The following is a 143,276-nucleotide window of genomic DNA, read 5'->3' on the forward strand; positions in this document are numbered from 1 at the left end:
TCTCCCCACTGTATATATATTTTTTTAATTAAACAATTAATTAGTCAATATATGTACAATGTTTTTTTATTTTATTTTTTATTTTAATCTATTTATTTTACCAATGTATTAATTAGTGGCAATCTTACCACATCCGATCAGGAAAAGTAAAGGAAAGTAGTCAACTTCAGAGCAATCCAAAAAAGAAAGACCTATAATCCAGCACCCAATGACCTTAATTAATAAGCACCCAATGACCTTAATTTTACAGAACAATGTCAGTGCTCGATTTTCAACACAACTCTAATCAAACCAACTCATGCACAAAAAACTCAAATATGCAATTACATCAATTGATCAGTCTGTTGCCAAGTCCCTGCCAAATTGTCACAACATGAAATGTGCTAGGCACCCAAAATATCCTCTATGGGAAGGTAAGTTTTGTGAATAGAACAGTACTAGCCTTGATTTGACTTGATCCGTTGCAGCACACTCTGTCGCGTTATGCACTCGTCAGCACCTCCTCTCTCTCTCTGTCTCCTCCTCATCGTCTCTCATATGACAGAAGAACAAAGAACAGACAAGAATTTAGTATTTTATGCACTCACTGGGTTATTGCAATATTCCTCTGTTCACATTCGCGCTAAGAAATAAGCAAACAATTTAACTCAGGAATATTTATAGATAGCTCAATAACATTTTATTTTATTTATTTTTAATCCGTCAACATATCTCTAGTTTATCAATTCAATAGGTCTCAATCAAATAGTTTCATCGTTAAACAACAGCCGATTAAACAAACAGACTACTCTATTAGTGTGTAAATCTCCCCCTTCTTCTCTGTCTGCTCTGAGTCTGCGTCTCACAGCAGCTCAGTTCAGGCAGGGGAGTGGCAATATTTGCTCTACGTAACTCTAAACTCATAAAATCCCACGCATGCGTAGTTCATTCACCAGTGCGATTTCAGAGTGAAAGGAGCTCCCAAGCAGCTCTCTCCCAGCTAAACAACAGAAAGTAGACAGACCAACTTTACCTCCGTTCTTTCCCCCAACAGACAAACAGTAACACTTAACAGAGCTCACAAACCAACACAAAACATAGAACACAAATCCTACTTTGAAGTTTCTTAACTTCACTTATCCTAATCTGCAGATTTATAGTTATTTTTTTATCAATTACAAAACATCTCTATACACTCTTAAAAACTCCTCCCTGTAGGCTCATGATATTCGAATAGTTAGTAAACATTCTCTTTTTATAGAGAGTCATAAGATTTTTAACCTTAACGTCCTTCCAGGGGGCTCATATATAGTTAACAATTATTAACGTTCTCACCAACGGAGACTCATAAGATTTTTAACCTTAACTTACATATTTCCTTATAAAAACAAAAACCCCTGTTCTCAACCAAAACATATATATGTATATATCTCTAACATAAATCTTATACTAACATGAGTCGACACACAGTTTAAACACAACAGAGACGTCTTTATTTTATTATTTTTCTCTCTCCCACACACACACACACATACACAGAGTTCCTAAATTGTTCCTAAATTTCTGCTACCTCGAGTTCGCAGATATCCAATGAGCGGTTACAACAAACATATACTTCGTCAACTATAAGTTGAGCGGTAACTTGCAATCGAATGTATATACCACAAACTCCAGTCCCCGGGACTGACCTAAAACCAACCTAATGTGCTTTTAGGATTTTCGGCCCATCCTAGTGATCGCCTCGTTGGAGGGCTTGTCATAGATTCGCGATATCCTAATTTGTATACATTTTCCTTGGCCTTATTCCTTCATTCTATTCTTTTTCAATTTTCCTCAAGCAAAAATATCCCTGTGTCCAGTATTTATCAATAGTTATAGACACTCCCCCCTGTTTGCGTTGCTTTCAACGCAAACAAATTTAGAAATTTTGAACGGACTCTTATCCCACAGCAAATAACAGCAAAATGCACACATAAGTCTTTCAAACGGTACATCCCCCCAGCGAACCACGAGCCTCCACGGTTTTGTATTGAAGTCAATGTACCCAGAGGAGTAATGATCAATTATTTGGTGATATGAATATATTTAGAATAGTTTTATCTAAAAATAATGACTTTTTTAATGTTTCACTATTTTTATTTGTATGAAATTCACTGAGGATGGTCCTCCCCTTCCTCCTCTGAGAAGCCTCCACTGGTACATACAGTCAGTATAGAGGTAAGTATTTTGTTAAACAGGGATGTCTGTGAATAATAATGTACTTTATTATAATAAATTGTCACCATCCACCTATAACTACATGGTTTTAACTGGACTATCTTGAATTCTTTAGGGCCAGAAGTTTTTTACTGACCATGTGACCTAACCATGAATAAAAAATAAAAAAAACTCCTGTCACTGTTTTGATGTAGCACAACTCTATGAAGTTAAATCGTTGCAATACCAAGCTCTACCAGCAGAGGGATCGTGGTGCCGGTGCTTTGAGCAGGGGTGACCTCAGCCTTCTCAGCTATCATAGCGATTTGGGAGGAGTCTGCAAAGCACAAAACATAACACACCGTTACAATTGTACACACTGAAAACTGCAACTATTTAAACTATATAAAGAAACTATATATTCTTCTTCTATACAATGACGTGTTAGAAATTGTTACACACTTAAAGTAATGGGATCCCCAAAAGCATTTGTATAACATGATTTGTGTTCTATAACACTGAGTTTTCTGTCACTAATCATGTTAACATCTTGGGTACTAGAGTATAACTGTGACATTATGCACTAATGTCTCAAACAAAGAATAACAACAACACACACACACGTCCCCTCTCATCTCCTATAGTACAGACTGTCATTGATAGGCAGCCCAGACAGGTCGATCCAGTTACTGTGTCTCTCCAGTGAGACAGCATGCCTTAATTATGGATTAATTGTGTCATTAGCACATTTCTGCTGTTGGCGGCACATTGATCCTGTCAAGGTTAATTACTGGAACATGCTTATTTTCTGACAGCCTCAGCAGCAGGCTGTCGCGCAAACACTGGGGTTCACACACACACACGCTGGCATTCACACACACAGCATTTGCTCAAACACACACACACAAACCATTCGCTTACACACACGCTCTCTCACCACATGTCTGTCTGTCAGGCTCTCTCACCACCTGCCTGTCTGTCTCTCTCACCACCTGTCTGTCTGTCTGTCTGTCTCTCTCACCACCTGTCTGTCTGTCAGTCTCTCTCACCACCTGTCTGTCTGTCTCTCTCACCACCTGTCTGTCTGTCTGTCTCTCTCACCACCTGTCTGTCTGTCAGTCTATTTCACCACCTGTCTGTCTGTCTCTCTCACCACCTGTCTGTCTGTCTGTCTCTCTCACCACCTGTCTGTCTGTCAGTCTCTCTCACCACCTGTCTGTCTGTCTGTCTGTCTGTCAGTCTCTCTCACTACCTGTCTGTCTGTCTGTCTGTCTGTCTGTCTGTCTGTCTGTCTGTCAGTCTCTCTCACCACCTGTCTGTCTGTCTCTCTCACCACCTGTCTGTCTGTCTGTCTCTCTCACCACCTGTCTGTCTGTCAGTCTCTCTCACCACCTGTCTGTCTGTCTGTCTGTCTGTCTGTCTGTCTGTCTGTCTGTCTGTCTGTCTGTCTGTCTGTCAGTCTCTCTCACTACCTGTCTGTCTGTCTGTCTGTCTGTCTGTCTGTCTGTCTGTCTGTCTGTCTATCTCACCACCTGTCTGTCTGTCTGTCTGTCTGTCTGTCTGTCTGTCTGTCAGTCAGTCTCTCTCACCACCTGTCTGTCTGTCTGTCAGTCAGTCTCTCTCACCACCTGTCTGTCTGTCCGACTCTCTCACCACCTGTCTGTCTGTCCGACTCTCTCACCACCTGTCTGTCTGTCTGTCTCTCTCACCACCTGTCTGTCTGTCTGTCTCTCTCACCACCTGTCTGTCTGTCTGTCTGTCTGTCTTCTCTCTCACCACCTGTCTGTCTGTCTCTCTCACCACACAGTACATAGCACTCATGCCATGGACATGACACATAGGGCTGGCACAATAACTGTATAACTGTGTAACCGACGGTTATGGATGAAGACCATCATGAAAATAAAATAACCATCATAACAGTTGTTGTTTGTTGTGTGTGGAACAAACAGCTGACTGAAGACGGGACGGCCGGGCATTCATGCGGTTGAGTCCGATTCTGCGGTAACATGGACTCTTAACAACGTGATGAAACTTTGTTGCTCCTTGCTGAAACAAGCAAGGTGTTGTAGCAAATGAGTCTTCAGTTGCCAAGGCAACACCCCTCCCTCCCTGCAGCAGCATCAGCACACATAGAAATAGAATGAATAGAACGGGCATCCCCATTCAAGTCAATGATGACATAATGGCTGGACTGGCGGCCATTGCGAGTGTACCCATAGCTGCAAAGAAGGAAGAAAAGCAGGAAGTAAAAGCAAGAAGTGTACCCATCAATATGTGCTGTGATTTGTTGATTCAACTCAACTGACATTACAAAAAATACAATGCACAACATCATTTACAATTACATTTACATTTTTGTCATTTAGCAGACGCTCTTATCCAGAGCGACTTACAGTTAGTGAATACATATTTTTTTATACTGGCCCCCCGTGGGAATTGAACCCACAACCCTGGCGTTGCAAACGCCATGCTCTATCAACTGAGCTACATCCCTGCCGGCCATTCCCTCCCCTACCCTGGTCGACGCTGGGCCAATTGTGCGCCGCCCATGAGTCTCCCGGTCGCGGCCGGCTGCGACAGAGCCTGGATTCGAACCAGGATCTCTAGTGGCACAGTTAGCACTGCGATGCAGTGCCTTAGACCACTGCGCCACTCAGGAGTGTGGAATGAACATTCCACATTACCATGGAAATTATTGCATCACAATACCAGGCAGCCATTACAAGTGTACGCATGGGTTTAACAGTCAAATTGCCAGGGTTAGAGGTTCCAAGCCCGTTCTATTCATTCTATTTATATGGCAGCACATGCAGTCAGGAGACGAGAGTATGTGCGTCTTAAAAAAAGAAAATCTGTCATCAAGGCAAAGGGTGGCTAGTTGAAGAATCTCAAATATAAAATATATTTAGATTTGTTAAACACTTTTTTGGTTACTACATGATTCCATATGTGTTATTTCATAGTTTAGATGTCATCACTATTATTCTACAATGTAGAAAATAGTACAAATAAAGAAAAACCCTTGAATGAGTAGGTGTTCTAAAACTTTTTACTGGTACTGTATGTATACTTATTTTTTTGCTATTCAAATGGTTATTGCGGTGACCGTGGTCATTTGGCTGGCCAATAAACGTCCTCCAAAATTCCATGACCATCACAGCCCTAATGACACATACACACACCCTTCACAGACAAAAACACACACACTTCACAGACAATCACACACACACTCTTCACACACAGACAAACACACACACACACACACACACACACACACACACACACACACACAACCTTCACAGACAATAACACACACACGCACACACAAGCACATACACATTCTCTCACCTGCAACGCAATCCTCTCACACTGACAGTCCAGCATCCAGCCAAGCCAACTAATCTAATATCAAAGCAGCCAACAAACATGAACAGTAATATTCTCCAAGCCCCCCAGGCCTGCCTACTCTCTCTGAACCTCTCTGGTCCCTCTCATTGACCGTGGCTTAGACTGTGGTTATGACCAAACCCATGACCGAGCCCCAGACCCAACCCCTGTCCATGGCTGTGACTCTGAGTGAACCTTTGTGTGCAACTTGGGCCTGGCTCTGGGATGAAGCAGATGTGGTAGAGGTTGACACAGAAGTGGATGGTCTCCTTGTCCTGCATTGAGGGCTCAATGTCGCTGGAGTTGGACAGAGAGCTGAGGACCACCACCATGGCACAGCGCTCCACCCTCAACGCACGCAGGTCTGCCCCACATAAAGGAGAGCCCTGGGGACGAAATGGGTGAGGGGACAGCGGGAGACAGGCAAGGCTATAGGACTGTAATGTTGGTCAATACCTCCTAGGCACCTCTTCCAACTCTACGTAGTTAGCCTCATTAGTAGGTATTATAGCAATAGAGTATCCTAGCCTATGCCGGTCATTTGTGTCAGCAAAAATACACGTTTCGGTTGAATAATGGATAGATTTAAGATCTATTCTAGAGTATTCCAACATGTCCAGAGACTCACCGGCATGAAGTAGATGTTGGGGAAGTATTGTATGTTGGGCCACTCCCTTCTGAAGTAATGTGGGTCTCCCAGGAAGACCACGGTCCTCAGCTCTGGAGCCGTCAGGCTGCTGGCCCTCAGAGGCATCATGAAGTCCCCCAGACCCAGCAGGCTGGAGCCCTCATCCCCAAACACACACACCACCACCATGTGGTCCTGCAGCGCCAGGGTACTCGCACTCTGTCTGGTCTGAGGAGAGGACACACACACACAGACACACACAGACACGACTGATTATGTTTATTATGTTATTATTACATGCATTTATTCTATCTGGCTAAGGAAGTTCTAGCTGGCTAGGTTCTAGTAAGGTAGTGCTCGTGTTTGAGAAGGTGAGTGTATGTCTAATTGCCTCGATGTCCCAGTCTTACCAGACAGAGGTCCTGCAGGGGAACAGGCCTGTAAAGTCCAGCCTCACCTCTTCCAGCTGCTCCTGTTGCTCCCTCACACGCTCCCTCTCTCGAAGAGTCTCTCCCTCTGGACTACAGCAGAGAGAAAACACCCACACACAAGCCTCAGAGAGTGTGGGGAAGAAAGAGTTGAGGGAGAGAGGACAGGGGAGGCACACACACACACTGTCCAACCACTCTGGATGTCAAGAGTACAAGAGGAAAGGTATTCACTAGGGTAGTGGAATCACAGATCACAGAGAGACAGAAAGGGTGGGGAGACAGGATAGAGAGGGAGATAGAGGGGGGAGCGAGCGAGCGAGCGAGAGAGAGCAGGGTACTTTGATTTATTTTGGCTGTAATCTGCTCACTAACTCATCTCCTGACAGCGCTATCTCCTCTCTCTGGGGAGCTGGCCCATTTATCAGCCTGTCAATCACAGCCTGCTATTCTACTGTGCTCAGCTGTCCAGGACCTTACTGCTTGCCTGCACTAGGCAGCCACTACTAATGCCAGGACACACTGATGTTACACACACTAGGGGTGTGTGTGTGTGTGTGTGTGTGTGTGTGTGTGTGTGTGTGTGTGTGTGTGTGTGTGTGTGTGTGGTAGATATATCATAGTGAGTGGTAAATAAAGTACTTGTCTCAGCATGTTCAAAACGAACCTATTCCTGTTTAGAAGGGTGTGATTTCTCACCTGAAGGGCAGAACTCCCAGTGATGGCCATCTGAAGCCTAGACTCAAGGTGGAGGTGTGAGATGAGACTGATGGCAGGCACATACACACACACAGAGAGAGATGAGAAACACACAGATGAGAGAGTCTTGCAGGTCAGAAACACTCATGGGTGGCAGACAGACTCATTTGAGACAGAGGGATGATGGTGACAGACAGCCATTCTGAGTCTCTGCCCTGTGTGAGTGGTGTAATGAGGCGAACAGGACAGAGAGGCACTTGGTGCTTTGTAATAATATAAGCCCAGCTCAACTGCCTCGAGGACAAGCCTGGCTTTTCAGCACAGCGGAGAAACATGTGGGATGAGGACTCCACCTAGAGGAGGAGTTGGAGGCTGCACCCTCTCTGCACCTCTCAAGAGTCGTCTCCGTAGCTTTGCTTCTTGTGAAACTGAGGTTAGTACTAAAAAGGTGACCATAGTAGGCTTGTTTGGGTCACTGTATGGATATCTTACCATCTTTCTGCTCAGTGCACCAGCAGGGTCGCATCCTGGACAAATCCTTGATGTCGCTGTGACACACAGAGCAGTACATACTCGCCCTGACAAACACACACACACATATACATGAAAGTGACTACCATGAATACTTCCACTCCCTACATACAGATACCTTTGAATAAAGACTCTAGCTAATTAGCTAATATTAGAGTGGAAGAGTTACAGCACTCTTCCAAACAACAAAACAACTTTAACAGGCATGCAGCAGCCCTCCACAAAACCACAGTCAATGTGTCAAATAATGAAATAAGCATTATAAAACTGTACTATGCTGCAGCCGCCGCCGCCGCGACCGCTACCACCACCACCACCACCACCGCCACGACCGCCACCACCGCCGCCACCACCACCACCGCGACCGCCACCACCGCCGCCACCGCCGCCGCCACCGCCGCAACCGCCGCGACCGCCACCACCGCCGCCACCGCCACCACCGCCACCACCGCCACCACCGCCGCCGCAACCGCCGCCACCGCCACCGCCGCAACCGCCGCGACCGCCACCACCGCCACCACCACCGCCGCCACCGCCACCGCCACCACCGCCATCGCCGCAACCGCCGCGACCGCCACCACCGCCGCTACCACCACCACCGCCGCTACCACCACCACCACCACCACCATTGCTAATACTACACTCTGATACTCAATCCCAATCAACAACAACCTCAGAGACAGACAGACAGAGACAGATAGACAGAGAGGAGAGAGAGACAGAGAGTAGGTCAGTTAGGCTATTTGATTAGATCATATGTCTCTCTATAGCTATGTCTCCATACTAGCGGACAGACAGACTGACTTGCTGGCCTGAGTGAAGGACATCCCTATGAAGGAGGTGGACAGGTGCTCTGTATATATCTCATTGTAGAGGCCCTCTCTGTACAGATTCTGCCAGCTGTCTCCATCCCGCTGTAAAGCACAATGGCAACAGAGATTCAGTGGGCAGGAATTGCCTATGCCCTTATTTGGGATCTGACCAAAAGTAGTGTCAGAGTCTGGTATAGCAGTTAAAGCTCCTGACTTCGGACCACATACCCCCTGGCGACAGGGGTTGGAGCCCTGTCTGGGCCACTATATTTTCTATATCCCCCTCTGCTGTCCCTTTCTGCTTAAAAAATAAATACAAAATACTTGGGGCATCAAAATTCCAATATCCTTTAAACAATTGAGCACTTTATTGTTGACATACCTCGATGTCGCTCTGCATGGTGAACAGGTTGGCCAGAAGGGTGGAGAGGCCTGGCACCAGGCAGCTCTGAGACATGAAGCCCAGTTTGAGCTCTGCCAGGCAGATCACCGCATCACCTCAACTCCAGTCCCAGTTATGAACATTCTGCAGGAAGGCCTGTGGGGCACACACACACACACACACACACACACCATCCAGCAACAGCAGCCATAGACTTGTCTGTAAGACTTGTAGAAATCACGGACTACCTGTGTCGAGCACCTGCCGCTTTGCCCTCCCACATACCAAGTGCCCTTTTGGGTGGTGGTCAAATAATTTCAGACATGAATGCAACGCAACGCACTTCACAGGAAAAAATATAAATAAAAAACAATAAAAATACAAACTTAAATATTTACTACACAACAAACATAAGAGGATAAAAAGCAAAATAATAACAATACAAACTGAACAACTAAAAAGCACCCTGAGGAAAAGCACAGCTAAAAATATATATTTTAAATATGTCCACAGTTCCGGCCCCCCTCAGATTCTCTGGCAGGCTATTCCAGAGGCTGGGGGCATAGTAACTAAAGGCTGCCTCTCCATGCCTCTTGGTCCTAGGCTTTGGGATAGTTAAAAGGCCAGTGCCAGAGGACCTGAGAGACCTACTGGGTACATAACTCAAAAGCATGTCTGACATGTATTGGGGTGCACAATCGTGGATTTATTTAAAAACCAATAGAAGAATCTTAAAATGAATTCTAAAACTCAGAGGAAGCCAGTGCAGAGACCTTAAAACCGGTGTCATATGTGCTCTCCGTCTGGTCTTGGTCAGTACCCATGCTGCAGCCAATGGCATTCTTGGGTAGACCAGACAAGAGAGCATATAAAAGCATGAATGAGTCTCTCTGTATCAGTCTGAGAAAGAAACGTCCACACCTTGGCAATGTTCCTCAGGTGGTAAAAAGCTATTTTGTTCACGTTCCTAATGTGTGATTCAAAATTGAGTTCAGAATCTAAAATGACACCTACGTTTTTTTACCAAGTGTTTAATCTTTATTGCTGTGATTTTAAATGTACGGCCAGATTCTCTCCCTGTGCTTTGGCTCCAATAATAAGTACCTCAGTCTTGTCTTGATTTCGCTGGAGTAAGTTGTGAGCCATCCAAGTATTTAAATCACTGATATAGTCTAATAATTTGTCTATGGAGTTAAAATCCTCTGGTGACACAGAAATGTAAAATTGTGTATCGTCTGCGTAGCAGTGAAAATCAATGCCGTGCTTTCTAATAACGCTGCCAAGGGGTAACATACAGTGCCCTCCGTAATTATTGGGACACTAAAGCATTTTCTTCTTCTTTTGGCTCTAATGTTTGGATTTGAAAACAAACAATGACTATGAGGTTAAAGTGCAGACTGTCTGCTTTAATTTGAGGGTATTTTCCCATATTTGTGAACCGTTTAGAAATTACACCACTTTTTGTTTTAGGGGAGCTAAAGTATTGAGACAAATTTACTTATATGTGTATTAAAGTAGTAAACTTTAAATATTTGGTCTCATATTCATTGCGCGCAATGACTACATCAAGCTTGTGACTCTACAAATTTGTTGGATGCATTTGCTGTTTGTTTTGGTTGTGTTTACGATTATTTTGTTCCCAATTGAAATGAATGGAAAATAATGTATTGTCATTTTGAAGTCACTTTTATTGTAAATAAGAATATAATGTTTCTAAGCACTTCTACATGAATGTGGATGCTACCATGATTACGGATAATCCTGAATGAATGGTGAATAATGATGAGTGAGAAAGTTAGACGCACAAATATCATACTCACCCAAAAATGCTAACCTCCCCTGTTATTGTAATGGTGAGAAGTTAGCATGTTTTGGGAATATGATACACTACATGACCAAAAGTATGTGGACTGGACACCTGCACATCGAACATCTCATTCCAAAATCATGGGCATTAACATGGAGTTGGTCCCCCCTTTGCTGCTATAACAGCCTCCACTCTTCTGTGAAGGCTTTCCACTAGATGTTGGAACATTGCTGAGGGGATTTGCTTCCATTCAGCCACAAGAGCATTAATGACATTGGGCACTGATGTTGGGCGATTAGGACTGGCTTGCAGTTGGCGTTCCAATGCATCCCAAAGATGTTCGATGGGGTTGAGGTCAGGCCTCTGTGCAGGCCAATCAAGTTCATCCACACCGATCTCGATGAAGCAACATCAACAATAGAGGATATGTCAGTAGAAAGCCCCTTCGTAACAACTAGGTCCAGAGTATGGCTGCGGTTATGGGTGGGCCCAGTAACATGTTGGATAAAGTCCAAAGAGCTCAAACGATTCAATAGCCTTGGAGTCAGTCTCTTTGTCAACATGAATATTAAAATCTCCCAACACAATGATTTTTATCATAGTTCTCAAGAAAAAAAGACAATAGTTCAGATAAATCAGTAAAGAAAGTGGGGCAGTGCTTTGGTGGCATATATTGGTATAATGTTGTTTAATTTATACAGTATTTGTCGTTGTTGTTCTGAACCCACTGCCCCCAAGTCGTCGTGAGGTTGTCAAGTTCCCCCCCGTCCGTCCGTCCATCCATCCGTCCGTCGGCTGGTTGCGCCTATTGGTCTGCCTTGTATGGAACTTGCGCGCACACGGTTGTGCCCGTTTCCCAGTCTGCCCTGTACTAACATGCATGGCTCACCGGTCGAGTGTAAATATCAACAGTACTGGCACAGCAGCTGCAGCATAACATTTGATTAACATTGGATAACAAATTATTTACATCATCATCAATATTGGGTCTGGTTGGCTGATACGCGCAGCAGAAAGACATAAGAAGCGGATGCATCTACGACCCTCCGACCGAACTCCATGGATTTTTCAGTCGGGAGTTACACATGTACAGTTGAAGTTGGAAGTTTGCATACACATTAGCCAAATACATTTAAACTCAGTTTTTCACAATTCCTGACATTTAATCCTAGTAACAATTCCCTGTTTTAGGTCAGTTAGGATCACCACTTTATTTTAAGAATGTGAAATGTCAGAATAATAGTAGAGAGAATGATTTATTTCAGCTTTTATTTCTTTCATCACATTCCCAGTGGGTCAGAAGTTTACATACACTCAATTAGTATTTGGTAGCATTGCCTTTCAATTGTTTAACTTGGATCAAATGTGTCGGGTAGCCTTCCACAAGCTTCCCACAATAAGTTTGGTGAATTTTGGCCCATTCCTCCTGACAGAGCTGGTGTAACTGAGTCAGGTTTGTAGGCCTCTTTGCTCGCACACGCTTTTTCAGTTCTGGCCACAAATGTTCTATAGGATTGAGGTCAGGGCTTTGTGATGGCCACTCCAATACCTTTACTTTGTTGTCCTTAAGCCATTTTGCCACAACTTTGGAAGTATGCTTGGGGTCATTGTCCATCTGGAAGACCCATTTGTGACCAAGCTTTAACTTCCTGACTGATGTCTTGAGATGTTGCTTCAATAAATCAACATAATTTTCCTTCCTCATGATTCCATCTATTTTGTGAAGTGCACCAGTCCCTCCTGCAGCAAAGCACCCCCACAGCATGATGCTGCCACCCCCGTGCTTCACGGTTGGGATGGTGTTCTTCGGCTTGCAAGCCACCCCCTTTTTCTTCCAAACATAACGATGGTCATTATGGCCAAACAGTTCTATTTTTGTTTCATCAGACCAGAGGACATTTCTCCAAAAAGTAAGATCTTTCTCCCCATGTGCATTTGCAAACCATAGTCTGTCTTTTTTATGGCGGTTTTGGAGCAGTGGCTTCTTCCTTGCTGAGCAGCCTTTCAGGTTATGTCAATATAGGACTCGTTTTACTGTGGATATACAGTGGGGAGAACAAGCATTTGATACACTGCCAATTTTGCAGGTTTTCCTACTTACACAGCATGTAGAGGTCTGTAATTTTTATCATAGGTACACTTCAACTGTGAGAGACGGAATCTAAAACAAAAATCCAGAAAATCACATTGTATGATTTTTAAGTTTTTAATTTGCATTTTATTGCATGACATAAGTATTTGATCACCTACCAACCAGTAAGAATTCCGGCTCTCACAGACCTGTTAATTTTTCTTTAAGAAGCCCTCCTGTTCTCCACTCATTACCTGTATTAACTGCACCTGTTTGAACTCGTTACCTGTATAAAAGACACCTGTCCACACACTCAATCAAACAGACTCCAACCTCTCCACAATGGCCAAGACCAGAGAGCTGTGTAAGGACTTTAGGGAAAAAATGGTAGACCTGCACAAGGCTGGGATGGGCTACAGGACAATAGGCAAGCAGCTTGGTGAGTAGGCAACAACTGTTGGCACAATTATTAGAAAATGGAAGAAGTTCAAGATGACGGTCAATCAACCTCGGTCTGGGCCTCCATGCAAGATCTCACCTCGTGGGGCATCAATGATCATGAGGAAGGTGAGGGATCAGCCCAGTACTACACGGCAGGACCTGGTCAATGACCTGAAGAGAGCTGGGACCACAGTCTCAAAGAAAACCATAAGTAACACACTACGCCATCATGGATTAAAATCCTGCAGCGCACGCAAGGTCCCCCTACTCAAGCCAGCACATGTCCAGGCCCATCTGAAGTTTGCCAATGACCATCTGGATGATCCAGAGGAGGAATGGGAGAAGGTCATGTGGTCTGATGAGCAAAAATATAGCTTTTTGGTCTAAACTCCGCTCGCCGTGTTTGGAGGAAGAAGAAGGATGAGTACAACCCCAAGAACACCATCCCAACCGTGAAGCAAAGAAACATCATTCTTTGGGGATGTTTTTCTGCAAAGGGGACAGGACGACTGCACTGTATTTGGGGGAGGATGGATGGGGCCATGTATCGTGAGATCTTGTCCAACAACCTCCTTACCTCAGTAAGAGCATTGAAGATGGGTCGTGGCTGGGTCTTCCAGCATGACAATGACCTGAAACACACAGCCAGGGCAACTAAGGAGTGGCTCCGTTAGAAGCATCTCAAGGTCCTGGAGTGGCCTAGCCAGTCTCCAGACCTGAACCCAATAGAAAATCTTTGGAGGGAGCTGAAAGTCCGTATTGCCCAGCGACAGCCCCGAAACCTGAAGGATCTGGAGAAGGTCTGTATGGAGGAGTGGGCCAAAATCCCTGCTGCAGTGTGTGCAAACCTGGTCAAGACCTACAGGAAACATATGATCTCAGTAATTGTAAACAAAGGTTTCTGTACCAAATATTAAGTTCTGCTTTTCTGATGTATCAAATACTTATGTCATGCAATAAAATGCAAATGAATTACTTAAAAATCATACAATGTGATTTTCTGGATTTTTGTTTTAGATTCCGCCTCTCACAGTTGAAGTGTACCTATGATAAAAATTACAGACCTCTACATGCTTTGTAAGTAGGAAAACCTGCAAAATCGGCAGTGTATCAAATACTTGTTCTCCCCACTGTAGATACTTTTGTACCTGTTTCCTCCAGCATCTTCACAAGATCCTTTGATGTTGTTCTGGGATTGATTTGCACTTTTCGCACCAAAGTACGTTCATCTCTAGGAGACAGAAAGCGTCTCCTTCCTGAGCGGTATGACGGCTGCGTGGTCCCATGGTGTTTATACTTGCGTACTATTGTCTGTACAGATGTACGTGGTACCTTCAGGCGTTTGGAAATTGCTCCCAAGGATGAACCAGACTTGTGGAGGTCTACAATGTTTTTTTTCTGAGGTCTTGGCTGATTTCTTTTGATTTACCCATGATGTCAAGCAAAGAGGCACTGAGTTTGAAGGTAGGCCTTGAAATACATCCACAGGTACACCTCCAATTGACTCAAATTATGTAAATCAGCCTATCAGAACCTTCTAAAGCCATGACATCATTTTCTGGAATTTTCCAAGCTGTTTAAAGGCACAGTCAACTTAGTGTATGTAAACTTCTAACCCACTGGAATTGTGATACAGTGAATTATAAGTGAAGTAATCCGTCTGTAAACAATTGTGTCATGCACAAAGTAGATGTCCTAACCAACTTGCCAAAACTATAGTTTGTTAACAAGAAATGTGTGGAGTGGTTGAAAAACAAGTTTTAATGATTCCAACCTAAGTGTATGTAAACTTCCGACTTCAACTGTAGGTCCTGGGATGGCAGGAAGCTTGGCCCCAGTGTTGTACTGGGCCGTACGCACTACCCTCTGTAGCGCCTTACTGTCAGATGCAGAGCAGTTGCCATACCAGGCGTTGATGTAACCGGTCAGGATGCTCTCGATGGTGCAGCTGTGTAACTTTTTGAGGATCTGGGGACCCATGCCAAATCTTTTCAGTCTCCTGAGGGGGAAAAGGTGTTTTGTTGTGCCCTCTTCAGAACTGTCTTGGTGTGTTTGGACCATGATAGTTTGTTGGTGATGTGGACACCAAGGAACTTGAAACTCTCGACCTGCTCCACTTCAGTTCCGTCAATGTTAATGGGTGCCTGTTTGGCCCTCCTTTTCCTATAGTCCACGATCAGCTCCTTTGTCTTGCTTACATTGAGGGAGAGGTTGTTGTCCTGGCACAACACTGCCAGGTCTCTGACCTCACCCTATAGGCTGTCTCATCATTGTTGGTGATCAGGCCTACCACTGTTGTGTTAAACTTGATGATGGTGCTTGGCCACGCAGTTGTGGGTGAACAGGGAGCACAGGAGGGGACTAAGCACACACCCCTGAGAGGCCCCAGTGTTGAGGATCAGCGTGGAAGATGTGTTGTTGCCTACCCTTACCGCCTGTGGGCGGCCCGTCAGGAAGTCCAGGATCCAGTTGCAGAGGGAGGTGTTTAGTCCCAGGGTCCTTAGCTTAGTGATGAGCTTTGTGGGGACTATGGTGTTGAACGCTGAGCTGTAGTCAATGAACAGCATTCTCACATAGGTGTTCCTTTTGTCCAGGTGGGAAAGGGCAGTGTGGAGTGCAATTGAGATTGCATCATCTGTGGATCTGTTAGGGCGGTATGCGAATTGGAGTGGGTCTAGGGTTTCCGGCATGATGGTGTTGATGTGAGCCATGACCAGCCTTTCAAAGCACTTCATGGCTACCGACGTGATGGCTATGGGATCCAGTTGCAGAGGGAGGTGTTTAGTCCCAGGATCCTTAGCTTAGTGATGAGCTTTGAGGGCACTATGGTGTTGAATGCTGAGCTGTAGTCAATGAATAGCATTCCCACGTCAGTGCTACGGGTCGGTAGTCATTTAGGCAGGTTATCTTAGTGTCCTTGGGTACGGGGTCTATGGTGGTCTGCTTGAAATATGTTGGTATTAAAAACTCAGTCAGGGACATGTTGAAAATGTCAGTGAAGACACTTGCCAGTTGGTCAGCACATGCTCGGAGTACACGTCCTGGTAATCCGTCTGGCCCTGCGGCCTTGTGAATGTTGACCTGCTTAAAAGTCTTACTCACATTGGCTACGGAGAGCGTGATCACATAGTCATCCGGAACAGCTGGTGCTCTCATGCATGCTTCAGTGTTGCTTGCCTCGAAATGAGCATAGAAGTGGTTTAGCTCATCTGGAAGTCTTGTGTCACTGGGCGCGGCTGTGCTTCCCTTTGTAGTCTGTAATAGTTTTCAAGCCCTGCCACATCCGACGAGCATCAGAGCCGGTGTAGTACGATTAAGTCTTAGTCCTGTATTGACTCTTTGCCTGTTTGATGGTTCGTCGGAGGGCATAGCTGGATTTCTTATAAGCGTCCGTGTTAGAGTCCCGCTCTAGTGAACATACACTTTGTTTTGATCCCATCACCATGATATCATGCAACTCAACTCACTCAGTAGAGAGGATGATATAGGTGAGGATGGAGCCGACGTTGAAACAGAATATCAGCACCATCTGTTGAGACAGAGACTGGAAAGGGCAAGATATAAAATAGTAGGACTGAAGAAGAAAAACATAAGAGTACTCTTACTGCTCGTCTTGTGACTTACCAGGACTGTGCCAGGCAGATCTTGAACAGATATCATAGAGAAGGCCCATTCCTTCAAGGCATTCCTCAGATTGAACACTGGCTCCACACTAATGCTCTGCAACATCACAATAACAAGACATGGTAAAACTCTGCATTGAATACTCTACCTGTTCATAGGCCAGCACAGTGCACACCAGATTGACCTGTGATAACACTGAAGGTGTAGGCGTCAGTAACCTTATAGGTGTAGTATAGGCTTACATAACTCTCCCTTTGTCATCCACTACTCTTCCTTTCCATCTTATCTTTCTACATTCTCCCCTCACCTGTTTGTGTGCCCAGCAGGCCCGGCAGTGGGTGTGGGACATAGGAGGGTAAGTGTGGGAAATCTCCATGGGTCTGTGCAAATGCCTTTGTGCCACTGACCACCTTCCGGAGACACTTGAAACCCTACATCTTTAAGGAATACCTGGAATAGTATAAAGTAATCCTTCTTCCCCCACCCCCCATAATTTTTTTTTTTTTTAAAGGTGGTTGTCCCACTGGCTATCATAAGTTGAATGCACCAATTTGTAAGTCGCTCTGGATAAGATAATCTGCTAAATGATGTAAATGTAATTGTAAATGCCAGGCAATGCTGGGCGGGGGTGGTGTAGGTGTACATGGACGTCATGGAGCCAGTCGCCATTAGCTGTACCTTTCATTTTGAGGCCAAGAGAAATGTGTTAGTCTAATTTGGCATGTGTTTTAGTGTAATGGTTGTTTCAATCTAACGTGAACTAACTATAGATGTGGTATCCCTATGATGGCATCACATCTTTGGTAAATAAAGTATTTGCTAGTGCTCTGTTTTTGTGAAGCACGACTTAGTGGCTAACTGCCTTAGCTACTAGGTTAAAAACATTAGCTAGCTATCGTTTCAGAGGTTAACTAGCTAGCATAGAACTAGGATTGTGTGTGTACAAAAAGTTGAACTTTACAGGTCACTACAATATATTAAGTATTTATCTTAAAAACTCTTATAACAACCATAAACTTGATATGAATTCGACTGAAATGTATGATCATCATCAGATAGCTACCTGAAAGGGTCAATGTGACTAGCTAGTGCTTTTGTCATCCTCAAATCAGCTCGTGAAGATAGGTGGGCGGGGCTCATAAAAAGGGTTCCCCGATGACTGTACCTGGGGACTCCCTGGACAAGGTGTACAGTAATCCTAAAAACCTGTGGTTTCAAATCTAGAATAGAAACAATAAGAAACCAGTCCGTGTCTCCACAATAGGCGATATGCACAGGCGAGCATGACGTATTTCAGGTTAAATCTCAGGATGGATGTAAACTTCCGGTTATCGTAGAATGCTGTGCTACCGAATGCTAGCATTGAATGCTTGTCGTCAAAAACATCCGAAACGGTTAATTTTCGGCGTTGTTGTTGTTTATCTTAATGTTTATGTTAATGTTTTTACTTGTAATACTTTGTCTTGACTTATAACACGATGACGTGTAAACGTACGAAAGTGTCCTTTCAAAAACGTGATGACAGCTCTTCCAGCCATCACTGCTGTGTGCCGCAATGTACAGTGTCTGCCAGATGCAATTCTTCTGTTAGTTTTTTTACTTTTCCCAAAGACAATGAATTACATAAACAGTGGGTGATTAACATTCGACGAGTCAACTTTCTTACAACAAACACACGAGTCTGCAGCCGACACTTTCTAAGTGAAGATGTGATAGAGCCTCCGACTCCAGCTGGGCGCAGACGTCTGAAGAAGGGAGCTGTTCCAGTGCTGTTTCAATGGAACAATTTTAGTCTTCCAGCCCCACGGCCCGGAGTTTGGGAAAGGACCGAGCGTCCCAACACAGAAACCATGAATGATCCGTCTGTGGAATTGGACTGTCCTCCTGACCATGACTACTGCAACAGTACTGAAACTGCTGTGCTGGATATGTCCCTTGACCACAATGAAGAACTTAGTGTAGAGATAGCAAGGCTCCGAAATCAAATTGAGGAGATAACTATCAGCAGCAAGTTCTGCTTGGAGCGGTTTGCTGGATCTGATGATGACATAAGGTTTTTCACATGGTAAATTAAAATGTCCAATGTGTTTAATATAATAATATATAGGCCTATGTATTTGAGCTGTCAACAATGACTAGTATTATTATCTGTTTAAATGTTGCATGTGTGATGTGTGTTGTTGTAAGCTACTGGAAACCTTGAATATGTTACTGTCATTGCAGTCATCAAGTCAGGAAAAAGTAGTAATCTCATTATTGTTTACATTTCAAACCAAACTCCAATTTGTTTACAACAGACCCAACAACAAAGCATGGCAATTCCCACTCAGTTACCCTGGTCTGTATTAGGCTACCACTGTTCAGCTATCGTGAAAACCACTAAAGTTCTAAAGTGTTCTCTTAGCAATGGCATTCAAAGCTGTGGTAACATTAAATGAGTAAAACGTGTTGATCGGAACCTTGAACAAATTCAACAGAACTTTGAACGTGTCACTTAATCTAGTCCTACTCTCAGCTGGTGTGGTGGCTTTAGTTTCTTCATTGAGCGGTAGCAGTGGGCTCTCACAGAGATCTCATTTGTAGCCCTGTTTTTACCTTATACTTTCATAAAAGTACAAACACATGAAGTGAGAGGTATATACACATGATTAAACTTTATTTAAAGCATGATTAACCTGAAGCAGGACGGAGTCATGACTTAAAACACCAAAGCAAGGCTTCTAGCTCAGGCTAGCTAGCGTTAGCATATTACCTTCAAAGTTGCAAAGAAAATAAGAAAAGTAAAATGTGAAGCCTTTATACAGTTTGTTACATGGTGTCATACTGGATGTCCGGACGACCCTCCGTATATCATTAACAGATACTTTAGGCAACTCCAGCAAACACCTTGTAAACTATATCTCTGCCATCATAACGGTCTACTGTCACTGTCTAATGTTTTTTTCCGGAATCCGGAAATGTCCAAGCTTCCTTACGCCAATGCGGAAGTGATGCGTGCATAGAGCCTATACCCCCAATCCAGCAGGTGGTGGTAATACACCATCCGGTTTACACTCCGACATAAAACCCAACTATGGAACGCTGTTTGGGTCTTTGCGTGTCAAAAAATGACAATTAATTTGTCACGTCAAATAACACAATTCTATTAAAGAATGTTGTGTGTGCAGAATTTTCACATGCAAGCCAAGCGCCACCACTACGACCAGTAGCACTGTCAAAGCGATACAAAAAAAAGTCTGCAAACAAGCACACACTCACCGGCCACGATGTGTTAACAATAACGCGTTGGTAATATGGTATTATTTGTTCGACCGAATGGGAAAACGTCTGTGTGAGCATTTTAAGTAAGAGCAGGATCAAAAATGTTTGCAAATATATTGGATACAGATGTTATTAGAAACTTCCGGGGTAACTAGCTAGTTTTAGCGTGGTACCCACCAATGCAAGCAACCTGGAAACAATGACCAGTAGAAACTGCAGTCATTTTCAATATTCTTAGCAATGATTTAGGAATCCATGTGAGTAAGTATTAGCTAGGTAGCCACTTGTTGTTCTCCTATGGAAATCGAACTTCAGTTCATGACAATACCTAGTTAGCCAGCTACTTAACCCTGTTGCCCAAAGCTAACGTTATAAGCAGCCAGCTAGCTTCAGTGAGGCTTAACCGGACCGGGTTATGTGTTGTGAAGGTAGCCACAATAAGGATTAGCCACAATAGTGGAATTTGCGGTTCGCCTTCAAAAAGTCCCCCTTTGAGGTGACGCGAATGGTTACTATTGGTGGAATCATGCCATAATGTTAAACAAGGTTGGAATGTGGAGCAATGAAATGTGGTATCAGTCTACTCGGTGACACCCACAGAACACAACTGTGAAGAGTTTACGCAAATATTAGTATCGTAGCTCTTATTGCAGGACTTTGGCTGTGGGAAATCACCTCCCCAGTCAGCCTATTGTGCGTATTGACATTCAAATTGCACCGTACAGCCTTACTTAAGGATTTGGGATGAATGAAATTGGGTATCAATCTACTCAGTACCCAAGTGCTTTTTTCCCAATGTCCTCGTCAGATTTATCAGACTCCAAAACATCCTCTGGAATACTGTTCAATACACATAGTAGGTTGACTGGTACAATAAATGTGGCTCAATGGTGTTCATAATTTGTGTCTTAGCGTGTCAAAAAAAGATAAACGTCAAATAAACTTGTTGACCAAACAGCACCTGAAGGTACAACCAAATATTTATAACTAACCCAAGATAGTTAATCTGTCGTTTTCAATGGGAGCAAATTAAGCATAGTGGGCAGAACAAGCAAGGAGGTGGGCAGCCAAGCACGAGCTAGCAAGATCCTATTGGCGCGTTCTAGCATGTACTTGCATATTTCCGTTAGGGAACGCCTTCTCTGTTTGCGCCTGTTGAATAACTCAATTCGCCCTTGCACTCCTTGTAAACAACGACATTTTCAGAAACTTTGGCAAAGCATCATGTCTACAAAACGTTGTGCATTCTGTTACTAACACATTCTAGTTTTGGGAGCAGAAACCTGTATTGAAATCGGGCTTTTCTTCGATTAGAAAATAAGCAGAAAGTCGGCCCAGTTCCATATTGCCACTGGGCTTCCTCCAATGTTACATATAAACCCAAATCATTGGCTCTCTCTCCTAACCATGTTTGGTGGGGAGTGGAAATTCCAACCGGATGCTTCAGATTTATACATCTGGTGAAACATCTGGCTCCTTGTTCTGTGGTACAACTACATTTACATTTACATTTTAGTCATTTAGCAGACGCTCTTATCAAGAGCGACTTACAGTTAGTGAATACATCTCTTTTTTTTTATACTGGCCCCCCGTGGGAAACGAACCCACAACCCTGGCGTTGCAAACGCCATGCTCTATCAACTGAGCTACATCCCTGCCGGCCATTCCCCCCCCTACCCTGGACGACGCTGGGCCAATTGTGCGCCGCCCATGAGCCTCCCGGTCGCGGCCGGCTGCGACAGAGCCTGGATTCGAACCAGGATCTCTAGTGGCACAGTTAGCACTGCGATGCAGTGCCTTAGACCACTGCGCCACTCAGGAGATCCCTGCGCCACTCAACTACAATAACCACAACAACAAAACGTGGCAAATATTCAACTTGTTTGTTCCCCATGCCCCTTACACCCCTCAATGTGTGATTTGGTTGTAATGATCATATCTCACTTCAATCTCTACTATAATACCAACTTTTATAGGCACTTGGAATACTTGTTTGAATATTTTCCAATCTTCAATAATCACACAGGACACAGAAAATTGTTTATGCACATCAGCATTTTAATTGGACAAAGCAAGAACACATTGGTTATTACAGTAGCAGAAACATTATCAAACCCCAGAGTATAACACTTTTCAAAACTAAAGGTCTGAAAATATCTGTAGGCACTGTCTAATCTTTAATGATATTGTGCCCGTTAAAATCAACACAATGGGTCTGGTCCCTCTGGTATTAATACATGTCCAAGGGGCGACAGTGCACATTTCTGATTCATTCAGGTTTTTCCATAAATAATACTGATCTTACTTCATAGAAAATGGCAGAAAACTCAAATTTATGCACAGAATTACTATTCAAAGTCAAAATTGTGTTCATTTTTACACTGCATAGCAATGCTTTCTTTTCCCTTCCTGGAAGTACATGTATCTCTGTGCCAGTTACTATGGATATGCATTTGATAATGCTACTACTAAAAATGTTTAATTTCTTCAGTTATCAAAACAAAAACAAAGAAAGCAAAGCAAGCTCCCTTCGTGAACATTTGCATTTTCCTTTATACAGCTTGAAATCAAGGTAAGGTTATTTACAAATTAAGCAAATGTTTTGAGGCCATCCAAAAGAAACAAAGAGGAAAGGTGGAATGCAAAAAGAAACCTCTTGGAAATCAAATTTGTAAAAATACAAGAGAATACTGTGCAATATTTGTCTGCCCTTACAGAAAGAAAGAAGTGGCATCTATCCCTGCAATTGGTTGAATTGAAAACAAAATGCGAGAAAAAAAGTTATCCATTTTATTACCTCAAACAAAAAAAGGTGAAGGTCCATTACTTTTTACATGATTCATTGCATCAAACTCTAAATGGCTTATTAATCTTAAAAATTCACAAGCAATTTACTTTGACTGTTCAAGAGTCCTTATGAAAATGGGTTTGAGACACTCAAGTCCCTCCTTAAGTTATATTAATTTACAGTAAATTTAAAATGGTACCGCACTGGCCATGTACAGTCCGTCTAACACAAGGGCAGCATAATACCTGTGTGGTTTATTCCAGTCCTCCATGGCTCCCCTTAACCTCCCATGAAATCAGTTTCATGGGCTTTAGTAGAGGTCAACTTCCCTTTCAAATTCCATGTACCAACAAGTCTTAGTCTGCCACAAGTGGAGGGGATATAACACAGATCCCTGTGGTGCTCCAGTAGCCAGTAAAGAGTTGATCCCCCACCCAATCAGTGTGTGGGGTATCCTGTGGCTCCCATACTGGCCTGGTTTGCTAGCATACTCCCATTCAATCCCTGTGTAGCTTCCATAACCCCACCATTACTGAGGGCACTCACGCCTGTCCACCCAGCACTGGCCGGTAAGTGACTGCAAACAGGGGAAAGAGAGAAAAAAACGCCAGCAGGTTAGAGAAGAGGCGACAGGGGCAAGACCGGCTTCATCACAAATGGAACCCTATTCCCTTTATAGTGCACTACTTTTGTCCAGGGCCCATAGGGCTCTGGTAGAAAGTAGTGCACTATATAGGGAGCCATTTGGGACTCACCCAGAAAGCACACACACATACACCAAATAAACTGAGCAAGCACCAGCTGAGGAGAGGATGTGAGAGAACATGAGGGTCAGGGTGTCAGAGGATCAGCGCAAAACTAAGACAGCAGAGAATATGGTAGGGAAAGCGAGAAAGGGATTTGAGATTGAAAAAGGGCAACAGGGCGAAGGATGGTATTTGTGGGAGTGTGGGCATGCAGACAGAGCATAGGCTCAGTGTATTAAATTAGTCATGATCAACTGTTGTGTATCTTCCCATAAAATAATATGTATGCATGTCTTGACTCCTCGTATCCCACCCAAAGCTGCTGAAATGTGTCAATGTTGCAGATAGCAGCTGAAGCGGGACTAGCTGCATTTAAATTTGGCCTTGGTGTTGAATTTCACAATTTTTCCCTGAATCCTGTAACACTGCAAATGAATAACAGAAATGTGACTGTTTCATGCCAAAACTCCATTCATGACTTTTTCCTGATAAAATCTTTAGCAACATCCATTATGCAACCTGCATGGAAAAGTTAACATTTGAACGGTCAGCACATCAGGTATTGGCGACAGTGACTGATGAGCTCAATGTAGTAAGAGTTAGAAGAACCTGTAGCTCAGGTTGAGATATATTTTAGGATTTAAACAGTCTCGGGACTCAGAACAGCCCTTGTCGGGAGTTGTCATACGATAATTCCCAGGTTCTCAGGCATTATTGCTTAACTATTTTTCTAGGTAGCCTACTATGTCCTCATAAGAATATTTTCAGACTCCGTGTGTCCAATAGACACATTGGACGTTTACATACAAGTTACTATGCAACTTCTATTTCCAAAACAGTAAGACTTAGGATTTCAGCTTTTCAGCAAATTATTCCAAGTTACTCCATTCTTTGGTTCGCTAAATTAGAGAGAAAAACAAGAACAAAAAAATAATATTTCATAACTGCTGTGGTAAACTCATTACCAATGTTTCTCCTGTTATAAGAGCAGTTAAAACATGATTGTTGTCTTATGCAGCTGTCAAACCCATTCTATCAATTTAAAACAAGCAAATGACTAGCTTTATTTCAAATGTAACTTTAATCTACCAATACAAATTCATACAACATCCCATTTCAAGTAGCAATGTCCTTTAACTCTTCAGGAGAAAAAATCATATACAACAAATTTGGAGGGCAAATGAAAGTTTATAGAGTAAAAACAAAAGTGTGCATGAAGTAACAAAAGAGATGACATGGCACTTAAAAAAAGAAATAACGTTGATGCAACACGTGCACAATAGGATATGTCCCTCTGCGCTGTGAAAAGCTTCCGAGGGAAGGGCAGCAGGTCCCTTTCTGTGTATTCAACAATCCCAGTTTCCTCACTGTCTAGGACAATGTACTTCATTGAGCGGACACTCACATCTAGGGACAAGTCCAATTAGACCCAGCATAGCAGCCATTTTGGAAGGCCAAAAAGGGCATTCATTAATGCTCTTTTTATTTCAAAAAAGGATAAAACTCAGATGGAAAAAAAGGATGAAAATGCTGTTATCTTGACCAATAAATCACAAATTAAATCTTCAATTATATATATTTTTAAATGCGTTTTTTGTCTATGTCCTCATAAGCTGGATATGGTGGCGAGGGTGAAGGTTGGAGGACATCTTTGGCTCCTTCCTTCCCCTGGCCAGAGCTGCAGGCGACTGGGCTGGAGCCTAACTGTCCTTGGGAAGCCCAGCCGAGGACACTCAGACATTCAGCTGCAGCCCTTGTTGCTGGAGGAGGGGAGGGGAGCCCTGCAGATGTCCTTGTGTACTTACTGAAAACCCTGCTGGTTCCAGGCCTGGGCCTGGCCGTAAACCCCATAGGTGGGTACCTGCCACCCGTTGGGGACGTACTGGCCAATCTGCTGGGCGTTGCCATACCACTGGGCATACTGGCCGTAGGGCTGGGCTGCAAAGCCCACTTTGTTCTGCTGCAGGGGAGAGAGGACAACAGTGTAAAAGTGTGTGTGCCTGTGCATGCATGCGTGCGTGTAAGCTGTGTGAGTGTGTGTATATAAGCTGTGCCGATGAGGAGAAGCCTCTGGCTCTTGCTTCATACCTGGGGAACTTGCTGAACCTGCTGCATAGGGCTCATCATGTCCGGGGTCTCTTTACCCCAGTAACACTTCACCATATGTCCCTCTAACGAAGTCCCATTCACAGACACAATGGCATGGGCTGCTCCCTCGTGAGAGTTAAACCTGAAAAGAGGAGGAGTCAAAAGATAGGTACTGAGAAACATATGCAGAAATTTGTATTTCAATGATACCAAGTCTTTGTCAGAAGTTTAGTGATGTTTGATCTCATGGCATACCTCACAAAGGAATATCCTTTGTCTGGGAACACACGGATTTCCATGATTTGTCCAAAGGGGGAGAAGGTCTGTCTCATCAATTGTTCTAGAAAACAGGAGGGAGGCATGTCAAAGACCTGATTGTCTCTCACACACACACAATAGAAAGTGACAAGTTGAATGACTACTAACCTGTTAGACCGGTGCTGACTCCTCCACAGTACACAGTGCAGTTACTGGGGCTGGACTGGTTCACTACCTCATCAAAGGCCAGGTGCTTGGTGTTGGCTATTGGGAACAGGAGAATTAAAGTGAATATATACATTGCCATTCAACAAAATAAGAGGATCCTAGGGACTCCATTGACCACACAATGGAGTAAAACGTATGACATTTTCCTCTGAACTCAACCAGTGTGAGAAGATACAATTGAGAATATAGTTGTAAGATAAAAATCTAACATTCTTCTCAATGGCAAATGCGCTGGAAACCAATCCCCATCTTGCTTGGACTCACTTTCATAGGTGGTTTTAGGGGCTGGGGGTTTTCTAGTGGCCCAGTTGGTCCTGATCTGTCTGCCGCCTAGCCATTGGCCACCCATCTGCTGAATGGCATTCTCTGCATCCTGTGGGTAGCAACAGAGAAATTAATCATATGACCCATCTACACATCCAAATAACATTATCCTTTGGTGACTACATTTACAGGAACCCCTTCCGTTATGAGTTATGACTAATCCCCTCCCCCCCATGATTCCATCCATCTATAAACACTTACCCACTTGTTGAAGAAAGAGACAAAGCCATAGCCTTTAGATTTCCCTGTGGCAATATCTTTGACCACGCGAGCATCCCTTAGGAGAAACACACCATTCACTCAATAAGAAGGAGTAATGTGACCATGTAAAGAAACTACTGTCTGATATCACACCAATTACTATTTAGGATTTTTAAACTATCCAATGTAACCCTGTGATAGAGCAGATAGACGTGAATGTTTGTAAGGTACTTACGATATCCTCCCAAATGGGCCGAAGGCAGCTTTGACATCATCTGTGGTGATTTCGGGGCTGAGGTCTCCGACAAAGACATGGAAATGATCTGTTGCAAGGACAGGAGAGATGACAATTGTGACTCCTTGATGGATGCAGAACATTGAAGAAATCGAGAGATATGAGCAATTCCATAGTAACAGAATGATGCGGAAACTCTGATTTTTCACTTTAAAAATGTGTGTCAAACAAAAGACAATAAATCAAATTGTATTTGCCACATGCGCCGAATACAACAGGTGTAGACATTACAGTGAAATGCTTACTTACAAGCCCTTAACCAACAATGCAGTTAAGAAAATAAAAAAGTGTTAAGTAAAAAATAAAATAATTTGCAGCAGTAAAATAACAGTAGGGAGGCTATATACAGGGGGTAACGGTACAGAGTCAATGTGCGGGGGCACCAGTTAGTCGAGATAATTGAGGTAATATGTACATGTGGGTAGAGTTAAAGTGACTATGCATAAATAATAAACAGAGTAGCAGCAGCTTAAAATAAGGGGATTGGGTGGGGTGGGGGGGCAATGCAAATTGTCCGGGTAGCCATAATAAGCTGTTCAGGAGTCTTACGGCTTGGGGGTAGAAGCCTTTTGGACCTAGACTTGGCGCTCCGGTACAGCTTGCCGTGCAGTAGCAGAGAGAACAGTCTATGACTTGGGTGGCTGGAGTCTGATAATTTTTAGGGCCTTCCTCTGACACCGCCTGGTATAGAGGTCCTGGATGGGAAGAAGCTTGGCCCCAGTGATGTACTGGGCCGTACGCACTACCCTCTGTAGTGCCTTGCGGTCGGAGGCCGAGCAGTTGCCATACCAGGCGGTGATGCAACCAGTCAAGATGCTCTCGATGGTGCAGCTGTATAACTTTTTGAGGATCTGAGGACCCATGCCAAATCTTTTCAGTCTTCTGAGGGGGAATAGGCTTTGTCGTGCCCTCTTCACAACTGTCTTGGTGTGTTTGGACCATGATAGTTTGTTGGTGATGTGGACACCAAGGAACTTGAAGCTCTCAACCTGTTCCACTACAGTCCTCTTTTTTTTGTTCCTGTAGTCCACAATCATCTCCTTTGTCTTGATCACGTTGAGGGAAAGGGTGTTATACTGGCACCACACGGCCAGGTCTCTGACCTCCTCCCTATAGGCTGTCTCATCGTTGTCGGTGATCAGGCCTACCACTGTTGTGTCGTCGGAAAACTTAATGATGGTGTTGGAGTCGTGCCTGGCCATGCAGTCATGGGTGAACAGGGAGCACAGGAGGGGACTGAGCACGCAACCCTGAGGGCCCCCGTGTTGAGGATCAGCGTGGCAGATGTGTTGTTACCTACCCTTACCACCTGGGGGCAGCCCGTCAGGAAGTCCAGGATCCAGTTGCAGAGGGAGGTGTTTAATCCCTGGGTCCTTAGCTTAGTGATGAGCTTTGAGGGCAATGTGGTGTTGAACGCTGAGCTGTAGTCAATGAATAGCATTCTCACGTAGGTGTTCCTCTTGTCCAGGTGGGAAAGGGCAGTGTGGAGTGCAATAGAGATTACATCATATGTGGATCTGTTGGGGCGGTATGCAAATTGGAGTGGGTCTAGGGTTTCTGGGATAATAGTGTTGATGTGAGCCATGACCAGCTTTTCAAAGCACTTCATGGCTACAGACGTGAGTGCTACGGGTCGGTAGTCATTTAGGCAGGTTATCTTAGTGTCCTTGGGTACGGGGTCTATGGTGGTCTGCTTGAAACATGTTGGTATTACAGACTCAGTCAGGGACATGTTGAAAATATCAGTGAAGACACTTGCTCGAAGTACACATCCTGCTAATCGGTCTGTGAATGTGAATGTTGACCTGCTTAAAAGTCTTACTCACATCGGCTACGGACAGTGATCATATAGTCATCCGGAACAGCTGATGCTCTCATGCATGCTTCAGTGTTGCTTGCCTCGAAGCGAGCATAGAAGTGATTTAGCTCGTCTGGTAGGCTTGTGTCACTGGGAAGCTCGCGGCTGTGCTTCCCTTTGTAGTCTGTAATAGTTTTCAAGCCCTGCCCTGCCACATTCTGCAATGATTGCAAAGTTAAACAAGCCATACAACTCTCTGATACTACTTTTAACAATGATCACAGAATTTTTTTCTAAAACACATTTACTTGAAGAACAGTTCAGATGCAAAGTTTGGTAACAGAATGACAAAACAAACAGCACAAATCGTAATTATCTTACCAAACTTTGCATCTGCACTGTTCTTCAAGTAAATGTGTTTTTGTAAAATGTTCAGTGGAAATTGTTAAAAGTAGTCCTTGTGCATAGAGTTGTATGGTTTGTTTAACTTTGCAATCATTGGTTTTTGTTTGACATATTTTAAAGTGAAAAACCTGAGTCTCAGCGTCATTCTGTTTGAGTGGAGTTGCCCATATAGAGATATAGTTATCTCTCTATGGTGTGGAAGACCACATTCGCTGAGGAAACCTCACCACTTTTCTACGGAACTGACTGATAAGGTAGCTGGGCACTTACTGCTCGTGTCTTTTTTCTGACTGCTTGGCGTTGTGGCCCAGTTGACTTTAACCTCCTAGAGAGAGAGAGCAAGAGGAGAGAGAACAGGCCACATATGTTTATATAATTTAGATACACTAGGCTATATTACTACCTCAGTTTCTGTGGTGCCGTCTGTGTGAAACAAATAAGCCACCTGACCAAACACACAATGTGAATCTCTGAATGCCGTGACGAGCAGAGAACAGAACATGGAACAACTGAGCACTCCATAAACAAGTGGACTATAAACTACTGAGTAAAAGGTCCAAGTAACAAAAGGACTAACAAACCAGTCACATTATCAACTTGTATTACTCCTCAAACGGTCCTTCATTACCTGTTGAGGATAAAATAATTTGCACTGAATATATATTTCTGCTGAGGTTAGGCCCTATGTATTGTGAAGCTGTGGGTCTGGAAAAGGTACAGAAATTGTTTTAGTTGGGGTGGGTGAAAAAAATAAGCAGACACTTGTTAAAAGGGTCTGTAGGCTGTTGCCAAGGACAATGTAATGCACAGCTACTAAGGATTACTTTGGATAAGGAAAGGGCCCATTTCCCTTCAAAATAAAGATTTAGGGGTTATTAGCATAGGGAGTGGTTTTGTAAAAGAAAACAGCGATGGTCAAGAACACATCTTTTAATCTCTAATATATATTAAATCATCCACTAAGACAGAATGCACTTGATGTCCATACAACAGAACTAACCTACTCCATATTTGGAGCAATAGGATCATAGATATTATACACAGACATGCCTGGTGGTCAGCATTGGAACCAACTGTGGTGGTTAGGCCTATATTTGGAATCAGATCCCACATCTATCAGTCTCATTTAATCTGGGGAATCAAAGTACTTACCTGTTGGACCGGGAGTCGGAATAAGCCACTCATTTTACAAAGCAAATCCATTCATAACTTTGCCATTTCAACTTTGGTGAGAAATTCGCTGCCTGACTCAGCTAATCCTCTCATAATTTTAGCCTACTGGTTGCTCAAACTTCTGCCACCACAACTCACCCATTCCAACTCAGCCTGTAGATACGATAGCTTACCTTACCCATAATTTTACGTCCATTCATGGCAGACAGCGAAGCAGCAGCATGCCTGTGTTCATAGAACTCCACAAAGCAATATGGGTCATTGCCTGCAGTCTGTAAGAGAACAACAAGAGTTACAATGAGTATGTTTACATGCACACAAATAACTCAATATTAAACTGATCATGGCAGTAGGCAGATTATGCAATAGTAATTTAAACACCTTGCTCTGCTTAACTTAAATCAGCCTAAGGTCAAAATCAAAGTAAGCCTCCCTCTTTAGAGCGAGTGAAGTGTGTTCGGAACAAATGAATGTATGAGTCTTAGAAGTTTTCACATACAAATATGCATCCCAAATATAACATGGTTGCTGTGGTTGAACGTTTATTTGAGCCTTAAGGTTGCCTGATTTCAGACGTGTCCATGTAAACAGCATTATTAGGGAAATCGTTATTCTTGCAATGCATGTAAACGTTTTAATCGAACTATTGTATTAATCCAATTATCCACAATAATTGCATTATTGTGTGCATGTAACCGCACTCATTGAATCCAAAGCATGCTCTGTCAACAACATTAGCCACATGTTCTCATTAGACAGGTACCATCACCATTGACAATAAAGAACTGTCGATGGATAACATCATACAAAATCTCTCTTGGGTCCAGGACCCAGGGATACTCACATCAAAAATCATTTTACAGCTCTTGCAGGGGCCGATCTGTGTGAAAACCTGTAGGATGAGGGGCTCAGTGACATCCCTGGACAGGTTCCCTACATACCTGGAGTAGAGGGAAAGACAAGCACATGTGACTAGGAAGTTTAGCTACTTCATCCAGGGAAGCAAAATGTTGGGTGCACTGCTGCACTTACCATTAGCTAAAACAGTAGACAGTTACGTAATTTAGTTAGCTAACCTTATCTAACACTTGCGTGACGCATTTTTTTTAAAGCAACTTCTTGCCGTCCCAAAAAAACTGACTGTCGTTGACGTGGCTATCATCCCCAGTAGCCGGTAGAAAGGCATGCATTGCATGACGCTTGGAGTTGGGCCTCGCGGCGTTCCTTGCTTGTTGGAATATGGGGATGTAATTTGAATGTTTAGCCAGCTAGCTATCATATTAAACTCAATAAGTCCATAACATACTTTTAGTTACCGATCAAATGTAATCCTGGGCAAATTGGCTAACTTCAGGGCCCAAATGAGTGACACGTCTGTCTCTGCATAATTGCCACACCAACGTTAGCTAGCTGAAAGTTAGCCAATGCTTGTTGCTTTGACAAGACAGGCGGTAAATGTAACAGTAGCTAGCTTAATATCTACCTAGTTTGAATTTCTGCAATGTACATGTGAACCAAAACGATATCATGTAACTAGCTAGTAGTTAGCTGGTTAGAACGATATATACCTAGCTAAAGTATTGAGACGTTAACTAACTATAGGCGGTTAGCTAACTATAGCTAGTTTTCGTTTCGGCGAAAGTGAACGAGCTAACAGTAGCTAGTTAGCCAACTATGTGTTCTGACAAGGCTCGAGCCATGGACTGGCTTGATTGATTTACACCAACTTTCTGCTTCAATAGTGACAGACAACAAGACATGAGTACATGGACGTTTTTAAATGCTGGAACATACTTTATTATAGTCACATTTAAAGTAGCTAGCTACTGAACTGATTTGGCTAGCTAGCCCGCGTTAGTTACTTACAGGGTTTTGGGCTGTTCGTCGTCCATCATCATCATGTTTTCGTAGGTCGCGCCCTGCGTGAGTAATCCGTGTATGGTATGTTGAGGGATACACACGCACTTTCTAAATATGTGACTTTCTGATAATGTTCATGTAGACTTACAGAAGTTGTTATAAAAAGGGGCACAAATCACCTGTCGCTGACTGTGCAAACCAGCCGTCATTAGCTTGTATGAACAATGGATGCACAACCGAATGGAAGATGGCGGAAAATCAAAGCGGATGTCCACGGTCGCATGCGCAATGAATGGACCAAATAATTTGGTACACACTTCAGCGGCAGGCGTCAGTAAAATCACTATTTCGAAACCATATCTGCTTGTAATCTTGAGTTTTATAATGACGACCTTTTAAGTGACATGACAAGACACTGGTGAGGAACAAAAAATAAAACACATCTGGGAAACTCACGTGACTGATCACAGCCGGCAACATTGTAGCTAACGTTAGCATCAGAGATTATGGTTGACATTTTTCCAGATGTACATTTTAGTCATTTAGCAGACGCTCTTATCCAGAGCGATTTACAGTTAGTGAGTACATACATTTTCATACGTGTCCCCCGTGGGAATCGAACCCACAACCCTGGCGTTGCAAACGCCATGCCCTACCAACTGAGCTACACGGGACTACAACGCAATAGTTCTACAATAATAATTTGGTGGGTGCTTATATTTGTCTTATTTCACATACATATACAAGTGTGAATTGGAAATGTGTTTTTTGCATATCCAAACTCCTCTTGAGACACCCTTGGAGAGTGGGGCCAGGGTGGGTTAAATTGGACCTTTAGAAATCTCTGGTTCGCGCTCATGCGAGATGAAAGCAACCACATAGATGATGGTGGATATATTACTCAATTCATATTTTTGTTTCTTCACAATACTTTTTTATTTGGAATTTGGCGAGAACAAAGAAATCATAAAAACGATGCGCCGCCCGGGAATCGAACCCGGGTCGAAAGAATGGGAATCTTCCATGATACCATTACACCAGCGGCGCTAATGACATGGAAGAGAAATACAGTGATAATACTGATAAAATACAATATATGATTTTAGTAATTCAATTATTTATTACACATGTCTTCGTTTTTTATTCATTATAAAAACGTTGTAGAAAAAACTAATAGGAACGAATAGGCCTATTTATCAGATTAAATAGGCCTTTGTTTTAGAGTAAATAGGCATATGCTTCAGATTAAATATATAGGCTGGCTAGCCCAGATTAAATAAGAATAGATACCTGAGACCACATAGAGATAGATACCACAACTAACGTCAGGATGTCAGGAGTTGTTACACAAATTATTATTATAATCGACAAGATTAGATTCCATATCGGGGTAACTCCAACATTTTGATTTCAACATATTATCATACTTTTCTTGCATTTAAATTCAAGTGTCATAGTCTTCAATTTTATTTGCTTTTGATGTATTCAGAAACCATGCACCTCTCATGGATTTCTTCTAAGGTCATGTAGTTGTTGGATGCAGCTTTCTCTGTATGGCATTTCATATTCTCTGTCTTCTTCTCAGGCAGGATGAATGTATCCTTACTGCAGATATGAAGGGCAATATATGATTAAAACGACATTTATACAGCAAGGTGTATTATATTGTAGTAGCCTGGCTGACGCGCAACCCACGTGACTACACCGCGCGCTAGAGCTGGTGTCAACAAGACTAGTATTATAGCACAAAGTACGAGCAAACATGGTTAGAGATTTGTCTCATGATGCAATTCAGTGGGAGCCAATAAAGACAGTAGATAATTGCTAGGCGCCCATGCAATGCAGGTAGGTTAACATGGGCACTACTCATACATTGAGTCGAAAGGAGTACCACAAAACTAGAATGAGTTCTATTCTAGTTCTATTCATTCTAGTAATATGAGGAGGACATTGTATCAGTGTTCTGAGCAAGGTTCTCTCACCTAATGAAGGTGGGCTCTGGCTTCAATCGCCTGGCTGTATAGATGCTGAATATCACTCCAGGGACCAGGAATGCACAACACCATCCCAGACACAGCCAGAATGCATTCTTCATGCAGAGAGAGACAAAAACATAGAGATGAAGAGAGACAGACAGACAGAGACGAGTAACATTCTCAGATGGATTGGAAGAGAAAGAGAAAAAGAAAGGAAGGGGGAGGGAGGGAGAGATCAGATGACATCTTGTATGTTTGGGATATTGCAATAGGGAAAACGCTCACCAATGGATCAATCACATTGAGACAGACTGCTGTATACACATTGTCCAGTGACACAGCAAGCCAACGGCAATCCAGGACCTTATATAAGATCTGTAAATGGGAAAATACAGTGTCAAATATCGAGTACGTCTAGTCTATTGTTCTCCATAGAGACTAATGTGCATAGAAAAATGATATAATATATGCTGATGTTTTGTGTCCTTTATGTAGGCTACTGTACGTGTGTACATTGACAGCTGTTGTATGGCGATGAAAGAAGCTATGATAACCAATCCATCAAAGCAATATGTTTCTTGTCATGTCACTTACTCAATGTACCCTCTTTAAAACCAAACACATGGGATGTCCTCACGTCTATTGACACCCTACCAGCATGACATTATGGAGAACATTCCACTGTTTCAAGAATCATGGCATAGGAATAACTGTCCTTTTCACCTTACTATTGCACACACTTTGGGGAGAGATTATTGTATAACGGTATCCGAATGTAATGCTCAGAGGCAGCAACATGGTGTCTGGCAGTGAAATTCTTTCTGTATGACGTGTTGTGCTAGTAATAACTGCACAGTCCTGTACATCAACACCATCACAATGATGTACATTTAGAAAACATGATTATAGTAAAACAGTGACATGAGCAATTACCTACCCAAAGTACCCATTCTGGTTTACACAGAGTGAGAACTGCAGTGTGACAGTGTTGCTAAGGGCTATTATTATCTCTGTGTAATTCTATGGCATATTAGTACAGTACTTACTGCATGACGGACCCAATCTAGGTACCGAAGCAGGGATTGTGCTCCTTTCTCCATGGTACAGTGAGACACCTGCCATAGAAAAAACCCACCTCAGTCTAGAACCATTATAACTATGACCCCTGAAAAAGTTTTGGCAGTGTCATTCATCATAACTTCTAAGAGCAGCTCTACATTTAGCTCTGGTCCAGGGTGTTATGTGTGGTAACATGCCGCACATAACGCCCTAGAGCTACTCTACGTTCAACTCTCCTCTATACAATTCATTATAATGTAGTCCTTGACCAAGTGCATAATGAATCATGGAAAATAATGTAATTTGGTCTTACATTTCCCACAATGTAAGGAACCTGGTTGTAGAGTGCCACTTCTGTCTGGGTCAAACTTTCCAGAGTTTTGTCTATATTAGCCTAGTGTGAGGAAAATGAGTTGTTAAGGGATGGATCACCACACTCAAATAATCACATTAACACACACACACAACTCAGTGGTTATTTTATCTCAAAGGGATCATCTTCAGACAGTGACAGTACTCTACCTTGTAGACTGTGCTGATAATCTTCAAAGCACTCACACTTTGGCTCATCTTTGCCTAAGTAGTGAAAAGATTAACATTTTAGGCAATAAAATACTTTGCAATGTATGGACTGAGCGAGTCTAAATAATAATTTGTCCTGGAAAAAAATATACTTAGAGCTACAATTTCTACATGCTTATTTTGTTGTGGAACATTGATGCATATAAAAGTTTGTGTTTGGGATGAAAATAAATGTCAAAATAAAACTCACTGCATTTGTCTGCTGTTGCTTAACGATGGTGCTCAGATGCCTGGTTGTTTCGGCCTCTTTTTTCAAATCTTCCTTAATTCCAGCATTTGCCTGATGTGAAGAAAATAAACATGAATTGCAACTTACATGGTCCATTGTGCTATGGGGTTTCTTTTTTACCTAAACCAAGAGAGACTTACAGGAAGTTCTGCCTTCTTATCCAGTTCATCGGCAAATACTCCAAGGTCTGTCTTCACAACTGGTGTGCTTAGCTACAGAGACAATAAATTGATAAATGGACAACATAAATATGCAGCTTTCTGACATGCACACACACACACACACACACACATATATACACACACACACACACACACACACAATTTGCTACTCCTGTGTATACCAGCAGTAATAGCTCATCGTAGTTGATGCTGTCTATCCCACACTGTTTGAAGCTCAGCAGGGCCTGTCTGCCATTGTCAGGTAGCAGTTTCAAGCCATCCAGGCTGACTGACAGATTCTGAGCAGTCTCATTGAATCCATCCAAGTACTACAACAAATGAGAGGAGAAACACCCACCCAGGCACATATTAAATAACTGGCACAGACAGTATCATTTATTTTATGCCATTGGAAAATGTAAATATACTGTAATCAAAGGTACAGAAGTAACAGTACCTTAGACACACAGGGTGATTTTTGAAAGAACAGAAAACAAATGAAATATGACAAGATGGCATATTGAGAAACACCTTGCTGGCATTGAGGAAGTCCTCCAGATCAAAGAGCTGCTCCATGTGCATGCTTTGGAACAATGACTGTCCTCTCTTACAGCCACTGAAACAAAGAGCACAGACAGAGGTGTGTATGAGTAAACCCAGAAACAGAGTGTACAAAAGCTGTAATCTAGTTTAACGGTCTGAGACACTGTGATTGTGACTGAGCATCATTGTGGAATGTGTGGGGCAGTAACACATACAAGGACAGATGATCTTAGAGCAGCAATTGAGAGCTCACTGGTATATTGCTGAGGTGCTGGGCTGAATTTGGTGGGTCTCTTTGATATTGGGGCTTTGACTGGTGTTGAGGCTTTGACTGGTGTTGAAGCTTTGACTGGTGTTGTTTAGGCTGCTGAAAAGATAATTCTGCTGGTCTAAGAACTGTGATAGAAACGACAGCGGGGGAGAGAATCATTTGAATGAGTTGTGTTGTGCATGTATTCATTTACTTATGTTTATAAGTATACGTTTTTTTACAATAGCTGTGTACACACAGATTATTCCCTATGCACATATATTTCCCATTAGCTCCATAGGGGCCCTCACTGACCCCAAAGATCTGTCCATTGGTCCAGCTCTGGCAGCCCAGGGTGTGGGCATTCCCCCCGAAAAACAACATAACACAGACCAGGAGGATGAAGAGCCAGGAGAACATGAAGGTCACCACCACAGCTCTGTGGAATGATGACAGAAAACAACATCATTAAAGAAAAACACAATCAATACCGTCAGGAGAAAACAGGTCCATGTCAGAAGAGGACAGGACTGGATCTGTAACCTGTGAGAAGATGCAGGTATTCTTAAAGCCTCTCAGATAAGGAAAGCTTATCTAGGATCAGTTTTTCCTTTAACACCACAATGAATACGATTACATGGACAGGGTGGGCTTCACTTGATCCTGCATCAGCACTCCTGCTCTTTGGCGTTTTATTAATATGGGCCATGATATTCTAAATCAGGTATACTTCACTTACGCTCTGAACAGGCCAATTGCTGTGTGTTCCAGTCGAGCATCTGGGTATGTGGAGTAAATCGTAGGGTAGAAGAGCACAGGGAGTCCCAGAGAGAGAGCAGCAACCATCAGAACCACTATGACCAGCATCACCATGCAGAGTGTCAATGACACTGCCCACCTGAAGAGGGCGCCAGAGAGCACACTGGCATCAATCCACATCAATGTCTTTCAGCAAAAAGTATTTAAACATGTCATTATTTTATAAATTATGAAAAATATGTGTGACCCTATAGGGGAAGACAAGGGGGACAGATGCATACATAAGTCTCTGGGTAAACACTATCAAAATTGTTTTTGTATGTCTTGAGATACTGTAAGTGACAGAGATAATCAAAATACCTTATCAGTCACATGGAAAAGAGTTTACAATACACTGATATATGCCTAAGCTACTGACTGCTAAGGGAACCATGCCTGTAATGAGGTTAGACAGGTGCATTGGGCTTCTGTATCTGTATGGCATGACACCTTAGCATTAAAGGTCCAATGTAGTTTTTATTCTTCTCAATATCAAATCATTTTTAGGTAACAATTAAGTATCTTACTGTGATTGTTTTCAATTAAAATGGTCAAAAAGAAACAAAAATAGCTCCTTCTTAGCAAAAAGCTATTTCGCTAGCAAGAAATTTGCTAGGACTGTCTGGGAGTGGTCTAAGTGAAGGCCCTAATTGGAGGAGCCGAATGGGAAGAGCCTAATGGGAGGGATATGTAACCTGAAAACTAGCTGTTATTGGCAGAGAGGTCTTTGTTATTTGTCTATTCACTTCCTACTGCTTGGTGATGTTGCTAGGCAGTCCAAAACCCCACCCATGCAAAACAAGTTTACATTTCAGGCGGTCTTTTCAAACAGCTCTTACACTAAAATGACATTACCATAATTTTCACAATTTCACAGATTATTCCAACCTCATAGTGTCGATAAAACACAGGCAAATTGTATTTGACTGCACTTGGCCTTTAACAAGTGACTAATCTCGGTTAACCCAGAACTAAAGTATTGCGTAATTGGTCAGATGCTCGATTAAATTCTGGGTCCATACGGAGCGATAGAACGAGGATCGGAACCGGAATGAAGAGCTCCACCCTTTCTCTTTGCAAGTTACGGACAAGTCTATGGGCCAAATGTCCCTTACCCTTCAGAAATTAGAAAGATGCTAACACCACAACGTGATTTGTCTGAATAACCAGTTACAAAAAACCTAAGCACTGGAACTAATGCTGCTGATCTCTGGTGATAAATATTCCATGATAGTCATAGGCTGTGTCACAAATGGCACCTTATCCCCTACATAGTGCACTACTTTTGACCAGAGCCCTATCCCTGTGGGCCCTGGTCAAAAGTAGTGCACTATATAGGAAATAGGGTGCCATTTGGGAGGGTACCAGTTGGGACTCATCAATAATGTTACCTGACAAAGTCGTAGTAATCTACTGGCTCTGCAAAGCGTCTCACGGTGGTTTTGCAGTCAGACACAGCTTCAGTGAGAGACTCCAGCGAGGGGAACCTATGGCTGGTGTTCAGCAACTCCTCTTGGGTTTCATTCAGCTCAGACAGGAGAGCTACGTCAACCAGGCACAGATGACAGGGGGTTTAATAAATAGAGTAATGACAAGGAGAGAAGGAGAGAGAGAGAGAGAGAGAGAGAGAGAGAGAGAGAGAGAGAGAGAGAGAGAGAGAGAGAGAGAGAGAGAGAGAGAGAGAGAGAGAAAGAGAGAGCGAGACAGAGAGAGAGACAAAGAGAGATTCTTCACATAGCACATTCTAATATACACTACATTATCAAAAGTATGTGAACACCTGCTCGTGAACATCTCATTCCAAAATCATGGGCATTAATTTGGAGTTGGTCCCCCCTTTGGTTCTATAACAGCCTCCACTCTTCAGGGAAGGCTTTCCACTAGATGTTGGAACATTGCTTCCATTCAGCCACAAGAGCATTAGTGAGGTCGGGCACTGATGTTGGGCGATTAGGCTCAGCTCGCAGTCAGCGTTCCTATTAATCCCAAAGGTGTTCGATGGGGTTGAGGTTAGGGCTCTGTGCAGGCCAGTCCAGTTCTACGACACCAATCTTGACAAACCATTTCTGTATGGACCTCACTTTGTGCACAGGGGCATTGTCATCCTTCCCCAAACTGTTGCCAAGTTGGAAGCACAGAATCATCTAGAATGTCATTGTATGCTGAAACGTTAAGATTTTCCTTCACTGGAACTAACGGGCCTAGGCCGAACCATGAAAAACAGCCCCAGACCATTATACCTCCTCCACCAAACTTTACAGTTGGCACCATGCATTGGGGCAGTAGCATTCTCCTGGCATCCGCCAAACCCAGTTTCGTCCGTTGGACTGCCAGATGGTGAAGCGTGATTCATCACTCCAGAGAACGCGTTTCCACTGCTCCAGAGTTCAATGGTGGCGACGCTTGGCATTGCGCATGGTGATCTTAGGCTTGTGTGCGGCTGCTCGGCCATGGAAACCCATTTCATGAAGCTACCAATGAACAGTTCTTGTGCTGACGTTGCTTCCAGAGGCAGTTTGGAACTCGGTAGTGAGTGTTGCAACCGAGGACAGACGTTTTTTAAGCACTACGCACTTCAGCATTCGGCGATCCTGTTCTGTGAGCTTGTGTGGCCTACCACTTTGCGGCTGAGCCGTTGTTGCTCCTAGACGTTTCCACTTCACAATACCGGGGCAGCTCTAGCAGGGCAGACATTTTACAAACTGACTTGTTGGAAAGGTGGCATCCTATGACGGTGCCACGTTCAAAGTCATTGAGCTCTTCAGTAAGGCCATTCTACTGTCAATGTTTGTCTATGGAGATTGCATGGCGGCATGCTCGATTTTATACACCTGTCAGCAACGGGTGCAGCTGAAATAGCCATATCCACTAATTTGAAGGGGTGTCCACATACTTGTGTATATATAGTGTATCTACTACTGTTCATTGGATTTTGTTACACTGTTTATTTATACACCGGATTCACGACAGAGAGGTCATTGTTAATTGGTTTTAATAAATTGCACATTCATGCCTTGCAGCCATTTACTTGGTCATTGAAAATGTATGCACTCACTAACTGTAAGTCGCTCTGGATAAGAGCGTCTGCTAAATGACTAAAATGTAAATGTCAATTAGACATAATTAAATATAGCAAATAATGATGAAGAACAAGAAGGCCGTCTTCAAATTCACCTGCTATTGTGGGAGCCACTTGCTCTGAGCACTTTTGTGGAATGGCACAGAAGGTTAGGTTCCCCTAGAAGACAGCCGATAAACATTATTTCAGTTTGATTTCATCCAGTCCAATGCAACAACATATCAAGAATAGTTTTGCCAACATTTCCATTCTGATTTTCGTTAAATGAATCCTGTTTGTATGCTCACCTGTTCAACGAGGCCTGCGAGGCTGGATGCAGGTGGCATATCATTCAGCTTGTCATCCACACTGGGGATCTACAATGACAAACACAAATAGACACTGTAACATTATTCAACATCAGACATATTATACAACATACACTGGGAAAATGTAATTTAAAAAAATCAATCTCCATCATATCCTTGGTTTTGACAGACAAGAAAACGACATTGGAGAAAGACACGTTGGATGCCCTGTTCAAATGGGCCCTGTTCAAAAAGTACTACACTAAATATGGAAAAGGGTACAATTTTTCATACCAGGTAGTAGTTAGCAACAGTAGTCAGGTTGCTAGGGTCGGGGAAGTCACAGGTGGGGCATTTCCCCAGACTCTCCACTCGGCTCTGTAGTACCTGGATGCCATTCTGTAGGATTGTGTGATTGGCCTGCAGGTCTGTCCTGGTCGTCAGATACAGCTGCAGGTTCTCAATGGTTCCAATAGCATCTGTGGCCATACAGAGAGACACACAGGCCCATGGGGAAGGAAATGAAAGTCACTGAGTTTCAGTCATATCCTGTACTTGAATAAAACATTAGAAACAATGTCTGATTAAGTACTGGGTGGCAGATACTGAGTTTGACTGGTGGCCATGGCCTGTTTGTCACGCCCTGGCCGTGAGAGGCTGGTTGTCTTTAGTTGGTTTGGTCAGGGCGTGAGGATCTATGTTAGAATTTCTATGTTTAGGATCTAGATGTGTTGTTTCTATGTTTGGCCGGGTGTGATTCCCAATCAGAGACAGCTGCCTACCTTAGTTGTGGGATCTTGTTCTGTGTTAGGCTTGTATGTGTATAGCCTGAGGACCTCACGTTACGGTGTTTCTTGTTTTTATGTTTATTGAGTTAAATAAACATGTACGCTTTTCATGCTGCACCTTGGTCTGACCCGTCTCTCAACGATCGTGACACTGTTTTCATAAAGTGTCTCAGAGGAGATCTAGGATCAGTTTCCCCCTCTTATTCATTGTGATCTAAAAGGAAAAACTGATCCTAGATCAGCATTCCTACTCAAAGGCGCTTTATGAAAACAGACCCTGGTTTTTGTGTCTATTGAGAAGACATGACACAGGACGTTGTTTTGTGTATGTAATCGGATATCTTCGCTGGATGAGAGACAATTAATAACCTTGTCTAATTGTGATCATAATTTAGTAGCTAAAGTATCCCAGAGTCAAGTCAATGGCACTCCCTGGAATCTACTAACTCATCATTACAATACATCGAACAGGTTTACATTTTAACTGAATTTACCGATCATATCTGTCACAATAGTACGTCAGGCGTAAGACAATGCATTTCAGCAAAATATTTGGCATGTGAATATGATATGTGTGTGTGTATGTCTGTGTGTGTATACTTTCTTACAGGAATAAAATGGTGAAAAGAACAAGACAAGCTGCCACCCCAATGTCCTGATGGTATAGTGATGATGACTGAGTGTTGTTCACCTCTACCTTCCTGGGATGGAAATGCCTCAGAGCAAGAACTTCAGAAGCAGGTAAAGTACAGGTTTACCTGCTCCCGTAGGCAGCATTTTGTCACTCTATCTGACAAAAGACAATAGGTGTATTGTAGAGAACCAAAGAAACTATGCAGAAACACACCTTTGATGGAGGCAGATAAGTCTGTGAGAGCTTTGTCGACATCAGTGTTGAAAAAGGAGATGATTGTTGCACCAATGATGTCATCAGCATCTGTAAGTACAGATTGTCCACATACTTACATTTTTTGAAAGATAGGCTTCATTTTATTTCAAAAACAGATCAAGTAAGACCCCTACATCAACTAACTACACCATATGAGCTTTATTTACCATCTATTTCCTTTGAGATTTCTGCTTTGGGAATTGAGAACTGTTCCATAATGACCTCAATTTTCTGTACAGAAAAGAGTAAGCAAAGAGAGTGCATTAGGGCTACAACTGTATATTTCCGAAATGCTAATTCCCAGAATAAACCAACTATCAAAAAACAAATTCCTGGAAGTTGGAGTGTTATGTTGTGTTATGGTGGGCGGCCAGACCTGTGGAATTGAAGTTAGAGAGTCTTCCATGATCCTGGCGCTGGTCTCTACATGATAGAGGCCTAGGTGCATGTTCTCACTGACTCTGCTGTTCACGGTGAAAGCCAGGATCACCCCTGTCCTAAACACACATACAAAGGAAGAAATCACACCTCACACAATATCCACCTATACACAGTCATACAGTGTAATTATATAATTTCAGCATGACATTAATATGTTTGGGTATGTGCGTGTGTATACTTTCTTACAGGAGTAAAATGGTGACAAGAACTAGGCAAGCTGCCACACCGATGTCCTGATGGTAGAGTGATGATAATGTTGACGACTGGGTATCGCTCACCTCTACCTTCTTGCTATGGAAATGCCTCCAAGCAAGAACTCCACCAGCAACTGGCATCAGGAGCAGGTAAAGTCCAGCCAAGAGCATGCACACTAAGTATCCAGCCTCATACCGAACCAGCTGTTGAGAGGAATGAGGGAAGTTTTGCGGAACAAAACCACCAAGATTACATCATAAGCAACGAACATTTCAAAAAGCAAATACTTCATAATGTTCATAATGGTGTTATCAATTAGCGAAAATCTGATTGAGATAATGATCCCTTAGAGTAAGAGGAGACAGGTTCACCAGCAGGTAGCCTAGCGGTTAAGAGGTCGGGCCAGTAACCGAAAGGTTGCTGGTTCAAATCCCAGAGCTCTCTAGGTGAAAAGGCTGACGATGTGCCCTTGAGCAAGGCACTTAACCCTAATTGCTCCTGTAAGTCGCTCTGGATAAGAATGTCTGCAAAATAATAAAAGTAACAACAACAACAAAAAACATGCATCGCAGACAAACCACTTCTTTAACCTGTAATGTTACCAGTGTGGGACAGAGGTTATGAAATGATCTGTTGAGCTGATATGATTGTAAAGGTATAGCAGACCATTCTTGTCCATGTAGGTATAATAAGGTATATGTCTGAAACAGGAAGACAGAAGAAAGGTCAGGGAACACCATTGAGACAGACCATAGGAAACACAAGCACAAACCTGTGGAATATCTAGTTGTTCAGTCTTTAAAGCTGTAAATATATCTGAAAATAGAAATCATACAGGTGTCATTGTTTGTTGTTGTACTAAGCCAAGAGAAAGTGGTAGTTTATAGGACATCTAGACATTGTTATATTGATTCTGTGTCACAATAATTGTTTACTTCTGTCTTCTAAGTAGTATAATTTCATGGTCAATAAAGGGAAGTAGCAGATGTTAACATCATATTAATTTTCAGTAGGTAGGACAGCTATTAGCTATTAAGTCACTCACAGTGAAACGAACTCACAGTGTGTTTTAAGAATTTGGGCTATCAAAAGGTTGCCCCAATTCCCTGTGCAAGACAGTGTAAAATTAAAACTCATCAATGTTGCTTGCTTACCTTCTGGGAAAGGATTTGGCTGTACTGCCTCAATGAAAAGCTTGGCAAAGTTATACAGGGGCTTCAGGCAACCACCATCGCTCTCCACCTGCCAAGTCGGAGTTTGGGTCAAGGGGATAAAAGGTTGTGTGTCACTGCTGCTGCTGAGGCAGTGGTGAGTGCAGTCTGCAGCACCCAGTTGGAACATGAACACCCACAGCCAACCGCCATGAGAGCGTCTCGGCCCCATGGTTCATCACGCACTTGATGTCCTGCTGAGAGTCACAGATTCACAAACATATGATGATCATAATAATGATGATGACAGTGACAATGTGTTTGAATGATTATGATGATAGTAGTAGTAGTAGTAGTTTTTGTTCAGATCAGGATTGTTTTTAATCAGTTATTGTAATTATTCTAAGCTTTAGTGTTTGTATAGTGGTGCAGCAGTACACAAATCCGTTGACATACCAAGACAAAAAAATTGCAAGCTTAATAGAATTACCTAACGAAAAGTCCCTTATTATCAGTCAATTGGCATAACTTAAATCTAACATTACCTTTATTTGAATGAAGAGAGAGATTCCTCCATAAACATGGAAACAATGCGTCCTCTAAGTTTCTCTGAGTGATTGTGTTTGATGGGCTTGGCACTAAAAAAGCATACCTTCGGTAGGAGGGGATTAAGAACCAGTTATACAGGTGTTTGTTTGTTTGTTACATGACAATGCAACATCTGAGTTGATTTATTTGGCCAATAAATCCATAGACATTATAATACAGCACATCCAGTACATCCATAGCATGGAATGCTAAATGGAGTCGGAGGTGGGGAGCACTATTTGATTGATTGACTGAATTTATTATAAACACAGCAAAAAAATAAATGTCCCTTTTTCAGGACCCTGTCTTTCAAAGATAATTCGCAAAAATCCAAATAACTTCTGTGACGTCACGAGAGGCTACACAGCTTTCAGCGGGATTGCTCAAGTAGTGCAAGGAGACAAGGTTCAAACAAAACAAGGATTTTATTATAGGTCTTGGGAAATTAACGAAAATATAACAAAATTCTGTTCTCTTGTGGCTCTTTAAGGGTTAACAGTTCAGGGATGTCTCTTCCACATCCAAAGTCATAATTCTCACTCGCTCAGATAACTTTTCCCCAGCCTTACTGTAGTCCACGTTGCAGCTAGTGGCCAACCCAGCAAAAAAGTCCTTCCAAATGTCTCTCACGTATTTCCACAGGTGCATATATCCAAAGGTGAGTATTTCCCAAAGGTAAGTATCTCCAAATCCTTATATTCCTCATGGAAGTGGACGTGCAGCACTCTTGTCCTCCAGAGAGCCCAGGTTGGAGACTGTGTCTCTTCCCTTCCCAAACCTTCAGCTCATCAGCTCCTCATTTGTTTCAGCTGCGTGGGAAGATTGGCCATAGAGGGGTGGAGTTCCCGACCATACCAGCAGATGGAGCCATAGCTGTCTGGGTTTGCAGCCACCTCAGGGGGATGTAACGTCCCTCCAGGACACAGCCTCTCGTGACATCACACTTCACAGATCTTCATTGTAAAGGGTTTAAACATTGTTTTCCATGCTTGTTCAATGAACCATAAACAATTAATGAACATGCACCTGTGGAACGGTCGTTAAGACACTAACAGCTTACAGACGGTAGGCTATTAAGGTCACAGTTATGAAAATTTAGGACACTAAAGAGGCCTTTCTACTGACTCTGAAAAACACCAAAAGAAAGATGCCCAGGGTCCCTGCACATCTGCGTGAACGTGCCTTAGGCATGCTGCAAGGAGGCATGAGGACTGCAGATGTGGCCAAGGCAATAAATTGCAATGTCCGTACTGTGAGACGCGTAAGACAGCGCTACAGGGAGACAGGACGGACAGCTGATCGTCCTCGCAGTGGCAGACCACGTGTAACAACACCTGCCCAGGATCGGTACATCCGAACATCACACCTGTGGGACAGGTACAGGATGGCAACAACAACTGCCCGAGTTACACCAGGAATGCACAATCCCTCCATCAGTGCTCAGACTGTCCGCAATAGGCTGAGAGAGGCTGGACTGAGGGCTTGTAGGCCTGTTGTAAGGCAGGTCCTCACCAGACATCACCGGCAACAACGTCGCCTATGGGCACAAACCCACCGTCGCTGGACCAGACAGGACTGGCAAAAAGTGCTCTTCACTGACGAGTCACGGTTTTGTCTCACCAGGGGTGATGGTCGGATTCGCGTTTATCGTCGAAGGAATGAGCGTTACACTGAGGCCTGTACTCTGGAGCGGGTTTATATTTGGAGGTGGAGGGTCCGTCATGGTCTGGAGCGGTGTGTCACAGCATCATCGGACTGAGCTTGTTGTCATTGCAGGCAATCTCAACGCTGTGCGTTACAGGGAAGACATCCTCCTCCCTCATGTGGTACCCTTCCTGCAGGCTCATCCTGACATGACCCTCCAGCATGACAATAACACCAGCCATACTGCTCGTTCTGTGCGTGATTTCCTGCAAGACAGGAATGTCAGTGTTCTGCCATGGCCAGCGAAGAGCCCGGATCTCAATCCCATTGAGCACGTCTGGGACCTGTTGGATCGGAGGGTGAGGGCTAGGGCCATTCCCCCCAGAAATGTCCGGGAACTTGCAGGTGCCTTGGTGGAAGAATGGGGTAACATCTGGTGCAGTCCATGAGGAGGAGATGCACTGCAGAACTTAATGCAGCTGGTGGACACACCAGATACTGACTGTTCCTTTTGATTTTGACCCCCCCTTTGTTCAGGGACACATTATTAAATTTCTATTAGTCACATGTCTGTGGAACTTGTTCAGTTTATGTCTCAGTTGTTCCCATTATTGTTTTTAACGCGGCATTATAATTGAAGATTTATTTTATTTTAGCATGTGACGTCTAGGGAAATAAAATGTTCATTGGTCAGGTGTAGGCACAGTCGTCCTGGCCCGGCCTTTTCTAGTTATTAGGTTGATGGGTAATGTAGTTCATTACACCATTGTCATTCATCCATTTGTCTCTTTAAAAAAATACAGTTACAGTGTCAGTTCTTGAGGGGAGGCTGGGGTTTTGCTGGAAACGGCTTCACGGAAGGTGGCAGAAGCGGATGATGAAGTGGAATCTGAATATAATGGCGGTAGAATCAAGGAGAATTGTAGTATTGTCCAAAAGAATGGAAACGGAGCAAAGTAGTGTACAGTGATGAGAATGTCCCTTCGTATCTAGTAGGAGTACGATTTGTTAATGAGGAGCAGCTGAGCAGAGTACCAATCTTGAAGAAACCATTTGAGTTATCCAAACTGGTGGAGAGAGTGCTGGGTAAAGTGAAGGTGAGGATCACGAGAGGCGGCTTGTTTTGACTTTTTGTGATTCTGCAGAACAGAAGGAATGTGTGTTGGGTCTTAATCGATTTGATAAGTTTGAAGTGTTGTGTGTGTCGCTACGGAACATGGCACCCCTTAAGGGTCCCCGAGTGGTGCAGTGGTCTAAGGCACTGCATCGCAGTGCTAGCTGTGCCACTAGAGATCCTGGTTCGAATCCAGGCTCTGTCGTAGCCGGCCGCGACCGGGAGACCCATGGGGTGGCGCACAATTGGCCCAGGGTAGGGGAGGGAATGGCCGGCAGGGATGTAGCTCAGTTGGTAGAGCATGGCGTTTGCAACGCCAGTGTTGTGGGTTCGATTCCCACGGGAGGGCCAGTATGAAAAAATATATATAAAATAATAATGTATGCACTCACTAACTGTAAGTTGCTCTGGATAAGAGCGTCTGCTAAATGACTAAAATGTAAATGTTAAGGGGGTTATATCTGGTGTTTCGTGGGAAGTTGATTTGGAAGAGATGAAAAATATTCCTGGAATGATTGAAGCACATTGAATGAATCGAGTGGTGAATGGGGAAAAAGTGAAGAGTTTATCTGTTCTTTTGTTTTTTGAAATGGAGTCTCTCCCTAATGAAGTGTGGTTAGGGTATATTAACTACAGAGTTAGAGCATTTATCCCAAGACCAATGCAGTGAGAACATTGTAACGCTTTTAGTCATGTATAAAGTGTTTGCAGAAGGGAGAAGCCGAGATGTACAAGAAGTGGAAAATATCATATTATGTGTTATAAAAGTGAAGAAAATGTGACATGTTGTAATTGCGGTGGGAATCATGAGGCCACGTCTTCTGAATGCCCCACAAGGGTAAAAGAGAATCAGGGTTGTACAGAGCATTTCATATGCAGAAGCTGTGAAAATGGTTGAGGGTTTGTATGTTGCACCAGAAGAGTCCATGGTAGTGGATAGGCCTTCACTGATGGCTGCAGGGGTTGTCTTACACAAAGAGGATCCTGACATTTTAAAGGTTAAAAAGTTGGACTTTGTGGCCTTTATCGCAATGGTGATAAATGGCACTGCCAAGGTGGAGAAAAGATCTAGGAAGATTGAAATCATTGTGATTGCGGCAGAGCGGTTCCTGGGGCTGAAAGATTTCACAGCAAAGGAGTTACATGGAATATTAGCAAAAGCCGTACCACCTTCTCAGGCCCTAGAGCCTGAGAAGGGAGATATGGAGAAATAAAAGGATGAAGTGGGAATTTTGTTTGTTTTTGCAATGTACTATTTTAATTAAGGTGGATTGTTAGAATCACTATTAAGTATGGATTTATTTATTTAAATTTTATTTTTGGTTTCAAGTCGTCCAGTTGGTGGCGGCAGTTAGGCCCTTTTCACGATGACGTCATCTAACTTCCGCCTTTCCGCGTAGCAGGTTAACTTCACTTCCGTTCGCCCGTAACCTGAGACTTCTCAACGAAAATACAACTGTTGACCACTAACTAGCAAGCTAGCTACTTGAAGAAATTCCAAAAGGTACGTTTAAGTTAAATTAGTAAAGTTAAGAGTAATAATGTTTACGTATATGCAATGGTTTGTAACTTGCTAACGTTATTGTTAATTCATAATTGTTCACTGCCTTAGTTACTTAAAAGTGGGCTAACGTTAGCTAACAACAACTTAGTACCAGATACCGATAACGTTAAAGGTAGCGTTACATTGCTGCCTGGCTGTAATGTAACAAGTTTACTTAGCTAGCTATCTAACCCTTTGTTAGGCAGTTAGTTTATTCATGAATGTATAGTAACTCACCTATTCAAATACTGTTGTGCATGATAGCTAGATAAATATTGATTCCTGGTCAAAGCTGAATGTTAAAAAAAATCTCCTCAGCTCAGCAGGGAGGACACTCTTAAGACCCAGGCCATCGCCCGGCTGAGGATTTTAGTCGAGAGGGCCATACGGAGGGTGAAGGAGTACCATATCTGGGATGGGCTTGTTCCTCTTTCCACAGTGGGTTCAGTGAATCAGCTGTGGGCCATCTGCTGCCTCATGTCGAACTATCAGGGACCTCTTGACATTAAAGGAGACAAACCAGTCTGATGTTTTTGTCAACTGGAAGTTGTATATTTCCTGAGTAAGCTAGATGGGCTGTAAATAGAAGTACTTTTATATTACTGTATTGTATGTACAAAATTTTTTAAATATGAATTAACTTTGTTGGTAATTTAATTGATCTAATGTTATACTGTATGTTTTTGTTAAGGGTAATAACTTTTTCATAGCTATTAATGAACCTAATGTGATATATTGTAAAAATATCCAACTATTAACCATGTTATGTGCTTATGTGTCATGGCACTGATGGAACTATTAAATATATGTTTGCAAGCAACTGCTTCCAATCCTTTTTGATTTTGGTAAGAGCATTTACAACATCGCAATCCTTTTCAAGATTTGTATTTCAATACATAGATATACAGTATATAACACAATTAAGTTCATTTGCAGTTAAAGAAAAACATGTCGACATTTACATCACAATCCTTTTCAAAATGTGTGTTTCAGTACATAGGAGATATACAGTATATGACAAGTTAATTTGCAGTTAAAGAAAAAAATGTCAAAGGTTCACCTTCCACATTTACCTTAACACTATTTACACATAAAATTCTGCCTTATGTTTTATAACTTAAGAAGACATCCATGTAGATGTTATAATAGAAATGATCAAGCTTCTGTCGCATTGAGTGGATAATCTCCTCATCCCTAAAGATTCTCTCAACTGTGAAGTCAGTGCGGGTATCTGTAATGAAGTCACACCACTGAAGTCCGCTTAAGGCGAGTTGGCCTTGAACCTGATAGTAGTATTTGTGGCTCTTCTTAAGGCAGGCCTGGCCTTTAACTGTGATCAGGTGTTTAACTTGGGTAACATTTTCAACATCGCAACTCTTAACCTCAGCAAGACCAAATGGTGGTGCTTCTGTTGGGCAGAAGACTTTAGCATCCGGGCTGGCTGCAAGGTGAGGTGAATCAGGGTGGATGATGACCCCGCATTGTTTCAGAGAGACATCACAAAAATCAGAATATTGCCTCAGTATCTCAGGTTCCAGATCCAACCCTCTTCTCATAGCAGCTGTCTGAGGAGTTCCTCTCAGAATGCGGGTTGCCAAAGCCTTGGCAGACAACTCCCCCACGAACATGGCATATTTCACGGAATCTGCTGGCTGTCAGTCGGGGTTTGCGTACCTGGCTCCACAGCTGGCATTCTGACTGCATTCTTGTTTCTGCTTCAATAGCAGCAGACATCTCCTCTGACACAATCAGGCTGTCCAAATGACATTGTTGTATGTAGTTGGGCTCAAAATCAATGGGAAATTTAAAGTTGTAACCTTCAATAGGCAACTGAGGAAACTCACTGGCACCAGGGTGTTTAATAATATCTCTACTTAATTCTAGAGGGCACTGGTAAGAAAGCACAGACCCAAATGGCACAGGGCCAAATTTAGAGTCCACCAAATTAAGGCCCTCAAGCCCGTGCAGCAATTTGCAAATCCCTGGTTGTGGACGGATGTCTTTCAGTTTCTCAGCACTGGCCATGACGTGAGGATCCGGAATAGGCCCTGGCATGAAAGTGAGATATGTCAAGTTTAGATTTCATTAAATGCCACCTTATCTTTTTCACTAAAAAAGACAACCACACTCATCCAGTCTCGTACATGCTTCTAATACAAATAAAAAAATATCCACTGAAAGTCTATATAAAAAGTAACAAATAATAATCACTTTTATGTTTGTATTATTTTAGAAATGCACTAAAGTCTTTGTGCTCTAGTACAGGCGGGGGCTCATTCAGACTCACCATCATAGGCTCGGTACAGTGTGCACTTCACACCAGCTCTGACACTTGTTTTTTTCTTAGCCGCTGGTTTACACACCGCCATATCATTGGTGGCCTCTGGTACAATTCCCTGTGATATAATAATGATGAACAATACATTGTCAAAAGTCAATACAAACTGCAAAGTTCTGCATCAGTGTAACAAATAATGTCTGACCTGTGTCCTAGGCCGGTGCCAGGTCTGCAGTGCGCTGGTGCATGACAGAGGCAATGGCACTGTCTTAAAGCCCATGGTAACATAGTGAGCACTTTGAAAAAGAAGTGCTACTATGTGATTACATAGTGCTTTCCCAGCAGAGCAGGAACATGACATGTGATTGAGTACCACAGGAACCTCTGCAGAGTCTAGTGTAACCTGTTCATAGAGACATAACAATTAGTGCTGTACTTACAAAACATTTTTTTCTGCGTTTCATTATAAACTACTGTACACAATTTTCAAAACCCAATTTCTTTTTTTAATTAAGAAAAATTGGCTGTTCTGAAACCTTTGACAAGTAGTGCCAACACTTATCGAAAATTTGAACATTTTGAGTTATCACAGAATCTTTCCCAGTCTTTATTGCCGTCAACAACCCACATCGGTTTGTAAGAATTTCGTTGTGTATTAAGTTTAATGATACAGAATCAGAGCTCAGACTGAGAAACAAACTGATCCACAGTGGAACTTTGTGGAATCATTCTTATTAAATCTGCAACCGCAGCAAAACACAACAAAAAGAAAACTTATCTATCTTAACCTATCTTATCATAATGTTAGAGAACTGTTTATCTGAGAAACCTGAAGCCGATGAGCCTCCTCATTTTTCTTCATGGACCTGTAACATCGCCCTCTCACTGTCACCTCACCGTTAACTACACTTGAGACTGTTTCAATACAGTGATTGGGAGAAAGGGCGCAGCATTAGCCATTAATACATTACTGACTCTTATCTTACGGTCGATACAAACAGCAGTAATATTAAAAAGAGGCTGCAAAACAGAAACTCGTCAGCTCATAACCTTCGCTAGCATAGGGCTAATTTAAGCTAAATAAAGATAAACACGTACCTTCATAATCAAACAGGTAACCTTCAACGAAGAACTTGTAGCCTTTATCAAGCTTCGATCTTGAAGTAAGGGACCACTTGTCAGCAAGTCGTTCTACGTCGTTAAGTCGTATTGGTGGCAGATGTGAAAGGGACTGGGTGAACTCCATAATGATGTGCTACTAGCTAAGCGTTCCTAAGCGACACCGGATGTAAACATAACCTGCATCGCGGCAGAACGGAAGTTGTCTGACGTCACGTGAAAAGGGCCTATACAACTTTTGGATGTAGTCTGCCATAAAACCCACAGACGAAGAAGAAGAAGAAGAAGATTATTATTCTTGAGTGGCACGCACAATCGAGTGGTGGGGTCCGAAAGAGGGGATCGTTTGAAGGGAAACCAAGGTTGATGTTCGTGGTGGGAATAGCGGGATCTTGGGTATGTAAATAGTGATTTTCATTATATGTGCTACTGTTGTGGACGTTTAACTTGCATGCGTAAACGTACCGTTTGTGTCAAAAGCTAACTAGCATAAAATAGCTTGGGGGTGGGGGTCAAAACTAGCCAGTCAGGCACCACTAACGTTAGCCCCTCTGTCTTTTGTTCGGTTGTCAGCCCGTAGCCAGCCAGTCAGCTAGCTGGCTAACAAGCTACTTGCTTTGGAGAAAGGGGAGAATAATTACCTAGCCAGCATAAACCAGCTGTCTGTCAGTGAATACATTTTACCTAACGTTACTGCCGCGTTAAAGCGGAGGTTGTGTACCAGTAACTTGTTAGTTAGTAGCAGTGTTGACTAGCTAGCTATTTAGCTGTTGGTTAGCTTACGTTAGTTTGTTTCGCTAACTAGCCCATACGCAATATGTTTGCTATGTCGTAAGCTAGCTAGGAGGAACGATTTAATTAGTAGGATAAAATGCATTACCTAGCTAGCTACTGTAGGTAGCTAGTTTACCTGTCACACATGCAGGGTGTACTGCCAACCATTTGAGAATAGCTTTAATTAACTAGTTAGCTAGTGGTTAGCTAACGTTGGCTTGATAGCTGGCTAACACAGCCGGTGTTCTGACAATGATGATGATCTGATCATCCATGCAAGCCACAGTGCAACAATGGATCATAGCTACTCAATTTCAACACCAGTCAGCTAGATAACCCAAAATGTGTTGCTTGCTGCAGGTGGACCTCAAATGAATTAGCCTAGCTTACGATAGAGACCCCTGCCCTGGCCTTACCAAGTCAGATGCTTCAGTGACAGTGGGGTTGATCATTGTGAGACTTGAGAAGAGATATCCTGCTAAATATGGAAATTGATCAAGCCTAGACAGGAAATATCCTGTCATCAACCTCTCCCTTATCTATTCCCTGTGTAATTGTATCAGGAAACAATGGCCTCTCTCATTTGTCACTGAGATGGGTGCTCAGTATCTCTTCCGCCCCCACATTGTAGAAAATGTACTGTATTACAGTACTACTTGAAAATGAAACTACCCCTTTAACCTAAGTCTTAGTCTATTTTCTAATGTGATCATGGAAAACCAAGAGCTTGTTTTAGTTGGACGTTGCAGTGGGATCATTCTTCGCTCAGACTCACAAGGATTAGAATGAACTAAGGTCGAAACTGCACACTGTGCAAAATGACACCGCTTATAACGTCAGTCAACACATTCATTTTACTAATGAACAATCAGATTTTGTTTTCTTCTGTAGGTTATACTGACAAAGGGTTATTTTGACAAAGAGCATTGGGCCAGTAACCGAAAGGTCTCTTTTCTCCCCCTCTCATTTCTCCCCTACTCCCCCTCTCATTTCTCCCCTGCTCCCCCTCTCATTTCTCTCTGCTCCCCCTCTCTTTTCTCCCACCTGCTCCCCCTCTATTTTCTCACCTGCTCCCCCTCTATTTTCTCACCTACTCCCCTCAATTTTCTCCCCTACTCCCCCTCTTTTCTTGTCTGCTCCTCTTTTCTCCCCTCCCCCCTCTTTTCTCTTCTGCTCCCCCACCTTACATTTGTCCTTTTGTTCAACTCTCTCACTCCCTGCTCTGTGGTAAAGACAGCTGCTGGTTGCAGGCATCGAGTGGCGTAACAGAAGCAGTGTGCCATCCCCCTGTCCTCCTACCCATGTCTGTCCTCCCAGCCTGTTAGTGTCCCCTCATTGTCTGCCTTGTCCAGCCTAAAGACCTCCTCTCCCTCATGCTTTGGACAAAGCCAGCACACTGCCAGCCCAATGACTGCCTGGATCGTCTTGCCTGTCAGCCTCTCTGCCTTCTCCATCACAGGAATATGGATAGTGTGAGTTCTCAAATACTAGGCTCCAGTTACATTTGACCTCCATACTAAGGGTGTATTACAAAGTGATTGACAGAGAAACATTGATAGATCCGGTTTCTTGGACACAGATTAAGCCAAGTCCTGGACTTTAAAAAGCATGCTTAATGGAAAATCTCAATCTTTAGTCCAGGACTAGGCTTAATGTATGTCCAGGAAACCAGCCCATAATGTTGTGATTTTAAATCATTGATGTGTTTGTTTTCCCCCACAGCTACGCCATGGCTGTGATGAACCATCACGTTTGTCCTGTGGAGAACTGGTGAGTGATGCTTCAGTGAGAGTTTCTTTTAAAACATTGTGGGAGTAAAGAAGACCCAGTTTTGTCTTTGGATTTATAGCCTACATTGACGTGATACTACAGAATATCATCTGCTTGACTGAACAAAAAAGGGCTAATTCCCTCCCAAAATGGTGTATCTTGTGTGCAGGTCCTACAATGTGACATGTACAGAGGAGATGCCCAGGCCAGGCTTCCCCAAGACGTGCTGCACCATGCAGGACATCCCCCTCATCAGGTCTCACATTCCTTCTCTCTCGCCTTTCATGCTGACCACACCTGCCGCGTTGTGTGCGCGAGCGTTGCAAAATAAATGTACACATGCATGTTATTCAATCATTTCATCCAAACTGCTCGCGCGCGTCAACGAGTGTCAGCGTAGCTAGGCGCTAGAATAGAACTTGCTTCTATTTGTGACGCTTGACGCACTGCAAGTCCCGCATCTCCCATCTCCTCATTGGTTTTTAGGAGCATATACACACGTGGGTGATTGAAAGATGAACAAGGTCCACACTCCAGTCCAGTTGGTTGCAGTAATGCATCTTAAAGTTGGTTGCCAACCTAGAAACTAACTAGGTTTCCCCTTTTATCTGTGGATTAATTGTCGGGAGTAAAGAACACACGATTTTGTGTGACTCAAAATGGGTTGATATTCTACAAAGATCCAGCCCAAAAAAAGGACCTAGTACATTTCAGGTAAAATAACAACCCATTGTTTATATCCCAGGACAAATTAGCTAGCAACAGCAAGCTAGCTAGCTAAATGTCAAATTAATATAGTTGGTTCAGAGTTCATTTAGAAATTTCAGCCTGTGTGTCCTGATCGCGTCTGGTGGGGTTAGACAAACTCAACATGCGCACGATGACGCACGCACGCGCGGTCAGTGTTGACCAATGTTTGACTTGTTTTCAAATTCTTTGTGGGTCTGTGTGATCTGTGGGAATTATGTATCTCTAATGTGGTCATACATTTGGCAGGAGGTTAGGAAGTGCAGCTCAGTGTCCACCTCATTTTGTGGTCAGTGGACTCTAAAGAGCCAGGTCTGCCTATGGTGGCTTCTCTCAATAGCAAGGCTATGCTCACTGAGTCTGTACATAGTCAAGGATTTTCTTAATTTTGTGTCAGTCAGTGTTCAGGTATTTTGCTACTGTGTATTCTCTGTTTACAGCCAAATAGCATTCTAGTTTGCTCAGTTTTTTGGTTAATTCTTCTAGTTTTCTTTTAGCGTTCTCATAATTTGGTTGGGTCTAATTGTCTTGCTGTCCTGGAGCTCTGTGGGGTCTGTTTGTGTTTTTGAACAGAGCCCCAGAACCAGCTGGCTGAGGGGACTCTTCTCTACGTTAATCTCTCTGTAGGTGATGGCTTTGTCATGGAATGTGTGAGCGTTGCTTCCTTTTAGATGGTTGTAGAATTTAAGATATATTTTCTGGATTTTGATAACTAGCAGGTAAAGTCCTATTTCTGCTCTGCATGCATTGTTTGCGTTGTACACATTTATATTTTTGCAGAATTCTGCATGCAGAGTCTCAATTGGGTGTTTGTCCCATTTTGTGAATTCTTGGTTGGTGAGTGGACCCCAGACCTCACAACCATAGAAAGCAATGGGTTCTGTAACTGATTCAAATATTTTTAGCCAGTTCCTAATTGGTACTTTGTTGAAGCACCTTTGGCAGCGATTACAGCCTTGAGTCTTCTTGGGTATGACACTACAACCTTGGCACACCTGGATTTGGGGAGTTTCTCCCATTCTTCCCTGCAGATCCTCTCAAGCTCTGTCAGGTTGGATGGGGAGCGTCGCTGCACAGCTATTTTCAGGTCTCTCCAGAGATGTTCGATCGGGTTCAAGTCCGGGCTCTGGCTGGGCCTCTCAAGGACATTCAGAGACTTGTCCCGAAGCCACTCCTGCGTGGATTTCATCAAGGATCTCTCTGTACTTTGCTCCGTTCAACTTTCCCTCGATCCTGACTAGTCTCCCTGTCCCTGCCGCTGAAAAAGATCCCCACAGCATGATGCTGCCACCACCATGCTTCACTGTAGGGATGGTGCCAGGTTTCCTCCAGATGTGACGCTTGGCATTCAGGCCAAAGAGTTCAATCTTGGTTTTATCTGACCAGAGAATCTTGTTTCTCATGGTCAGAGTCCTTTAGGTGCCTTTTGGCAAACTCCAAGAGGGCTGTCATGTGCCTTTTTACTGAGGAGTGGCTTCCGTCTGGCCACTACCATAAAGGCCTGGTTGGTGGAGTGCTGCAGAGATGGTTGTCCTTCTGGAAGGTTCTCCTATCTCCACAGAGGAACTCTGGAGCTCTGTTAGTGACCATCGGGTTCTTGGTCACATCCCTGACCAAGGCCTTTCTCCCCCGATTGCTCAGTTTGGCCGGGCGGGCCAGCTCTAGGAAGAGTGTTGGTGGTTCCAAACTTCTTCCATTTTAAGAATGATGGAGGCCACTGTGTTCTTGGAGATCTTCAATCCTGCAGAAATGTTTTGGTACCCTTCCCCAGATCTGTGCCTCGGCACAATCCTGTCTCTTAGCTCTACAGACAATTCCTTCGACCTCATGGCATGTCCAATCAATTGAATTTACTACAGGTGGACTCCAATCAAGTTGTAGAAACATCTTAAGGATGATCAATGGAAACAGGATGCACCTGAGCTCAATTTCGAGTCACATAGCAAAGGGTCTGAATACTTATGTAAATATGGTAATACTGTTTCATTTTTTTATAAATTAGCAAAGAATTCAAAACCTGTTTTCGCTTTGTCATTATGGGGTATTGTGTGTAGATTGAGAAAAAATAAATATTTAATCAATTTTAGAATAAGGCTGTAACGTAACAAAATGTGGGGAAAGGGTCTGAGTACTTTCCGAATACGCTGTATACACTGAGTGTACAAAACATTAGGAACACCTGCTCTTCCCATGACAGACTGGCCAGGTGAATCCAAGGGAAAGCTTAGCTATGATCCATCACTAATGTAACTTGTTAAATACACTTCAATCAGTGTTGATCAGTGGCGGTCGGTGACGTTTAAGATGAGGGAGGACGATTCTTTTTTTATGAGCATGGCCTTATTTCCTTTTACTACATATTGGATGACTCATTCATATTCCATTCACCCAGCTCAATATAACATCGATAGGTTTAAGCTACTACATGATACTCAAATTTTCGCTATACCTATCATGAGGTTGCTACAACCTAGTCTATGAAAAGTTTACAACGTAAGTGTACAGGTTGAGAGAGAAATTTGAGTAATCGAGGTGACAGACAGTGACACATTCAATACCGCCCTGCACACTCTTGCCTGAATCTAGCTGATCTAGGGTGTAATCATTAGTCCAAAAGTTGCAAATGAGAGTTTCTATTGGACAAATTCAGATATATTTATCCCCGTTTTTGTTACTTTGTTAAAAACTGTTCAACTATTGTCTTTCTCTTTGAGTCATTTTATGCATTGCAGTGCAAGCTAGCTGTAGCTTATACTTTCAGTACTACATTCGTTGTCTGATCCTTTGATTAAGTGGACATCATTTCATGCTGCAAGATCTCTGATGGGTTGGAGGACATCCTCTGGAAGTTGTCATAAGTACTGTGTAAGTCTTTGGAAGGAGGTGAGAACCATGAGCCTTCTAGGTTTTGTATTTAAGTCAATGTACCGATAGGAGGACGGAAACTAGCTGTCCTCTGGCTACACCATGGTGCTACCCTACAGAGTGCTGTTGAGGTTACTGTAGACCTTCATTGCAAAACAGTGTGTTTTAATCAGTTATTTGGTGACGTGAATATATTTAGTATAGTTTTATCCAAAAAGGATAACTTCTTTTAATGTTTCACTATTTACATTTTTCTGAAATTCACTAAGGAGGAAGGTCCTCCCCTTCCTCCTCTGAGGAGCCTCCACTGGTGTAGATGAAGGGTTGGAGGTGGGTTAAATAAAGATTTTTAAGGCTTGAGACAATTGAGACATGGATTGTGTATGTGTGCCATTCAGAGAGTGAATGGGCAAGACAAAATATTTAAGTGCCATTGAACAGGGTATGGTAGTAGGTGCCAGGTGCACCGGTTTGTGTCAAGAACTGCAATGCTGCTGGGTTTTTCACGCTCAGCAGTTTCCTGTGTGTGTCAAGAATGGTCCACCACCCAAAGGACATCCAGCCAACTTGACACAACTGTGGGAAGCAGTGGAGTCAACATGGGCCAGTATCCCTGTGGAACACTTTCGACACCTTGTAGTTCTTGCCCCGACGAATTGAGGCTGTTCTGAGGTCAAAAGGGGGTGCAACTCAATGTTAGGAAGGTGTTCCTAATGTTTTGTACACTCTGTGTATGTTGAGGGTGGGACTCAAGCTGCATCCCTGTCTCACCCCACGGCCCTGAAGAAAGAAATCTGTGTTTTTATTGCCAATTTTAACTGCACACTTGTTGTTTGTGTACATTGATTTTATAATGCCATATGCTTTTCCCCCAACACCGCTTTCCATCAATTTCGATAGCAGACCCTCATGCCAAATTGAGTCCAAAGCTTTTTTGAAATCAACAAAGCATGAGAAGACTTTGATTTTGTTTGTTTGTCAACAAGGGTCTCTCTCGCTCTTTCTCTCTCTCATTCGCTCTCTAGTGATACATACATCTACAAAGTCTTAGCCTTGTAACCAGACCAGAAGAGAAATAGTTACAACCTTATAATAAACCAGTGTCATGCATGCCTTTTCCTAACATTTGAATCATGGTCATAATATAGGCCTAGTCAACTAGTGAGTGCATTACTTATGTGTTTTGGGTGACATGTTGTTTCCTCCCCCCTCCCTCTTGTGTCTCCTACAGTAAGTGTGGCTCCTTCCCCCCTGAGAGCTGTCTGTTCAGTCTGATCGGGAACGTTGGAGCCTTCATGGGTAAGAAGAGTCTCTTCTCCATCCCAAATGGCACACTATTCACTATTTAGCGCGCTATTTTTGACCAGGACCCATAGGTCTCTGTTCAAAAGTAGTGCACTATGTAGGGAATAATAGGGTGTCATTTGGGATGCAGCCCTCTTCTGTCATCACTCCACAGCCACACTCACTCACACTGACAATAAGCTGTGCCCTCTGTATCATTCATCAGTGATATCTTGGAGGTTAAAGGAAAAATCCACCCAAAACCACTCATTACTTTAATTTACAGTGTTAAATAACACTAATATGTGAGTTTTCTTTTTTGGTGAACAAATGTTTCATTTTGCTGTTATAATAAGGTTGGTAGTAACATGGAAAATTGTTGTGGAAATCTGTAGGTGTTCAAGTCAACTACAAAATCCACAATGCAATACTCGCTCTATGGGCTGGCTGGCTGGCTTGGTAGCTAGCTAGCTAGCAAACATAGCTACACACAATAAAGCCAAATACAATATCAGCATGTAATGTAGCTAGATAGTGCAGTTTGTTTAGGCAATTTTACAGCTATCAATTTAGGAGTCTACAATCTCACCATGTTCAACCTGCAGATTGATGTGCCTCACAGAGGGAAGTCTAACATTCGCAAAGGCAGATATACTTTTGAGGAGATGGGAAACGTTGCCCATGCTACGTCAATGGGCTGCGCGGTGCATTCTGGGCGATTCTGGGACAAGGAGCGCACTCCTTCAAGGCGTGAATGGGAGTCTATTGGGCGCTAGCTCAAAAACCCCACATTAGCATGAATTTCGTCAACAAGAAGTACAACATTACAAATCTTTTCTCAGATGTGAGATAATTAACTTGCCATCTGGATGGTCTTCAGAGATAGATGGGAGGGGTTGAGAGTATCTGAAGGATGGGATAAAAACAAACAAAAGGTAACTATTGTAAAATACATTGTGTATATATATATATATATATATATAAACTGGAAGTAGAAGCCTAAGTGTTATCCATTCGTTTACTCCAATTAGGGGAGGGGTGGTAGGGTTAGGGGGAAAATAATAAAGGAAAATATATAACACAAATGTATGTACAGTGCATTCGGAAAGAATTGAGACCCCTTGACTTTTTCCACATTTTATTACATTACAGCCTCATTCTAAAATTGATTAAATTGTTTTTTTCCCAAAAAAAAATCTACACACAATACCCATAATGACAAAGCAAAAACAGGTTTTTAGAAATTTTTGCAAATGTATTAAAAATAAAAAACTGATATCACATTTACATAAATATTCAGACCTTTTACTCAGTACTTTGTTGACACACCTTTGGCAGCGATTTACAGCCTCAAGTCTTTTTGGGTATGACGCTACAAGCTTGGCACACCTGTATTTGGGGAGTTTCTCCCATTCTTCTCTGCAGATCCTCTCAAGCTCTGTCAGGTTGGATGGGGAGCGTTGCTGCACAGCTATTTTCTAGGTCCCTCCAGAAATATTCGATCGGGTTCATGTCCGGGCTCTGGCAGGGCCACTCAAGGACATTCAGAGACTTGTCCCGAAGCCACTCCTGCGTTGTCTTGGCTGTGTGCTTAGGGTTGTTTTCCTGTTGGAAGGTGAAGTTGGAGCAGTGCTCTGGAGCAGTTTTTCATCAAGGATCTCTCTGTACTTTGCTCCGTTGATCTTTCCCTCGACCCTGACTAGTCTCCCAGTCCCTGCCGCTGAAAAACATCCCCACAGCATGATGCTGCCACCACCATGCTTCACCGTAGGGATGGTGCCAGGTTTCCTCCAGACGTGACGCTTGGCATTCAGGCCAAAGAGTTCAATCTTGGTTTCATCAGACCAGAGAATCTTATTTCTCATGGTCTGAGAGTCTTTAGGTGCCTTTTGGCAAACTCCAAGTGGGCTGTCGTGCCTTTTACTGAGGAGTGGCTTCCGTCTGGCCACTCTACCATAAAGGCCTGATTTGTGGAGTGCTGCAGAGATGGTTGTCCTTCTGGAAGGAACTCTGGAGCTCTGTCAGAGTGACCATCGGGTTCTTGGTCAGCTCCCTAACCAAGGCCCTTCTCCCCCGATTGCTCAGTTTGGCCAAGCGGCCAGCTCGAGGAAGAGTGTTGATGGTTCCAAACTTCTTCCATTTAACAATGATGGAGGCCACTGTGTTCTTGGGGACCTTCAATGCTGCAGAAATGTTTTGGTACCCTTCCCCAGATCTGTTCCTCGACACAATCCTGTCTCGGATTTCTACAGACAATTCCTTTGACCTCATGGCTTGGTTTTTGCTCTGACATGCACTGTGGGACCTTAAATAGACAGGTGTGTGCCTTTCCAAATCATGTCCAATCAATTGAATTTACTACAGGTGGACTCAAAACAAGTTGTAGAAATATCTCAAGGATGATCAATGGAAACAGGATGTAACTGAGCTCAATTTCAAGTCTCATAGCAAAGGGCCTGAATACTTATGTAAATAAGGTATTTTTGTTTTATTTTTAATACATTTGCAAAAATGGCTTAACCTGTTTGCCTCATCATTATGGGGTATTGTGTGTTGATTGATGAGGGGAAAAAAACAATTTAATCAATTTTAGAACAAGGCTATAACCGAAGAAAATGTGGAAAAGTCAAGGGGTCTGAATACTTTCCGAAATGATGCAGACAATTACTTTGATGGAAGCTACAATATGCATGTTTCTCGACATATACACTGACTTTGAGAAGGGATTGCATGACGATTAGCTTAGCAACCGTGTGACGCAGCATGACAACGTGAACACGATTAGTCGACAGTCTGCTGGGTGGGGCGTAATACGTTCCTTCATTGATTGGATTCCTTTATCCTTTCTATAATATGTGCTAGACCCTCTGTGAAATTACACGTTTCTCAATGTTGGAATATCGCAAAAATATGATAATTGGCTCATTTGAGAGGTTGGTTGTTTGTGCAACAGTGCAAATAATACTTTTGCTGTGTCATGGTGATAATGATCTGAAGGTGGTGGTTAAATACCTGTAATTATACATTATATCTGGGTTTTTTTGTCATTGGTGTCAAGAATATATCACCTCACAGAATCTCCTTTTCAGTACTGTAGTCATTATCACCAAGACACAGCAAACGGGTGCTGAGTTCATCTGTGAAATGTGAACTTTTATCAAAACAAATATTTTACAGAATTTCCTATATAGGCCTAACTGATCTTATGTGCCTGTCTCAGCCATACAGTGTGTGCCACTAGTCAGCAGTATGTGCAGAAGGGCTTTAAATAGGCTCTGCAATCAATAATGGATGTGGCCTTTCCTCCATTTCCCCCCTCATCATCCATGACCTTCCTCCATGACTTCCTGTTCTGTCTTATTTATTACCACTCACTCTGCTCCCTTTTTTCTGTGCTCCTCTTCATCCCATCTCTCTACCCCCCCCTCTCTATCCCATCCCTCTCTCCTCTCCCCTCCCCCTCTCTCACTTCCCCCTCTCTCTTTCTCTCTCTCTCTCTCACTGCCCCCCCCCTCTCTCTCACACTGCCCCCCCACCCTCTCTCTCACACTGCCCCCCCACCCTCTCTCTCACACTGCCCCCCCACCCTCTCTCTCACACTGCCCCCCACCCTCTCTCTCACACTGCCCCCACCCTCTCTCTCACACTGCCCCCCCCCTTCCCTCTCTCTCTCACTGCCCCCACCCTCTCTCTCTCTCTCACTGCCCCCCCACCCTCTCTCTCTCTCTCACTGCCCCCCCCACCCTCTCTCTCTCTCTCACTGCCCCCCCCACCCTCTCTCTCTCTCTCACTGCCCCCCACCCTCTCTCTCTCACACTGCCCCCCCACCCTCTCTCTCACACTGCCCCCACCCTCTCTCTCACACTGCCCCCCCCACCCTCTCTCTCTCACACTGCCCCCCACCCTCTCTCTCTCTCACACTGCCCCCCACCCTCTCTCTCTCTCACACTGCCCCCTACCCTCTCTCTCTCACACTGCCCCCCCACCCTCTCTCTCTCTCACACTGCCCCCCACCCTCTCTCTCTCTCACACTGCCCCCCCCACCCTCTCTCTCTCACACTGCCCCCCCACCCTCTCTCTCTCACACTGCCCCCCACCCTCTCTCTCTCACACTGCCCCCCCACCCTCTCTCTCTCACACTGCCCCCCCCACCCTCTCTCTCTCACACTGCCCCCCACCCCTCTCTCTCTCACACTGCCCCCCCCACCCTCTCTCTCTCACACTGCCCCCCCACCCTCTCTCTCACACTGCCCCCCCACCCTCTCTCTCTCTCACTGCCCCCCACCCTCTCTCTCTCTCTCTCTCTCTCACTGCCCCCCACCCTCTCTCTCTCACTGCCCCCCCACCCTCTCTCTCTCTCACTGCCCCCCACCCTCTCTCTCTCTCACTGCCCCCCCACCCTCTCTCTCTCACACTGCCCCCCACCCTCTCTTTCTCTCACACTGCCCCCCACCCTCTCTCTCTCTCACACTGCCCCCACCCTCTCTCTCTCTCACACTGCCCCCCCCACCCTCTCTCTCTCTCCACTGCCCCCCCCTCTCTCTCTCTCTCACTGCCCCCCACCCTCTCTCTCTCTCTCTCTCTCTACTGCCCCCCACCCCCTCTCTCTCTCTCTCTCTCTCACTGCCCCCCCCACCCTCTCTCTCTCTCTCTCTCTCTCTCTCACTGCCCCCCACTCTCTCTCTCTCTCTCACTGCCCCCCACCCTCTCTCTCTCTCACTGCCCCCACCCTCTCTCTCTCCCCTCTCTCTCTCTCCCCTCTCTCTCTCTCCCCCTCTCTCTCTCTCCCCCCACCCTCTCTCTCTCTCTCTCTCTCACTGCTCCGCCCACGCCCTCTCTCACTGCTCCGCCCTCTCTCTCACTGCTCCGCCCTCTCTCTCACTGCTCCCCCCTCTCTCTCACTGCTCCCCCCCTCTCTCTCATTCATTCATTCATTCATTGCCCCACCCCTTCTCTCCCCGTATCCCTTTCCTCTCTCCAGTGGTGATGGTGTGCCTTCTGCGCTATGCCCAGGTGATTGAGCACAGCCACGGTTGCTGGATTAACACCAACGCTTTGTTGTCTGGCTGCACCAACGCTGTAGGACTGGTCATGGTGGGAAACTTCCAGGTGATTCTCTTCACTCCATTACTTCTCTAGACATACAGTACATCTTGATTCCACATCTCTGCTACCAGTCCCTCTCCAGCTGTGACTGTATTATCCCAATGACTTGATGTCATTTAAACCCCACAATCATTTTTCATTTTAGTCCTTTTAGCAGACACTCTTATCCAGAGCAACTTACAGTTTTGTCAATTATCAAGTGGTGGCTATATTCTCCTGCTGATTCCCTGTGTTGTCTAACGTTTGTCTATAGGTTAAAAACAAGGGGTGGAGGTGGGTGGGTAGGAGTGGGTGTTACAGGCTTTGGTTTTTCTATTTATGTTTTGAGGTTGGAATTTAGCACGTATAGCTCGTTTAGCAAGTAGGGCGCACCTCGTCAGTCAGTATGTGTTACACCTGTGCTGGTTGCCATCTCGTTAGTGGGAAGTTGTTTCACCTGTTTTGGCCCAGGTGCTATTTAGGAGTGGCTGCCCCAGTGCTCCAGGGGCAAGATTTTGGGGAGAGCTACACTTCACGTAAGCTGAGGTGTGATTTTGAAAGAAGCCTGAGTTTTGGTGTTTGTTTTGCTCCATATTCTTTTTACTCCCTATCCTGTGGGTTTTTCTTTTAGTTTGTCTTTTCGGAGGCAAACATAGTGGGCATCCATGGTGGGTGTCTTTTAGAACCCCTTACTAGAGGCTTTGCCAACTTTCAGTGGGCACCCACATGGGTGCATTTTGGAACCCCTTTCTGTTTTGTTTTGGTTGTTAAAGTGATTTTCTTTGTTAGCTCCCTTTGTTGTGAGCGACATTTTGAGTTTGTCTTGTGGGAACGTAACAGTGGGTGGGTTCAGGGGGATGGTCAATGGAATTTGGGTATTCGGAGCGGCTTCACTTGTGTATAAAAATGTATGTTTTCAATCTCAATAACAAAATAGATTCATAACATGTTTCCCCCCTCCTTGGGCAGGTTGACCATGCCAAGTCTCTCCACTACGTTGGTGCGGGCGTGGCGTTCCCTGCGGGTGTGCTCTTCGTGTGCCTGCAGTGTGTTCTCACCTACCGGATGGCCATCACCGCCCTCGACTACTGGATGGCACACGTCCGCGTGGCGCTGGCCGCAGGAGCCCTGGTCTCACTTGTCCTTAGTATCCTTCCTGACTCGCTGGGATTGGTGGAGGGTGGGGGCGGGTTATTAGATATTGGTGACTGATCATTTCCCCATAGCATCATGTAATTTCAATCAAGCACAGTTAATGTGGGATGTGATGTGTAATTTATCTTCTGTAATGAAACCTTGCAATGGCTAGTCTGTAAAACCGCGTAAGCCGTAGTCTAATTCCTGTCAGTGGTCTGTGATGAATATGGCTCTGGGCAAATGTAGTGCACTACATAGGGAATAGAGTGCCATTTGTGACGCATCCATATATTTATTGATGTGGCCTTTCCTCATCCATCGACGGGGCTATTGTGTCTCCTTAACTCTTTCCCCAGGTGGTATCTTCTTCATCCACGAGAGCTTTGTTCTCCAGCACGCGGCAGCCATCTGCGAGTGGGTCTTCACCGTGGACATCCTTGTCTTCTACGGTACCTTCACCTACGAGTTTGGCACAGTCACCAACGACACCATGATGGTCGGCCTGCAGCAGACCTACCACCACTCAGGGGTCATGATGGGCGGCGCGGCCAGGGCTGGGGTCATGTCGCTGGGCATGGGAGCCAAGGGCCTAAAGTCTCCTGGAGGAAGCAGCACATCCACCCATCTCAACTGCACCCCAGAGAGCCTAGCCATGTTGTAGTCTGCGGGGGTCACAGGCGATCACTACACTGCACTGCTGCAGAGGGGAACCACCACACAGGCAGCAGAGGTCAGGGGTCAATGAAAGCACTGGCCAGCCAGAGGGAGGAGACAAGACATTGAAAATCACAAGATATGATTGACACACCGGGTCGGTATTGGGTTTTTGTGTTTTAATAAGCCGTCCGCTTCTCCACATCAGCAGAAAGGATCACTTACACAAATAATACATATCTGGGATGGTGAGGGGCTGTGAATGTTTCCAAGATGGCTGCTGGCACACTGGCCTCTCTGCACATTGACATGATGATACCTTATTTCTTTCTTAAAGATCAGTGTTGTTCGACCGGTCACTGAGGCTTTTGCCATGTCGGGATGGCAGACACAAAATGTTTATTTTATATGCCAACAGTTGTTGTTTTTTTGCCACATTTTACAGACTTCCTCTACCTGGCCATGGTTTGTGGTGTGGCCCAGTCGGCCTGGTCTCTCATGCCATTCAACTCTGCACGCTACAATTTGAATGAGAGAGTAGAGTGCGTCGTTGGATTGATCAGACTTGGTTTGAGTTTTTTCTTTTGCGTATACTCTGCCAATGTTAAAGCATCGTAATAGAAAATATTGAATGTTTGAGAAGTGGAACTATAGATAGTATACCGTTATGTACATGAGAAGTCAGCCTGGCCTCAGAGCAATACGAAATATACTTTACGTATTTCTGAGCACCTCCAAGACGTATGATACCTACTAATGGTCTAGTTACTTGAGACAGAAACTAAAGTAGGGAGGATGGGTGGGCGTAATCCGCGACAGTCTAGCAATCCAAAGGTTGCATGTTCGAGACGCGTCAGGGACAACTGTAGCATTTTAGCTAACCCTTATTGTAAACGTAACCCAATTCACCTAACCTGCTATGTAAATCCACCCAACTTATGTCATTAGTTCCCCTAACTGCCAACGTTAATTCTCTGTTATGGTGCAACAAGCAAACTGGTCTCCGATAAAGATGTATGATACGTCATGTCTTCCAATTCGTATGCTATTGCATGACCGGGTAAGACGTATGATATTATATGTCCTCTAATTCATATCATATTGTACGACTGCTATTCCATTCATAATGTAGCTTAACATAATTGTTGTCACAGATTTATGTACAGAATAATACGAATAGCCCTGAGACCAAATTGGACAGGTTGTAGGCACATGCCTTTTTATTGATCAATCAAGTATAAATGAACTGTAGAAGGATTTGTGAAACAAGAACATTTACACATTTTGTGCCCAAGACCTCTAATAGCTGCCTCAAAAGGGCAAGCGATATGAATGAATTGATTTCTTATTGTTTAAAATGATATCACTATGTTTAGTAATTATATTAGTTATTCCTTAGATGGCATTTTACAGATGTACTGTTTTCAATATTTGTTTGGTGCAGTAATGGCCATTTGATCCGCCAAAGTGAAGTGCCCCGGAGTAGTGGAGTTCTCCATTTAGCGAGGTGTTTGAGACCTTGCTTTGAATAGTTAACACATTGCTCTTTGTTTCTGATCTGGAGTTTTAGCTATAGTACAACATATACGATAGGCTACAATCACAGGAGGTTGGTGGCACCTTAATTGGGGAGGATGGGCTCGTGGTAATGACTGGAGTAGAATAGTATCAAACACATGGTTTCCAGGTGTTTGATGCCATTCCTTTCGCTCCGTTCCAGACATTATTATGAGCCGTCCTCCCCTCCGCAGCCTCCACTGGCTACAATCCATTTTAAAAGGTGCAAATATGACTAACTGAACAATATCTGTCTTATTTGGAAAAATATATAGGGGTATCTACTATTTCAAGTTAAGCTTTATTTGTCACATGCTTTGTAAACAACAGGTGTAGACTAACAGTGAAATGCTCACTTACGGGCCCTTCCCAACAATGTAGAGATAAAGAAAATGGATGGATTCCAGGCTGGTTCCTTGGAAGCCTGATTTGGATACTGGGCAACACAATCTCTGTAAGAGACTTCTCAAAGCCTGTTATTAATGTGCTGAGATCCTGTACATGTTGAGAGCAGGGCTTGTATTTATAGAGTGCCTCAGAGTAGGAGTGCTGATCTAGGATCAGGTTCCCTTGTCCATATAACCTTATTCATTATGATCTCAAAGTGATCCTAGATCAACACTCCTACTCTGAGAGGCTTTATGAATACAGGCCCAGTTTTATCGATGGTAGGGACTAAAAAGGATATCATTTGGAGTTGAGATGCTGCATACATGTACTGAATGGGCGATGTTGTTAGACTGAAATAGATTATATGTAGACCAATGAATGACTTATTCAATTGTATTTCTCATTGCCAAACATCTATAAGTGTAATGAGTTGAAATGGTTCAGAATAAACCTCAACTTTGACTGAATACCTACCAAATATGCCCTAGGTGAGATAGTCACCAGGAAAAAGTATTTCTGTAATCAACCAGCACCACCTTGAGGCCAATGATTGTCTCTGTAGGGAAAAATCAAATGAAAGTCAGCAGTTTGTATAATATAATTCTCTCTCTCTCTATATGCCAATGTATTTACTGAAATAAAAAAATTACATTTTGGGGGGAAGGGGGTAGGCCCCTATAACATTAGTGATCTATGACCTTATCACTAACCCAGTATTCTCTGTTGGGCCATTGTGTTCCTGGTATATGTTCAACTGTACAATACAATCACTGGATGGTGTTTCAGCCAACAACACTATTTTAAACGTTTGATTGTTTTCTTCATGTCAGCTACCTCTGTGATTGTGAGTGGACTTGATGTTGTTCCAAGGCAGATGCTGAACAGATGCGTAGATTATATTTCCTATTCTTACCAAAAAAGATAGGAATTTGATGGGTTGGTAATGTTGCTATAAAACAGCCAGGCCACACAGAAGCATACTGGTAGTTTCTGATATAAAGATTCTGTAGCTCCTATGTAAGTTCACTCTGTTTGATACTTTTGGCTTTTTTCCCCCTCATCCTTTTTTCAAATATTAGATTTCAAACAGTGTTATTTTCTGCTGTATTTCACCATACTGTAACTTAGTATCAAGGTTAGACTTGAACCGGCAGCTTTGATGAAAATGTACCTACACGGGATTACAACTATTCTGTGGAAACATTTCTCTCTTTACAGTGGACAAGACCAAAACATGATGAAATGGCATTTATGTACTTATGATAGTTTTTTTTCCAATTCCTGCACTTATTTAAAAACTTTTAGCTCTGCGTTTTGTGTTAAGGAGAATACCAATTCCAGTTGCAGAAGACGTTAAACAATGTCTGGAACTCTGAATAACAGCAATGCAGATCAAATGTCTTGAAAGATGTAATAGTTTTCAAAGATTATAAAATGACTATGTAAAACATGTATTTTACTAAATTCTTCTCTATAATGGAAGGTATGGGAGGAAAGTCCATTACACCCCCAAAAAAAAAAGAGCAAACAAAGCATTACAGATAATCTTTTTCTTTTATAAATTACTTCTGTAAAGGTGTATGCTTATCTATCATTAACCTATTTTATTTTGTCAGATTTATATTAAAATATGAAATAAAATTGATGAATTATAAGCTAATTCTTTGCTCTTGTATGGTTTATTCTTGGGCAGAAGATGGGTAAATCATGTTGTATTACACAAGCTGAAGGTTTGTTTTGACATGACTGATCTGGGATGAGCATCAGCTGCATCCGCTCAGAAAAATCAGTGGGATGGCTTGGCAGACATTACCCACTGAAATGATATTTAATCAATATTGCATAAACTGACTCACAACTCTTTATTATTGCATTGTAGCTACCAAGTGTTACCCTGGTGCGTCAGACCACATGGTATGGTTGAAGAGGCTGGGTCTGACAAATCGAGGCAAATCAACATTAGGCCTTCCCTTGAGCCCAGAACATCCTCTTTAACATTACTGCTCCTCTGCTCTAACCTTGTGAAACGAGACTAACTGCAATGTGAGATATTGCAAGATCACTCAGGTTTTATGAGGCTACCTTTCCTCTAATAATTTGACTTATGTTCTCTACAAGATATCCCTTCGTTGTAGTCAGAGAGAAATATGGCAGAACAATTATCCCTACCTTGAAATAGGTTATTCAGTACCATTAGCATTTCAGAGCAATTGTTTATTTTAAGGACTCATTCACAGGACTCAGCAGTTGGTTATTTTGTCATATGCCTACTCATGGTCAAACCAGTTACAAACCAGTTATGCTTTATAACCACCCATGGGACTTTGTCTGTGTGCGAGCAATGCTGGATCACTATCTTCTTTGGGGCAAATATAACATGACTATATCAACAAACGTTTTAATATTTGAGGAAATAAGATTGAGTGGTTTAAAGTTAGCCTCAAACGATGACCTGAGAAAAACCACAGTTGTGAGATTGGTCCTTATACTGTGCAAAAATATAAACGCAACATGTAAAGAGTTGGTTTCATGAGCAGAAATAAAAAATCCATGAAATGTTTCATACGCACAAAAAGCTTATTTCTCTAAAAAAAAAATGGCACAAATGTATTTACAGTGCATTCGGAAAGTATTCAGACCCCTTGACTTTTTCCACATTTTGTTATGCTATAGCCTTATTCTAAAATTGATTAAAAAAAAACAAATTATTCAATCTACACACTACCCCATAATGACAAAGCAAAAACAGGTTTAGACATTTTTGCAAACATATTACAAATAAAAAACGGAAATACCTTATTTACATAAGTATTCAGACCCTTTGCTATGACACTCAAAATTGAGCTCAGGTGCATCCTGTTTCTACAACTTCATTGGAGTCCACCTGTGCTAAATTAAATTGATTGGACATGATTTGGAAAGGCACACACCTGTCTATATAAGTTCCCACAGTTGACAGTGCATGTCAGAGCAAAAACCAAGCCAATTGGTCGAAGGAATTGTCCGTAGAGCTACGAGACAAGATTGTGTCAAGGCACAGATCTGGGGAAAGGTACCAAAAACAGCATTGAACAAAGTGGCCTCCATCATTCTTAAATGGAAGAAGTTTGGAAACACCAAGACTTCTTAGAGCTGGCCACCGGGCTTAACTGAGCAATCGGGGGAGAAGGGCCTTGGTCAGGGAGGTGACCAAGAACCCGATGGTCACTCTGACAGAGCTCCAGAGTTCCTCTGTGGAGATGGGAGAACCTTCCAGAAGGGCAACCATCTCTGCAGCACCCCACCAATCAGGCCTTTAAGGTAGAGTGGCCAGACGGAAGCTACTCCTCTGTAAAAGGCACATGACAGCCCGCTTGGAGTTTGCCAAAAGGCACCTAAAGGACTCAGATCATGAGAAACAAGATTCTCTGGTCTGATGAAACCAAGATTGAACTCTTTGGCCTGAATGCCAAGCATCACGTCTGGAGGAAACCTGGCACCATCCCTACGATGAAGCATGGTGGTGGCAGCATCATGCGGTGGGGATGTTTTCCAACAGCAGGGACTGGGAGACTAGTCAGGATCGAGGGAAAGATGAATGGAGCAAAGTACAGAGAGATTTTTGAGCGCTCAGGACCTCAAACTGGGGTGAAGGTTCACCTTCCAACAGCACAACGATCCAAAGCACACAGCCAAGACAACGCAGGAGTGGCTTCGGAACAAGTCTCTGAATGACCTTGAGTGGCCAGCCAGAGCCCGGACTTGAAGCCTATCGAACGTCTCTGGAGAGACCTGGAAATAGCTTTGCAGCGACGCTCAACATCCAACCTGACAGAGCTTGAGAGGATCTGCAGAGAAGAATGGGAGAAACTCCCCAAATACAGGTGTGCCAAACTTGTAGTGTCATACCCAAGAAGACTCGAGGCTGTAATCGCTGCCAAAGATGCTTCAACAAAGTACTGAGTAAAGGGTCTGAATACTTATGTAAATGTGAAAATTTCAGTTTTTTATTTTTGATAAATTTTCACAATTTTTATAAAACCTGTTTTTGCTTTGTCATTATGGGGTACTGTGTGTAGATTGATGAGGGGGAAAAAACAATTTCATCTATTTTAGAATAAGGCTGTAACGTAACAAAATGTGGAAAAAGACAATACTTTCCGAATGCACTGTTCATCCCTGTTAGTATTTCTCCTTTGCCAAGATAATCCATCCACCTGACAGGTGTGGCATATCAAGAAGCTGATTAAACAAAAGTATCGTTACATAGGTGCACCTTATGCTGGGGGACAAAAGGCCATTCTAAAATGTGCAGTTTTGTCACACAACACAATGCCACAGATGTCTCAAGTTTTGAGGGAGTGTGCAATTGGCATGCTGACTGCAGGAATGTACACCAGAGCTGTTGCCAGAGAATGTAATGTTAATTTCTTTATCATGAGCCGCCTCCAATGTCGTTTTAGAGGATTTAGCAGTACGTCCAACCGGCCTCACAACCGCAGACCACATGTAACCACGCCAGCCCAGGACCTCCACATCCGGCTTCTTCACCAGCGGGATCGTCTGAGACCAGCCACCCAGGAAGATGAACAACAGAAGAATTTCTGCACAAACTGTCAGAAACCGCCTCAGGGAAGCTCATCTGCGTGCTCGTCGTCCTCAACAGGGTCTTGACCTGACTGCAGTTCGGTGTTGTAACCGACTTCTGTGGGCAAATGCTCACCTTCGATGGCCACCCGCATGCTGGAGAAGTGTGTTCTTCACAGATTAATCCAGGTTTCAACTGTACTGGGCAGATGGTAGACAGCGTGTATGGCGTCATGTGGGCAAGCGGTTTGCTGATGTCAATGTTGTGAACAGAGTGCCCCATGGTGGTGGTGGGGTTATGGCAGGCATAAGCTAAAGACAATGAACACAATTGCATTTTATCAATGGCAATTTGAATGCACAGAGATACAGTGACGAGATCCTGAGGCCCATTGTCGTGCCATTCATCCGCCGCCATTACCTCATATTTCAGCTGGATAATGCATGGCCCCGTGTCGCAAGGATCTCTACACAGTTCCTGGAAGCTGAAAATGTCCCAGTTCTTCCATGGCCTGCATACTCACCAGACATGTCACCCATTGAGCATGTTTTGGGATGCTCTGGATCGACGTGTACGACAGCGTGTTCCAATTCCTGCCAATATCCAGCAACTTCGCACAGCCATTGAAGAGGAGGGGGACAACAAATCCACAGGCCACAATCAACAGCCTGATCAACTCTGTGCGAAGGAGACGTGTCATGCTGCATGAGGCAAATGTTGGTTACACCAGATACTGACTGGTTTTCTGATCCACGCCCCTACCTTTTTTTAAAGGTATCTGTGACCAACAGATGCATATCTGTATTCCCAGTCATGTGAAATCCATAGATTAGGGCCTAATGAATTTATTTAAATTGACTGATTTCCTTATATGAACTGTAACTCAGTAAAATCTTTGAAATTGTTGCATGTTGCGTTTATATTTTTGTTCAGCGTATGTTCACAGGTTTTGTGTGCACCGAGTGGTGTTCCTTAAACTTTCTTCAATACCCTATACCAGGGTAGGGTGTTAAAGTCCCAATGCAGCCATTTTTATATCAATATAACAATTTCTGGTAACCTTACTGTAATAGAGTTGCCAATAAAATCGACCAAAATAGCTTTTTAGCAAACAACTATTTCTCAAGCAAGAATTTTGCTGGGACTGTCTGGGAGTGATCTGATTGGGGAGGGGAAAACTGAAAAATAGCAGTTATTCAAATTGAGGTTAGGAACTCTTTATTATTGGTCTATTATCAAATTTACCACCATGGAAACCTGGAACTCCTGCCCATACAAAACGACTGATTAAAGTCCTGTGTAGATTTTTAACCAGCAACTATAACCAATGTTTCATCAGCTGTTGTACAAAATTATACAAAACACAGGGAAAACAGAATTTTGACTGCACTGGGCCTTTAATGCTGGTGCCAAAGCAATCAACACTATAAACAGATTGTATTTCAAGTCTGATAAATATTGTGAGGCCAGCAAAACATACACCATGAAAAGCCATTTAATCATCTGTTTTGGTCAATGTATTGCATCTTGGGGAAAAAGAAAAGGAAGAAATGCTATGATGTGTTAAGGCAGGGAATGTAGAGAGAGTTCAAACGGACTCAACTGTCTCAGTATTAATTTCATTGTATAATGATCATCCATATTTTGAATCTGTATCACAACAGGTCTTTGTACAATTGACTGTATTTAAAACGGACATATTTACAGTACATACGATAAAACATAATAGCTACACAATATTATTTGCAGCTTTTGTTAATTCTTAATTCTATTGCGACCCAATGCTAGAAATGTGAAATATGCAGTGTGCTCTGAGCCGTTATGTGTACATGGCTCCATGCAGATCTTCCAGTCTGTGTTCCCTCTGTTTTCTCCTGTCCTGTAACAGACAGAAATGCTCCATTTAGTAACGGGTTGACGCTGACCATTTCTGTGTCCCAAATGGCACCCTATTCACTATACAGATCACTACTTTGGTTTTGACCAGGGCCCATAGGGCACTACATAGTTAATAGGGTGCCATTTGGGACGCAGTTTTCAACTCTAAAAGGGAAAAGCACTTTGAATTTGATTTCCCATTTCACAGGATAATGACTGTGGATTATTATCGCTGATGCCCTAGTTCCACACCCACCTTGTCCTTCTTGAACTCTTCATACTCTGGATTGTCGGTTGGTAGCTCGAGGCGGCATAGCGGGCAAGAATTTGTCTGTGATGATAGACAGCAAGGGTTAGAGGAATTCGTCAAGGGTTATAGCCTAGTGGTTAAGAGCGTAACCGAAAGGTCGCTGGTTCGAATCTCCAAGTTGACTAGGTGAAACATCTATTGATGTGCCCTTGAGCAAGGCACTTAACCCCAATTGCTCCTGTAAGTCGCTCTGGATAAGAGTGTCTGCTAAATGACTAAAATGTAAATGTTATACCCTGAGTGTACAAATCATTATGAACTCTTTCCATGACAGACTATCCAGGTGAAAGCTATTATCCCTAAGGTCGATGTCCGCGCCCGCATGGAAATCTAAATTAGCATAATAAAACAATCCCCATAAAAATCTGCCAATTTAAGCTAGAGATATGTTTTTTTTGTTGCATTGGATGCGCCTCAATCCACAACATCCGCCTATGTCGCACTTGCGCATCTGCGGTGAAAGAGCTGGGGCAGTGTTTGTCAGACCATGAGACATCCCGAAAATCGGTCTTCTCACAAAATCCTCTGTAGCGTCCGAACGGTTTGGCAAACTATTATGACCACGCTACGGAAAGATGAGACTCTCACGAAGACGAGGGTGTTCTCCGTTTTGCTCTATGACCCCCACAAGCGTCTTGGAACTCGTCTGAAGTTGGTATAGCCGATCTGCCAACTTCTGTCTGTAGCGTCTGAACAGTTTTGGCTAAACACTAATATGACCCCTCTGTGGAAAGGTGAGACTCGTACGAACATGTCAGTTGTTTTGTACTAGGATGCCCACACAAGACTCGTTGCTGACAGGTGTATAATATCGAGCACACAGTAAAATGTCTGCCCTGCTAAAGCTGCCCCGGTCAACTGTAAGTGGTGTTATTGTGAAGTGGAAACGTGTAGGAGCAACAACGGCACAGCCGTGAAGTGGTAGGCCACACAAGCACACAGAACAGGACCGCCTAGTGCTGAAGGGCGTAGCGCGTAAAAATCGTCTGTCCTCGGTTGCAACACTCACTACTGAGTTCCAAACTGCCTCTGGAAGCAACGTCAGCACAAGAACTGTTAGTCGGGAGCTTCATGAAATGGGTTTCCATAGCCGAGCAGCAGCACACAAGTCTAAGATCACCATGCGTCGGCTGGAGTGGTGTAAAGCTCGCCGCCATTGGACTCTGGAGCAGTGGAAACGCATTCTCTGGAGTGATGAATAACGCTTCACCATCTGGCAGTCCGATGGACAAATCTGGGTTTGGCGGATGCCAGGGGAACACTACCTGCCCGAATGCATAGTGCCAACTGTAAAGTTTGGTGGAGGAGGAATAATGGTCTGGGGCTGTTTTTCATGGTTCGGCTTGGGCCCCTTAGTTCCAGTGAAGGGAAATCTTAACGCTACAGCATACAATTACATTCTAGACGATTCTGTGCTTCCAACTTTGTGGCAACAGTTTGGGGAAGGCCCTTTCCTGTTTCAGCATGACAATGCCCCCATGCACAAAGCGAAGTCCATACAGAAATGGTTTGTCGAGATCGGTGTGGAAGAACTTGACTGGCCTGCAGAGCCCTGACCTCAACCGCATCAAACACCTTTGGGATGAATTGGAACGCTGACTGCAAGCCAGGCCTTATCGCCCAACATCAGTGCCCAATCTCACTAATGCTATTGTGGCTGAATGGAAGCAAGTCCCCACATCTAGTGGAAAGCCTTCCCAAAAGAGTGGAGGCTGTTATAACAGGAAAGGGGGGAACCAACTCCACATTAATGCCCATGATTTTGGAATGAGATGTTTGACGATATGGTGTCCACATACTTTTGGTCATGTAGTGTATATATGGCGACTGTGACAAAAATAAGGGGTTGAATACAAGAGTGTGCAAAGCTGTCACCAAGGCAAAGGGTGGCTACTTTGAAGAATCTAAAATCTAAAATATATTTTGATTTGTTTAACACTTTTTTGGTTACTACATGATTCCATGTGTTATTTCATAGTTTTGATGTCTTCACTATTATTCTATAATGTAGAAAATAGTAAAAATAAAGAAAAACCCTTGAATGAGTAGGTGTGTCCAAACTTTTGACTGGTACTGTATATTCTTTGATACTTCAAGGGGTCATAAAATTCTAAATCAAATGGCAAAATGATCCTTGGTATGACCTTGTTAAAACAATTCCATATAGCTTAGTAGACTACATGACCAAAAATATGTGTACACTTCATGACCAAAAGTATGCAGGTGTCCATATACTTTTGGTCATATAGTGTACAGTGCATTCGGAAAGTATTCAGACCTCTTCACTTTTTCCACATTTTGTTACGTTACAGCCATTCTAAAATGGATTAAATTAATATTAAAATCCTCATCAAGCTACACACAATACCCGATAATGACTAAGAGAAAACAGTCAAAAATAAGAAATACCATATTTACATAAGTATTCAGACCCTTTGCTATGAGGCTCGGAATTGAGCTCAGTTGCATCCTGTTTCCATTGATCATCCTTGAGATGTTTCTACAACTTGATTGGAGTCCACCTGTGGTAAATTCAATTGATTGGACATGATTTGGAAAGGCACACACCTGTCTATATAAGGTCCCACAGTTGACAGTGCATGTCAGAGCAAAAAGCAAGCCATGAGGTTGAAGGAATTGTCCGTAGAGTGCCGAGACAGGATTGTGTCGAGGCACAGATCTGGGGAAGGGCACCACAAAATGTGCAGCATTAAAGGTCCCCAAGAACACAGTGGCCTCCATCATTCTTAAATGGAAGAAGTTTGGAACCACCAAGACTCTTCCTAGAGCTGGCCTCCCGGCCAAACTGAGCAATCAGGGGAGAAGGGCCTTGGTCAGGGAGGTGACCAAGAACCCGATGGTCACTCTGACAGAGCTCCAGAGTTCCTCTATGGAGAAGGGAGAACCTTCCAGAAGGACAACCATCTCTGCAGCACTCCACCAATCAGACCTTTATGGTAGAGTGGCCAGACGGAAGCCACTCCTCAGTAAAAAGGCACATGACAGCCCACTTGGAGTTTGCCTAAAGGCACCTAAAGGACTCTCAGACCATGAGAAACAAGATTCTCTGGTCTGATGAAACCAAGATTGAACTCTTTGGCCTGAATGCCAAGCGTCACATCTGGAACAAACCTGGCACCATCCCTACGATGAAAGCATCATGCTGTGGGGATGTTTTTCAGCGGCAGGGACTGGGAGACTAGTCAGGATCGAGGGAAAGATAAACGGAGCAAAGTACAGAGAGATCCTTGATGAAAACCTGCTCGAGAGAGCTCAGGACCTCAGACTGGGGCGAAGGAAGGTTCACCTTCCAACAGGACAACGACCCTAAGCACACAGCCAAGACAACGCAGGAGTGGCTTTGGGACAAGTCTCTGAATGTCCTTGAGTGGCCAGCCAGAGCCCGGACTAGAACCTGATCTAACATCTCTGGAAATAGCTGTACAGCGACGCTCCCCATCCAACCTGACAGAGGTTGAGAGGATCTGCAGAGAAGAATGGGAGAAATGCCACAAAACAGGTGTGCCAAGCTTGTAGCGTTATACCCAAGAAGACTCGAGGCTGTAATCACTACCAAAGGTGCTTCAACAAAGTACTGAGTAAATGGTCTGAATACTTATGTAAATGTGATATTTCAACAACAACAAAAAATATGCATTTACAAACAATTCTAAAACCAGTTTTTGCTTTGTCATTATGGGGTATTGTGTGTAAATTGATGAGGGAAAAAAACAACTTATTCCATTTTAGAATAAAGCTGTAACGTAACAAAATGTGGAAAAATCAAGGGGTCTGAATACTTTCCAAACGCACTGTATATATGGAGGCTGTTCAGTGCCAAAAATAAGGGGTTAAATACATGTAAAAAATAATGTTTCCTGATCTTTCTTATTCCACTCAGATATAGGACAGACACCTCAGAACAAACTTTTTTTTGGGGTGGGGGGACTATCTGTTGTTCCATGTAGTGAATCTATTAATCAATGTGTTTGTATGGGCTGTTCTTTATGTTTTGTACACTCAGTGTATATTGCACTGAGTTCAGGTAATTAGTTCATTCATATTGTACATACCATCAAACCAACATGTGCAGAATTGATCTGTGTGTGTGTGTGTGTGTGTGTGTGTGTGTGTGTGTGTGTGTGTGTGTGTGTCGATTCAGTGGCCAAGCCCTCACCTTCCCTAACCAGGGCAGGATACAACCAGAGTGAAAGAGGTGTTTGCAGGGCATCTCCCGCACTGTCTCCTGCTCCTCAAACTCTAGCAGACACACAGGACACTTCAGCCCTTTGTCTGGATGAGGGGGAGAGAGAGAGTTAAATCACACAGTCTGAAACATCCACAGACAATAGACTATACTTGCAGACTGCAGAGGTAGTCTTGCGTGCAATTTTAATGAATTAAAATGAAATTAGCTACCACATGAGACAGCATCGTATTGCTCCCCAAAAAAATTTGATAGTAGCCTATAATCCCAAAATGTTTTTCAAATGTAATTAGCTAGAGGGTAGCTTATGCGGGCTGCAGGACTCACCTGCTTGCTCTGGGGATATGACAACCACAGGTAAGGTTTGGACAGCTGTTTTAGCAGCTGGGGGAGGAAGACGCTGGTCCCAGTCCGATAGGTCAAACGCTCCTGAGTCAATGTCCAGGCCCTGCATCAAAGACCTACACAGAGGTCAACAGGCAATGTAACAGTATGTGGCGGTAATGCACCATAACGTTGGATGCCAACCGCCGAAGAACATGCAATGTCAGTCTCTCAGTGGCAGACAGTTGGTGTAGGATATTGCATACAAAATACAGACTGGATTGTGTTCCATTTCTTGGGTTGTTAGCTAGTTAGTCAGGTAGATCTTTGATTCTCACCTGGCCAGTTCTAGTAGTGCATTCTGACGGTACTGTTCTTCGGGATTCGTTGGTTCACAGTCATGCTCATCAAAATAAGAAGCCATCTTCAGATTACAAATCTGTGGAACATCAAACTATTTTCCTTAGCCACATTAGCTAACTACTAGCTATCCATGAAGCTAAGCTCATTTTAATCTTTTTGAACTGACTACAAAGAAATTGAGCAAAATGACACTGAAAGCTCAAGCTACCTTCCAATCTCGAGTTGATTCAATAATGTTAGCAAGCTAGCTAGCAACACAGTTAGCTAACTAGCTAATTTATTTAGCTAGCTAGCTAACCCCTATGCTGCTCAACCACTCTCTCATTGAGCTGTTTTAGCCAAGTTGTCGAATACACAGAAACGTCAATGAATATACTGTGCTATACTGCGACATCAAATTAAAGTCACACAAAAGTTGACTTACATTACCTGGGTTTTGTCATACCCTGAAATATGCAGCAGCTAGCTACACCACACTGTCATTCTACCGGGTATGACAATGCAACCTCACGTGACGTTTGTCAGTCCTATCACACGTTATGTGTGGGTGGGGTTTAGGATCTAGGATCTCGGTCCTCTCTCTCTCTCTCTCTCTCTCTCTCTCTCTCTCTCTCTCTCTCTCTCTCTCTCTCTCTCTCTCTCTCTCTCTCTCTCTCTCTCTCTCTCGATTCGATTCAATTCAATTCAAAGGGCCTTATTGACATGGGAAACATATGTTTACATTGCCAAAGCAAGTAAAATAGATAATAAATGAAAATGAAATAAACAATAAAACATGTACAGTAAACATTGCACGCACAAAAGTTCCAAAGGAATATAAACATTTCAAATGTCATATTATGGCTATATACAGTATTGTAATGATGTGCAAATAGCTCAAATACAAAAGGGGAAATAAATCACCATAAATATGGGTTCTATTTACAATGGTGTTTGTGCTTCAGTGGTTGCCCTTTTCTTGTGGCAACAGGTCACAAATCTTGCTGCTGTGATGGCACACTGTGGTATTTTACCCAATAGATATGGGAGTTTATCAAAATTGGATTGTTTTCTAATATGGTCATACATTTGGAAGGAGATTAGGAAGTGCCACTCAGTTTCCACCTCATTTTGTGGGTAGTGTGCACATAGCCTGTCTTCTCTTGAGAGCCAGGTCTACCTACGGCGGCCTCCCTCAATAGCAATGCTCACTGAGTCTGTACATGTACATAGTCAAAGCTTTCCTTAATTTTGGGTCAGTCACAGTGGTCAGGTATTCTGCCACTGTGTACTCTCTGTTTAGGGCAAAATAGCATTCTAGTTTGCGCTGTTCTTTTGTTAATTCTTTCCAATGTGTCAAGTCATTTTATTTTATTTTTCTAATGATTTGGTTGGGTCTAATTGTGTTGTTGTTCTTGTCCTGGGGCTCTGTGGGGTCTGTTTGTGTTTGTGAACAGAGTCCCAGGACCAGCTTACTTAGGGGACTCTTCTCCAAGTTCATCTCTTTGTAGGTGATGGCTTTGTTATGGAAGGTTTGGGAATCGCTTCCTTTTAAGTGGTTATAAAATGTAATGGCTCTTTTCTGGATTTTGATAATTAGCGGGTATAGGCCTAATTCTGCTCTGCATGCATTATTTTGTGTTTTTCGTTGTATACTGAGGATATTTTTGCAGAATTCTGCATGCAGTCTCTCAATTTGGTGCTTGTCCCATTTTGTGAATTATTGGTTGGTGAAATAATATGCCATTTAGCAGACGCTTTTATCCAAAGCGACTTACAGTCATGTGTGCATACATTTTTTTACGTATGGGTGGTCCCAGGGATCGAACCCACTACCCTGGCGTTACAAGCGCTATGCTCTACCAATTGAGCTACAAAGGACCCCAGACCTCACAACCATAAAGGGCAATGGGTGTAACGATCCCGGCAGTCTGAGTCGGGTCCTGTCTGTGGACTAGTTTTTCTGCTCGGGATCTCCAGTTTCCCGAGGGTTCTGGAACGCTCCGGGGAGCTCTCTTGATTTCCGCACCTGCATCCCATCAGCAATCTGCACACCTGGTCCTGATCATCACCCTTCTTAGGCTCTGGCCTAACATCCATTCCCTGCCGGATCGTTAGCCATGAACAGTAGGTTTATCAGAGTATCAGTCTTAGAGCTTCTAGCGTTAGTTTTGTTGTTTTGCACCTTGTTGGTTTGTTGTTCACTTACCTCCGTTTTGTTCCATCTGCAGTCACTCGTCCGGAACCTTCACCCTACCTCTGCCTGATGGTCGGCGGCTGCCGAGCCATCATTGGACCAACAACTGCACCCTCAACAACTCATCCACGCCGCCCGCTCTGTTCCCTGGATTATTCAGCATCAATCGTGAATTTGTAAATAAACACTCACCTTCGTTTCAACTTACCTTGTCCTGGTCTGCTTCTGGGTTCTGGCTTTGTAACTCGTGACAGAACGATCCGGCCAGTAATGAACCCAGCGGACCTGGACTCTGTTCGCCATGCCATTACCCATCAGGAGAAGATGTTGGGCCATCATAGCACGGAGCTACAGGAGATCGCGTTGGCAGTTCGGAACCTTTCTACCGGTCTGACGGAGGTCCAGAACCAGCGCAAGTTTCCGGTGGAGGATCCACTACCGGTTTCACCCATCTCGCCTGCCGCGCCTGAAGCGGTGTCCTTCCGTGAGCCCAAGGTTCCGACGCCGGATAAATATGAGGGGGAGCTGGGAAGATGCCGTTCTTTCCTTATGCAGTGTGGGTTAGTGTTCGATCTACAGCCCTACTCTTATGCCACAGACAAGGCTAGGATAGCCTTTGTGATTGAGTTGCTGCGTGGTCGAGCGCTGGAGTGGGCTTCAGCCGTTTGGGAACGACAAGACCCCTGCATGGCTTCATACCAGGGGTTCACGGCCGAGATGAGGAAGCTCTTCGACCATTCCGTCCGAGGGAGGGACGCAGCTAGGCGCCTGTTTTCGCTCCACCAAGGAACTCGCAGCGTGGCCGACTTCGTGATCGAGTTCAAGACGTTGGCTGTGGAGAGTGGGTGGAATGAGGAGTCTCTGCAAGCGGCCTTTTACCAGGGTCTGTCGGAGCAGCTCAAGGATGAGCTGATCTCCTATCCGGAGCCTAGTGACCTGGACAGCTTGGTAGCCTTGTCTATTCGGGTGGATAATCGAGTCCGAGAGCGAAGGAGGGAGAAGCAATGGGGTCCGTCCAGTCGATCAGCTTCTCAGTTCCCAGTCGGGTCGGGTGGTGGACCAGAACACGTCGATCATTCTCCACCACAAAGATTAGTGGAGAGGTCCTCTCTCCCGATTCTGAACCCATGCAAGTGGGGCGGCACGGGTTAACCAAGGAGGAGCGTCAACATAGACGTAAGACCAACTGCTGCCTCTACTGTGGTAGCTCGGGACATTACATCTCCACTTGTTCCCGGCGGTCGTCAAACTGCCCGGCTCGCTAAAGTTGGGAGGACTTTTAGCGAGCCAGTTTCAACCTCTCAGTACCTCTGTCAGACCCGTTTTCCCGGCTACCCTTGTGAACAGGAATCAGAGCTTAGCGATTAACGCTTTTATCGATTCAGGTGCCGATGGAAGCTTTCTTGATGCCGAGTTGGTGGAACAGCTGGGGCTTTCCAAGGAGCAATTGCCGGAAGCCATTGAAGCGACCACTCTGAACGGCAGTAGTCTGGCACGTATCACGATGAGGACTGAACCGGGTTAAGATGCTGTTGTCGGGGAATCATTCGGAGATGATTTCATTCTTCATTCTGCCGTCTTCCCATGTTCCTCTGGTCCTTGGATACCCCTGGCTGAAGGAACACAATCCCACGTTCGATTGGGTGACGGGCAAGGTAACGAAGTTGGAGCCTTGATTGTCATGCTAACTGTCTCAAGACTGCCTGTCCCCATTCGGTTCCCAGTCAGGTGATTGAGGCTAAACCCCCAGATTTGTCCCTGGTTCCCGAGACATATCACGATTTGGGGAAGTGTTCAGTAAGCAGAAGGCTCTGTCACTCCCTCCCCCACCGACCATATGATTGTGCCATCAACCTGTTCCCTGGAGCTGTCTACCCCAAGGGAAGGTTATACAGTATCTCCCGCCCTGAACGTGAGGCTTTGGAGACCTACATCAAGGAGTCCCTAGCTGCTGGTCTCGTTCGTCCCTCGTCATCACCCCCTGGGGGCAGGATTCTTCTTTGTGGGTAAGAAGGATGGCTCTCTTCGACCGTGTATTGATTATCGGGGGTTGAATGACATCACGGTCAAGAACAAGTATCCCCTGACCTTGATGAGTTCTGCCTTCGACTCCTTACAGGGTGCTACGGTGTTCACCAAGCTAGACCTACGCAATGCGTATCACATGGTCCGGATCAGAGAGGGAGACGAGTGGTTGACGGGGTTCAATACACCGATGGGTCACTTCGAGTATCAGGTGATGCCGTTTTGACTGACCAATGCTCCAGCGGTATTCCAGAGTATGGTGAACGACGTCCTGAGAGATATGATCGGTCTCTTTGTGTTTGTTTACCTGGATGACATTCTGATCTTCTCGAAGGAACCTTCCGACCACGTCCAGCATGTCCGGCAGGTTCTGCAGCGATTGTTGGAGAATCGCCTGTTCGTGAAGGCCGAGAAGTGCGAGTTTCACGCCCACACGACATCCTTTCTCGGGTACATCATCTCCAGGGGAGAGATTAGGATGGACCAGGAGAAGGTTAGAGCGGTTCTGGAATGGGCCCAGCCCGGTACGAGATTGCAGCTCCAGAGATTTTTGGGGTTTGCGAATTTCTACCGCAGATTCATCCGGGATTACAGCCGTGTGGCCGCTCCGTTAACTGCCTTGACTTCCAGTATCAGGAGCTTCAAGTGGAATCCGGAGGCGGATCGAGCGTTTCTGGATTTGAAGAGGCGATTCACCAACGCACCGATTCTCTCTCAACCGGACACGGCCCGTCAGTTCGTCGTTGAAGTGGACGCGTCTGATGTGGGAGTTGGCGCCATCCTGTCGCAGCGATGCTCCACGGACAGTAAACTCCATCCCTGCGCCTACTACTCTCGTCGCCTTTCGCCTGCGGAGAGGAATTACGATGTGGGTAACCGGGAGCTTCTCGCGGTGAAACTTGCCTTGGAGGAGTGGCGCCACTGGTTGGAGGGGGCGGAGCAACCGTTTATTGTCTGGACTGACCACAAGAATCTTGCTTACGTGCAATCGGGCTAGACGTCTCAACTCCCGCCAGGCCAGGTGGTCGTTGTTTTTCGGACGATTCAATTTTTTCCCTGACGTTCCGACCTGGATCTAAGAACGGCAGGCGGACGCCTTGTCTCGGATGTTCTCCAAGACGGAGGAGGGTGGGTCCAAGACCGAGACAATTCTCCCCGGAACTGCGTCGTGGGAGCTGTTAGGTGGAAGATTGAGGAGGAGGTGATGGCGGCTCTTCGGACGCAGCCCGGTCCCGGTAACGGTCCACCCGGTCGGTTGTTTGTGCCTGAGTCGGTTCGTCCCTGCGGTCCTCAAATGGTCCCACGCCAGCAAGATGGCTTGTCACCCTGGCGTGGCTCGGACGATGGCGTTTCTTCGCAGACGCTTTTTGGTGGCCTGCCACGGCCGAGGATACTCGGGGTTATGTTGCTGCCTGTCCAGTGTGTGCGCAGAATAAGGGTACCAATCGGCCCAGCTCTGGACTACTTCACCCCCCTTCCTATTCCCCGCGACCATGGTCGCATCTGGCCCTGGACTTTGTCACTGGGTTGCCCGCTTCTGAGGGGAACACGGTCGTTCTGACTATCGTGGACAGATTCAGCAAGTTCGCCCACTTTGTGCCAATTGCCAAGCTTCCCTCTGCCTCGGAGACGTCCGAGATCCTGGTTAGGGAGGTTTTCAGGGTCCACGGGTTGCCCAGTGATATCGTTTCCGACCGTGGCCCTCAGTTTACCTCTGCTGTCTGGAAGTCCTTCTGTTTGGCCATTGGAGCTACAGTCAGTCTCACATCTGGTTTTCACCCCCAATCTAATGGTCAGGCGGAGAGAGCCAACCAGAAGATGGAATCCACGCTACGCTGCCTGGCCTCTTCCAACCCCACCTCCTGGGTCTCTCAGTTGCCTTGGGTTGAGTATGCCCACAATACTCTCCCTACATCTGCCACTGGGATGTCTCCCTTCCAGTGCCTGTATGGCTACCAACCTCCCTTGTTCCCTTCTCAGGAGAAGGAGCTCTCAGTGCCTTCTGTTCAGGCCCATATTCGTCGTTGCCACCGGACCTGGCATCGGGCCAGAAGGGCACTCCTTAGAGTTTCGGACCGGTATCAGCTCCAGGCGAATCGTCGCCGGATCCCCGCTCCCACCTACACCATCGGAGATAGGGTCTGGTTGGCCACACGGGATCTTCCTTTACGGACTGAGTCCAGGAAGTTGTTACCGAAGTTCATTGGTCCGTTTGTGGTGGAGAAGGTGATCAACCCGGTGGCAGTTCGACTCAAACTCCCGAGGACGCTCAGAGTCCATCCCACCTTTCATGTCTCCTGCCTCAAGCCTGTTTTCCTCAGTCTCTGTTGCCTCCTCCGCCTCCTCCTCCTCCTCCTCGGATGATCGGAGGTGGTCCTGCCTACACGGTGCGACGCATCATGGATTCCAGACGGCGGGGCCGGGGTTTCCAGTATCTCGTGGACTGGGAGGGGTATGGTCCTGAAGAGAGGAGTTGGATTCCGCGGCGACAGATCCTAGATGCTGACCTCATCCGTGACTTCTACCGCCTCCATCCTGGCGCTCCGGGGAGTCCGCCCGGTGGCGTTTCGGCGAGGGGGTACTGTAACGATCCCGGCAGTCTGAGTCGGGTCCTGTCTGTGGACTAGTTTTTCTGCTCGGGATCTCCAGTTTCCCGATGGTTCTGGAACGCTCCGGGGAGCTCTCTTGATTTCCGCACCTGCATCCCATCAGCAATCTGCACACCTGGTCCTGATCATCACCCTTCTTAGGCTCTGGCCTAACATCCATTCCCTGCCGGATCGTTAGCCATGAACAGTAGGTTTATCAGAGTATCAGTCTTAGAGCTTCTAGCGTTAGTTTTGTTGTTTTGCACCTTGTTGGTTTGTTGTTCACTTACCTCCGTTTTGTTCCATCTGCAGTCACTCGTCCGGAACCTTCACCCTACCTCTGCCTGATGGTCGGCGGCTGCCGAGCCATCATTGGACCAACAACTGCACCCTCAACAACTCATCCACGCCGCCCGCTCTGTTCCCTGGATTATTCAGCATCACTCGTGAATTTGTAAATAAACACTCACCTTCGTTTCAACTTACCTTGTCCTGGTCTGCTTCTGGGTTCTGGCTTTGTAACTCGTGACAATGGGTTCTATAACTGATTCAAGTATTTATAGCCAGATCCTAATTGGTATGTCAAATTTTATGTTCCTTTTGATGGCATAGAAGGCCCTTCTTGTGCAGATCGTTCACAGCTTTGTGGAACTTACCTGTGGCGCTGATGTTTAGGCCGAGGTATGTATCGTTTTTTGTGTGCTCTAGGGCAACAGTGTCTAGATGGAATTTGTATTTGTGGTCCTGGCAACTGGACCTTTTTTGGAACACCATTATTTTGTCTTACTGAGATTTACTGTCATGGCCCAGGTCTGACAGAATCTGTGCATAAGATCTAGGTGCTGCTGTAGGCCCTCCTTGGTTGGTGACATAAGCACCAGATCATCAGCAAACAGTAGACATTTAACTTCAGATTCTAGTAGGGTGAGGCCAGGCGCTGCAGACTGTTCTAGTGCCCTCACCAATTTGTTGATATACATATGTTGAAGAGGGTGGGGCTTAAACTGCATCCCTGTCTCACCCCACGGCCCTGTGGAAAGAAATGTGTGTGTTTTTTGCCAATTTTACTGCATACTTGTTGTTTGTGTACATGTATTTTATAATGTCATATGTTTTTCCCCAACCCCACTTTCCATCAATTTGAATAGCAGACCCTCTTGCCAAATTGAGTCAAAAGCTTTTTTGAAATCAACAAAGCATGAGAAGACTTTGCCTTTGTTTTGGTTTGTTTGTTTGTCAATTAGGGTGTGCAGGGTGAATACGTGGTCTGTCGTACAGTAATTTAAAAGGCCAATTTGACATTTGCTCAGTACATTGTTTTCACTGAGGAAATGAACTAGTCTGCTGTTAATGATAATGCAGAGGATTTTCCCAAGGTTGCTGTTGACGCATATCCCACGGTAGTTATTGGGGTCAAATTTGTCTCCACTTTTATGGATTGGGGTGATCAGTCTTTGGTTCCAAATATTGGGGAAGATGCCAGAGCTAAGGATGATGTTAAAGAGTTTAAGTATAGCCAATTGGAATTTGAGGTCTGTATATTTTATCATTTCATTGAGGATACCATCAACACCACAGGCCTTTTTGGTTTGGAGGGTTTGTATTTTGTCCTGTAGTTCATTCAATGTAATTGGAGAATCCATTGGGTTCTGGTAGTCTTTAATAGTTGATTCTAAGATTTTCAGTTGATCATGTATATTTATTTGCTGTTTGTTCTTTGTTATAGGGCCAAAAAGATTGGAGAAGTGGTTTACCCATACATCTCCATTTTGGACAGATAGCTCTTCGTGTTGTTGTTTGTTTAGTGTTTTCCAATTTTCCCAGAAGTGGTTAGAGTCTATGGATTCTTTAATTACATTGAGCTGATTTCTGACATGCTGTTCCTTCTTTTTCCGTAGTCTATTTCTGTATTGTTTTAGTGATTCACCATAGTGAAGGCGTAAGATCAGGTTTTCTGGGTCTCTATGTATTTGGTTGGATAGGTTTCTCAATTTCTTTCTTAGGGTTTTGCATTCTTCATCAAACCATTTGTCATAGGGAAGCTGAGAGGTCAAATATACTGTTTAGGTTTTCTACTGCCATGTTTACACCTTCACTATTACAGTGGAACGTTTTGTCCAGGAAGTTGTCTAAAAGGAGTTGAATTTGTTGTTGCCTAATTGTTTTTTGGTAGGATTCGACACTACTTTCCTTCCATCTATAGCATTTCTTAATATTTTTCAGTTCCTTTGGCTTTGATGTCTCATGATTGAGTATTGCTCTATTCAAGTAGACTGTGATTTTGCTGTGGTCTGATAGGGGTGTCAGTGGGCTGACTGTGAACGCTCTGAGAGACTCTGGGTTGAGGTCAGTGATAAAGTAGTCTACAGTACTACTGCCAAGAGATGAGCTATAGGTGTACCTACCATAGGAGTCCCCTCGAAGCCTACCATTGACTTGTTGGTTATGTTGTCATAGTTGTGCCTAGGGGGGCATATGGGGGAGGGAATGCTGTCACCTCCAGGTAGGTGTTTGTCCCCCTTTGTGCTGAGGGTGTCAGGTTCTTGTCCAGTTCTGGCATTTAGGTCGCCACAGACTAGTACATGTCCCTGGGTCTGGAAATGATTGATTTCCCCCTCCAGGATGGAGAAGCTGTCTTCATTAAAGTATGGGGTTCTAGTGGGGGGATATAGGTAGCACACAGGAGGACATTTTTTTCTGTTGAGATAATTTCCTTTTGAATTTCTAGCCAAATGTAAAATGTTCCTGTTTTTATTAATTTAATAGACGTAGTTAGGTCTGCTCTATACCAAATTAGCATACCCCCTGAGTCCCTTCCCTGTTTCACACCTGGTAGTTTGGTGGATGGGACTACCAGCTCTCTGTAACCTAGAGGGCATCCAGTGGGTCCGTCTCCTCTATACCATGTTTCTTGTAGGATGACAATGTCTGTATTTCCGATTTCTTTGGTGAAGTCCAGGTTCCTGCTCTTTAGGCCAAAGGCAGGTGACCTCAGGCCTTGGATATTCCAGGATGATATAGTGAAGGCTTTGTGTTCCATAAAGTGTCCATAATGTTGTTGGTCGTGTGGTTTGGCCTCAGGCCAGTAATTGTGAGCAGTGCCTGCTGAGCATCTGGTACATGCCATTGGCTTGGGCTAGTGTAAGAGTGGGGGTTGGGCCTGTTTGCATGCTCACGGCCTGGGCGTATGTGTGACTTTCATGTTGAGGCCCTCTTTGCGGGAGTGGGCATGGGGTGGGTAGGAGGGGCATAGGTCTGATCTGAGGGGGCCTAAATGGGGTGTGGGCATGGTTGACTTGGTGGGGTGTTAATTGGTGGGGGTGTAGATGTGGCTGATGGTACTGTGGTCTGGATGTAGGTCCTCTTGGCGGGGGTCCTCTATGTGTAGGTCCGGGGGGGTCCTGGAGGTCTGGGAGAATGTCTCGCTGATCTGGGCGGGGTGTCTGTTGGTCTGTTGCTCCTGTGTGAGGTGTTGGGTCTGCGGTTGAGGCCGATATCCTTTAGGGTCCAGGCGAATGGCTGTGATGTCGAGGCTATGATCAGGGTCTACTGTTCTGCTGTGGTGTCGAGACTTTGGCCAGGATCTGAGGTGGGCTGTTCTGCTGGCTTCTCTGCGTGGGTGGCCAGCACTCTAATGGATTGTTCTCTGTCACCCGTCATCATTCTCACATTCTCCTCCTGCACTCTGATCCTCTCCTCTAGTGCTCTGTTGTTCTCCTGTTGATGTTGTCTCACCATAGTCCAGACATGTCTCTCTCTACCTCAGGGGGTGTTGTTGTCTGGGTCTGTGCTGTCTGGAGTGTGTTCACCTGCTGTTCCAGCACCACCTGCCTTACCTCCAGCTGGGTGAATGTATCCTTCATTTCAGTGAGTCTCTCTCTCTCTCTCTCTCTCTCTCTCTCTCTCTCTCTCTCTCTCTCTCTCTCTCTCTCTCTCTCTCTCTCTCTCTCTCTCTCTCTCTCTCTCTCTCTCTCTCTCTCTCTCTCTCTCTCTCTCTCTCTCTCTCTCTCTCTCTCTCTCTCTCTCTCTCTCTCTCTCTCTCTCTCTCTCTCTCTCTCTCTCTCTCTCTCTCTCTCTCTCTCTCTCTCTCTCTCTCTCTCTCTCTCTCTCTCTCTCTCTCTCTCTCAAATTGACTGAAAGTGGGGCTGCTTTATGATGTCTTAACACTGTCAGTTGCTATTTATGTACACACAATTCAAAATAAAAATTATCTGGAGATATATTTGGTCAATTCCTTTTTATTTTACAATGCACTACAGTTTTACATATATATTTGAAATAGTAGTAAGACAAGGGTAAACAACAACAGGGCAAGGAAAGTCTGTAACAAATTGAAAATACAAAAAACGGATATGGGACAGGTGAAAATATAATGTGATTTCTCAGCTGTAGGCTAATGAATTACACATGAAATATAAATATTCACACTGCATTACCCAAATTGGCCTCAAACATAACAGCGTTTTATATACATATCCAAAATTAAGTTCATTTTTGTATATTTATTTTGACCATAAAAAGGAAGAATTAAATTATGAAAAGAAATTACTCATTTCATTTCATGATAAATATAATTCTGTGATGTCCCCTTACAGCTTACATGGAATACTTTGAAACAGTCACACAATTCATCCGATGGGGATTTTTTACATTCCAAAGGCACAATATGTTTTATTTGAATTGACAAAACATTCACCTATACCAAATCTTATGGTGAGGCTGAAGCATTTCTGAGTATGACTGTGAAACCAGTGAGCCTGACCAACTAGGGCCAGTTGAAGACGATACCGAATGTGGAAGCAGCTGAGCTAGTGATGGTACCATTTCATTCAACAATCTACAGACAGGGCACAGAGCCTGAAATGCTTCTAAAAACAAACAATATCACAGATGGCATAGAAAGGTCAACCCACAAAACCTAGTTTGAGCTCAGGTGGAAAACCTACAGCCTGAGTGCCAGTCTGTTTGTGCCATTATCATGCCAACACCTTGTCACTCATTATCATGCCAAATGTTTGGCTTGACAATGACAGCAATGTATTTGACAAAAGCACAAACAGAGTGCTAGAAAACCTCTCTCTTTATCTACATCCACTATTTCTGTCTGATTGACTCCTTATTTCCTCTGAGGTCTCGCCTGCCCCTGTCTCCATCCTCCATCTTCATTTCTTCCATGTCCTTTGCTCTGACAGACAGTCTAGGATCCTAAGGCCCTGAGGTGGGTTGCCCTGCAGCAGGTTGCTCTCTGTCATCAGAGCCAGACGCTAACCATGCAATAATCCCAATGATGATGGCTGCTATGACGACCCCTACGGCAATCAGCAACACTTTCATCTTCATGTGTTCGTACCACTTCTGCTGTTTCACTTTCCGAGCAGACTTTGAGAAAGCCTTACTCTGAAAACACATCATTATAAGATGTTAAAAGTTAGTCCGACGTTAATGCCAAGACCCTATGCATTTATAGCTGTCTGAATATGGAGGGGGGGGGGTATTCTTTATATCTGCAATTGAGGCTGCGCTGCATTGTATATATTTTTAACTCCAGAAAGAAACCATTTAGTCATGAAACCCGCCATTTTCGGACAATTCGGTAGACAGAAGTCTTTAGTTACAGTGCACACTACTGTCCCAATGAATCTAGACTGGTGTATGTTTTTTTTGGCACTGCTCTTTTGTTTATCCCAGTGACCCAGTCAGCCGGCCAGCAAGTCCTCAGAGAACTATGGCTATGTCCCACATGGCACCCTATTCCCTATATAGTGCACTATTTTGACAAGAGCCTCGTCAAAAGTAGTACACTATATAGGGAATAGGGTGCAATTTGGGACACCGCCACAGTCAGCCGCCCAGTGCGTTCTCAGAGAACTACAGTGCATTCGGAAAGTATTCAGACCCCTTGACTTTTCCACATTTTGTTACATTTCAGCCTTATTCTAAAATAGATTAAATTGTTTTTTTTCCCTCATCAATCTCCACACAATACCACATAATGACAAAGCAAAGACAGGTTTTATAAAATGTTTGCAAATTGAAATATAACATTTACATAAGTATTCAGACCCTTTACTCAGTACTTTGTTGAAGCACCTTTGGCAGCGATTACAGCATCGAGTCTTCTTGGGTATGACGCTAGAAGCTTAGCACACCTGTATTTGGGGAGTTTCTCCCATTCTTCTCTGCAGATCCTCTCAAGCTCTGTCAGGTTGAATGGGGAGCGTCGCTGCACAGCTATTTTCAGGTCTCTCCAGAGATGTTCGATCGGGTTCAAGGTCGGGCTCTGGCTGGGCCACTAAAGGACATTCAGAGACTTGTCCCGAAGCCACTCCTACATTGTCTTGGCTGTGTGCTCTCGTTGTCCTGTTGGAAGGTGAACCTTTGCCCTAGTCTGAGGTCCTGAGCGCTCTGGAGCAGGTTTTCATCAAGGATCTCTCTGTACATTGCTCCGTTCATCATTCCCTCGATCCTGACTAGTCTCCCAGTCCCTGCCGCTGAAAAACATCCCCACAGCATGATGCTGCCACCACCATGCTTCACCGTAGGGGTGGTGTCAGGTTTCCTCCAGACGTGATGCTTGGCATTCAGGCCAAAGAGTTCAATCTTGGTTTCTTCAGACCAGAGAATCTTGTTTCTCATGGTCTGAGAGTCCTTTAGGTGCCTTTTGGAAAACTCCAAGCGGGCTGTCATGTGCCTTTTGCTGAGGAGTGGCTTCCGTCTGGCCACTCTACCATAAAGGCCTGATTGGTGGAGTGCTGCAGAGGTGGTTGTCCTTCTGGAAGGTTCTCCCATCACCACAGAGGAACTCTGAAGCTCTGTCAGAGTGACCATTGGTTCTTTGGTCACCTCCCTGACCAAGTCCCTTCTCTCCCGATTGCTCAGTTTGGCCGGGCGGCCAGCTCTAGGAAGAGTCTTGGTGGTTCCAAACTTACATTTACATTTTAGTCATTTAGCAGACGCTCTTATCCAGAGCGACTTACAGTTAGTGAATACATTTTTATTTTTATTATTTTTTCATACTGGCCCCCCGTGGAAATCGAACCCACAACCCTGGCGTTGCAAACGCCATGCTCTACCAACTGAGCTACATCCCTGCCGGCCATTCCCTCCCCTACCCTGGACGACGCTGGGCCAATTGTACGCCGCCCCATGGGTCTCCCAGTCGCGGCCGGCTACGGCAGAGCCTGGATTCGAACCAGGATCTCTAGTGGCACAGATAGCACTGCGATGCAGTGCCTTAGACCACTGCACCACTCAGGAGCCAACTTCAAACCACTGTGTTCTTGGGAACCTTCAATGTTGCAGACATTATTTGGTACCCTTCCCCAGATCTGTGCCTCGATATAATTCTGTCTCGGAGCTCTACCTCATCACTTGGTTTTTGCTCTGACATCCACTGTCAACTGTGGGACCTTATATAGACAGGTGTGTGCCTTTCCAAATCATGTCCAATTAATAGAATTTACCACAGGTGGACTCCAATCAAGTTGTAGAAACATCTCAAGGATGATCAATGGAAACAGGATGCACCTGAGCTCAATTTCGAGTCTCATAGCAAAGGGTCTGAATACTTATGTAAATAAGGTATATCTTAAAACCTATTTTTGTTTTGTCATTATGGGATATTGTGTGTAAATTGATGCAAAACATTTTTACATCTATTTCAGAATAGGGCTGTAACGTAACAAAATGTGTAAAAACTCAAGGGGACTGAATACTTTCCGAATGCACTGTATGTGGTTGTTGTAATGTAACAGTCTGGCTGGGGAGTGATGTGGGAACGCTGTGGTTGGTTGACCCCAGGGTTGACCAGGACGAACATGCGCCCTGTGGCATGTCCTGGACACCCCTCTCTCAATACCGAGGGAGACCAGTGGGTTTCATTAATCTTACAACAATAGGAAATACCTTTCTAAAAAGATCACCGTAAACCACAATCAGGATGTAAATTGTACATTATTTACCCCCTCCAACTCCACCTAACGTGTATTATAGACAGCAATATGACATTTCCTGGCTATTCCCTGGACTTGTATGGAACCATGTAACATTCGAAAATTACCATGAGGCACACCAAAGGAGAATTCCAAAGGAGAACCCTTTTGTGCTTATTGTGTCTCTCTGAAATGCACCTAAGGTTTTACCAGTATTATAGCATTGCAATCATCAAAGTATGGCCTTCAAAGTCTGTATCTTCAAATTATGTATGTGTTTTGTATTAAGTCTTGATTTGATTCCATTAATACGTCTCTTATTACGCCTCTTAATATAGTGTACGTCCCAAATGGCACCTTATTCCCGATATAGTGCACTACTTTTGACCAGAGCCCTATAGGCCCTAGTCAAAGGTAATAGACTATCAAGGAATAAGGAGCCATTTGGGGCGCACCCATAAAGTACAACAATTACCTTCTCCAGAAGTTCGTCTGCCCTGTTATCAAGATCTCTCAGCTTGCCTGACCTCTCGGCAGCATTGTTGAGGTTATCTAGCATGATCACCTTCACCTCCTCCACCTCATCCTGGGCCTGCTGCAGGCGGTTCTTCCCATTCTCCTGAACACACAACAAACAAGTTGGGGTTAATGGAAGATAAATCATGGTAAGGCCACAGGACTTAGTTGGAACCACTTCTGATTTTGTGTTAATTTAATGTATGGTTTATTTGAATAGGGGCAGGTAGGAACACATTGATTGACACAATGAATAAGCAATCATCGTAAACACCATAGTGTGTGTAGCTCACACAAAACATTTTCAACATCTGTCCCTATCTTTGTGTCACCATGTTACAGGTTATATTTTATATGTTTTATGTTTGTGTAACCTATGCAGTGGTTAACAACAGTGCATTGTTTGCAGTAACATTAATAATTAGTCATTATGGCTGAGAGATTAAGCTTCCATAGGGAAAACAAGACAGTACAGGAAGATGACGGCCAACAACTGAACTGGGGCAGGTGAGCCTGGACATCTGGATGACATTTCTTTTTTTAGTGATCCAATTGACATTTTAGTCATTTAGCAGACGCTCTTATCCAGAGCGACTTACAATTAGTGAGTGCATACATATTTCATACTGGCCCCCCGTGGGGGGGGTTCTGACTTGGAGGGTTCTGTTAACGGTAAGCTCTGAAAGTCTGGAGGAACATGGCGGCACGCTACAGCTCTCCAAACATATAACCACTTTAGCCTGGGGCAACAAAGGTTGAGCAAACCACTGTGACAATGACACTCTTGCATGCCACCAAAATCCACTATAGCGGCCACATCCTAACTGTGAGATGTGTGCGCTTCAATTAATTTTCAAGTAAGTAATGTATTGATATCAATGGAAGGCTTGAGTGGAAACTCACAAATCTCAAGATAGGATTCAGGCCTACATGTACTGTAGGTGAATAAGAAGGCCTACTAAAAACAGGATATTTAGGCAGTATAATAATAGGCTGAACATAACATCATTTATATCCTGACGGAACTGTCCCTGACCTTTTTCCCTCTGTGCCGGACAGGGAAGTGAGTGCTTCAGTAGTCAAGGATGCTGACTGTGCTGACACTTACAGGAAACAAAGAGAGCGAACAAAACAAGTACAATCTCAGTGAGTCTGGTGATTTCATATTTCACTGTCATTAATTCTTTGACACATCCATTCAGACTCACACAACCGGAATGAGATATGGCGAGGTTAGAACACTAGTTCAGTGCCCTCGTAATGATAAGTTAGGACTAGCAGTTATACATCATGAGTTATACAAGCTTTAATGAAAGGTGCATTACTTTCCCATTTGTATTTACTATTACAGCTGTCATATGTTGGCTGGGCTCCCTGCCTGTGCCATTAAACCCCTACAACTCATCCAGAATGCCGCAGCCCGTCTGGTGTTCAACCTTCCCAAGTTCTCTCACGTCACCCCGCTCCTCCGCACACTCCACTGGCTTCCAGTTGAAGCTCGCATCTGTTACAAGACCATGGTGCTTGCCTATGGAGCTGTGAGGGGATCGGCACCTCTGTACCTTCAGGCTCTGATCAGTCCCTACATCCAAACGAGGGCATTGCGTTCATCCACCTCTGGCCTGCTGGCTCCCCTTCCTCTGCGGAAGCATAGTTCCCACTCAGCCCAGTTAAAACTGTTCGCTGCTCTGGCACCCCAATGGTGGAACAGGCTCCCTCACGACGCCAGGACAGCGGAGTAACTCACCACCTTCCGGAGACATTTGAGACCCCAACTCTTTAAGTAATACCTGGAATAGGATAAAGTAATCATTCTACCCCCCCCCAAAAATTTTTTTTTTTTATATAGATATATAGATATTGTAAAGTGGTTATCCCACTGGCTATAGGGTGAATGCACCTATTTGTAAGTCGCTCTGGATAAGAGCGTCTGCTAAATGACGTAAATGTAATGTAACTGTAAATATGGGCGGCAGGTAGCTTAGTGGTTAAGAGCGTAGTGCCAGTAACCGAAAGGTCGCTGGTTCTAATCCCCGAGCCAACTAGGTGAAAAATCTGTCGATGTGCCCTTGAGCAAGGCACTTAATTAATTGCTCCTGTAAGTCGCTCTGGATAAGAGTGTCTGCTAAAATGTAATATGGTGAATAGGCTATTGGATTTAAACATAAACTTTGAGGATATGCATTTCACTGTTTTAGTTCACCCCACCAATTAAGTTTTCATAGCTGAGCAATAGTCTGTGTTTAAAAATCAACCGGCGACAAAATCTTAACACAGGAACTGCTGCCTTTTCCATTTCTCCTCCTTGCTTCCTTCCTCCCTTCACTCCCTTCCTCACTCACTCCAGCCTCAATGAGAGTACCTGGCATTTAGCTAGGAAACCCCCTCTCACAAATCAACAATATTTATTTTTACATGTCTAGTCCAATCAAGCGGACAGGGATAGTCTGCTCTTCCACTTTACAGATATTTATAGGATAGACTAACAGACTTGGGTCTATAACTGTTATCCACAGAATACACATAGTAATTTCATCAACTAGCATAATAAAACATATCTAACCATTTCAGTTTGGTTGATTGAGTGCTACTCTAACTTATTAACCTGACCCTCTAATGACACTCACAAACCATTTTCATAAACACTCACGTGGTCTGTATAAAATAATCTATTTGCATGAATTTGTTTGAATTGTGTATGATCTCGCATAAATCAAATCCAAAACTAAAAGAAACATGATTATTTAAAAGTCAAATTAACTGTAGCACATGGCCTTTAAATAAGGTGTAGGTTACATAAAATCAGTCAAGTTCAATGTGGGAAAACGGTCTAATGTAATTCAATGCCAGCTGTAGCCTAATGTAGTGACAGTAACAACAAAAAAATGCTTCTTAGCCTACAGGTACTGTATGTGCAGTGGTGTAAAGTACTTAAGTAAACATACTTTAAGTACCCAAAAGTACTTGTTACATTTCGAATGCTTAGCAATTCTCCTGTAGCTCAGTTGGTAGAACATGGGGCTTGCAACGCAAGGGTTGTGGGTTCGTTTCCCACGGCGGGCCAGTATGAGAAATGTATGCACTCACTAATTATAAGAGCATTTGCTAAATGACTAAAATGTCAATTAGCAGGACAGGAAAATGGTCAAATTCACGCACTTGTCATCCCTACTGCCTCTGATCTGGCAGACTCACTAAACACAAATGCTTTGTTTGTAAATGATGTTGGAGTGTACCCCTGGTTATCCGTAAATGTTAAAACAAGAAAACCGTGCTGTCTGGTTTGTGAAATTAGTTATACTTTTACTTTTGATACTTAAGTATATTTTAGCAATTACATTTACTTTTGATACTTAAGTATATTTAAAACCAAATACTTTTAGACTTTTACTCAAGTAGTATTTTCCTGGGTGACTTTCACTTTTACTTGAGCCATTTTCTATTAAAGTATCTTTACTTTTACTCAAGTATGATCATTTGGTACTTTTTCCAACCTGTGTATGTGCAATAGAGGTGCAGAAACTAAATTATCAAAACGTAAACATATAAATATACTATTTTTTATTATTTCATTTGCTGAAAATAAAAATATCTAAACTTACCATTGCTCTCCCGTCACTATCTCTATTCCTGTCCAAAGCTGTCACCGAACCCAATGCATTGAGAGGCGCGTCTTGGCATAAACGTTTGTGTCAGAACAAATGTTGCGTTTATCCAAGATGGTTTTCAGATATCACAAACTTATCTCATTTGCAGTTGATTACAGTTAGTTTATATCTTTCTTTTAGTCGATATTCTTTATTTTTCCTGGTCTGGTCACGCTTTCACTGCAGTCTGCTGGTCGGGTCGGGTGACACCCTCCCACACTACTACCGACGTCGCGGCCTTACGTCACTGTATTTAAATGATGGGGTATTTGACGTTCGATCAGACTTCCGAGGTGAAAGGGAAACAATTTACACCTCGCCTATACCATTTAAACATCTACTAGGCTATTGAAGAGTCTTGTAAATTATATATACAATTGGTCCAGGGTAGGGGAGAGAATGGCCGGCAGGGATGTAGCTCAGTTGGTACAGCATGGCCTTTGCAACGCCAGGGTTGTGGGTTCGATTCCCACGGGGGGGCCAGTATGAAAAATAAAAAAATATTGTATGCACTCACTAACTGTAAGTCGCTCTGGATAAGAGCGTTTGCTAAATGACTTAAATGAAAACAAAAAAACACACAATATGAAATGTAAAATTTTAGGACAATTTGGCAGCCATTCAACAGGCTCCAAAACTCAAACAATGGGGTCCCTGTCTGTGTTCACTGTCACCAATGGCTCTGAAAACATGGTGTTATAGGCGACCGACTTCTATCCAAAATTCCTTGTTCTTCTAGTGTCCACCCTGTTCTGTTAATACTATTTTATCGTTCTAGCTGAACCCAAAGAGGTCAATGTGTGATGTCCTTACTCTAGTTATACTTCAGTTATAATACATAATAAATAACGCTAGCCATAAGAGTTACAGTTGATGAAAACCTACATTCCACTTATGACAACTGACATAACACAGTCATAATATTAAACTTTTAAACAGGACATATAAGAGAGGAAGGGAGGAGTGGAGTAAGAGAGCACAAACCACAATTACAAAAAGAAACATGAAATTGAAAGTGAAGTAATACCAGTGAGAGGAAGTAGAGCTTTTCTCACAGTTAAATAAACAAAAAAATGTATATTCCATTTGCTAGGGACTGCCCAACATTGCAGTAGGGACTTGCAGTCTGAGTAATTTGATCACTGAGTTGAATGCACATTATTTTTATTACTTCAGCAGGATTGTGAGACATAAAAGCAAAACAGGAACATGCATGTGAACGGAAACCACACTTTTTGTTAGAGTGCACTGTACATGTGTATACTTGGTATGTTTGTAATCAAGGTCACGCAGGACATCTGTGGTCCTCCTATATGACATTAAAGCAACACTAACAATACGTTTTCATACATTTTCATTAACTGTCCTTTAACTGAAATTATAATAAAGAAAAAATAAATAGGTTACCTGGGGAGGCAGGATTTTCTCTGTATCGCCGCCATCTGTCAACATTGACTTAATGGTAAACATGAATAAGAGCTATAACCCTGGTTCCTTGCCTTGGCTTTATCAGAGCAGACTAGAACTGTGCCCAGGGTTGGGCCCCTGATTGTGTAGTGGGGCAGGGACGGACTGGGACCTCAAAGTGGCTAACACACTGCCCATTCTTTTCCCTTGAGACCCCATTATTAGGCCAATAATGATCATTATGCGCAAAACCCCCAATTTAGACTGGTCCACTTGGTTAAAGATGGACCGGCCCATCATGGCATTTACCCGAACTGCCCTATGGCCAGTCTGTTTCTGTACGAGGGCAGATGACAGCCACCACGTGAGGCTGTGCCATGTCGTGTGGTACTAAACAGACTCTCTCAGGCCCGGTTTACAATGGGTCACTTCTGGGTCCGCTCCACACCAACACAAAGAACATATTCAGTCCAGTCTGGCCTCCCTCTCCATCATTGTGTAATATGGAGAAATCAGGATGGTGTTACGCTGTGTTCAAAACAACTGGGAACTCGGAACTGGAAACTCTGAAATCTCCGACTTCCGACTTCAGTCCGTTCAAAACAACTGGGAACTCTGAAAAAAACAAGCTCCGACTGGGAAAAATCTATTTGAGCGGTCATCCAACTCGGAATTCCAACTCGGGAACTTGGGCCTCTTCTACAGCTCCGACTTTCTGACCTGAAGATCACGTATTGATCTCGTATTTTTCAGAGTTCCCAGTTGTTTTAAACGCAGCATTAGTCACAGCAATATGACTTCCAAACAGAATCCGGACAGAATGCCTACTTACCATTTCCTGTCTAGTATAAATGGGCTCTCACTTTCTTACATTGGAATCTGTTGTTTCAGAAACACATGAGGATTGGTCATGTGTGTAAAGTTTAATGTGAGAAGCTCCATGTTAATATAATATGTGCATTTTTCATGAGTTGTTAAAAACCATCAGATTCATTGTTGGAGATAAACAAGAGTAAAGAGGATGTCAAATTTGAGTCAGTGGTATTGTGAAACATCATGTCATCAGATTTCCAACTGCTGTGATCCATCATACAGTACAACACTTGAGACATTGTGATTAAAGATTACATTGTAGATCACATCCAAGCAACCTCATCCCTCTTCCCGTCTGAGATCTGTGCTGTGAGATATCACACATTGATGGAGATTTGGAGAGGTCTATGCATGGTGACCCACGGTGTGGTCCATGCATGGTGTGTAAAAATGCTAAAAGTAAGCACTATTTAGGCCCACTGGAAAATCAAATATAGAGTCCAAGAAAATACTGTTAATGATTCCACCAAAGATACTAAATATTAGTTTAAAATATCAGACAGAAACTCTCTGGTAACATTGACTGTTCTGGTAATGGCTCAACTATTCTGTTCTGCTAATTCACAAAGAAAGCACTTCAAGACTTCCTTGTTTCCCCTTATCTTATTGAGTGATCCCAGTAGTAAGAACACAGTAAAAACAATCTAAGTAATTTCCCATGGTCCTTTCAGCAACTCTACCAACCTCTTTGTGTTATTGTACTGTCTTCCTCTTGTGACGCTATGATCAGGCAGAAACCATTTGAGATAACAGAGGAATTAACAAAATCACTGCGTGTGTAAATACTATTTATTGTATAATTAATCAGACATAATATGATTGAACTCCATCAATTAATCAATGAATGAAAAACAAAATAATATAATTCTATAGCAATTGAAACTGGCCCAAATTCCCAATAAATCCTACCGGTCTAAAATACAATTATATCTCTAACCCACATATCTACTGATAGGACTCTGTTTCCCACATTGCCAGAGGCAGGGGATTCAAATAGAGGTGTGACACTGAGTGGGTTAAATACAATCTTAAGGATGGGGGGAGAAAGTAACACATATGTTTCATCGGACTCTAGCGAGGCACATTATGGTGACAGCCTTATGATAAACAGCAAAAATATGGATTTGTCATACTTTTAATTAAAGAATTAAGGCAATATGTAATTTCAATAATTTCCCATTATACAAATATTGTAATAGGCATTTGAGGCATGTAGGTATTTTTGAATCCAAGCATGTAATATCATTCTCCTTCATTGATTTTGTTGATTAAAAACAACATTAATACAGTCATTTGAAAAAGAAAAAAGAAAAGATGTTCAGTAGGGATGAGAAAAATAAAACATTAATAAATAGCCTCAAATTAACCTAATTGTTACACTACTGGGATGGTTTAGGGCCCCATATGGGTGCTTTACAAATGTATATACAGGTAAGAAAACTATATACAAGCATGGGAGTTAACTCCTTGACCTCTCCAAAGCTTGGCTGGTATTGTAACATTGGAGTGGGCAGTGGGCTAAGTTAAAACGCACAAGTAGTTAAAGAATACAGGTAGGCCTACCAAAAGCTACTATGCAATTAACCGTTTTAATTTAGTTAAGATTTCATTATCTGGATGAATTAATTTGAGGGATGAAGGCTTAAGTGGGAAGAAATAGTTGAGCAATTGCTGAATTACAATTGATTTCAATTGATCTGAAAGCCATTGGCCTATTCTATGAGAGGAACCCATTAACAAAGCTATGACATGGCTGACAGCAGTCCTAGGAGCTTGAGATATTCGTTTGGACCAGCAGGGGGAGTTGTTAGCTGTTCAATTCCACCTCTCTCACAGCAAGTTGACTGGAGTTAGCCAGGGTTTCCAAGGCCTGAGTACAGGGACCATGAGAACCTTCATTGGGTCATGACAAGAGAGTTCCCGCAGTTTGTGTATGATGGATTATCAGGTCATGATAGAGGTCAAAAGGCTCTCATGCTTCTTCAGGTTCTCTCTCCATTCCCTCTTTCAATTCCCCCTTTCTTTCACTATACCATTGCAGCTAATTTTTCCCCATCTTTCAAAACAAAAAACCCCACTAACATCCTCTCTAGTAACCAGCTCAGCTAAAACACAGTGGGGAAAAACATTACTAGTTTGATATTTTAGTAGGTTTGGGAAGTGGGGGAACAGGGGAGCTGGTTGGGATGACGCCAGTGCTGAGCAGTACGATGATGAGGATTATGACGAGGACGATGACCACGATCACCACCCACAGCTTCATGTTCTTCCACCAGTAGGCGCGAGCCACCTTCTGGGACGTGTGCTTGAAGTCCTCAGCCTGAGGGAGAGATGGGATGCTACTAGGAACACGCTCACAGAAGTCCTACCATTTGCAGCGTTTTGCAGTAATCAATGCTTTGTAAACTGCAGATAGGTAGGCTACACATTTCAGCGAGTTTGTGGTCTGCAATTACATTTTTTTTTACATTTACACCTTGAACAAACCCACACCGTGGTTCACTCTTTAGGTCCATTGAATACTTTAGGTATCCATCATTGGATGTACTTTGGATGAACTATGACGTTATAGTAGATGTTAAGTGAGGACAAATTAATGCAGTGAGGAGCATATGATGAGGAGATATACAATGTAGAACAGAGATGTATAGAGATATGGAACAGTGCTGTAGGACTGACTGACCCCAGCCTGCAGGTCCTCTGACTTGCCCATCAGGTCGTCCAGCCTCTCTCCCCGGGCCAGGATCCGGTCCACGTTCTGGGTCATGATGTCCTTCACTCCCTCCACCTGAGACTGCAGGGTCCTCACCTTGTCCTGCTCCACCACCTCTCCCTGCTCCTGGAGACAGACAGACAGACATAGAGGGGGGCGAGAGAGTGTGAGAGAGGTCAATGACCAAAATACACTTCAGCAGCCATCCATCACGTGTTTTCATAAACTGAGGATATCTGTGTGAAATATAGACCATCAAGCCAAGGGTAAAGGACTCAAGTACTCAAACGCTGCTAATGGACTGACTGGGGTTATGGTGTAGCTTATTCCTATAAAGATTTATCAACAATCCATTAACAACAGTAAGAAGAGGACCCTGTGGGAAAGATTTACACCTGTATCACTTCTCAAATAACCTTTTACAGTCTAGTCAGAAGAATGTCCATCATATCTTTATGTCATATCTCCAAGTCATAGCTGCCTTTGAATGATCATGTAAGACCTGCACAAAAATAATAGATGCACACAAGATCCAATGGAGCATGTCAGGAATATATATTTCAAATAGGTACATTTAATTGACTGACAGTACATGTCTGAAGGTGCCTGTAAGGGAAATGCTCCATTTGACACACTCTATTTGACACCCAGAGCCAGTTAGCTTGCTGAAGAACTTCACTACACTTGAAGTGCAAAAGACTCGATTAGATGTTGCTGACGTGTTAGGCTTTGTATGTGAGACAAAGAGAAAGGAGTGAGTGTGCGTGTTGCAAAACATTTTCAAACCCCATGAGCAGGCTAACTGGCTCAAAAAACACAGGCGTCTCCAGGAAACTGTAAGCTTTGCTGCGTCACAACCTGGCTCCCTACCTCCCTCTTTTTTTCTCCTCTGTTCTCAGTCTCCTCCCTCATAACCTGCTTTCTCCCGGCACAGGGCTTGCCTGTATGAGGCCCACTGAATGGGAGACTGCTATCAAATGACAAGTCCCACCAAGAGAGAAACATTACATACTGACAAACAAAGGAAGTTCACTGACGTTAGAGAGACTAGTAGGCTACATACAGTATTACACAGTTTCTTATTCAAATACTTGAGAAGCAAGCCTTTTTGAAGCTTTGAAAGTCCTTCAGCTGGTTAGAAATCCAAACTCACAACAACACACAGCACAACCTCGGCATGACGGCTGTGTTCTGTCCTTATTGACAGATATGCATCAAATAGATAACCACTTCGCTGACATAAATGAGGAAATAATTGAGATGAATTGTGGATCTTAGGTCAGTAAATAAGTGCCAGTCTGTTTGGGATATCATGCCAACTCCTTCTCATGCCAAACATGTTGAACAGGGGTTAAGCACTTGATCTGTGTTCCACTTTGCTCTAAAATGTACTTGTAAATGCCAAGTCATTTCCCCTCACATGTTGGTCAGTAACAATGTGCAAATGAAAATGTATCAGGTTTTAATTTTCATGACTATCTTCCGTTTTCTTTTGTTGTAAAGTGCATCTCATGGATGTTGTGGACTGACTCATGGATCAGACATACATGTTTAAGTAATCTCTGAACCTCAACCCAGAACCAAATTCTTGGGTAAACGCTGGACTGCATCCTGCTAATGGATTTGGGAGAAACTGATGCTGAAGAGCCTGTCAAGTGGTCCGTCTACAGTCTACCCTCCAAGACCATACAACCCAGGTAACTGACACCAGGCAAGTAATATTAGGCCTACCAACCTGCCCACTTCTTGTGAACAGTCTAAACTCAGATCTAGATGAGAAGTAGATAAGAGTGTAGGTTCCATCCTGTGTGTATCCGTTAATATGATTTGAGTCAACAGGCTGATGAATTACCAAACAAATAAACATTTTACTGGAATAACTGTTTCATAGTAGCAGAGATGAACAGAACGAACAATCCAGCTACAGGCAAGAAAGGCCAAATGTATGTTTTTGTGTTAATTTAGCTGAAGTCCCCCTTGTAGTGGCAGTTCAAAACTTGGCATCCTCTCCTGAGGGGAAAGTACAGTACTCCACACTAAGTTCATGTGGGTTTCTCCCAGTATTCTCCCATAGAGCCCATCAAAAGTAAGGTGTAGTATTTGAGCTTGGTATATTTGACTATCCTCCTATAATTTCCTTTAAATGTACACAGCTGAGGATTCAAGCGAAGGTCTTTGAAGTGTTACATAATGACTCTTTACATACTCTGAAAGATATGCTTTCATGAATTGTTGTTGTTATGGAATAGATAGGCTACAATTAGGGGTGATTATCAAAACAAATAGTTAATTGGTGCACAGGCGCCATGTAAAATATACAAACGTTACAATTTAAACAATTCAAACGTAATCTTCCTCAAAACCGATACTGCCAGCGACCTCTTGGTCAGATATAATATGCGCGATGAATGAAGGCAAAACAGAACATTTTCACAACTTTACACACTGTAAGTAAGCTTAACAGTCGTCTGTTCACTCACAACCAACCTGTTACATTTATTCTCAAGTGAGAAAGCTCTTAATGTGTGTAATCGACTGAGACTAGTTCAACAAAACAAAACATTTTAAGAACACATCAGAAAACCGAACATTCCATGATCAGCACCTACCAGATCATTATCCATTTTGTCAAACTTCAGTCCTTAATTATCGCCACCAGAATGATAGTTTATTTAATCCCGATGCATCCAATTTGTAAAACGTTTTTATTGATTATGCGAGTTTGATGTTCCTGTTGAACAGCCTACGTTCCCTCCTGTTGCTCGTTAACTTCCTGGTTGTTGTTTTTTCTCCCTAAAAGTAAAGTCCTTCGCTTTGACCCACCTCTTCTGTCTTCTGCTTCCACTTTGCATCCTCACGAGGGCGTTAGAGCACGGCGTTCTCTGGTGCACCTGCAGCAGGTAAGAAAAAATTGATCCAACTCAGAATGTCATTGTGCTGGTTGGCCTACAAACTTTCACATATCAGGATTCTTGATCATCATTATGTGCTCATATGCTGGGGGTTACAGTAAGTAACTGTTTCCTTTTTACCTGCAACTTCTCTGTGCGCATGAACCCCCTCTATCTGCTGTCTGGCCGATCAAAACAACTGGGAACTCGGAAAAAAAAACTAGGTCAAATCATGACGTCATTAATCTTCAGGTCGGAGCTCTAGAAAGGTGCCCGAGTTTCCGACTTGGATGACCATTCAAAACGATTTTTCCCAGTCGGAGCTCGTCCCCCGTTTGAAGCTTACAGACAAGCACTAAGCAAAATCAAAAATCTCCTCATACAGTAAGCCTACATTACATGTAATACCTTTAATGCTGGGAGTAGACCTATGGAAAACAAGTAAAACATTTTGTCATTTAGCAGACGCTCTTATCCAGAGCGACTTACAGTTAGTGAGTGCATACATTATTTAATTTTTCATACTGGCCCCCTGTGGGAATTGAACCCAGAACCCTGGCGTTGTAAACGCCATGCTCTACCAACTGAGCTACATCCCTGCCGGCCATTCCCTCCCCTACCATGGACGACGCAGGGCCAATTATGCACAGCCCCAACTGGGAGAGGCTAGGACAGAGCCTGGATTCGAACCAGGATCTCTAGTGGCACAGCTAGCACTGCGACACCACTCACTGTGTCATTCAAGATAAGGAATGGGGTGTGTGATAGAGATAATTGAGGCAGTGTAACAACATACAATACATTCTCAGACTAGTCAGGCTGTATCAGCATGCAAACCTCCCTATAGCCACCAGATCAATAAGTGAGTGACTCCACCCATCCCAGCTGCTCCTGCTGTACCAATCATGCTGACGCGGTATCACCCAGCCCGCACACACTGCTAATCCTGACCAACCGGTTTTTAGCCTGTGTTTGCGTCCCAAATGGCACCCTATTCCCTTAGGGCTCTGGTAAAAAAGTAGTGCAGTTTGGGACATTCATGACAAGGCTGCAAAGAGTACACTACAATCCAATGACGCCAGTTGAATGTATAACAAGGTAGAGCATAAATAACCATTACCTAAAAATAGCTACCTTGCAGTTTGCTTTTGTTTGTACCCGATTCCTGTGTAATGTAGAAAAACACATTTTTATTTATTTTTGGTATGTACACATTACACTATCGTGAGGAAGGCAGGAGTGAAGCGTTTAAATTATCTACCAGTGGAGGCTGCTGAGGGGAGGACGGCCCATAATAATGGCCGGAATGGAGTGAATGGAATGGTATTTTACATTTTAGTCATTTAGCAGACGCTCTTATCCAGAGCGACTTACCACAGGGGGCCATTTTAATACTGGCCCCCCGTGGGAAACAAACCCACAACCCTGGCGTTACAAGCGCCATGCTCTACCAACTGAGCTACACGTGGCCTATGGTTTTCATGTGTTTGATACCATTCCATTAACTCCATTCCAGCCATTATTATGAGCCTTCCTCCCCTCAGCAGCCTTCACTGGTATCTACACACAATAGATGTAGAACAAAAAAGGACAGGTTAAACATGTTTAAAACACTATTAAGGTAATAAACAGATGAGTCATTTTAAAGGGCACTTACTATACATTTTCTAGAAATTACATTGTTAACCTAAATGTGATGGTGCCTTTGCTTGACATGAATGACCCGGAATTCATCATGAACATAGACAAATTGAGAATACGCAGATTGAAGATTAAAATGAAATCTGTTGTTTAAATCCCATCGTTTATCCCTTTTCATTGACCTTGCTTGATGATGATATCTGACATGTCGTCCACCTTGACGAGCTCCAAATTCTGTTGAAAGAAACAGCCAATAACTGACAAATAATGAGTGAGTGGCATGGTTCACTCTTCATTCACACTTAACCACCAAGTGAAAACAGTCTTGATACTGACGACTATCTGAAAGATTCATATCAAGTTTATACTTAGCACAGCCAATATATATTGTGCAGATTAAAGGGTTTATTGAACCCTTCCACAAACCCTCTCAATTAATAAAAGCGCCAAATGTATTTTTAGTTAATAATGTAGATATGTACTACCACTACATGCTACATGACAACGTAATAGCCATGTCTAGAACCAACTTATTTTAGGAATGACATGGTGCAGTAAGTCAGAGAAGTAGCTACTCACCTTCTCATTGGCCAAGTGCAGCAGGGCGACAAACGCCAGGGGCACAGACAGGTTCTGAGCCATGGTGAGGGGCAGGCTGAAGTGACAGGAGAGGAGAGGAAGAACAAGACATGGCTTTTATTACATTATTTATCAGCACGTAAGTCCCATCCAAATCCCTTTTAGCAAATGAATGTTTGGACCATCACCATCCAAAGTCCCTCAGTTGGCAGTAGTGTCTAAATAAATGATGCATGTCTTTCTCGCTACCAATTTAATGGAAAGAAGAAGAAAATCCACCACAATCCTCCTCAATGGCAGCTGAGAAAGAACACTAGAGCCATTTGAGAATGGGCCCAGTGGTGATACTAAGGCTTGGTAACCTTTGAAGCAGGGTCTTTGTGGTCTGACTGAAGACTTTCTCCCCAGACACCTCTGAAGTCTCAGCATTCTCCACCTCCTGCTGAGAACACAACATAACACTGTCAACCACAAGGAAGCAGTCCTGGGTTCAAATACTATTTGAAATCATTTCAAATTTAATCTGTGCTAGATTGAGTTTGCCTGTTGCAATGGAACCAATACAAAAGTGCAAACCCAACAGACCTGGGACTCCTGGCAGACTTAAGCAAACGCTCAAAGTATTTGAAAGCTTTTGAATAGTATTTGAACCTAGGGGAGAATCTCAATGACGAAAGGTGTATAAAGATGGAGGAATTCAGATAGTAAGTTATTGTTTTAGCAATACCCACAGTTTTTAAACTACGGCACGCGACATGGTTCAATGTGCCAATAAATCAGCACAATCTACTTTCTCGCTTTTTAAAATAGTCTTGGATCTAGAATTGGGATCAAGTTTACTGTGCTAATGCAGATACAAAACAAGAGTAATGGGGAGCACTGTATAATACGGAGAACTTTGCAAATGAGGCATTTGTATTAAGTACATGGGGGTCGCCATCTTCATGCATGTCAGCTATTGGGCAACAGTCTGTCCACTCCTCCATGACCCGGACACTCAGTGGTCGAGGAGAGTGTCAAATTGTTAGTAGGCGAACGGAGGAGTGCTCACCCTCTTGATTACCCACTTCAGCAGAGGATGCACAAGAGTATCCTTTCAGATTCTAGCGCGGAAGTGTTTTAAAATCCGCCACACCCCCTTTGAATCAGCTGTTTTCTCGAAGGAGAAAAGCATGCACACATATAAAAACTAAACGCTACTTATCCTTTTATCTATAACATCTCTTTCAAAACTAGCCAAATTTGTTTTTATCACTTAACACATTTATTTTGGGATTCCACCCCTGTATACGTAATTTGCCTGATGACGCGCAATTGGAGCAGGAGAGTCTCACTTCATACAAGCATATTTGTTTCCACTCCTTGATTACCTTTGACCATTTTCAAAAGCAGGTGAGGAGAGGACAGAGGAGAGAAGCGATATGAGTCTAGCAAAACAAATTGAGATTCTACCCAGGCCTGCAAGGAAGAGGCATAGAGGGAAAAAAACATATTTGCCAACCATAGAAGCCAGTCAATGAGAGCTCGGAGGGGAAAAAAAGAGAAATGAAAACACTTTAAAATTGACCTTGGCTGTTTTTTCCAGACTGTCAGTCAGAAGATTCCACATGGTGTTCTTGAGCCTCTTCATGTCCATCTTCTTAGCTGTTTTGGCGTAGTTTATCTCAATCTTGTTCACCTGAAATGAAAGGCAAAGCCGGGCTTTAACAATATTTCAAACATGATGCTGCCATTTCAGAGCATTTATACCCTGAAGAAGGCAATGGGTGCCAAAACATTGGTGTTTACCCATTACCTTGTTTGGAAAATATTTAGTCTTTATTAATTTCTACACAAATTTCAGAGCATGACACTTGCTGAACACTGGCTCCACATAACCATTCCCCTGCCCACCCGTCTTACCCGGTGTGGTTCTGGCACCAGGTCGTCCTCCCCATAGGTGGACACGTCGTCATTGTCTTGTGAGGAGATGAGGTTACTGTCTGCGGAAGGCTGGGTGTCATCTGCACCCCCATTGAACCCTTCACCATCATCATCATCATCACTGTCCCCACCCTATAGAGAGAGTCAGATTGATATGTAGAGAGAGGACGAGCAAGAGATTAGCCGAGTAATTACAAAACTAGCTACTAAACAGCTACTGAAACTATAGCATTAGTGGGGGTAATGATATAGTGGCAAGTTAGATATCTCTGTAGACCATGTGGTCTTATTGACACATCATGGAAACTGTATAAGACTGACACGGGAGTTACAATACAGACCTGCAGGCCAGGGCAGAAGTTGGCTGTGTCGTTGGCGTTGTTGTAGTCGTAATCTCCGATGACTTCCAGCTCTCCAGACAACCTCTTCTGGCCCTCTTTACACAACTGACATAGAACACACGTTTACTGACATGGAACACACGTTTACTGACATGGAACACACATGTTTACTGACATGGAACACGCATGCTTCCTGACATGGAACACCCATGCTTCCTGACATAGAACACCCATGCTTACTGACAGAACACACGTTTACTGACATAGAACACAACACACGTCTGTGGCATCACAATCTTCACTTCTATCAGTTGTAGCAGCATATCAGTTCCAGTCAGCTACGGTGATGGTCTGACTGTATCTGGTGGCGGCTGCACATTGTTTTAGCACATCACTGTTCCCCGGTATCACCATGGACACGCAGGACAGGGTCAACTAGTGTGTGTTACATTCATTTCACTCAAAATGTCGCTCAAAATGTTGTGTTTATTCCATGCTGGTTGTTGTGTACAGGAGGGTGTAAGAGAGGTCTTACTATGCTGGCAGGTTTGAGGCTGAGTTGGGACAGGGTCTCAGGGGGGAACTGGAAGTCTGCAGCTAGAGTGGTTTTCTTGTTGCTGGTACTGAGGGCTGACTTGGTGTTAGTGGTAGCAGCCTAGGAGAACACATTAGGCAGAGGTGAGGGAACGGTTTGAGTCAATGTGTGAGTGGTGGGGAAACTCCTATAGCCACTAAAACCACATTTCCTCGGCTGCAGTGACTAACATTTGAAACCGCATAACTTTCTTACACATAGGCAGGGATTGTCAAGACACTTGACCCCTGTTTTAGCATCAAAAGTGATTTACAGAAGTGACTAATACAGTAATTGACAACGGCTCAGAAAACGGGCACTTTATTACTTTAGAATGTGACTGCCTACTAGTGATTAATGCTCTTGGGTGCAGATCAAACAATCATCAGAGAACTGGAGGGGTAATATGGATGAGTTTCTATATACAGTGGGGGAAAAAAGTATTTAGTCAGCCACCAATTGTGCATGTTCTCCCACTTAAAAAGATGAGAGGCCTGTAATTTTCATCATAGGTACACATCAACTATGACAGACAAATTGAGAAAAAAAATCCCAGAAAATCACATTGTAGGATTTTTAATGAATTTATTTGCAAATTATGGTGGAAAATAAGTATTTGGTCACCTACAAACAAGCAAGATTTCTGGCTCTCACAGACCTGTAACTTCTTCTTTAAGAGGCTCCTCTGTCCTCCACTTGTTACCTGTATTAATGGCACCTGTTTGAACTTGTTATCAGTATAAAAGACACCTGTCCACAACCTCAAACTGCCATCCAGGACCTCTATACCAGGCGGTGTCAGAGGAAGGCCCTCAAAATTGTCAAAGACTCCAGCCACCCTAGTCATAGACTGTTCTCTCTGCTACCGCACGGCAAGCGGTACCGGAGTGCCAAGTCTAGGTCCAAAAGACTTCTCAACAGCTTCTACCCCCAAGCCATAAGACTCCTGAACAGCTAATCATGGCTACCCAGACTATTTGCACTGCCCCCCCCCACCCCATCCTTTTTACGCTGCTGCTACTCTGTTAATTATTTATGCATAGTCACTTTAACTCTACCCACATGTACATATTACTTCAACTATCTCAACTAGCCGGTGCCCCCGCACATTGACTCTGCACCAGTACCCCCCTGTATATATAGCCTCCCTACTGTTATTTTATTTTACTTCTGCTCTTTTTTTTCTCATCACTTTTTTTGTTGTTATTTTATTTTTACTTTTTTTGTTAAAAATAAATGCACTGTTGGTTAAGGGCTGTAAGTAAGCATTTCACTGTAATGTCTGCACCTGTTGTATTCGGCGCATGTGAAAATTTGATTTGATTTGAAACAGTCACACTCCAAACTCCTATGGCCAAGACCAAAGAGCTGTCAAAGGACACCAGAAACAAAATTGTAGACCTGCACCAGGCTGGGAAGACTGAATCTGCAATAGGTAAGCAGCTTGGTTTGAAGAAATCAACTGTGGGAGCAATTATTAGGAAATGGAAGACATACAAGACCACTGATAATCTCCCTCGATCTGGGGCTCCACGCAAGATCTCACCCCGTGGGGTCAAAATGATCACAAAAACGCTGAGCAAAAATCCCAGAACCACACAGGGGGACCTAGTGAATGACCTGCAGAGAGCTGGGACCAAAGTAACAAAGCCTACCATCAGTAACACACTACGCCGCCAGGGACTCAAATCCTGCAGTGCCAGACGTGTCCCCCTGCTTAAGCCAGTACATGTCTAGGCCCGTCTGAAGTTTGCTAGAGTGCATTTGGATGATCCAGAAGAGGATTGGGAGAATGTCATATGGTCAGATGAAACCAAAATAGAACTTTTTGGTAAAAACTAAACTCCGTCGTGTTTGGAGGACAAAGAATGCTGAGTTGCATCCAAAGAACACCATACCTACTGTGAAGCATGGGGGTGGAAACATCATGCTTTGGGGCTGTTTTTCTGCAAAGGGACCAGGACGACTGATCCGTGTAAAGGAAAGAATGAATGGGGCCATGTATCGTGAGATTTTGAGTGAAAACCTCCTTCCATCAGCAAGGGCATTGAATATGAAACGCGGCTGGGTCTTTCAGCATGACAATGATCCCAAACACACCGCCCGGGGCAACGAAGGAGTGGCTTCGTAAGAAGCATTTCAAGGTCCTGGAGTGGCCTAGCCAGTCTCCAGATCTCAACCCCCATAGAAAATCTTTGGAGGGAGTTGAAAGTCTGTGTTGCCCAGCGACAGCCCCAAAACATCACTGCTCTAGAGGAGATCTGCATGGAGGAATGGGCCAAAATACCAGCAACAGTGTGTGAAAACCTTGAAGACTTACAGAAAACGTTTGACCTGTGTCATTGCCAACAAAGGGTATATAACAAAGTATTGAGAAACTTTTGTTATTGACCAAATACTTATTTTCCACCATAATTTGCAAATAAATTCATAAAAAATCCTACAATGTGATTTTCTGGAAAAAATAGTCTCATTTTGGCTGTCATAGTTGACGTGTACCTATGATGAAAACTACAGGCCTCTCTCATCTTTTTAAGTGGGAGAACTTGCACAATTGGTGGCTGACTAAATACTTTTTCCCCCCACTGTATGGATGATTTTCTAGTACATATGTTGTAGAATTAAACATCTATATGCCTTAAATGCTTATGGATTGAGAAACAGTTGAAGGGTTAAAACAGAGCAGAAACATTTCTTTAGTGCAAACGCTGTGCTTTTGATAACTCCCTGCAGCTGGTCTGGGTATGTCAATGACATGTGATGGAGATACAACTCCTCGTGGTGGCTTTGTGGAGATTGGAGTAACAATGGAACTAGTGTTATCATTTGTTTGTGCTTATGACCTGACACATAGCCACATGCACATAATCTCAAGGGTCCTGGGAGGATGCTTTTTGGGATTTGCTTAAATGTATGTGGTTGAGAATGGGTTATGGCCATGACATGTTTAAACCATGTTTAAGTATTAATTTATATGTTTTATAATGTGTTATGAAATGATAAAGGTAAAACAGAATGAACATGATTGATACTTTTACTCCAGATGTATGTCTGGATAGTGAATATAGTCAATACAGAGTGTGATTGTTCTTTAACGTACGTATGTATATAATTTTTTGAGTCACGCCACTAATAAGAGACAGAAGCCCCACTTAGAGAAATGCACGTAGCCTCGTGAGTAGCCAACATGTGATACTGAAAGATGTTATTCATTCACATAGAGAGGAGTAACTATGTATGTTGTATAAGCATGACAATGCATTTGTGTCTGTATAAAAGGAGAGCTCCGGGTCAGGGCAAGCAGTTGTTCCATGGAGCAAGCTCGGCTTTGTTACGCAATAATAAAGTCACATTTTTGGATTCACAAGCTCCAGTTTCTTGAGAGATATTTTTTTGTCAAATATTTCTACGACAGTAACCAAGGGCTTACTCTAGTGGTGCGGAAGTAGGTTTCAAAGTTGACATCGTCGTTAAAGTCGATTTCAAAGGCCTTCTTAGGCTTCCTCTTGCGACCCTCCTTCTCAGGCATGTTGTCCTCTAAACACACACACACACACACACACACACACAGAGAGGGAGACGGGGGAATGAACAGGAGATATTTAGTGGACAATGCCATTAAGGGAATATCCCAAACACAGATAAACTACATATACAACATGGCTCTGTGTGTACAACCACCACTCACTCTTGTGCAGAGGTTTGAAGCGCCAGTAGCCAGGGCCTGCCCAGGTAGCCATGGTTCTAGGGCTGAAGTAGGAGTACTCTCTGGGCTGGTCGGACAGCTGCAGACACATGGTGGCTATATCCCCCTCTCCAATGGGAATCACATCCCTGTGGACAGTCAGCCACACCACAGAATGACATTAAAATACATGGCCAGCAGCATACCACCCTGCATCCCACTGCTGGCTTGCCTCTGATGCTAAGCAGGGTTGGTCTTGGTCGGTCCCTGGATGGGAGACCAGATGCTGCTGGAGGTGGTGTTGGAGGGCCAGTAGGAGGCACTCTTTCCTCTGATAAAAAAAACAACTAATGCCAATGCCCCAGGGCAGTGATTGGGGACATTGCCCTGTGTAGGGTGCGGTCTTTTGGATGGGACGTTAAACGGGTGTCCTGACTCTCTGTTGTCACTAAAGATCCCATGGCACTTTTCGTAAGAGTAGGGGTGTTAACCCTGGTGTCCTTGCTAAATTCCCAATCTGGCCCTCATACCATCATGGCCACCTAATCTTCCAATTGGCTCATTCATCTCCACTGTAACTATTCCCCAGGTCGTTGCTGTAAATGAGAATATGTTCTCAGTCAACTTACCTGATTTAAAAAAACATGAAGATACAGGATAGAAAGACGGAAAAGACAAACATCAGTTTCATTTTTAAACAGACTGAGAAAAATATGGATTTACTAACACGTCTTCAGTTAGTCCACTTGCTTTTGCCTGTCTGGATCGAAGTTAAGTAGGTCATAGTCATTAGTAGAGCTGTTTCTGTCAAAAGTCAAATGGTTTCCCTTCATTCATCCTGACATCTAAACTGGATATTTAATGGGTTTGGGTGTGTTACTGTCATAACAGTTTTAAAACACTCAGGACATCATGGTACACACAAAAAAACAAAAAAAACAAGAGACGGAACAAGGTCACTTCAAGCTACCGGACCCGTTTACAAGTGGAATACCCCTTGGTGCCTCATGAAATATCCCTGGGATCCTCTACAGGTATAAACAAGCAGAGTACCAACAAACATCCTCAGCATGCTACCCCCAGGTTGTTGCCACCCTGTAACAAACACCCCCAGGTTCTTACCACCCTGTAGAAAACGCCCCCAGGTTGTTACCACCCTGTAACAAACACCCTCAGGTTGGTACCACCCTGTAACAAACACCCCCAGGTTGGTACCACCCTGCAACAAACACCCCCAGGTTGGTACCACCCTGCAACAAACACCCCCAGGTTGTTACCACCCTGCAACAAACACCCCCAGGTTGTTACCACCCTGTAACAAACGCCCCCAGGTTGTTACCACCCTGCAACAAACACCCCCAGGTTGTTACCACCCTGCAACAAACACCCCCAGGTTGTTACCACCCTGCAACAAACACCCCCAGGTTGTTACCACCCTGTAACAAACGCCCCCAGGTTGTTACCACCCTGCAACAAACACCCCCAGGTTGTTACCACCCTGCAACAAACACCCCCAGGTTGTTACCACCCTGCAACAAACACCCCCAGGTTGTTACCACCCTGCAACAAACACCCCCAGGTTGTTACCACCCTGTAACAAACAGCCCCAGGTTCTTACCACCCTGTAACAAACAGCCCCAGGTTCTTACCACTCTGTAACAAACACCTCCAGGTTTGTTACCACCCTGTAACAAACACCTCCAGGTTTGTTACCACCCTGTAACAAACACCCCCAGGTTGTTACCACCCTGTAACAAACACCCCCAGGTTGTTACCACCCTGTAACAAACGGCCCCAGGTTGTTACCACCCTGTAACAAACGCCCCCAGGTTGTTACCACCCTGTAACAAACGCCCCCAGGTTGTTACCACCCTGTAACAAACACCCCCAGGTTGTTACCACCCTGTAACAAACGGCCCCAGGTTGTTACCACCCTGTAACAAACGCCCCCAGGTTGTTACCACCCTGTAACAAACAGCCCCAGGTTCTTACCACTCTGTAACAAACACCTCCAGATTTGTTACCACCCTGTAACAAACACCCCCAGGTTGTTACCACCCTGTAACAAACAGCCCCAGGTTCTTACCACTCTGTAACAAACACCTCCAGGTTTGTTACCACCCTGTAACAAACACCCCCAGGTTGTTACCACCCTGTAACAAACACCCCCAGGTTGTTACCACCCTGTAACAAACACCCCCAGGTTGTTACCACCCTGCAACAAACACCCCCAGGTTGTTACCACCCTGTAACAAACACCCCCAGGTTGTTACCACCCTGTAACAAACGCCCCCAGGTTGTTACCACCCTGTAACAAACACCCCCAGGTTGTTACCACCCTGTAACAAACGGCCCCAGGTTGTTACCACCCTGTAACAAACACCCCCAGGTTGTTACCACCCTGTAACAAACACCCCCAGGTTGTTACCACCCTGTAACAAACGCCCCCAGGTTGTTACCACCCTGTAACAAACACCCTCAGTACACTCACCTTCCTCTCCCGGGCCCTCCAGCCTTACAGCTGTCCTTGTGTTCTTTGGAGCCCTCTCCAACATAGTCCCCCTGACCCTCCTCATAGTCTCCATCAAAATCATCCCTAAAGTCCTGACACTCCTCCTCGTCCGGCTCCGCCTCAGCATTCACGTCAAACACGTGATCCCCCTGCTTCATCTTCTCCAGCATCTGGTTCATGGTCTGTAATAGGAGAACGGTTTATATAGAGACTGTGGTTAAGATATTCTGAGACTATATGACTACTGTATCAAAACAATACCTCCAATCTGTATAATTTCAAAACTAAAATAAAGAGTTGTGCTTCCCAAATGGCACCATATTCCCTATATCGTGCACGACGTTTGACCAGGGCCCATAGAGTCCCGGTCAAAAGTAGTGCACTATATAGGGAATAGGGTTCCATTTGGGATGCAGCCTGTGTATATTGCCAGTGTATGTTGCTCTGACCTGGTCAGGGTTCCAGCTGGTGAAAGAGAAGTCTGCCAGGGAGGGGCAGATGGAGCTCTTCTCCTGGGTCCGCTGGAGACCACCTGTCAATCACACAATAATTTCATGCATGATACTATTATCGGAATAATATGTAGGTCAACTGCCAATACCTTAAAGCAGAGTTTCTTAATCTTGGTTCTGGGGGGGTGCACATTTTTGTTTTGTCCTCGCAGTACATACCCGATTCGACTAATAGACTCATCATCAAACCTTAGATTAGTAGAATCAGGTGTGTAGTGCTAGGGCAAAACAAACATGTGAACTATTTTGGGTCCCCAGGACAAGGATTGAGAAACACTGCCTTACAGCATCACTCAACAATCAATACAACCAGATATACACTTCAATTCAAAAGTTTGGACACACCTACTCATTCAAGGGTTTTTCTTTATTTTTACATTGTAGAATAATAGTGAAGACATCAAAACTGTGAAATAACACATATGGAATCATGTAGTAACCAAAAAAGTGTTAAACAAATCAGAATATATTTTATATTTGAGATTCTTCAAATAGCCACCCTTTGCCTTGATGACAGCTTTGCACACTCTTGGCATTCTCTCAACCAGCTTCATGAGGTAGTCACCTGGAATGCATTTCAATTAACAGGTGTACCTTCTTAAAAGTTAATTTGTGGAATTGTGTTTGAGCCAATCAGTTGTGTTGTGACAAGGTAGGGGGGGTTTACAGAAGATATCCCTATTTGGTAAAAGACCAAGTCCATATTTTGGCAAGAACAGCTCAAATAAGCAAAGAGAAACGACAGTCCATCATTACTTTAAGACATGAAGGTCAGTCAATACAGAACATTTGAAGAACTTTGAAAGTTTCTTCAAGTGCAGTCGCAAAAACCATCAAGCGCTATGATGAAACTGGCTCTCATGAGGAACACCACAGGAATGGAAGACCCAGAGTTACCTCTGCTGCAGAGGATAAGCTCATTAGAGTTACCAGCCTCAGAAATTGCAGCCCAAATAAATGCTTCACATAGTTCAAGTCACAGACACATCTAAACATCAACTGTTCAGAGGAGACTGTGTGAATCAGGCCTTTGGTCAAATTGCTGCAAAGAAACCACTACTAAAGGACACCAATAATAAGAAGAGACCTGCTTGGGCCAAGAAACAAGAGCAATGGACATTAGACCAGTGGAAATGTGTCCTTTGGTCTGGAGTCCAAATTGGAGATTTTTGGTTCAAACTGCCATCTCTTTGTGAGACGCGGTGTGGGTGAATGGATGATCTCTGCATGTGTAGTTCCCACCGTAAAGCATGGAGGAGGAGTGGGGGTGTTTTGCTGCTGACACTGTCTGTGATTGATTTAGATTTCAAGGCACACTTAACCAGCATGGCTACCACAGCATGACCTGGCCTCCACAATCCCCCGACCTCAACCCAATTGAGATGGTTTGGGATGACTCGGCCGGATGCTAAGCATATGTGGGAACTCCTTCAAGACTGTTGGAAAAGTATTCCAGGTGAAGCTGGTTGAGAGAATGCCAAGAGTGTGCAAAGCTGTCATCAAGGCAAAGGGTGGCTACTTTGAAGAATCTCAAATATAAAATATATTTTGATTTGTTTAACACTTTTTTGGTTACTACATGATTCCATGTGTTATTTCATAGTTTTGATGTCTTCACTATTATTCTATAATGTAGAAAATAGTTAAAAAAAAAAAAAAAACCTTGAATGAGTAGGTGTGTCCAAACTTTTGACTGGTACTGTATATTCTTTGATACTTCAAGGGGTCATAAAATTCTAAATCAACTTTTGACTGGTACTGTAGCTCTGAGAAAATCTAGAGATACTATGCCAGACTACTAGGGGGAAGTATACAGCAAAAACAGCCCAGGGGTCGTACAGTGGGGGAAAAAAGTATTTAGTCAGCCACAAATTGTGCAAGTTCTCCCACTTAAAAAGATGAGAGTGGCCTGTAATTTTCATCATAGGTACACGTCAACTATGACAGACAAAATGAGAAAAAAATTCCTGAAAATCACATTGTAGGATTTTTTATGAATTTATTTGCAAATTATGGTGGAAAATAAGTATTTGGTCACCTACAAACAAGCAAGATTTCTGGCTCTCACAGACCTGTAACTTCTTCTTTAAGAGGCTCCTCTGTCCTCCACTCGTTACCTGTATTAATGGCACCTGTTTGAACTTGTTATCAGTATAAAAGACACCTGTCCACAACCTCAAACAGTCACACTCCAAACTCCACTATGGCCAAGACCAAAGAGCTGTCAAAGGACACCAGAAACATAATTGTAGACCTGCACCAGGCTGGGAAGACTGAATCTGCAATAGGTAAGCAGCTTGGTTTGAAGAAATCAACTGTGGGAGCAATTATTAGGAAATGGAAGACATACAAGACCACTGATAATCTCCCTCGATCTGGGGCTCCACACAAGATCTCACCCCGTGGGGTCAAAATGATCACAAGAACGGTGAGCAGAAATCCCAGAACCACACAGGGGGACCTAGTGAATGACCTGCAGAGAGCTGGGACCAAAGTATCAAAGCCTACCATCAGTAACACACTACGCCGCCAGGGACGCCAGGGATGTCATATGGTCAGATGAAACCAAAATATAACTTTTTGGTCAAAACTCAACTCGTCGTGTTTGGAGGACAAAGAATGCTGAGTTGCATCCAAAGAATACCATACCTACTGTGAAGCATGGGGGTGGAAACATCATGCTTTGGGGCTGTTTTTCTGCAAAGGGACCAGGACGACTGATCCGTGTAAAGGAAAGAATGAATGGGGCCATGTATCGTGAGATTTTGAGTGAAAACCTCCTTCCATCAGCAAGGGCATTGAAGATGAAACGTGGCTGGGTCTTTCAGCATGACAATGATCCCAAACACACCGCCCGGGCAACGAAGGAGTGGCTTCGTAAGAAGCATTTCAAGGTCCTGGAGTGGCCTAGCCAGTCTCCAGATCTCAACCCCATAGAAAAATCTTTGGAGGGAGTTGAAAGTCTGTGTTGCCCAGCGACAGCCCCAAAACATCACTGCTCTAGAGGAGATCTGCATGGAGGAATGGGCCAAAATACCAGCAACAGTGTGTGAAAACCTTGTGAAGACTTACAGAAAACATTTGACCTGTGTCATTGCCAACAAAGGGTATATAACAAAGTATTGAGAAACTTTTGTTATTGACCAAATACTTATTTTCCACCATAATTTGCAAATAAATTCATTAAAAATCCTACAATGTGATTTTCTGGATTTTTCTCTCTCATTTTGTCTGTCATAGTTGACATGTACCTATGATGAAAATTACAGGCCTCTCTCATCTTTTTAAGTGGGAGAACTTGCACAATTGGTGGCTGACTAAATACTTTTTTTCCACACTGTATGTATTCATTAGTCTCAGAGTAGGAGCAGCGCTTCATTTAATCTGGATCCTGCTGGAACAGGATCTGTCCCCTCTCAGTTTCGTTACGGAACCTATTTGCCAGGATCCGGTACCTCTCGTGGCATGAAAGATAATTTAGGCACAGAGGATCTGTGGATTTTTTTAATAGCCTAGCTGTGGATTGTGTGTAGCCCAATCACAAGGCAAGCCAAAAGACTGCTGAACAGTTAGTTCATCAAATGGCTACACGGACAATTTACACTGACCTCCGTTATTATTTATTTATCTTAATTGTTTTGCACTGACTCCCTTTCACTGGCTCTATGCACACTCACTAGACTCTACCCACACACTCATACTACACTGACTCCAACACACACACACACATGCATATTGACACCACACACACACACGCTGCTACTACTCTGTTTATTATCTATCCTGATTGCCTAGTCACGTTTACCCCTACCCACATGTACATACTGTATTACCTCAACTACCTCGTACCCTGCACATTGACTCAGTACTGGTACTCCTTGTATATAGCCTCGTTATTGTTTTTGTTGTGTTACTATTTCCTTCTTATTTAGCAAATATTTGTATTACTTTTTAACTCTGCATTGTTGGGAATGGGCTTGTAAGTAAGCATTTCACTGTAAAGTCTACACCTGTTGTATTCGGCGCATGTGACCAATAAAATTTGATTTGATGCTTACAGTCGGGAACGAGCGGTAAATCTGTAAGTGAACAGCATGTAGCCAAAACAGGACTTTCCCAATATTTCAAATACAATCATGGGAAAACACAGGTTGAAAAGCAAATGGATCCTGCTGAAAAGAGAATACTAATTTGTCTGTAGGCTACCAAGTTATCAACTTCCAAATAGGCCTATTGAGTGAACAGCATTGTTTTACAACGTAAAACAAGAGAGAGATAAGCTTTTGGCACAAGCACATCCGCCATCACCGGTGAGTTAGATGCACATCATTGGGTGAGTCAGTGAAACTGGAAAACTTTTTAGGACTATAATTTCCTTTTCATATTGTACAATACAGTGCATTCGGAAAGTATTGACTTTGATCCATATTTTGTTACGTTACAGCCTTATTCTAAAATGGATTAAATCGTTTTTTCCCCTCATCAATTTACACACAATACCCCATAATGACAAAGCAAAAACAGGTTTTTAGACATTTTTGCAAATGCATTAAAAATGAAAAAACTAAATATCACATTTACATAAGTATTCACACCCTTTACTTTGTTGAAGCACCTTTGGCCGCGATTACAGCCTCGAGCCTTCTTGGGTATGACGCTACAAGCTTGGCACACCTGTATTTGGGGAGTTCCTCCCATTCTTCTCTGCAGATCCTCTCAAGATCGTTCACATTGGATGGGGAGCGTCGCTGCACAGCTATTTTCAGAGATGTTCAATCGGCTTCAAGTTCGGACTCTGGCTGGGCCACTCAAGGACATTGAGACTTGTTCCGAAGCCACTCCTGCGTTGTCTTGGCTGTGTGCTTAGGGTCGTTGTCCTGTTGGAAGGTGAACCTTTGCCCCAGTCCGAGGTCCTGAGCACTCTGGAGCAGGTTTTCATCAAGGATCTCTCTGTACTTTGCTCCGTTCATCTTTCCCTCGATCCTGACTAGTCTCCCAGTCCCTGCCGCAGAAAAACAGCCTCACAGCATGATACTGCCGCCACCATGTTTCATCGTAGGGATGGTTCCAGGTTTCCTCCAGACGTGACGCTTGGCATTCAGGCCAAAGAGTTCAATCTTGGTTTCATCAGACCAGAGAATCTTGTTTCTCATGGTCTGAGAGTCCTTTAGGTGCTTTTTGACAAACTCCAAGCAGGCTGTCATGTGCCTTTTACTGAGGAGTGGCTTCCGTCTGGCCACTCTACCATAAAGGCCTGATTGGTGGAGTGCTGCAGAGATGGTTGTCCTTCTGGAAGGTTCTCCAATCTCCACAGAGGAACTCTGGAGCTCTGTCAGAGTGACCATCAGGTTCTTGGTCACCTCCCTGACCAAGGCCCTTCTCCCCTGATTGCTCAGTTTGGCCGGGAGGCCAGCTCTAGGAAGAGTCTTAGTGCCTCCAAACTTCTTCCATTTAAGAATGATGGAGGCCACTGTGTTCTTGGGGATCTTCTGGTGGTCCTCTGTAGCTCAGCTGGTAGAGCACGGCGCTTGTAACGCCAGGGTAGTGGGTTCGATCCCCGGGACTACCCATACGTAAAAATGTATGCACACATGGAAAATGTAAGTCGCTTTGGATAAAAGCGTCTGCTAAATGGCATATTATTATTATTTATCTTCAATGCTGCAGAAATGTTTAGGTACCCTTCTCCAGATCTGTGCCTCGACACAATCCTGTCTTGGAGCTCTACGGACAATTCCTTCGACCTCATGGCTTGGTGTTTGCTTTGACATGCACTGTCAATTGTGGGACCTTATATAGACAGGTGTGTGCCTTTCCAAATCATGTCCAATCAATTGAATTTACTACAGGTGGACACCAATCAAGTTGTAGAAACATCTCAAGGATCATCAATGGAAACAGGATGCACCTGAGCTCAATTTTGAGTCTCATAGCAAAGGGTCTGAATACTTATGTAAATAAGGTTCTGTTTTTTATTTCTAAAAACCTGTTTTTGCTTTGTCATTATGGGCTATTGTGTGTAGATTGAGGGAAAACATAATTTTATCCATTTTAGAATAAGGATGTAATGTAACTAGGGCTATTACGGTGACTGTATTACCGCCACACCGGCGGTCACGAGTCATGATTCAGTCAAATTCCACATGACCATTTAGTCACGGTAATTAGTCTTCTCCAAGCTCTGATGGTCATTAGTAGCTTACCAAACTTGCTAACTGCCTGGTACTCAGCACTCGATTGTACCTCTAATCACTCTGACATCAATGCAAATCTAATCAAACACTTCATGAGAGCCCATGAGCTCATGTTGCGCAGCATTTCTATAGGCTATGCAATTGCGTGAGAAAACAGAGTTGTGGCCTCTAAAAGAGGAGATTCCCATCAGCTTTCTATAGGCTAGGCCTACTATATTTATTTCTCAACTTTCCTAATATTAAGCACATTGCTTCTCTTTACAACCGGAGTATAGCCTACCTGGCTGGCATTAAAAAATGAACCACGGGAAAAGCTATTTAAGTGCATCGATTACATGTATTTTTTTCCCTGCCCCTGTTTCGATGCATGATAATGGTCCATTCTAAATCAAAACAAATTTCACACATACACTACCGTTCAAAAGTTTGGGGTCACTCAGAAATGTCTTTGTTTTCAAAAGGAAAGCAATTGTAGCTGGAAACTGACAATTTTTAATGGAATATCTACATAGGCGTACAGAGGCCCATATCTCAGACTGGCCATTTTAATCTTTTATTTTGATTGGCCAGTCTGAGATCTGACTTTTTCTTTGCAACCCTGCCTTGAAGGTCAGCATCCCGGAGTCGCCTTTTCACTGTTGACGTTGAGACTGGTGTTTTGCGGGTACTATTTAATGAAGCTGCCAGTTGAGGACCCGTGAGGCGCCTGTTTCTCAAACTAGACACTAATGTATTTGTCCTCTTGCTCAGTTGTGCACCGGGGCCTCACACTCCTCTTTCTATTCTGGTTAGAGCCAGTTAGCGCTGTTCTGTGAAGGGAGTAGTACACAGCGTTGTACGAGATCTTCAGTTTCTTGGCAATTTCTCGCATGGAATAGCCTTCATTTCTCAGAACATGAATAGACTGACGAGTTTCAGAAGAAAGTTATTTGTTTCTGGCCATTTTGAGCCTGTAATCGAACCCACAATTGCTGATGCTCCAGATACTCAACTAGTCTCAAGAAGGCCAGTTTTATTGCTTCTTTAAATCAGCACAACAGTTTTCAGCAGTGCTAACATAATTGCAAAAGGGTTTTCTAATGATCAATTAGCCTTTTAAAATGATAAACTTGGATTAGCAAACACAACGTGCCATTGGAACACAGGACTGATGGTTGCTGATAATAGGCCTCTGTACGCCTATGTAGATATTCCATTAAAAATCAGCCGTTTCCAGCTACAATAGCCATTTACAACACTAACAATGTCTACACTGTATTTCTGATCAATTTGATGTTATTTTAATGGACAAAAAAATAGCTTTTCTTTCGAAAACAAGGACATTTCTAAGTGACGCCAAACTTTTGAACAGTAGTGTATATTATTTAGTATAAGTAAAGATTAAATCAAGAATAGTCTAATGGGTGACAATATTAGCCTATCACTTGTGAATTATATATTGTCACTTGTGAATGATGCCCAGCGTAAGGCAAGAAACAAAGCCTTTTTTTGCAACTTTTTCTAATCATAGTCGCACACCTCATGTAGCCTAGCCCATAGGCCTATATGTTTTGATAAGGTTTGTATCACAACTAAAGTGGCCAAATAACTTCTTAAAATTAAGCACATGTATCCGCTTTACAAGGGGTGTAGAGCCTAACTGGCATACGTAAGCAGCGCGTGAGTTTCAAGTTTGGGGAAGATAATTGTCACCATAAAACTGCACCTTTATAATAAAAGCAATACATGCATAATTGCATTTGCGGTCATAATGGTGTTTTCTCGCTAATGGAACATTCACGCTTATAGCTTACTGCCGTGTGCGCATTGCTGCGCTTATAATGTGAAGAAATAGCCTAATAGTTCATCAACATTTTAAGCTAAACGTTCTGTTCTGTTGGCGTCAGCCTCATTGTGTAAAACAGTTTTTTTGATGTGGTTGTAGTAATTTGGGATCTAACGGATGCCACAACTGTCCCAGACTATGTTTGGAATATTTATTTCTCGCACAGAATAGGTCAACTTTTGTACTATGGGGGATAGTAGATTGACATAGGCTAGTGCTTTTGCTGTTCGTTAGGCCTACTCATCTTGTTGGCTGACAAAAAGTAAATGTGGACAGTTCTTCCAATATCTTCAATATGCACCTCGGAATTGGATAAGGATGCGTGCAGTTGCATCCCTGATGTGTCTGTCTTCACTTGTAGCCTGTGAATCCTGCCGCAAAAGGCATGGATTCTTTTAGGGGGCATTCCGGCCACACAAAGGGGATGCGGATGGGAAATTCGAGGCATTATCAAGTGCTTGTCAAATTGTGAATGAGAGACAGATGAAGTGTGTACAGCCTCCGTAAAAAACAAAGCAGAGCTCATGCCTTTCATGCAACTCTTTTCAAATCATCATTAGAGACATCATGCAGCCTTACAATGTATTATAAATCAAAACATATAGCCCAAAGTTTGTAGAACAACTAAAGTTACATTAATAACTCTAAATTAAGCATATAGGAGTTTGATTTACTGAATGAATGATTGAAGGTATACAATAAAAATGTGTCTGACAACACAAGCATTAAACAACATGTATCTCCTATGTGTATCTCTTATTTGACAATAGGCCTAATGCACTGTTTTCGTATGCTTCATAATGGCATGTGCAGCACGTTTTGCGCTCCATCCATTGTATGACGCAGCAGTTTCTGTGCCAGGGATGCAGCAGGGCATTAGACAACAGGGGGGCATGGAGAAGCCAGTGGAGATGATGGAATATCTGATCAGACAAAACTGCAGACACACTGACCTGGTGAGGCCACTCTTAAAGACAGGGCTTTTTGTCACTTACATTTTAATATTTTATAATGAACATGAATAAATGAGGTATTATCAGTCAATGACGATGTAATGACATGGATCTTCAGCGTTTTGCCTTTGCTTTCTTTCAGGTGAGAAGACAGAAGAGAGCAGCTCCGTGTGTGACTTCCCAGAGAACGAAGGGAAAGAAGAAGAGGATGAGACTCATCAGGACACTGATAAACTGTTGGCAGAAGCTGCCTACTAAATAAATGGGAAATAATGTTTTTATTTTTCCCCAATCGTTTAAAAAAAGCATGTATGGATTGTGTTTAATTTGGTTCTCATTTTGTATAGTAGAATCACTTTCTTTGTTAACCCCTCAACACAGAATAGCCGCATGTGTGCACTCCCTCATCGTTTGGAGAAAATATCCTTTCTATTTTATTCAGCTTTGTTCAATTTTATTCTTCATACTATAAAATAATATAAAAAATGCCACGGAATTCTAAGCAAATCTTGTCTGCTACATGAACTAGTGTAGCCCACAGCCATATGGCATAGCCAGATGAGGACCTAACATAAGGACAACTCAGAGTATGCTATTATGTTCTTCTGAAATAGACTACATTTTCTTCATATCAAGTTTCTTCAGACCTGTCTAAAATAAATAATGGATTTATTGTGAAGGTGTGGGCTATATTACATGGATTTATTAGACTTTTTAAAATGTAGATCCAAAGGTCTGCATCAGTGGCTTGTAGGCTATGTGTGGAAGCCAGGAGATGCTAAATGTGTTTATGTTAATTAATGGTCAATTACCGCGAGACCGGCAGTTATTTGCTTGACAATCACCGGCTGACGAAATTTCATGACACCACAGCCCTAAACGTAACAAAATGTGGAAAATGTCAAGGGGTCTGAATACTTTCCGAATGCACTGTATGTGTGTCTCCACACACCGATGCCGAGGCTATTGGTGGATTCAAGGCGAGGTCGTCTTTATTGATCTCAGAATCTCCATTTGTCAGTGTCAAAGTAGCCTGAAATTCAGATAATTTGTTAGGTATTAAAAAAGATGCTGCTAAAGTCTCCAGTCATCTAAAATGATATAGAATTGCATGAAATGCGTTTATAAAAGGCCACATTTTTCTCACCCCTAGGCTACAAAATGTTTCCCCATGTGTGCAACTTCTGCAAATCACCTCTACTGCTCTATGCCAGTACGCAAAAGCAATGATAATGCATCCAATGCTTTACTATAATGGGGTTGTTTTTTTATGCGTTCCAGTACCTCAGAGCCCGGACATACTTTGTTCAGGCACCTCCCAATTTACAAATTAAGCACTAAGTAGGAGTGCTGATCTTGGATCAGGCTCCCATTGGTCATATAACCTTATACATTGTTATCTAAAAGGCAAAACTGATCCTAAATCAGAACTTCTACTCTGAGGTGCTTGCTACATATGTCCCCAGATCAAAGTGTGATGCTGACATGATGCGGTCAGTGTTACCTGTGAAGGGCGGCGCAGGGACGCGCTGCGGAGGAGACTGGGAGCAGGAGGGTGTGGAGTGCAGCAGGGTCATGTGGGAGGGGAAGAGCAGCTCACATCGACTGTCTTCACTGAACAGCACTGACAGGAAGACGCCTGCTGTGCTGCTCTCATCGAAGGACGACGCCATGCGCTGGAACATGGGGTCCACCTGGAGTTGGAGGGGTGGGATGATAATGAGCTTACCATGTGTGAGCGTTATAGGAACTTTCACAATCCTGTCTGGATCCATACTCTCAGTAAATGTGATAATAAGTCCTCAGGCTTTCATCACCAATTCCATCTATAGTCTCAAAGATTTCCAGGTGACTCCACAACAAACCACACAGGCATAGCCTGGTCCTTTACCTCAGGCTATTCCTGGAGCAGGAAAACCATCACTTACCTCACACTTCCTCTCTGCCTCAGAGCTGTTGATGTTGCTTAGGTTCTGCTCCACAGTCTTCTTGGGAGGCCTCTTCTTCTTCACCACCTGCTTGGCAGCCAGCTCTCCTGTAGCCCCCTCCTCCATCTCTCCCCCATCGCCTGCTCCATGCTCTACACACACACACACAGGAAAGGGTCAGAGCCTGATGATCCTTTATTGACAACAGTCTATTTTTTTATGACAGAGCAAGTCACAGTATGGCACCATATTCCCTATATAGTGCACTACCCTATGGACCATGGTCAAATGTAGTGCACTATAAAGGGAATCGTTTTCCATTTGGGACACACAGACAGTGTACTGACGTTATAGTTAAGAGGCTCTCACCTTCCCCAGGCTTGGTCTCAGCACCCAGTCCTCCCAGTACTCTGTAGGCATCAGCATGGACAGCATCCACTCGGACTGCGTATATCTTGGTGCTGGCGTCCAAGGTACCCGCTGCCACCTTGGCAGGGACAGAGAAAGACACATTATTAGATGGTCACTTTCTCATACAGCCAACAGACGCTAGGCCCGTAAAGTGAAATGACCAGTCTGTCATCAATATACTCCATTAGTTAGGAATAAGCCTATAAAAACAATGCATATCTTAAGTGGTTGGGCTACAAACTTCTTCATTAGTAGATTATACTTTAATCTCTTCAAAAAATACAGAACTAAGAACAGATATAGCCCCTGGTTCTCCTCAGACTTGACTGCCCTTGACCAGCACAAAAACATCCTGTGGCGTACTGCATTAGCATCAAATAGCCCCCGCGATATGCAACTTTTCAGGGAAGTTAGGAACCAATATACACAAGCAGTCAGGAAAGCAAAGGCTAACTTTTTCAAACAGAAATGTGCATCCTGTAGCACTAACTCCAAAAGGTTTTGGGACACTGTAAAGTCCATGGAGAATAAGAGCACTTCCTCCCAGCTGCCCACTGCACTGAGGCTAGGAAACACTATCACCACCGATAAATCTACAATAATCGAGAATTTCAACAAGCATTGTGCTACGGCTGGCCATGCTTTCCACCTGGCTACCACTACCCCGGCCACCAACTCTGCACCCTCCGCTGCAACTTGCCCATGCCCCCCCCCCGCTTCTCCTTCACACAAATTCAGACAGCTGATGTTCTGAAAGAGCTGCAAAATCTGGACCCCTACAAATCAGCTGGGCTAGACAATCTGGACCCTTTCTATCTAAAACTAGCCGCCGAAATTGTCGCAACCCCTATTACTAGCCTGTTCAAACTCTCTTTCGTAACGTCTGAGATCCCCAGAGATTGGAAAGCTGCCGCGGTCATCCCCCTCTTCAAAGGGGGTGACACTCTAGATCCAAACTGTTACAGACCTATATCCATCCTGCCCTGCCTTTCGAAAGTATTTGAAAGCCAAGTTAACAAACAGATCACCGACCATTTCGAATCCCACCGTACCTTCTCCGCTATGCAATCCGGTTTCCGAGCTGGTCATGGGTGCACTTCAGCCACGCTCAAGGTCCTAAACGATATTATAACCGCGATCGATAATAGACAGTACTGTGCAGCCGTCTTCATCGACCTGGCCAAGGCTTTCGACTCTGTCAACCACCGCATTCTTATTGGCAGACTAACTAGCCTTGGTTTCTCAAATGACTGCCTCGCCTGGTTCACCAACTACTTCTCAGATAGAGTTCAATGTGTCAAATCGGAGGGCCTGTTGTCTGGACCTATGGCAGTCTCTATGGGGGTGCCACAGGGTTAAATTCTTGGGCCGACTCCTTTCTCTGTGTATATCAATGATGTCGCTCTTGCTGCTGGTGACTCTCGGATCCACCTCTACGCAGACGACACCATCTTGTATACATCTGGCCCTTCATTGGACACTGTGTTAACAAACCTCCAAACGAGCTTCAATGCCATACAACACTCCTTCAGTAGCCTCCAACTGCTCTTAAACACTAGTAAAACTAAATGCATGCTCTTCAATCGAACGCTGCTGGCACCCGCCCACCCGACTAGAATCACCACTCTCGACGGGTCTGACCTAGAGTATGTGGACAACTACAAATACCTAGGTGTCTGGTTAGACTGTAAACTCTCCTTCCAGACTCACATTAAGAATCTCCAATCCAAAGTTAAATCTAGAATTGGCTTCCTATTTCACAACAAAGCCTCCTTCACTCATGCTGTAAAACTGACTATCCTACCGATCCTTGACTTCGGCGATGTCATTTACAAAATAGCCTCCAACACTCTACTCAGCAAATTGGATGTAGTCTATCACAGTGCCATCCGTTTTGTCTCCAAAGCCCCATACATTACCCACCACTGTGACCTGTATGCTCTTGTTGGCTGGTCCTCACTACATGTTCGTCGTCAAACCCACTGGCTCCAGGCCATCTATAAATCACTGCTAGGCAAATCCTCGCCTTATCTTAGCTCATTGGTCACCATAGCAGCACCCACCCGTAGTCTGCGCTCCAGCAGGTATATCTCACTGGTCATTCCCAAAGCCAACACCTCCTTTGGCCGCCATTCCTTCCAGTTCTCTGCTGCCAATGACTGGAACGAATTGCAAAAATCTCTGAAGCTGGAGACTCTTATCTCCCTCACTAACTTTAAGCATCAGTTGTCAGAGCACCTTACCGATCACTGCACATGTACACAGCCCATCTGAAATTAGCCCACCCAACTACCTCATCCCTATATTGTTATTTATTTTGCTCTTTTGCACCCCAGTATCTCTATTTGCACATAATCTCTTGCACATCTAGCATTCCAGTGTTAATACTAATTGTAATTATTTTGCACTATAGCCTATTTATTGCCTTACCTCCATAACTTGCTACATTTGCACACACTGTATATATATTTTCTGTTGTATTTTTTGACTTTATGTTTTTTTTACCCCATATGTAACTCTGTGTTGTTGTTTTTATCGCACTGCTTTGCTTTATCTTGGCCAGGTCGCAGTTGTAAATGAGAACTTGTTCTCAACTGGCTTACCTGGTTAAATAAAGGTTAAATAAAAAAAATAAAAAAATTAAGTAGCGCAAATCTGAAGTGTGTCTTTTGTGATGAGGAAATTTAAAGAGACATAAGAAACAGAAACTACAATAAAGTAATCATTAATATGTATAAAGCCATACCTTGAAATTTGTGAGCTCAGAATCCTTCTGTTTGAGGATGTCAGCCATGTAGTCAATCAGGTGGAGACCAAAGGCATTTTTGGTGGTAATTTTCTACAAAAATAGGACAAGGCTTTGTGAATCTGAGGCACCAGTTTCCAATAACTTGCATGGTTGGAGACAGTACCTTCAGAAAGTATTCACACCCCTTGACTTTTCCCACATTTTGTTCTGTTACAGCCTGTATTTAAAATGGATTAAATTGAGATTGTGTGTCACTGGTCTACAGACAATACCCCATAATATCAAAGTGGAATTATGTTTTTATTTTTACTAATTAATAAAAACATTAAAGCTTAAATTTCTTGAGTTAATAAGTATTCAACCCCTTTGTTATGGCATGCCAAAATAAGTTCTGGAGTAAGAATTTGCTTAACCAGTCACATGATAAGTTGCATGGACAATAATAGTGTTTAACATGATGTTTGAATGACTTCCTCAATCTCTGTACCCCACACATACAGATAACTGTAAGGTCCCTCAACCGAGCAGTGAATTTCAAACACAGATTCAACCACAAAGACCAGGGAGGTTTCCAATGCCTCGCAAAGAGGGGCACCTATTGGAAGATTAGTTAAAAAAAGCAGACATTGAATATCCCTTTGAGCATGGTGAAGTTATTAATTACACTTTGGATGGTGTATCAATACACCCAATCACTACAAAGACACAGGCGTCCTTCCTAACTCAGAGGAAGGAAACCGCTCAGGGATTTCACCATGAGGCCAATAGTGACTTTAAAACAGTTACAGAGTTTAATGGCTGTGATAGGAGAAAACTGAGGATGGATCAACAACATTGTAGTTACTCCGCAATACTAACCTAATTGACAAAGTGAAAAGAAGGAAGCCTGTACCGAATAAAAAATATTCCAAAACATGCATCCTGTTTGAAACACGGCGCTAAAGTTAAACTGCAAAAAAAGTGGCAAAGAAATTAACTTTATGTCCTGAATATAAAGCGTTATGTTATGGGCAACTCGAACACAACACGTCACTGAGTACCACTCTTCATATTTTCAAGCATGGTGGTGTCTGCAGTTTTTTAGGATAAAAATAAACAGAAGTACTAAGCACAGGCAATATCCTAGAGGAACAGAGCTGGAATAATTTTAAAAAGAATATTGTGCAATCCAGGTGTGCAAAGTTCTTAGTGACTCATCCAGAAAGACTCACAGCTGTAATTGCTGATTATTCTAACATGTACTGACTCAGGGGTGTGAAAACGTACAGTACCAGTCAAAGGTTTGGAAACACCTACTCAATCATGGGTTTTTCTTTATTTTTACTATTTTCTTTACATTGTAGAATAATAGTGAAGACATCAAAACTATGAAATAACACATATGGAATCATGTAATAACCAAAAAAGTGTTAAACAAATAAAAATATATTTGAGATTTTTCAAATAGCGATGAGAGATTCTGATGCATTTGGATAATATTCAAAAGGATAGAGCAATGAATAGCTAATCTGGCAGCCCTGTTTTGAGCGATTTTGAGCTTTTTTATATCTTTATTTGCTGCAGATGACCATATAACTGGACAGTACTCTAGGTGTGATAGGACCAGGGATTGATGCCATAAGCAATGATGAGGAACCGCATCAACATTTCCTTCACATGTATTCTGCCCCTCTTAGAAAAGTGCCTGTTAATGATAGTATATGCATGCACATGCCGCTTACATTTTCAGTGGAGAGCTTGATGCAGGTGGAGTAATGCTCTGAGATCTGTGCATTTGACAGCTTAGGCACAGCAGCAGGGGTCCCCGTGTTGCTGAACACAAACACAAGGATTGTCTCTTACGAAGGTCTAAATCAATAGAACACCTGTCAAGATGTAGTAGAGGAGATTACTGGCAAAGAGAGGGCTTGGCCTACCTATGAGAGGCAGATTCATTAAATGAGGAGTCAGCGGCAGCTTGCAGGTCAATGACCCGGGATCTGCGCCTCTGACGCCGCTCTAGCTCATCATCGTTTCCCTCGAAAGATGCGAGGAGCGGGGTTTTGCTCGCGGCAGGAGAGGCGCCCTTGTGCTTCAGGGACGGTGAGGCCCACTGACGCACTCGGGAAAGTGGTGAGGACGATGAGTTCATCGTTACTGCCTGAGGGACACATAGATGCACATTATGTTTTTTATTCCTCTCTGCTTCCTGAACTGAAGTTGCATTTATTTAACCCTCCCGTTGTCCTAGGGTCAAAATGACCCGCCACTGTGTTGAACCAACTTTATTTAATTTTTATATTTTTTGGATCATTTGTGAGGAGGCAGTGATACTTTCTTTAAAGTCTCACTGCCTCCTTCTCACAAATGATCCCAAAAATATAAAAATTAAATAAAGTTGGTTCAACACAGTGGCGGGTCATTTTGACCCTAGGACAACAGGAGGGTTAAACAAGTTATACTGTAGGTAGGTAGCTGTTGGATATTTTATCATATGAGCCTTGCTAGCTAACGTTAACAAAGCAAAGTAGGCTTGATCTTTTTCAAAGCAATCATAAGTTAACAACGGTTTTGTTGTTGGCCACATGTACATTTACATTTTAGTCATTTAGAAGACGCTCTTATCCAGAGCGACTTACAGTTAAGTGAATGCATACATATATATATTTTTTTCTTCATTCAAACGAACCCACATCCCTGCCGGCCAAACCCTCCCCTACCTTGGACAACGCTGGACCAATTGTGCGCCGCCCATGGGTCTCCCGGTCGCGGCCGGCTGCGACAGAGCCTGAACTCGAACCAGGATCTCTAGTGGCACAGCTAGCACTGCGATGCAGTGCCTTAGACTACTGCGCCACTTCAACAATGATCCATCTCAAGCATAGTCTTGACTAAATATGAAAAGGTGTTTATCTTTTAAAGTTCTAGCGTTCACCTCTCATAATAAACAGTTGTAGATAGAGCCAATCGACCAGCCTAGGCAAAAGGATATACTAATAATAAATTGATGGCCCATTCACTGTACATCCTGTTGACACTTGATAATAGGGGAGTACATTTCCTTTCTCAAACCCCCCCATAGTTACACTACAGTACAATTTGAGGTTTATGAGAAAACATTTGGAAGGACAAATTCTCAGGGCAGTAAATAAAAATCAAATAAAACTTTGAGTAAAAAAATGTTAAACCTTGCTGAAATATAATGAGAAATCCTTGATAAATGTGACCTGTACTAGTGGCAAGTGCTTAAACTAAAATGTTGGGGTAATTATTTAGGCCCACAATGGTCTCGTGTAAGACATTTGTATGTTCATGTTTGCCTATGTTAAGGACGCCACGCTGCTTTCTTAGTAAGTACCGGTTCCTCGTGATTCGGCTCGCAGCACTGAGCTCGAACTCAGAACCTATACCTGGCTAGCACACGTGACCGCCCTCATTGACAACGTACCAACCGTTTGAGCTATGGGAAAATATATAATTCGATAACTCCATCTGCGACATTTCAAGCTAGCTGTGGCATGAGTTTATGGTACGTTCTTAACTCCATTACACATAGAATAAGCATAGCCGAGAGATCTTGTCTCACACTAGATTTCTTAAAACATTTGGTATTGTGCAAGTTTGAAACGGGGAAAAATGGAACCCAATGGCGAGGATAAAGAACAAAAATAGGCAAACAGAGAGAAAACAAAGTAACGTTAGTTAGCACGGGCTGACAAGCAAAACCTAGCTAGCCCAAGTTAGATACAGGAAGGTATCGTTTGTGATTGTTGTTAGCAGTGATACTACCTAGCTAACTAACCTTTTAGCTAGCTAAAAACATGACTGGATTAGATAGCTAACTTGCTACTGTCTGTAGTTAGCTATATCTGATATCAATACACTAGCGAGCTAAAGTTAGTTAGTTAAGGTTAACTAACGTTAGCTAATTTGCCATCCCCAGATTTCTTTTTAGCTAGCTAACGTTGCTGGTTGAAAACAAAAGCTGGAACTAGATTGAATTCGTACATTACCTCGATTATAGCCAAAGCTTCTGGAACAGTGAACTGTTTCTTTATAGCTAGCTAAATTAAAATGAAAACAGCGTGTTTTGCTTTGTACGGATGCACTTTTGTTGCTGAACAGATTTGAAAATGTGCGCCGAAGGGTTTACGTAACGACAGTGTGCATTACCATGTTGAATGAAGAATTAAACACTCGACTCGGATTGAGGTAGCTCCGCCCATAACTACATTTTGGGCTGAGAAGATGACAATCGTTTACATTTTGGGGGTTGGGGGGAGGGGCTGAGTGAGTGTTACCGAGGTGCTCAACCGTAGTGATGAAAAACTTTTTGAGGTCACATTGCTACCATTACATTTTTTTATTTTTTTTATTTCACCTTTATTTAACCAGGTAAGCCAGTTGAGAACAGGTTCTCATTTACAACTGCGACCTGGCCAAGATAAAGCAAAGCAGTGCAATAAAAACAACACAGAGTTACATATGGGGTAAAAAACATAAAGTCAAAAATACAACAGAAAATATATATACAGTGTGTGCAAATGTAGCAAGTTATGGAGGTAAGGCAATAAATAGGCTATAGTGCAGAATAATTACAATAGTATTAACACTGGAATGCTAGATGTGCAAGATATTATGTGCAAATAGAGATACTGGGGTGCAAAAGAGCAAAATAAATAACAATATAGGGATGAGGTAGTTGGGTGGGCTAATTTCAGATGGGCTGTGTACAGGTGCAGTGATCGGTAAGGTGCTCTGACAACTGATGCTTAAAGTTATTGAGGGAGATAAGAGTCTCCAGCTTCAGAGATTTTTGCAATTCGTTCCAGTCATTGGCAGCAGAGAACTGGAAGGAATGGCGGCCAAAGGAGGTGTTGGCTTTGGGAATGACCAGTGAGATATACCTGCTGGAGCGCAGACTACGGGTGGGTGCTGCTATGGTGACCAATGAGCTAAGATAAGGCGGGGATTTGCCTAGCAGTGATTTATAGATGGCCTGGAGCCAGTGGGTTTGACGGACGAACATGTAGTGAGGACCAGCCAACAAGAGCGTACAGGTCACAGTGGTGGGTAGTGTATGGGGCTTTGGAGACAAAACGGATGGCACTGTGATAGACTACATCCAATTTGCTGAGTAGAGTGTTGGAGGCTATTTTGTAAATGACATCGCCGAAGTCAAGGATCGGTAGGATAGTCAGTTTTACGAGGGCATGTTTGGCAGCATGAGTGAAGGAGGCTTTGTTGTGAAATAGGAAGCCAATTCTAGATTTAACTTTGGATTGGAGATTCTTTATGTGAGTCTGGAAGTTGAGTTTACAGTCTAACCAGACACCTAGGTATTTGTAGTTGTCCACATACTCTAGGTCAGACCCGTCGAGAGTGGTGATTCTAGTCGGGTGGGCGGGTGCCAGCAGCGTTCGATTGAAAAGCATGCATTTAGTTTTACTAGTGTTTAAGAGCAGTTGGAGGCTACTGAAGGATTGTTGTATGGCATTGAAGCTCGTTTGGAGGTTTGTTAACACAGTGTCCAATGAAGGGCCAGATGTATACAAAATGGTGTCGTCTGCGTAGAGGTGGATCTGAGCGTCACCAGCAGCAAGAGCGACATCATTGATATACACGGAGAAAAGTGTCGGCCCAAGAATTGAACCCTGTGGCACCCCCATAGAGACTGCCATAGGTCCAGACAACAGGCCCTCCGATTTGACACACTGAACTCTATCTGAGAAGTAGTTGGTGAACCAGGCGAGGCAGTCATTTGAGAAACCAAGGCTATTTAGTCTGCCAATAAGAATGCGGTGGTTGACAGAGTCGAAAGCCTTGGCCAGGTCGATGAAGACGGCTGCACAGTACTGTCTATTATCAATCGCGGTTATAATATCGTTTAGGACCTTGAGCGTGGCTGAAGTGCACCCGTGACCAGCTCGGAAACCGGATTGCATAGCGGAGAAGGTACGGTGGTATTCGAAATGGTCGGTGATCTGTTTGTTAACTTGGCTTTCAAATACTTTCGAAAGGCAGGGCAGGATGGATATAGGTCTGTAGCAGTTTGGATCTAGAGTGTCACCCCCTTTGAAGAGGGGGGATGACCGCGGCAGCTTTCCAATCTCTGGGGATCTCAGATGTTATGAAAGAGAGGTTGAACAGACTAGTAATAGGGGTTGCGACAATTTCGCGGCTAGTTTTAGAAAGAAAGGGTCCAGATTGTCTAGCCCAGCTGATTTGTAGGGGTCCAGATTTTGCAGCGCTTTCAAAACATCAGCTGTCTGAATTTGTGTGAAGGAGAAGCGGGGGGGCATGGGCAAGTTGCAGCAGAGGGTGCAGAGTTGGTGGCCGGGTTAGTGGTAGCCAGATGGAAAGCATGGCCAGCTGTAGCAAAATGCTTGTTGAAATTCTCGATTATTGTAGATTTATTGGTGGTGATAGTGTTTCCTAGCCTCAGTGCAGTGGGCAGCTGGGAGGAAGTGCTCTTATTCTCCATGGACTTTACAGTGTCCCAAAACTTTTTGGAGTTAGTGCTACAGGATGCAAATTTCTGTTTGAAAAAGTTAGCCTTTACTTTCCTGACTGCTTGTGTATATTGGTTCCTAACTTCCCTGAAAAGTTGCATATCGCGGGGCTATTTGATGCTAATGCTGTACGCCACAGGATGTTTTTGTGCTGGTCAAGGGCAGTCAAGTCTGAGGAGAACCAGGGGCTATATCGGTTCTTAGTTCTGTATTTTTGAATGGGGCATGTTTATTTAAGATTGAGAGGAAATTACTTTTAAGGAACAACCAGGCATCCTCTACTGACGGAATGAGATCTATATCCATCCAGGATACCTGGGCCAGGTCAATTAGGAAGGCCTGCTCGCTAAAGTGTTTTAGGGAGCGTTTGACAGTGATGAGGGGTGGTCGTTTGACCGCGGACCCGTTACGGACGCAGGCAATAAGGCAGTGATCGCTGAGATCCTGGTTGAAGACAGCTGAGGTGTATTTAGAGGGTATGTTAGTCAGGATGATATCTATGAGGGTACCCATGTTTACGGATTTAGGGTTGTACCTGGTAGGTTCGTTGATAATTTGCGTGAGGTTGAGGGCATCTAGCTTGGATTGTAGGATGGCTGGGGTATTAAGCATATCCCAATTTAGGTCACCAAGCAGTACAAACTCTGAGGATAAATGGGGGGCAATCAATTCACATATGGTGTCCAGGACACAGCTGGGGGCTGAGGGGGGTCTGTAGCAAGCGGCAACAGTGAGAGACTTATTTCTGGAAAGGTGGATTTTTAGAAGTAGTACATATTTTCTCTGGTGTTTTATCTCCGGAGTGGGTGACCACCTGCGGTGCAGAGTCCTCTTTCTCTAATTAAAATATTAGACTAAGGTTATGTCCCAATTGGCACTATATTCCAGAGGATGTGTCCTTAATGGCACCTTATTCTAGAGCTAATTCACCCTTTAAACAGAACAGGTAAGGTTTTTTTTACTGCCTGGCCTAGTAAAAAAATAATAATACAATTTTAAAACATCTATATGGTACTGCAATAAATTACCCCCAAGGGGACAATAAAGTCAGTAAATGGCACTGTGAGGTAACCTAGGCAGAGAGCTCAGTAAATAGACCTATTGTAATTATGAAGTGTTTTTAAGTGTTTCTTTTTTGTTGCATTTTTTTTATAAACTTTTGTTGATAGATGAACTGAAATATCTGGTTGTGACCCACACAATTGCAGGAGTGATTGTGGCAAGTCTGTTTATATTTGGGTTGGCTAGCTAGCTAGCTTGCTAATTATGATTTGAATGATGCAGCAACACCAGATCAACAGCATCTGCTTTTTGCCCCCCTGCTACAGTTGCTAGAGGGAAGTGGACTGTGATGAGGGGATGCAGAGGATTGCTTCTTAGGGGGCTTTTCTGGACCATTGCTGAGGTGTACTGGCGCTTTTACAGTCACTGAAGCATCACCCAGGTGGGTGCTACATTTCAGTAGTTGACGATCCAGCCTACCTACGGAGGAGCTGCTGTGACTAACGAAGACAACGAGGTACCCGATGAGCTCCGGTGCCTGTCTGTCAGATGTCTCTACCTCTCTGCCTGGCTGTACCATCTATGGTCCCTCCTCTCAAGATACTACCTTTCTCAACTGCTTATTATTTAAAGCTGTGCAACACCATCACCCAATAACTGCCAGATCCCTACATTTGTGTTGTTAAATTGTTTTTGTTTATTTTGTTTTTAAAGCGACTTTGAGATTCTACTTGTAATGAAAAGTGCTATATAAAATACATCTATTATTATTTATTATTAAAGTCTTTTAGAAAATATAAGGTTATGGCCTAAACCAGGGACCTTTATCATTGTAATTGAGTTTAGGTTAGGATATTGAAATATTTTCCCTATTCCAGTCATAAAAAACAAATGGTGGTAACCTGTGAAAGAATTGCTAGACTAATTCAAAGATTCTCTGCACTGATGTTAATTCATAAATGACACTAGATGGCAGTAAGTAGGCCTATAAGAGAACAGAATCATTGCATTGCATTGGGTAGGTTTGTGGCCTTTCCAATGTAAGTATTTTATAGTTCTGTCTCAAATGGTGATCAGGACTGTGTATTATGATGTAGTAATTGTTAGTGAAATTGTGTGCACAGGTATTTGGTTTTAATGTTTCTCCCCTTATGAATAAACATACAACCATTGCACATGTGTACTCTTTCAACAAACCCTATTTCCTATTAATGGGTCTCACCATTATGTAGTCTATTTGTCTATTCCATTTTTCATTTGATCTATGCTACCCTAGTGCCAATGACCTCTCCGTCTGCATATAATCTCTCCTCTATGTTGTTTTTCTCAGCCAAAGCCCACCTATTCCCAGAATACCTGCATTGAGGAGGCATTCATGCCTCCATTGTTTACTCCCACAGTCAGTCTAAATGCCCTGGCCTGCAATACTCCTTTTCCCTCCCTCCTCCTGGAGAGATGTGATGTATAATCTGGCTAATGCATCTGCAGAGAAGTGCCCCAATGATATATGGTTATGGTCTATAGAGGAAACTGGAAAATAAACACACACACACCATGAGTAGAAAGTGGATAGAGTGCCTGGGAGGATGGGATGAGGGGAGAAAAAGAGGCCATTTATCTTTCCAACAGGATATTTGAATCCACCCCTATTGTTATTATTGGGTGTTGTTCTTCTTTGAGAGTTCATATAGTGATTACATGCACCGATAGTTAAGTCCACCATCCCCGTCTGTGTACACCGCTGTCATTAGTTCACTATGTTAGCAGTCATCGGCTGACTGCCCCCCAAACAGGTCAACCAGCAGCAATGGGGACACTGGCACTTTACTCCCAATAAAATTGCTAAACTGGCTGGTACTATGAATTGGTAATTACTTTGTATTGTCTATGTATGTATTGTAAATTGAAGGTCTGTGAGCTGTTGTTGGTGTAGTGAGGCCGGTCCTATGAGCAAGGGCTTGCATCCCTATATCAATTTCTCTCATTCTCTCTCCTGTCATCATTTAATCTGTAACAAATTACCTGTGGGACACTCCAATCACCTGCGTGGGAGCTTTGTTGACCTTATAAAGGTCGACACATAGATATTATTGGGTCTTTTTGGTAAGCCCATCTGCTGTTCCATTGGCCATCAGAGAAATGCCTTTGGA

The 143,276-nt window shown here is 43.5% G+C and overlaps 7 protein-coding genes, 1 long non-coding RNA gene and 1 other non-coding gene across 16 annotated transcripts; 2 read left to right on the plus strand and 7 right to left on the minus strand.

Moving 5' to 3' along the window:
- Window positions 1–22,286: 22,286 nt before the first annotated feature.
- LOC121530659 (nucleolysin TIA-1) lies at window positions 22,287–32,694 on the minus strand. 2 transcript variants are annotated; one of them, XM_041835790.1, is made up of 12 exons: window positions 32,420–32,694; window positions 31,398–31,494; window positions 30,727–30,825; window positions 29,651–29,705; window positions 27,118–27,205; window positions 26,883–26,958; window positions 26,622–26,730; window positions 26,298–26,393; window positions 26,127–26,211; window positions 25,872–26,013; window positions 25,589–25,740; window positions 22,287–23,614 (listed from the first exon to the last, which is right to left on the minus strand). In XM_041835790.1, exons 1-12 carry the CDS (start codon window positions 32,452–32,454, stop codon window positions 23,476–23,478), a joined length of 1,173 nt encoding a protein of 390 aa, XP_041691724.1. In that variant the 5' UTR covers window positions 32,455–32,694; the 3' UTR covers window positions 22,287–23,475. The 2 variants fall into 2 exon arrangements, with proteins under 2 accessions (XP_041691724.1, XP_041691723.1); XM_041835789.1 differs by having other exon boundaries at window positions 25,589–25,743; window positions 32,420–32,690.
- Window positions 32,695–33,389: 695 nt separating this feature from the next.
- Window positions 33,390–33,460, minus strand: trnag-ccc. Its single transcript has one exon. It is a non-coding gene; the product is annotated as a tRNA-Gly (tRNA).
- A 50-nt stretch (window positions 33,461–33,510) lies between these two features.
- LOC121530660 (prominin-2) lies at window positions 33,511–45,452 on the minus strand. Of its 2 annotated transcripts, XM_041835792.1 has the most exons (24): window positions 45,387–45,452; window positions 44,845–45,098; window positions 44,463–44,506; window positions 43,682–43,893; window positions 43,431–43,551; window positions 43,222–43,285; window positions 43,013–43,102; window positions 41,672–41,856; window positions 41,378–41,446; window positions 41,186–41,249; window positions 39,403–39,553; window positions 37,953–38,111; window positions 37,529–37,652; window positions 37,217–37,359; window positions 36,952–37,036; window positions 36,603–36,749; window positions 36,400–36,471; window positions 36,221–36,310; window positions 35,971–36,024; window positions 35,762–35,842; window positions 35,436–35,504; window positions 34,675–34,764; window positions 34,396–34,502; window positions 33,511–34,018 (listed from the first exon to the last, which is right to left on the minus strand). In XM_041835792.1, exons 2-24 carry the CDS (start codon window positions 45,071–45,073, stop codon window positions 33,880–33,882), a joined length of 2,589 nt encoding a protein of 862 aa, XP_041691726.1. In that variant the 5' UTR covers window positions 45,074–45,098; window positions 45,387–45,452; the 3' UTR covers window positions 33,511–33,879. The 2 variants fall into 2 exon arrangements, with proteins under 2 accessions (XP_041691726.1, XP_041691727.1); XM_041835793.1 differs by lacking the exons at window positions 44,463–44,506; window positions 44,845–45,098; window positions 45,387–45,452 and having other exon boundaries at window positions 43,774–43,856.
- A 7,901-nt stretch (window positions 45,453–53,353) lies between these two features.
- LOC121530661 (transmembrane protein 150A) lies at window positions 53,354–69,116 on the plus strand. Of its 2 annotated transcripts, none has more exons than XM_041835794.1 (8): window positions 53,354–53,523; window positions 55,135–55,373; window positions 55,624–55,671; window positions 55,841–55,927; window positions 60,515–60,582; window positions 65,549–65,676; window positions 66,622–66,799; window positions 67,146–69,116. In XM_041835794.1, exons 2-8 carry the CDS (start codon window positions 55,309–55,311, stop codon window positions 67,448–67,450), a joined length of 879 nt encoding a protein of 292 aa, XP_041691728.1. In that variant the 5' UTR covers window positions 53,354–53,523; window positions 55,135–55,308; the 3' UTR covers window positions 67,451–69,116. The 2 variants fall into 2 exon arrangements, with proteins under 2 accessions (XP_041691728.1, XP_041691729.1); XM_041835795.1 differs by having other exon boundaries at window positions 55,139–55,373.
- A 6,219-nt stretch (window positions 69,117–75,335) lies between these two features.
- On the minus strand, window positions 75,336–81,561 carry LOC121587266 (E3 ubiquitin-protein ligase RNF181). 3 transcript variants are annotated; one of them, XM_041904177.2, is made up of 6 exons: window positions 81,469–81,561; window positions 81,015–81,115; window positions 80,680–80,813; window positions 80,323–80,438; window positions 76,092–76,166; window positions 75,336–75,836 (listed from the first exon to the last, which is right to left on the minus strand). In XM_041904177.2, the coding sequence occupies exons 2-6, from the start codon at window positions 81,098–81,100 to the stop codon at window positions 75,777–75,779; spliced, it is 471 nt and encodes a 156-aa protein (XP_041760111.1). In that variant the 5' UTR covers window positions 81,101–81,115; window positions 81,469–81,561; the 3' UTR covers window positions 75,336–75,776. The 3 variants fall into 3 exon arrangements, with proteins under 3 accessions (XP_041760111.1, XP_041760112.1, XP_041760113.1); XM_041904178.2 differs by having other exon boundaries at window positions 81,464–81,561; XM_041904179.2 differs by lacking the exon at window positions 81,469–81,561 and having other exon boundaries at window positions 81,015–81,130.
- A 10,489-nt stretch (window positions 81,562–92,050) lies between these two features.
- On the minus strand, window positions 92,051–100,146 carry LOC121530662 (vesicle-associated membrane protein 5). The gene is made up of 3 exons (XM_041835796.1): window positions 99,878–100,146; window positions 96,235–96,378; window positions 92,051–93,225 (listed from the first exon to the last, which is right to left on the minus strand). Exons 1-3 carry the CDS (start codon window positions 99,878–99,880, stop codon window positions 93,034–93,036), a joined length of 339 nt encoding a protein of 112 aa, XP_041691730.1. The 5' UTR covers window positions 99,881–100,146; the 3' UTR covers window positions 92,051–93,033.
- A 2,827-nt stretch (window positions 100,147–102,973) lies between these two features.
- Window positions 102,974–107,714, minus strand: LOC121530663 (vesicle-associated membrane protein 8). The gene is made up of 3 exons (XM_041835797.1): window positions 107,525–107,714; window positions 104,886–105,041; window positions 102,974–104,522 (listed from the first exon to the last, which is right to left on the minus strand). Exons 1-3 carry the CDS (start codon window positions 107,537–107,539, stop codon window positions 104,334–104,336), a joined length of 360 nt encoding a protein of 119 aa, XP_041691731.1. The 5' UTR covers window positions 107,540–107,714; the 3' UTR covers window positions 102,974–104,333.
- A 1,603-nt stretch (window positions 107,715–109,317) lies between these two features.
- LOC121530664 (condensin complex subunit 2) lies at window positions 109,318–137,829 on the minus strand. Of its 3 annotated transcripts, none has more exons than XM_041835800.2 (18): window positions 137,786–137,829; window positions 135,550–135,773; window positions 135,355–135,445; window positions 133,631–133,723; window positions 130,843–130,960; window positions 130,474–130,625; window positions 130,050–130,239; window positions 119,511–119,593; window positions 119,041–119,243; window positions 116,553–116,698; window positions 116,295–116,401; window positions 112,826–112,945; window positions 112,291–112,395; window positions 111,929–112,081; window positions 111,594–111,704; window positions 110,389–110,465; window positions 110,027–110,102; window positions 109,318–109,681 (listed from the first exon to the last, which is right to left on the minus strand). In XM_041835800.2, the coding sequence occupies exons 1-18, from the start codon at window positions 137,786–137,788 to the stop codon at window positions 109,622–109,624; spliced, it is 2,112 nt and encodes a 703-aa protein (XP_041691734.1). In that variant the 5' UTR covers window positions 137,789–137,829; the 3' UTR covers window positions 109,318–109,621. The 3 variants fall into 3 exon arrangements, with proteins under 3 accessions (XP_041691734.1, XP_041691732.1, XP_041691735.1); XM_041835798.2 differs by having other exon boundaries at window positions 110,389–110,468; XM_041835801.2 differs by having other exon boundaries at window positions 110,389–110,468; window positions 137,626–137,823.
- LOC121530665 lies at window positions 136,421–142,298 on the plus strand. Its single transcript, XR_005994055.1, has 2 exons — window positions 136,421–137,141; window positions 141,453–142,298. It is a non-coding gene; the product is annotated as an uncharacterized LOC121530665 (long non-coding RNA).
- Window positions 142,299–143,276: the final 978 nt, after the last annotated feature.

The sequence above is a fragment of the Coregonus clupeaformis genome, chromosome 18 (assembly GCF_020615455.1).
Source record: "Coregonus clupeaformis isolate EN_2021a chromosome 18, ASM2061545v1, whole genome shotgun sequence".
Taxonomy (NCBI): domain Eukaryota; kingdom Metazoa; phylum Chordata; class Actinopteri; order Salmoniformes; family Salmonidae; genus Coregonus; species Coregonus clupeaformis.

Coding starts and splice junctions, on each gene's coding strand:
- LOC121530659 (XM_041835789.1), bottom strand. CDS start 32,454: ATGATGATGATGGACGACGAACAGCCCAAAACCCT. Junction 25,744..25,871: donor AGGTTCAGCAAGTTCCCCAG/GTATGAAGCAAG, acceptor TCTCCCCTGCAG/CAGAACAAAGTGGGCTTTGC. Junction 23,615..25,588: donor TGGAACCAGCAGGGTTTTCA/GTAAGTACACAA, acceptor CCCTGTTTGCAG/TCACTTACCGGCCAGTGCTG.
- LOC121530660 (XM_041835792.1), bottom strand. CDS start 45,073: ATGGGGCCGAGACGCTCTCATGGCGGTTGGCTGTGGGTGTTCATGTTC. Junction 43,286..43,430: donor CTCTAACTTCAATTCCACAG/GTCTGGCCGCCC, acceptor TTTTCTGTACAG/AAAATTGAGGTCATTATGGA. Junction 41,250..41,377: donor TCGCAGGCCTCGTTGAACAG/GTGAGCATACAA, acceptor GCTGTCTTCTAG/GGGAACCTAACCTTCTGTGC.
- LOC121530661 (XM_041835794.1), top strand. CDS start 55,309: ATGACTGCCTGGATCGTCTTGCCTGTCAGCCTCTCTGCCTTCTCCATC. Junction 55,672..55,840: donor GTTTGTCCTGTGGAGAACTG/GTGAGTGATGCT, acceptor TCTTGTGTGCAG/GTCCTACAATGTGACATGTA. Junction 65,677..66,621: donor TCATGGTGGGAAACTTCCAG/GTGATTCTCTTC, acceptor CTCCTTGGGCAG/GTTGACCATGCCAAGTCTCT.
- LOC121587266 (XM_041904177.2), bottom strand. CDS start 81,100: ATGGCTTCTTATTTTGATGAGCATGACTGTGAACCAACGAATCCCGAA. Junction 76,167..80,322: donor TCCTGCCCTGGTTAGGGAAG/GTGAGGGCTTGG, acceptor CTATCATCACAG/ACAAATTCTTGCCCGCTATG. Junction 75,837..76,091: donor AAGAGTTCAAGAAGGACAAG/GTGGGTGTGGAA, acceptor TGTCTGTTACAG/GACAGGAGAAAACAGAGGGA.
- LOC121530662 (XM_041835796.1), bottom strand. Junction 93,226..96,234: donor CAGACGAACTTCTGGAGAAG/GTAATTGTTGTA, acceptor ATGTGTTTTCAG/AGTAAGGCTTTCTCAAAGTC.
- LOC121530663 (XM_041835797.1), bottom strand. Junction 104,523..104,885: donor CAGAGGACCTGCAGGCTGGG/GTCAGTCAGTCC, acceptor TCTCTCCCTCAG/GCTGAGGACTTCAAGCACAC.
- LOC121530664 (XM_041835798.2), bottom strand. Junction 130,240..130,473: donor AGGCAGAGAGGAAGTGTGAG/GTAAGTGATGGT, acceptor CTCCAACTCCAG/GTGGACCCCATGTTCCAGCG. Junction 116,402..116,552: donor CTTCAAACCTCTGCACAAGA/GTGAGTGGTGGT, acceptor GTGTGTGTTTAG/AGGACAACATGCCTGAGAAG.